General features: G+C 32.8%; 2 protein-coding genes across 2 annotated transcripts; one reads left to right on the top strand and one right to left on the bottom strand.

The window, feature by feature from the left end:
- Positions 1-44612: 44612 nt before the first annotated feature.
- Ent3 (equilibrative nucleoside transporter 3) lies at positions 44613-108931 on the bottom strand. Its single transcript, XM_085824911.1, has 7 exons — positions 108113-108931; positions 107931-108005; positions 107512-107756; positions 83332-83620; positions 65814-66001; positions 62054-62294; positions 44613-54691 (listed from the first exon to the last, which is right to left on the bottom strand). Exons 1-7 carry the CDS (start codon positions 108564-108566, stop codon positions 54447-54449), a joined length of 1737 nt encoding a protein of 578 aa, XP_085681037.1. The 5' UTR covers positions 108567-108931; the 3' UTR covers positions 44613-54446.
- A 398-nt stretch (positions 108932-109329) lies between these two features.
- LOC118189759 (putative nuclear transport factor 2) lies at positions 109330-143938 on the top strand. The gene is made up of 4 exons (XM_085824909.1): positions 109330-109555; positions 129071-129142; positions 139177-139275; positions 143611-143938. The coding sequence occupies exons 1-4, from the start codon at positions 109448-109450 to the stop codon at positions 143725-143727; spliced, it is 396 nt and encodes a 131-aa protein (XP_085681035.1). The 5' UTR covers positions 109330-109447; the 3' UTR covers positions 143728-143938.
- The last annotated feature ends 241 nt before the right edge of the window (positions 143939-144179 follow it).

The raw sequence follows: 144179 nt of genomic DNA, 5'->3' as shown, positions 1-144179 counted from the left end.
GAAGCAGGCAAGATGAAAAATGAGCAATCGCCTTCATCGGGAATCGAACCATGGACCTCTGGAATAACGGCCCAGCCTGCAGAACCACTACACCACGAAGGCACGCTAGGAAGGTGGAAGAAATACCTTATAACTAAATGTGGAGGAACTTAGTGAATTGCTAAGCGAATAATGGCTTTAGTCCAGAAACAGAAACGTAAAACTCACGAAGGGTTAATTACCCTTTATTGCTCAAAATAAAGATATACAGTCGGTCCCTTTCAGGGCGTACAGCAAAGCTTCCACTTGGGCTTAAACGCATGCTAGTCAGAAACTCTGCTTCTCTCTCTCGAAGTCAGTGGAACTCCGTATTAAATACTACTCCAACTCATTTGCATTAAACGCGATTCTAAAAATAAATTCTGGTGGGAAAGTGTAAGCTAAAATTAGGATAGCTAGGAAAGGAGCTTTAACTTAAAAACAAGTGACCTTAAATTAAATCTTTAAACCTTCATGTTTAAAAATTATTAATTATTCATTTAAATACAAAATCTATGTATTAATTTTTAGTGATTAAAGCAATTCATTCAAACATACAAAGAGAAGGCGAAACGCAATCATATCCAAATTATTACAGACTTTTAGGGGGACGGTTAGTTCCCCTTGATAAGTCAACACTCTTGTGGAAAATCAGCAATAATTTACTTACTTTTATATACAATTATTATTGTTTGACGAAACGCGCTAAAGGTGTTAGCTTAATTCGAGTTTTGAGCTGCTTTTCCCTTAATAAATCCGGCTCAAACCTCGGGTTGAGCTAATTTGCCATTTGTTGCAATTTTTCGATACATATTTACTGTGTATTTAAAATGTATTTAATTTTTTACTAGCGTCCTTTTAAAATATTTTGTGCGTTAAAATTTCTTAATTTTTTATTCCTTTTTTTATTTTGAAGTTATCTCGATTTGTCATTTTTACATTTAGTTTTTACGCGATAGTTTTTACTACTTTAGTATTGTTTATTGTTGTTACATGATTTTACAGTTTTGCTAAGGTACTATAGTGTCAAATGTATTTTTAGCATTAGCTTTTAAACATTCCACTTCTTTTATATATATAAAAGAGAATTGGACTCAAGATTCAAAAAAAGAAAAATAATGACGACGATAAAGACGTAAATAAAAATGTATCGAAGAAGTTAATTCAGTTTATACTAACTTATATGTTAAAAATGTAAATACTTAAATGTAATTAAACGTGCTGTCCTTTCAAGTAGTTTCTTAGATGTCTTTTGTAGAAGGTATTACCACACACACACACACACACACACACACACACACACACACACACATATATATATATATATATATATATATATATATACTAGTGATAGTACCCGATGCCAGTTAAGTTAGATTGAGAGTAAAGTAATGTATCTAACAACTGAGACAACGATACCGCTGTAATCCTTCGCTAATAACGATGCAAAAATACTTCATAGTCACACATTTTTCAGTAAAATGCACATGGAACCCATATAAAAAATTTCGATGGAAAAATAAACTAATTCTCTCTCATTATATCAGCAACAATGGCACGCAATTTTTAATGATTTTCGTCTTTCTAATCAAATGATCGTAGAAGCTCAAGTTCCATCCAATATTTCACTTATTTTCAGTTTTAGTAAATTAAATGTACCAAAAAATTTATCATAATTGATCAGAAATCAATAACGCTAACAAACAAACAAACATTCTTCTTTATACGTATAGATTTTGTAAAACTTACAAATTTTTGATTAACAAACTCTGCAATTTGAAAGCGAGCAGTAGCAACACTTTTCGAAATAAAGCATTTAATCTCCAACGCGCGAGACTTGCCACTCGGGGGGGGGGGGGAATGAGTGCGAAGGTTAGCGTTTTCAGAGTTTTTAATTAGTATTTTGGCTGATTAAAGTCGTACGAAGATGGGAATAGTCGAAATGGATTCCCACAAATTTTTGAAATCGGGAATAATGTATTTAATGTTTGGCAATATTATTTTTATTTCATCGTAAAACTCAAACATTTTTATTAACAAACTCTAAGATTTGAATTGAAAGCAAGCAGTGGCAACAACTTTCGAAAAAACAGATTTTCATTGTTCATTGGTCATCAGGATACAACAGGCCCCAAGCAGCACGGCAACGTCTTAACGACGTTGCGAACTCGTCGCGAAAACATTGCAATATGTCGTCTTTAAGACGCCCAGATGTCCGCGAAATTCCACTGTTTTGCAACCGTTGCAAAGACGTCTTTATTATGTCTTTGCCGATGAGGTTTTTATTGCACAGACGTCTTTATTACGTCTTTGCCGATGAGGTTTTTATTGCACAGACGTCGTTATTGTGTCTTTCTTAGGTTACATTTCGGTTGTGAAAGCGTCATACCACGACGTCTTAACGACGCCTGAAGGTTCGCAGAATTCGACCTTTTTCGCAACGGTTGTGAAAATGTCGTTATTATCTCCTTGTGTTATATATTGATTTAAGCAGAATAATAAGCTTAATAATTAATTATTTTTCTTCTTTTTTAAAATTTTGTATTCGCTGTATTTTTCTAAAGTTAAAATATTTTATCATTTCTTGTAAATACATTTGATTGATTTGATAATACAGTTTTTTCTCTTTAGAATAATTATGCATAATTAATAATAGCCTTAATTATTTTCAGTACTTTAAACTATATTTTTTAAATAACTTAAATTCCAAGTTACGATTATTTAAGATTTCATCTTTTTTTTTTTTTCCTTAATCCTTTAATTCCTTAATTATCACATTTATTTCTGTTAAATCTCAGAGACATTGAAAATTGACCCTGTCAAGATAAATTAGGAAGCGGTACTTAAGGTAATATAATCATTATTTTACCTGAACTCAAGTATAAATTTATTCGCGTTTCATAGTAAAAAATATAACCATTAACATCTGTATCTCCAAGATATGCAAATGAACACTGTATAAAGTAGTTACTAAATGTGATCAAAAATAATTCATACAAAAATATACCCAAATCTAATAACCAAAAAAACTTCCCATATTCATATCTAAAATGAAATAATAATCTAACAAACAACATACATGACACCACTATTTAAGAAAAAACATGAACTAGCAGTGTTTGAAGGTATATATAGTAGAAGGAAGGTAACAGAACTAAAATGTTCAATTAATAAAAAATTATTTATATTTTTTAAATATTAAGCAATGAAAAGTGCAATAATTATGGATTGCAGTATTTACTAGTAATGCTGATGTTCCTTAACACCATTCCTTTCGATCATATGTTAATATATTTACTTATTTTTAGTTTCTACATTTTAAAATAGTGTTAGATTATAATGATTATTTCATGCACTTTTTATAATACTGTACAGAAATAATTTAAATAATATAGTATACGATAGTAAGTTAAGTATGTTAAACTAAGCTCTTGGTTAAATAGCACACTATAAAACTTTTTCTTTCTATTTATTATGAATTTCTTTGTTATAACAAGCACACAAAAAAGTAAACGAAGAAAATAGAATAAACTTAAATTTAATAAAAATAAAACCTAATTTCCAACATTCCATTTATTAAGATAATCTAATAGACAAACACAACGGCAATATTTAAAAAAAAAAAAAAAAAACACGAATTACACAGCGTTTGGAAGAATAGATACCAAACGAAAAGTAATAAAACTGCAATTTGCAATCAATAAAAAAATATAGTGTTTTTAATATTACGCAATTAAATATCACATAATTATATATTACAATAATTTATACTAATGCTAATGTTTCCTTAACACTATTTTTTCAATCATACATTTCATACACTTTCCTTTTCTAATACTATAAAAAAAGCATACTATAGAATGTGCATTATTATTAATTTTAATGTATTGGTTCTTGTTATTACATATATCTAATTCATCTTCAGCAGTCATATTAAGTGTTGGTACCAGTCCAATAATTTCTTTGTATTTTGAAAGTAATAAACATACCATAACAGCTTGAATTGATGTTACTTCTGCATTGATTGCATTCTCAAAAAAACCAGAAAATGCCTTACCGTTGTATGTTATTTTTGGTTTTACATGAATTAATTCTGAGCACCAACACAATAATCGATTAATATGAACGATATACAATACAGCACTTAGGACGTTATAACCGAATCGCTAATCCGTGTATCCAAATATTGCACCGCTGGAACCAATGAAGATTGGAAAACACGGGAACACATAAAACGCGAAAACAGAACATTATATTCACCATTAGTATTGTAGCACCTTGCATTTGATATTTTCTAAATGATTTATTCAAACTTTCGGTGTCTTCTTGTAAAGCAGATATTCACAGACAAAATAAGCACAATTTCGGCATTTTTACGATAATTTCTTCTGAAATCAGAGGCTTCCAAACAGGAGATCACAGCAATGCAAATTCACTCACTGAAGGCAGTTGAAGTAAGTAGATAGGGACAGAACAATGATAAGAATCACAGTGCGTTCTTTGATTGACAGTGCATTACATTTACTTTTAATATAAGCAGTATTATTTATATCAGTCATTGATTGATTCAATTTCAAACACGAAGTCAATCTTTTCAAATACCTTACAGATGGCATCTTTACCAAATTACTTGAAAAAACTACTGGAATCTCAATTAATTGCGCAGTTACTTGTTCGAATTTGGCAGCTAGCCAAAGCGCGCAAGCCTCGAGCTCAGATGTTCGTTTGTAGAATCATCCAGTAAATAATATACATGGAATGTCAGTCGGTCGAACAGCAATTAAGTGTAACTTTTCAGCGATTTATACGATTGTGTTAAACCTTTTGACTGTTCTTCTGATAATTTAATGGAATCTTTTTTAAATGGTCTATTAGGAATTTAGAATTATTTTTATTAGGAATCCTTTCTTTATTAGGAATGAAGAATTATTTCAACTGAATAGAATTACGAACAATATGTTCACAAGATTTATCGGATTTTTATATTTACAAAAAAATATTTATCGGATTTGGTAAAACATTTGTAATGTCAATGTCGCCAAATCCCGAGTGTACCGTAGACTAGGATTAAACCAAGCATTTTTCAATGCGTAAAAAAGAAAAAAAAAAAAAAAAAAAGGTTCATCAGAATTTTTATAAGTAATGAATTTCGTATTTTTGTTCACAGTTTCTCTAATTTTGATGTCAACATTTATTAGTAATTTATCAAAGCCATTAATTTTACTGTTTTCCGTTAAAAGTGTTAATATTTCTTTCTCCCTTTCCATTAATTTTTCCGTTCTGCTTCTCCTGACTATCGGTGAGTTTTCCGTCATATACATTGGACAGCCGTTAAATATGCATGGATATGCATCGTCTTTTAACATTGGACGTTTTCTCGGAATTCTTAAAATCGCTCCATTTTTATCCGTGAATACATCTTCACGCACAATCATATCTCCACGAAAATTATACTTTTTGCTCTGTATGCGGTAAAATGTTTCATATTATGTCAGCATATTAATTAAAATAAATTCTTCCTTACTTCAAAATAATAAATAAAGTCATATTTCAGCAGTGAAATAATTGCTTACATGTGATTTGCATTGATTTCGGAAATATGATTTTTTAAAATATATAAAATGCATAACTTAATAACTTACTTAATAGATTAGTTTCCTTTTTAAATATTTTGCTATAATATTTATTAAAAAATATTTTAATTATTTTTACAAAATTTTAAACAATAATTTAGCACGCATTTTAGTACTAATTAAATTTAATAAATCAAAAGTATTTATATTAAATTTATATTTCATTAAATGAATGTACCTTAGGTTAATATATTTAGATGAAATAAAGTAATGAAACATTGCAAAATAAATCTTGTGCGGACTTCAGATTCTTGAAAGGGCAGATTTAGTTTCTTTTCATTCTAAAAGCAACACTCTACAGTGCAAGAATTTTTAAATTTCTAATGGCAGTAGCCACATTTTTCCTGCTCAAATAGATCAGCGTCTTGAAAAACCATAAATAGCGTTGGAAAGGCACAGGTATGATGAAAATATCCGGCGTAAAGCATTTGCAAAGGACTTTTATACCTCCTCATCAAGTGATTTAAATGTGTTAAATTTAACGAATATGATAAATTCCGGCTACTAATTTTTATTCACACCAATAAACAAGTTTGCAGCTTCTAGTATAGTTGATTCTGATATTTCAGTTTCAGTTTCTTAAATTTAAATCAACAGCTTCATCCCGTTGAATTATTTTTTCCCCTTCACTTTTCGATCTTTCCGAAAGTGTATTTCTATAAATTTCTTTAGTAATAAATATATCTTTCTTTATTACAAAAAATTTGATAAGTTTCGCAATCATCAATTAGTATCGAAACACTTGGTACACATTAAGCAAATTATCGCCAGTCTAAAATAACAATTGAGACTTGAAAAGTCTGTAAAAGAGCCTTTTATAAAAACTAAAGGAGAACAGAAAGACACACGTTGGGCTTATAAGTGAGACAACCACTTGTGACGATGTAACTAGTAGCCGAAGGCTACGCAAATCAATTTAACGCGAAGTTGGCTCAAAACCCAACCAGCGTAGAGATTCAAATATCAGCATTTATAATATAAAGTCGAAGACTACAAACCTTTCGGCTCGCCTCATATTTAAAATACCCCCATGTTGTATGGACACTATACATTTACAAATATCCATGCCATCTCCGGAATTCGAAACCGGGTCCTTCAGTACTTCAGTCAGCGTCGCTAACCACTGTACCGATTGGGCAGCACGCCCACGATAATTCTTCAGTAATACATTTATTCTTTCCTATAAGCACCTCTCTCATTCCAGTCATTCGATAGAAAAAATATTGTTGCATAAAAACATTACATATTCACTTCTATTTTAGCTTTACATGAAGAACTTTGAGTGGACATGTTCTTTCTAGGATTTAATTCTCCACTTACCATCCAGAAAAACGTACTGAGCATGCCCGCGTGAGCCATTGTAAACATATTTCAGCACTACCACTTGACCGAAACCCTGCATCTTAACAATTTAGACACACTTGGACCTCAAGAACGCCTGAAATTCAAAACTATTCCTAATGTGCTAAGCAAAATAGTTAAACTAAGTGTCGGTTGGAGAGCCTACTTTTAATTACACGGCATCTTACTTTTAACTAACTAGCTTTTACTTACTTTTAACTTACTTGCTACCTTACAATTAAAAACATTTCATCTACACTTCAAGAATTCGACTTTTGGAAGTATACAAGAATCTACTTTTGGGTTTAACACGTAGTTTATCAGAAACTTCTACATTTAAAAAATTAACTTATCACACATACTTCATGAAACATTTACAATGAGAAAAAATTATTCAGTTTACACTTTACATCCCATGTACAGAATTTGCTTAAAATTGTTCTACAAATACGCCTCAAAAATTAGTCTTTGGGACTAAAATACAATTCTTATACTTATCTTATCCTATTCTTTACTTATCTTATTCTTATAGTTATCTTATTCGTATACTTATCTTACTCTTATCCTATTCTTATACTTAACTCAAAATCATGGCGATAAATGCATAATTAAATTAAAAGCTTCTTCCTGTATAACAAAGCTGAAATGACCTCGCTTGAGGCAAAACTTAAGATGAATAGCAACTGCTGCAGTTTGGTATATAAACTAACTACCGAATACCTGAAAAAAAAAAAAAACTGAATTTTACTTACCTTTTGCTTCCCTGGTAGTCTCTCATCCGTTTAGGGAGAAAATAACTCTACGTTTGACAAGCAGCAGCTTGGTAGATTCTCATTCTCCGACGAGGCCTCTGATCGCTTTCCAGAAGGTCTATCAAATTACCTAGCTTATGCTAAAAAGTACTTTTCCCAAAGACAAATTTTAGTATAGTATCCATCGCCCTCTGAAACGTGGCGTGTGCTCCGCATAAGCCAAACGGCATTCTCTGAAAGGCTTAAACGCCTGATTTTGGTAATAAATGAGGTTTTGGTCCATCCCTGATTTATTTGAATATCCAGAGATAAGATCTAGCGTCGCCATGCAATTCGTTGTTTTAATCATTCTGATTTCTTTTACTCTGTGCAGTTGATAAACGAGATATTTAGTAACGCTATTTAATTTTCGGTAATACGCTGCAAAACGCCATGCCTTATAGTTCGTTGGTTGGAAGTTTATTCTTTTATGGTACAGTACTATCAAGATAGCGTAAGGGCTACTTATGGGAATTATTATATTATTCTTTAACATTTTCTGGATATGCGTTTTTATTATGTCATAATGGTAGGGCTTTGCTCTACAGGGAGGAGGGCCATTTCCTGTGCCTCTGGTGTGGTTTGCAATTGAAGTTAGATCTGGAACTTCCTTAAATAATTTTGAAAATTAACTTAAAAATTAACTTAAAAAAAGGGCTACTTATGGGAATTATTATATTATTCTTTAACATTTTCTGGATATGCGTTTTTATTATGTCATAATGGTAGGGCTTTGCTCTACAGGGAGGAGGGCCATTTCCTGTGCCTCTGGTGTGGTTTGCAATTGAAGTTAGATCTGGAACTTCCTTAAATAATTTTGAAAATTAACTTCCCAATTCTTTTAGCTTCTGTTTTTCTTCAGCCTTCAGATATTTCAACCCCTATGGCCGGAGGGTGCATTTCTGTCTCATCCACTTCATTCCAGCTGTACCGTGGCTTTCTGAAAATTACTTTTTGTTGGTATGCATATAGTGATGGACTGTCGCCAATAGCACGATAAACTGTATGAGCTGGAAACCCTGCAAAAGAGTTAACTGTGTAACTCTCTTATTCTTTACACTTACTTTCTCTCCCTCCTTCAGGAAAGGACAGTGATATGACACTCTGTATAATATAACTCCTTTTTCAATGTATATATTTGGAATACTAACGAATTTTTATCTATTTTTCATGTATTAATAAAGAATGTGTTTTGTGATCTTACAATTTCCGTCTACACCTATTTTGGATTACAAGTTAATTAGGTATGATCTCGCTTGATGCTGCGCTGGACACAAGGTAAGAAGAATAATTTTGCTGTCAATTTTTATTAATTTGTTGTGAAATTTCGAGGCTATAAAATGTTTTACAACAGTTTTATGCCCCGCCGTCTTTGAAAAATCTATTCCCGAAATTACTGGGCTTGTAGACTTTTCGCAACGAACAAAACCCCTTTTTGCTGTTCTTTTCTTTTTTCTTTTACTTCAACGCGTAATGTTACTTTTCTTACACATGTTATACTGCCTATTTTGGGCAGCCGCAACTATCGATCTTTTCATCCCAAACATTGTATACCGTCTAAAATGTTTTACGAGAAACTGCTTACTGAGGAGGGCAACACTCGGCGTTCTGTCTAAGATCTCCACTTAGACAGATTCGTCTTCCGATGTATTTAGACTGTCTTCACAGGACTAGAGTCACCGGCAATTTGGCGGTCCGTTCTGGCTCAGCGGGGAGCGTAATGGCAAACCGCACATTGAGTTGATCAGTGTTAAACGAATTTCGCTAACTGCGCATACCCAGAATAGAATTTGACGCAATTACAACTTTGGCGCAATTTTAAAAGACGATAAACACGGTATACGGTTTATATTGTGTTATCTATACGTAAACAGTTCGGGGTTTTAAAATTTCTTAGCTTGTAAGTTGCTTCATTACTTACTAGATTATAATTATAGATTGTAAACTACGCACATTTTCGTTTAAGAAGGATTACAAAACAGGAAACATTACAAGATATATTAGCTGAATGCTTATTGATTATACTTCTGAGGAATAAAAGCAAATGAGCATTTACTATACGTTCCTTTCGTATATACTGTCAAAAATTAAGGAATAAATCCAGTTTAAATTACTGAATTAAAGTCAAATAACTGATGTTAAATTAAATGTTTATGAACAAAATAAAACAGAACGAAATGAAACAGAACCACATGCAATAAGCATACACAAATTTCCGTAGTACTGCAATTGTAAAACAGTAAAACCAACATTACTAACAGGCTTGTGTAGGGTTGCCCCCTTAGTCGCCAGTATTTCCTCCCACGCCAACGGTACACCACTGAGCATGCGCACTAAGCGAAATTCGTTAACATTGATCAACTCAATGTGCGGTTTGCAATTACGCCAGCGGGCACCGTGCAGTTACGGTCAAGTTTATTTCGGGCTGTGTGATCGCTACATGTTTGATTTTCAAAGGCTCTCCTCGGGAGTTTCGCCTCCGTTGGCCAGATCAGGGTTTATTTACGTAATATGACGCTGTCGTTTTCTTTCAGTGACCAGCGGCAGCCTGGTCACCTTTGTCTCACGTTCATATAACCTGAAATTGTTCAATGTCGCCCGGCTCGTGGATCGCTTCTAGAAGTTTAGGCATCACTCCATGTTCAGGGCTGTTGGATAGCCTAGGTCAGGAAGTCTCTACCTTTTATTGTACTGGGCCCCTGTATGCAATAATGCGTTCATTGCTATATTATTTATCAATATCTGGATTACAGGCAGAACCAAATTTTTATGACTACCGTATTCAATTGAATTCTACAGGGATTTTCTTGCTTACGGGGTAAATGAACTGTCTGAACTTAAAGTACCTCTTATTAGTTTAAATTCTTACTGTATTCTTTCTCTTTTCTATTTTGTGATTTCTTTTGGCGATCGCCATTCGAGGGGAAAATTTCTTTTTAATTTCAAAACGTCTGCCATCTTCCGACCTTGAGGTTCCTTGTACTATAAGTCTACGAAATTCGTGATGCATGCATCCTTTCTGAAACCCTCCTACTCTCAAACTTAACCACGAGCTCAAACAAACTCTCGAATGTGCTCGGTTTTCTCAGTTCAAAAAGTCTTGGATTTACAACAATAATCTAGACAATTTAATTTGGATGATTAATTTGGTTAATAATTTAATTTAAGAATTAATTAATTTGGATTAATGATTTGATAATTTGGATAACCGCATCGAGCCGTTTCTCATAGAATAAATTTACCAAGTGTATTTTTCTTAATATAAATCCCGTCAGTTCTTCGACCTTAATCTGGTATCTATCACACAATTCTCCTTACAATTTCGCCCCATCTTTCACCACAGGGAATGGCTTTAGAGCGGTTTTAAATATTTCGAATGTAAAATTTTGATTGCCTGGTTCACCAAACAAAAATTTACCGATTCCTTTGTGCCAGCTGAGTGCTAATTTAATTGTTCAAAGGGGGGTGAATACCGAACTTCTGCCATCGAACACAGTTTGTGGTTTCATTGAAGCGCGCATTGTATCGATGCTATATCCAAATCCCTACATGAGACTTACTGGTGTCAGTGGAGGCTGCGATATTGAGAGGGTCAGAATAAACGTTTAATTTTCTTGAGACATGGTTATCATTTTTGTTCGGGAGCTTCTATAAAGTTCGGTATGTTTCGCAATCATTAATTAGCGTCCAAACACTTGGTAGACGTTAAGCGAATTATCGAAGTCTAAAATTACAACTGAGACTTGAAGGGTGTGAAGAGCCTTTTATTAAAACTAAAGAAGAACAGAAGGCACACCTGGTGCTTTCAACTCAGCCAAACACTTGTGACGATGTAAATTAAAGTAACAGTCAAATGCAAAATTTAAACTGAAGTGAGCTAGTAGCCGAAGACTATACAAGTCAATTTAACACGAAGTTGGCTCAAAACCTAACTGGTGTAGATAATCAAATATCAGCAATTATACTGTAAGGCCGAAGACTACAGATCTTATCGTAACTAGCAGCAACTTAGTAATGTGGCTTTAGAGAGGCAGATCATGCTGTGCCTTACAATCTAAAAACCTCAGTTTAAATTCACAGGAGCTAATTTGCATTTTGGTGGGAAATCGGAACAGAGAAGTGTCAGTAAAAATCTAAATAATAAAATAACTAGTTAATTAACATAAAGGAACCTTACACTTATATCTCTTATATCAGTTACCTTAGATTAAATAGAATGAAAGTAAAAATTTTGAAACAAGCAGTTTTATATCAGTATTACTTACATGAAAAGTAAACAGAATGATTATTTGTTTTAATCTTTCATAAAAAAATTCCAAATACTGAATTTCCTTTTTATTTCTTCAAAATTAAACAATTTATTTCATTGTTTCGTTTACTTTTAGCAATAAAACAACTCCAAAAACGGAAGTCATGTCATACCTTATATGTTTACATTCCATTCTTCGCAAAGAACAAGATAGACAAATGCGTCAATTCTTTAATCCGCCCACAGTAAGAGAACCGTACAGCTGAACATAATGAAACCATCTGTAGAGTTCCAGTGCAAATTACATATGGAAACAGTAAAACAAATTCTCGGACATGCATTTTATTCAATGGCAAGTTAAAAAAAAAAAAAAAAAAAAAAGGTGGGGATTGATAATACGACACATTACATTTGCAAACATCATGCATAAAAATTCTTTAATCTTCCATTGGTATTCCAGTAGGCCTGTATGTGTTAAATTCGCTGCGTAAGCTGTAGGCGAGTGCGCATCGCCCTCCACACTCAGTTCCTGATCTTCAGAAAGCTTGTTATGGCTAGATAAGTTATAGTTCAAATTAAAGGAAGATAGTAAAGAATTATTAATGTCGGTGGCGTGATATTTTCAAAACAAGTTAATGTATGCAACTTATCACAACAAGCTTAAATTAAATGTCTGTATACTAGTTCTAACAATCGATTTTAATGTTAGAAAACAGTGTGCACAGTGCAGTAAACTTCCTCTTAATCGGCTTCCGTTTAACCGATTCTCTGTTTTAACTGGCAGTAATAAATATAAAATTTTTTTAAAAAAATAAGCAAGAACGTTACTAAAAATTGAAAAATTCCGTAACTGTGTATTTTAAGGACGAATAAAAAATAAATAAACTTTATAAAACGAAACACTTTGTGCATTAACGGAACCGCACGCTGATCTTAATTAAAAAATAAAAAGGTCTGGGAACATGGGTGGAGAAGGTGGTGACTAGAACAGTGGTTGTCAACCATTAGAACTTCACAGACCACTTCATATACAATTTTATATTTGGCTGACCACTAATATGAATTAAAAAAAGGTAAATACATTTATACAACAATAATCAGAAAACTACACATATTTCATTCACATTGAAAAATTATATGAAAAGTACAAAAATCTTTCCTTCTTGTACGGAAAGCTTCACATTTCCACATCGCTGAAAAGGAACTTCACAAAAAGCAAGAACAAACAGGCAAACGCAAAGCAATATCAATGAATTGAAAGTGTTATGTCGCCAATTTTTAATTATTGTAAACATAATAATCATCGCTTACTCGGCAATGACGCCATCGATCAACAGTCAGACAAAACAAAAAAGAAAACTACCAGTTATGCAATTATAAACAAGAATGCAGATCGTTCTCCGTGCCTATTGACACGGAGAAAAACTGTGTTGTTAACGACTACAGTAGCATATGTTTGTAATTCAAAAGGAAGGAGAATTCCAGTTCGCGCTATTATTGATAACAGCAGCATATGCATGGATGCCAATTCTCACTTTCAAATATCGCTGGATACACCTGCAAAAGTAGCTAAAAATTCGCTTAATTCAGAAGTAATTTCGCTAAAAGTAGTAGCTAAAATTTTAAAAAAAAAAGTATTATCCATATTCCATAATAGGTTTTGTTACTTGTCATGTTTCAAACTAAATCTTCATAAAAATATAAATAATGTCCCAGTTTTTCTGCGGACCATCAAAATGTTTTCACGGACCACCGTTTGGCGACCGCTGGACTAGAATGCACCTCAGTAATAGAGACGACACGTGATGACCTGGAAAGCAAAAGGGCGCATGTATCGCGATCTGAACAATGGTGATATTTCAAATGGTCGCACTAAAGTAGGTTGCAGGGGTGAAGAAGGAGAAATGAGGAAATCTCACAAACGTATTGGGATTTGATAATCTGTTTAATTTGGAAAATTTGTTTAAAATGAGAAGTTGTGGTAAAAGAAAACGTTATTTCGATGCAAAAGTGATTAGATAGATGCCTTCTATAGATCTATTTCAGCTCATGGACCAGGGTGTGATAGAAAATTTAAAGGATGGATTGAAAGCAATTAATATAAAGAAGATGTTTATATGATAGCTAAGTGATGGTCAGAGGTTGTCAAACCTTCAGTGATAAAATCTTGGAGAGAACGTTGTTCACTGCATCAAAGAAATTCATAATCATAGGCAGTAACCATAGTTGAAGAGACAGACTTTTCTGCTAACAATTTTGGGGTCGTTATTCAAATGTCTTAATGGATGCCAAGGTGTTCATGTTGAAGACATGGGACAGTGGTTGACCACTGGCAGAGATGACGACATCATCGAAGTTGTCGTTGATGTGATTTACGATGACGATGACTCCGACATTGATGACAATGCGATCTCCGTCTGATTAGGTGACGAAGTCACGTTATAGGTTCCTGGGCATCGCCCTACCCTGTGTGTAAAGAATGAAAAATAGTGAGCGTATCGTTTTGATAGCATAGGTCATATATGGCATAACTTGATTCTAAGGTAATAGCAAATATAGGCAAATATAGGTGAAATATAGGCTGAATACATGAAATGAAAATAGCAAATATAGGTTGTTGAGACAATAGTTCCTTGTAGAGATATAGGATAGCAATCATAGCACGTTGAATGTAGATCTATCTGCATGAAGATGCTATGAAAAGAAAAATTTTCCAGGATACCTTCCGAGAATAAGTAAAAGCTTCTACTGCTGAGGAGGTGGAGCTAAGTCTTCGGTTAGGACAGGGAGCGTAGTCAGCTGACTTGTAGCAGCTAGATGATTAGAGGAGAAAAAGTGCAGTACCTGTCGGCAGGCATATAGGTGTGGGACGCATACAGATAGAGAAAAGGCATTGGAAATTGCTTTATGCTCTATGGAAATTGCTCTATGAGGAACAACAGACATCGACTTTCTTCATTGATGTGATGCTTTTAAAAAAAATGGCAAAATTATGCAGTGAGTCGCCGAATTTGCAGCCTTCGGCAGAAAAACATGACTGAATTTTTTTAAACATTCCTACTAACGGTATGTATAACTTTTGTAATGAATTAAAACGTTTAATAAATGCTTATTTTGACTATACGAAAGTTCATTTCCATCAATTAAATAATTTTTTTATTCTCCGCTTTAACCGGGATTTCACTTAACCGGCTTAACCTGTTTAGGCAGGTTAAGAGAGAATCGACTGTACTGTGAAGCCTGAGCACTTTTGAAAATAAAAATAAATTTCTTAACTCAGCTGATAATTTAAAAGTAATGGAAACTGTGTGTTAAAAAAACATGTATCAAAGCAACCTGATTGCAGTAATAAAATAAATAAATAAATTTGTATTTAAATAACTCTGCTCCTTTTTACATTGAAACTACGCTGCGTCAACACATATTTTAATGCATCTTGAGGGGTGTCAGATTTGAAAGATAAGTATCATAATTTTTCATAAGAAAAATTTCTGATTTTCCAGTAGCTAATTCAGCGCCTTCTCTGATTATTTATCTGAGGCAAGTACTTCACTTGCATCATCCCTGTCTCGGCTTTGCTGTATAGTTCATTTCTTTAAAATAAGCATTTCAAAATCTTGCTCTCCTTGACCGAACACGCGCCGTCATCAACACACAGCACTTATTTCCTCTACCTTATTTGAAACTAAAGTTCAGCCTTCATCTACACATATTTCAGGCAATGAAATTTGCTAAACTGAAATAAAAGAGAGAAAAAAATTAGGCTACTCGAACCATCTGCCGTAGCAGCTTTTCCCAAGGTGACAAAGCAAATCGAGCCAACGGAAAATGATCCTGAAGTTCATATTTTAAAGTAACAGACTATACCCTGCTTTCCTGAATTCCAATAAATTCAATCCTGGAAATAAAAATCTGAAACAGAGGTCAAAGCAAATTAAAATTTCCTGTTTACAGATTAAAGGAGGAAGTGTGGATTAGAATACTGTTGCGTTCTACGGGTTCGTGCATTTGGAGAAATCGATAACACTTGATGAAGAATCAAAACACAATTTATTCGCCAGTAAACACTGTTACACAGGATAGTTCGAAAGCCTCGTTTACATTCATCCCAAAACTACGATAAACACGCTGAAACTATCAGCAACACAGCCTTCAGGCTTCAGCTTCAACGTAAAGCACTAAACTACAGCTACCGACTTGGTTGATCGCTCTCAAGCTAATCTCTGAACTCAAGACACTACTCTCACAGCGTATAGGCAGGGTATATATAGCCTTAATCTACATTCGAAAATATTCCCGAGAAAATCGCTAAGAAGTCAGTCGTTCTAGAAGGTTCTCACTCTGTCCATAGCATATCGCCAAATGGGAGATTTTGCCCCAAATCTGGCAACCCTGCCTTTCACTGTCACTTTCTGGGAACCCTACCCCCGCTTTGCGGGAAAGCTATCTCACCGCAGCTGGGCATTTCTCACCAATATAAATTGCTGACCAACGTAAAAAAATATTTCGTCATTGAAAAAGTTTAAAATTTTTAAATTTACTAATTGGACATACGAGTCATTTTTTGGTTGAGTTTTGAAATGGAACACATAATTCACAGGCCAACAATGTTGTCCAGTAAATGATTCGTTTTCAACAGCATTATATCAGCCTGCATTAAGCGGGAAAAACTACATTTCACTGCTCGCTGAAGATCGCTAAGGAAAAAGTCTTAAGTCATTTTTATATGAAAGAGTTGTGCACAATGTTACGTAAAAAATTATATTTTTAGCTTAAACTCTTGTTTTAACTAATGTTATTGAATTAATTTGAAAGAATAAAAAAAACCTTAATTGACTTATTTTTAAATTACGTAAAACAATTTAATTTAAGTTGTGAGCTTTTACATAAAATTTCTTTTGCTTTTACGTAAATTACCTGAGTCAGAGACGTTTATTGAAATATAAATACGTATGATTTCCTCGGATTTTGATAGTAATAATCTATAACTATTAGTCGTATATCGAAAAACCATATATTTTTCACAGACTCATTAATATGGACTAATAAGAACTACAAACTTTTTTATGCAAGGTATTTCAATGAGAAGGATGGGGAAAAGTACAAATTAGTACCACTACCATTTTCTTTTAGCTTATTTATCGGCAGAGTTAAACGAAAAGTTTCAGGATGAAAGCGTTAATGACTGGGTAGCTAGAGGAACAGGTCGCGATAAGGTAGGGAACGAACTGTGTGAAAATCAATTTATAGCTTTTCCTACTCGCAAATCTCGGTTATGGTTATAGAATTTTTTGCTTCAATGACGATGCCATTTTGTCTTTTTTTTTTAGTTGCAATATGTATGTATACGAACGGAAATAGCGCGGGTTTTTCGTTTGACAGGCATGCAAATTGTAGGTTAATTACCTCTGTTTCCTGTATAAGTGTTTCAGATTTTCGGGCAAATAAAAATGGATACATTTACTATATTATGAAATAAGATAAAAAAATTCCTGGCATTGCGCCCAAAAAGTCCAAGGGGCTCCAAATTTTGAGCCCACGTAATCGTCCACTCGAGTGAGGAGTCCGAGTTCTGTAATGAAATATTGATTAACAACCTTACGAATGCAAAAAAAAAAAAAAAAAAAAAAAAAAAAAACTCAGCGATTTAAAGAAATGTGCTGCCACCAACCGAAATCAAATATTTTTATCTTTCACCCGCCAATCTGCTCCCAACCGGCAAAATGTAAGATATATGATTTTTCTTTTAAACTGAATCTGTTTGTTATAGATTAATAGTTTAAGATCTAAGTGACTTAGAAACAAAACAAAAAAAAAAAAAAAAAAACGCGTTTCGTTATCTCTATTGTTATTAATTCTTAGCTGGCCTGTGAAATTACACTAACTATAGTTCAAATTCCTTTATATTTTTTTCTTTATTATAATAATTATTTTAGGCAGCTAAGCTAATATACTATTCGTATTTCAATTTCAAAAGATAGCTGATATCTTGCACTTGAAACACATACTGTTTGAATAGGGATAAATTTTCCTAATTTGTAGCTTCATTCTCAAATTTCAGTATAACACTGAAAAGGTTTTCTTTAGATTTAGCATGATCAAACTGTGGTTCTGTGGCCTTTAAATACAGTTAGCGTCATAACAAACAGTAGTTCAATTTCGAAATAATATCCACAGAAATAAGTCGTGCTACGATACACTGCTTTACAATCAGTAACTGCATTTTTTTAAATTATATATATGTCATAATTTCGAAGCATAGTCGCGATGTCTGAGTGATAGGGCGAGAGGAAGAAGTTAATATCAAACTAAGCCAATTATCGTCTTTATTTCCACGCATATAAAATCATCTCAGTAGATATTTATAAAATCAGAATGAAATCAATACATTTATATGATTCAATCATAATGAATATGATAAATTTCTATGTACATTGGTTTTTAACAAGGAATGATGCAGGCCTTTTTAAAAAAGCTAAGAAAGGAGATATTAGCAATGTTGTAGCTAGCAGAATAATGACGTAATTAGCTCGCCAGACGTATTTATATTAAAGTAGGTGCGATTATAGAGACAAGCTATGATTGGTTAATATTAGTTTTAGTTGCCCTTTTCACGTACCGTTACATAGCATAGAAAGATCTCGAATTTGGGAGAACAGATGAATTTAGAACAGAAGAATCATCTGCGCTTTGGCAGCTCAGGATGATGATTCGATAAAACCATTGAAATTAGTCCTGTGAAAATTTGCAAATATGATGCTGATTTTTGTTGTTCGACTTCTAAATTAATACTTGTTTGGCGTGTTATTTTATCTTAAGGGATTTTGAATTTAGGGGAGAGCACCAAATCCAGAATGTTAATTTTGAGGTTGCGAATTATTTTTAAAGCAGCTCTCGTATTTTGTTATATCTTACACACACACACACATATATAATAGTAATAATACATATTTTTAATTATATATATTGTTGCGTGCGTACCAGTGGCGTAGCGAAGGGGGGGCAAGGGGGTATATGATGCCCCGGGCGCCGCTCGCAGAGGGGCGCCAAATGGTCTCCAAACAAGATTTTACAGAAAATTTCAGTTTTTATTTTGATCAATTTCTGGAAAATATATTTAAAATTAATAATTATCGTAATATAATTAATTACTTATTTTCTTGATTTGTCTGATAAAATGTGTAATAAAATGTTTGCAGTACGTCAACCAAATATCTCCGCATACAAAACATTCTTTCTGACCACTTTATTTCTCTAAAACAGAGATATGTTTTATTTTTCTTAAACGAAATGCACGTATAACTCACTTTTTTTATTTTAAAACGATAACACGACCTTGTCCCAGATTTCTCAAACATATCCAGTTTCGAAAAACCGATTAAATAGTCTGGAAATGACATTTTGGGAAACTCGTAACACTTCCTCTACAATGGATTGCGTTTGACTATCCTGGAAACAACTGATGGTCTTCCTGGTTACCGATTCAACTAAGTCATCTTGCTGAGAGATCGTATATTCACTGCTACAAAGCATTCAACGCGTGTCAATTGTTTTTAATCTACTACTAAAAGGAATGCTGCGGGTCGCTCCTTACTGCCTATCTGAAACGCATAGTTTCCGACGTCACAGACTAAATTTGCATATTCCCAGCTTTGTAAACGTTATAATTTTCCTTTATAATTTCGTCGATTTCATTTTGTTAAAAAGGTTGTCGATTACATGGTTATTTAACACCGAAGTCGCAATGTTCCCTAATTCTTTTGAGCACTGAATGTCTGCAAGATGTTTATTCCGCAGTAGAAAAGAAACTGAACCTAAAACTCCATTACAGATCTATGGAGAAAATGTTTTTCCAAAACAAAGAGTAGCACTTCAAATACTCCTTACTATTTCATTATAAAATGCTAGCTATGAACGTTTGTTCAGCGAATTAAAATAAATTTTGACATATTTACAATCAACGATAGGACAAGATCCTCTAAGCCATCTAGCATTTTTAAGTGTGGAAAGAAAAAAATTTAAAATGACCGACTTTGATGAGGTAATTGAGAAATTTGCTTCATCCAAGACAAGAAAAATGTATACATAGTAATTAATTATATTAATGTATACTATATTGTTATTAATAAATATATCTACTTATCTATAATATATTGTTACGAAATGTACAGGCGCGGTGAAAGGGCTTCCCCGCAAACTAGTTTTAGGGTTGCCATAAAATGGCAAGGGAAGGCAGGGTTGCCCCATTTGGCGACAAAACTGGCGATATACCATGGACGGATGGAGAACCTTCTGGAACGAATTCTTACCGGTTTAGCCCAGAATGTTCTCGAACACAAGCCGAAAGCTATATAAACCCTGCTGGTTCACAGTTAGTAGTTAGTATTGAGAGTGTGTCTCGTCTAGCGAATCAGTCCGTGCGAAGTCGATCGAGTTGACAGCCGGGCACTCGCAGTGTCGAGTGGGTCGACGAGTTCACCGAAGGAGTCTCTTAAGGTGCGTTCAGACGTGGGCGTAAAGCACATAGAGGCATAATCATAAGGGCATAAAACACGGGAGACCCGTTCACACCTGCGAAAACGAGGTGTAAGCCATGGCCAATGAGAGAAGCTAAATTTGCGCGTGCGTGGAATGTCTACAACGCTGTTCTCCCGCTCGATTGATTTCCCGCGTTCGCTCTGCTTGTTTTCTTCGTTGTGTCATGGCTTTTTCAACTCGCCACAAAGTTTTACCGGCTCAACAGAATGATCTTTTATCTGCCCTTCTCATTAGCCAATAGGCAACGGAAGAAGGTAAAAAAAGAAAAATAACAAAATGGTCTAAAGATATTTTTTTAAAGACCAATACTTTGGCACATATCTCTCTGTACAAAGCAGTATGGAATATTTCTGCATTGTACTGTAGTACTCTCTATACTATAAACATGCACATGCATATTTATATACTACATAAAACCTTCTTCAATTTTTATATATAATTTCTCTTAGGAGAAATACGATATTCTAAATATGCCTAATTTAAAAAAAAATCTTGAGGATAACTAACAGATAGCCTGTGTATAATATTTTTCTATTTTGCAGGTGTGAAAGCAGTTAAGCTAAAAACAGTACTTACCATACATTATTATTATTATTATTATTATTATTATTATTATTATTATTATTACTATTATTATTATTATTTTCAATCAAAAGGAACATGTTTCTGTGACAGTGAAACATGTGTGCTTAGCACTCCTTATTCACTGTCCCTGTCGATCACTATAGTAGTTTGCTGCACTACCAGTATCAATTATCACTAGTACTAGTATCCCACAACTGGTCACAATGACTAGCAAACACAACTAGTACAATACTAGGAAACGTTCACCTAACAATGTATTTTATGCTCAATCATTAAATACATTTTGCTGTCTTGCCAGCTGTTTGTATACATCTATTTTAATAATTTGCATGTATAAGCCGCACCCCTGAATTTAATTTCAAGGTATGCTGTCATTTCTATTTACGACCAAATCTCAAAAGTAATTTCACATTGACAAATTTTAGGTACCCAAGTCTTCAAATACATCAAAATTATAAACATTCATACCTTATCCAGGAATTTCTACCAGAGAAATAGCATGAATTTAATGATCAAAACTCCATTCAAATGATAGTAATAAAGAGTGGTTAATAATAACAAATGCTATTCATTAAATTATAGTCCATGTTATGAATTATGTGTGCTATTTAGTTTCATTAAAAGTAAATTCCTTTCATGGAGAACGTAATTAAAAAACAGAACAGACAAAACTGCACTTTAACAGGAGACAAAACTGTCTAGACTGTTGACTGCTGTTTTAAGGATATTTCACTACATCTTTCCTTTCTTGGAATTTATAAGAGCATTTATCAGGGTCAATGTTCCTTCTTACCTTCTTCGGGAACATACAAGGACCTGACTCGGAACAGAGAGCTTACTAAAGCTATGTTCACTAATTGTGGTAAGTAGACAGGATACAGACGAAGGGTATACAAAATCCTTTATTTTTCTCTATATACAATAACTTCCGTACTTCGGAATACACTGACCCGCTACTTGGGGTCTAACGTAAAAGTATAAAAATAAAACTAAACTCTAATTTAACTTTAGAATAATAAACGTGGAAGATTGGCCTTATATTAACAGGAAGCGTATGTAGTACAGAGACTGTGAACACTACAATACGTTTAAATTTATCAAGAGGATTAAAAACCTCTGGCCTGGAAGGCAAACAGCAACTAAGTAACTTCTAAGGTAAGCGGCCTGCTTTGACTCACTGCTTCCTCTCTCTCTCTTGGCAAAAAGCCACAACTTAAATACTTGGCGTTCGCCAGACAAACTTTGCATAAAAACCTTAACGCTTATAATTCTGGCCGGAAGTAGAAAATAAGAAGTGATAGTAAAGATTTAAAAGTAAAATAAACTTTAGTAAAACTTAAGATCCTTACACATTTTTCTCAAAAGATTAATCTTTTATTACTTATACAAAGCTTACACTATTGAATTGACTATTGTGACTATTCTTAAATAAGTGAAAATAATTTTTTTAAGTAATATTTTTACTGTTAAAAAAACAGCAGATTCTTGATATTGATTTGATGTTTTAGTAAAATTAATTCATGAAGTTTGTTTGGAAAGAAAATCAACATTTGAAGCAAATACCAATACAATATTTCCAGCTTTTTTAACAAATTTATCCTTAAATACAAAAATAATTAAACAGGAAAAAAATTACAGTAATAATTAAAAAAAATTATAGACAGAAAGAAAGTAATAATAATAATTTACACAGAAAAAAACAAATTTTTGCAAGCATGCTTTTTTTAAAGAATTTTCATAATAAAATGAAAAATATTGGAAGGAATCAATCATCTACAGGATCATACACAGCGTGCATAATCCTGAGCTTAACTTTCGCTTTACGAGTTTCGTCCATATTTTTCAATATAAATTGAAAAACTCATTAAAAATGTATTAAAAACTCGTTAAAAAATGCATGTCATCATCGTAGATTTCTTGCGAGATCAACTCTTTATTTCGTTCGGATATGATTACAACTCATTATTTTGTTCGGATACGATTACAACTCATTATTTTGTTCGGATACGATTACAACTCATTCGGATACGATGTGTTCCATATTAAAAAAACGTCGCTTTCGATGTGACTGCGAAATCGTCTTAAGAAAGCCGCTTCGTTTTAGCTTCGCTCTGATTGGTCGACGCTTATCCCAAACTCGGCGTAAAAATGAAACCTTGGAACCTTGTGCCACGAGCCCTAAACCAGATTCTGTGACGTAGCAGTGACTGGTTGCCTTGGCAACGGAGCTTGGCTTTAACCACTTATGTCCTTTACGCCCTCGTCTGAACGGGGCCTTAGTGTATCGCGGTTAGTGCATCGTCGAGAGAGCGTGCTGAGCTCCGGGAAGCATAATGGCAGACCGCACATTGAGTTGAACAGTGTTAAGCGAATTTCGCTTACTGCGCATGCTTGATGGTGTACCTTTGGCGCGGGGAGAAATATTGGCGACTAAGCAACCCTACGCTAGCTTATTCGTGATCTTCATGGTTGTCGAGTGTGTTCGAGGTTGTGGAACTTTGCTAATTAGTTATTTTAACGTCCATACCGATTGCACTTGCTTATTTTTCTAATATATGTTTCATTTTAATTTGTTAATAACAGTACATTTAAAATTTTTTAACATATGTTCGTAATAATTCGTTACTTAGATGTAATTTGTACACATGTTATATATAATTCAGTAATGTAAACTGGAGATTCTAGCTTAGTTTGTTAGCGTATATCCGCGCTTTTATTTTCTCATTTTAAAGAATTTAATAACTAGCATTAAGGAATTTAAAATTCAGTGTTATTTGCAAGCACTTGTTATATTCCTCAGTATTTCTTTATGTATGTACGAATGGAACGTATGGTAAATCCTGAATTGTTTTTATTGCTTAAAAGTATAATGAATAAATTTTCAACTAATATATCCTAAATTTCAGTCTTTTTCTGAAAGAAAATTTGTACAGTTCCAGAGGAATGTGCAGAATTTCATAAGTATTATATCTTACATTTTGAATGCAAACACTGCTTCACATTACTTCGCAATAATTTCAGCTTTCTAGTTGTTTGAGCAGTACAGCAAAAAATAGTATTTTAACACAGTAATTAATTTACATTTACATTATACTCTACGAAGTTTTAAACGCCAGATTTGTTTACAATCAGATGGCGGTACATCTACCATATGCCGTATTTATCTTCTTTTCAAATCGCGTCAACATAGTTATTACGCCAAATTCTTTTCTGAGCATGCGCAGTATGCGACATTCTTTTAACACTGTTTAACTCAATGTGCGGTCTGCCATTACGCCTCCGGGAACGACTGAACCGAAGAGTCGGGAGCCGTGCTCTGTGTGTCGTCGAGTGCATCGCAAGTTGTAGCGTGGAGAGTCTCGAGAGTACGTGGAGTTCCGAGAATGACCGAGCAGAGTCGGGAGCTGTACTCTGGTGCTTGCAGTGAAGCTGCCTTCACCGTTATAGCCTGATAACCTGAAGGCTGTGTCTCTGATCGTGTCAGCGTGTTTATAGTAGATCTTCGACGACTGTAAAACGTGACTTTGGAGCTTCCCTGATCAGTATTGGCTAAATAAAGTGTGTTTCGATACTTCATCAAATGTCGTCGTTATTCACTCCAAATCTACGAGCACCGTACGAACTGGTGTCAGGAAGAGAAAAACGCAACAATATAGTAAACTTTTAATTGTTTAAAAAATTTACTTTTTAAAAAACAGTTATATAAGTAAAATAAATAATACCTTTTTAACTAATTCTAGATCATCATATGTCTGATATTTTCACCGACACATATACGTTTCCGAAGGCAATGCTAGTGTAGTTAGGTAGTGACTGTTCTTAACACATTTTAGAGTATTTTATGGCAAATTCAGCATTTTATTATTATTTGCATTATTTTCTTATTACGAATATATTCTATGCATTATAATACTGTAAGTGTTTTTGGGGGAGGCTCCAAAAAGGTATTTTGCCCCGGGCGCCAGTTATGCTCGCTACGCCACTGGTGCGTACGGGTTCGGAATAGATTGAATGCACATAGAACTGATAATATCTTGATAAAATTTACTTTACCAAAAGAAACATTTCGCAGTTCTGAAACTTTACACAATACTCATACATCTCTTCACAGTATCACTGAGCACAGTCAGTAGTTACACTTCAAACTATTAAGAACGTTAAACAAAACATGATGCAAAGCGCATCTAAAGAGCGAAGCTCACGCGGAGATATCTCAAAACTCCGAACCAATGCTAAACTCAAAAACTACTACTCAGAAACGACGTTCTTCCTGGTCTTATATAGTTCTCTCCCGGCTGCCGAAAGGTATCTAGTACCCTCCACTTCTCGAAATTACTGGAAGGCATATGAGAGCCTGACCAAAAATTTAAACAGCATGATATTGTCAAGGTCATAAAAAGCCACAGGATTCGATGGCTGGGTAATTTATACAGAACTGAAGACACAAACCCAGTAAAACCTCACATTTCCCAAATCTATGGGAGCTAGAAAGCGAGGAAGGCCACCAATCAGGTGGCTTGATGCTGTTGAGAATGACATTAATACCATACATAGGGGAGACTGGAGGAGTATTGCCATGACTAGGTTCAGATGTCGTAGACTGATTGAGACGGCCTTGGCCAGCAGTAGGCTGTAATGCCTCAGAAGAAGAAGAAGATATGAGGGCTGGATACGGTTACACCTATATGTAACATCAATTACAATTATTCAACTACAATATCCACTACCGTTATACAGGGACTGGACCAAAATATCGCCAAGTTTGAGGACTTTTCGCAGTTTTTCTCGAAATATGGCAACAATAATTCGTCACTAAAAATTGCTAGTTTGGCTATATCTCGTAATTAAGCGATGCTAAGTCATTTACTCAATGTTAAATAAGCTTGCTCCTGTATTCTTACTTTTCCTGTAAAGCTTCGCGTCTTCAGATTTTCGTGTTACATTATTTAAAAAAAAAAACTATAGTTTCATACATGATGCCACTAAAATTATTTACATACAAAGTTCGTAATATGTATGTGTGTGTAAGATATAAAGTATGAAAGAAAACTACTAATTTTAATTAAGCAACACTCATTTTAATTCCTGATTTGAATAATTTCGTTATATTCTCTTTCTGTTCTAAATTATTTATAATAACTTTTCTGCACTGCGTCTTTCAAAATTAATGCGGTTTTTTTTTTTTTTTTTTTTTTTTTTTTTTATGTAATCATGTTGTAGGGCGAAAGCTCTTGTTTCGGATTAAGGAAACTTTTGTCTATGCTGTAAGAATTATGTTAATTTTATTAACAGTTAAATTTTGAGTTAAACTTCCTTTCCTATCGATTCTTAATTTCAACTTACGACTTCCGGCCAGAACGTAGTTTTAGAATCACGTCTGAATGCTAATGAGGAAGAGCGGTATTTAACCGCGAAGTTCTACTGTCTTAGTGACAGGGATAGCATATATTCTGGCTAGCACGCGCCCGCCTTTTTAGGCTACTCTTTCGTAAGCTATTATTACGCTGGGCCGTACTTAGGCCCTTGATAGCTTCGCAGTTAATTAGCGTTAAGGGGCCAACTATGTTAGAATTTTGATAGCTTCGGCTATATCTTTTTAGTTAAGATTAGTTTAGTTTATTTCTTAGCTTCTTAAGATGAAGCCCGAGTGTCGGCTTTATTGTACAACTCCAAGACGGAGTTCCGTTAAACTTTAGTTGGAATAATGAAGGGTTATTTCACCCTTGTTGTTTTCTATCTCACGAACTCAAGCGATTATTCGCTTACTAGTTCTTAAGATTCTTCACATTCAACAGTAACTTAGAAGTACACAGTGGAGAATCCTACATTTATATATTAGTTGCTATTAATACGCAGCCTTTTTCTCTGCTTTTTAATTGAGGTAACATGTGTGTTTTTATTGCCCTGCCTTGTCTGTTTTTCTAAAAATGCAATCTGGTATATAAATGAATGCATACAGAGAACATAAAAGATACAGAATCGTGGTACTCATATGGTGACGCAATTTGTTAACCAGCCACATTCTAGTAAACTAATTAATGCCTTTATATGGAGATCAGATTTTAAACTAAAAGAACGGCAATTCAAGTTCTTTCTTTATAATCATTTGGCTCAATGCATGACACGGTAGGATAGCGTAAGTTACGTTTACTTGTGTTCTGGTTTTCCAAGAATGCTACACCTGAATCGTTAAACCTTTTGTTTAGAACACAGAGAAAAGTGGTGACGAAGATAAAAAAACAGTAAACTAAAGACGTTTTCCGTAATTCTGATACCTAAACTAGATGAATTTAAGGTTTAGTAATTTTTCAGTTGAAAGCTGCAGAAATTCTAGGGAAAAGTTTGAAAAACACAACACATTTTCAGTCGAGGATGTTTACAAATTCCGCAATCTCCGATTTGAATATATTTGGAAGTTCGCTATAGCTGTATAAAACAATATTAACGGAAGTTCATTGGTTACATTCGGGGTTCGTTATAAGCCGAGTTAACTATAACAGGATTTGACTGCATATCTCAGCTTTGGTTAACATTCTCTTCTTAAGTTCGTTCGTTATATCCGGGAATTCGTTATAAGCTGAATTCGTTATAACGGAGTTGAGTGTGTATCTCAACTTTCATTAAGGTTCCCTTCGCACAATTCACGTATGCAGGTCAGACTTGGGCTCATTTTTTACACAAAAACGCGAGTCAGCATTTCTTTGCATGGGAAACCTAAATGATTTTAGGAAAAGGGTAATAACATTTTTTATGATAGGCTTTGCCGAGAACTAAGCTCTACGGTTGGTGGAACATAAAACTCCAGGATTTCCTAGACAAAGCGCATTCCCGAATGCAAAATTCATCGCCTGCAACGGGGAAATGGGAGAAATCAGGAGAGGAGTTTAGTTGTTGTGGTTAATTAAATGCCTCCCGATGACACCGCAGTGATCCCGGCTGAGACGGCTCTTGTGGGTGTGGTTCCCTCTTTCGTTTAATTTGCCCTTCCCTTGCGTCACAGATCGATGGACCTTAATAATTCAGCCAGGATTAAATCAGTGTTCGGCCCACTAAGATTTAAATGATGCCATCTTGAGGATTCGCTTTTTGTCCCGTGCCAAGTTCTTTCTGCACGTACAAACAACACTCGTGGGACGATGCTGTTATAAATCCTACTTTCAATTCAACTTGCAGTCAAATTTTATGTTGTTCTTGTTAACACCTGAAAATGGTGAAAGTACTTTTTTTATTTTGTAAAAACTCTCTTATCTGGGGAAAGTAAGAAACTGCTGCCAAAATATGCGGAGCGAAAATATTACATTTAATCTTTAGAATTCTACCTAGCATAGCTTTTCTACAACGAAGGGAATCATATGAAAACAACGCAGGATTCTTCCTGAGACTTTGTGATCCTTTAAATGGATTAACATAATTATGAACATGATTAACGTAATTATGAACATATTTTAACATCGCACATAATGTGTGTTCACTACAGGATTTCTCAATGGCTGTTTTAAAAATACGTTAAAAGGTAAACGTGACAAAGACGCTAATTTTTTTTTGGGGGGGGATCTTTTTTTGGAGATTTTTTTGGGGGGGGTTTCTAAAATGCCTCGCGTCCTTCATATAAGAATGAAAAGACGGGGGGGGACAAACTTTTATTTTTCATTGAAAGTTCTTAATCAAAGCAAATCTGCGTTTTATGAAAAACAAATTTAATGCATAGCTACGGGGCGGTCCACCACGGGGCGGCGCATTTTTAGAGGCGGTATTTTTTTAGTGAAACATTACTTTAAAGGAATTTGTTTTGAGGATAGTCGAAGTATGTAAATAACAATGAAATTCTGAACTCCCGTACGGAATTTAATTTTAAAAAAAAATTTTAACGTTAGATAAAATGTTTAAAAATTCACCATGAGATTTCAACTGCTACATACTCTTGTCACATCTTTTATATTCCATCGCAACTATCGAATGAAAATTACGAATATCGGCTAAATTAGAATCACAATGACATTCATGAGGTAGAATTCCTCGTTAAATAAGAAATATATTAGAGTTTCATTTCTGTTACTGGTAGGAAAATTCAAACAGGAACTTGAAAGAGTAATCTTTTTAAATTTTTGCAATTTATTCTAAAATACAATCTCCAGAATTAAGTTTTAAACATTGTAACGCTATTATCAGCAATTTTTACGATTGCTCTAAATGCTTTTAGTTGTGAGAAGAGTTTTCTAAGTAAAATTATTTTAAGAAATATTTACGAAATATAAATATTTATTTTGAATTTAAAGGAATCTTTTTATACTGTCTACATTACGACAACTGGAGAAATCATCTACGATGTCATTGATGGTTTAGCAAACAAACAAAATAATAATATCATTTTGAAATCTTGGAATTAAAATTTTCTGAGCATAAAAATTACACACAAAATTTCCCTATATGTTATTTTGACATTTTTTTCGTTATTTCTTTGTATATCAAAAATGGTGGCAAATTCAGGGACCGGGCCCAGGTGGCAAAATCAGAGACTGTCTCGGACAGCAAAAGTAATAACTACTCCTAGTCTGATTTAAGAATCTAGTTCTTAAAAATACGTAGATGCTTATGAAGAGGATAAGAATTAAAATTAGCAAGAGAAGTGCATAATTAAAATTCAAATTATGAAATCCATTTTCTCAATATAATTTGTCAAAAAAAAATGACGTTTTAAATCGAACTACATAAGTTAATCAAGAAATATTTCCCGTGCCACATGTAAAAAAATATTAGACAATAAATTCCTTCTGCAGACACGTGGTGCCAATACTCACACATGAATTTGAAAGTTTCATTAAAAAATTATTTTGGTTCTTTGTTGACTGTTTGATAAATGAAACGAATTATTAGTTTGTTCTGATATATTTAAAATTGAGTATCGTGCAATGATTACATTTTTTAATTGAAGGTGATAATCCCAAAGAAGCAGCACAACACGTAGATCACTGACTTGCTGATTCGTCACCTTCTTGTTCTGTGGAGTAGTTCTCACTAGAATGCGAATTAAGTTTTGTGCATTTAAGTTGAGAGTTTGAATGCCTAGATTACATCTTCAGGAAGCCTCTTCTTGTTATTTATTATCGCCAGCTATGAGTATGTTTATTTCCGGCTTTAACAGCTTGCTAGCTGACGTTTAAAATACGGGCTGCAATTGCCTTGAGCCATCTTAAGTAGTTTATTTTGTTTTATATTTTCAGACTACGTTATCTACATTTTAATTCAACGTTATCTTATGTTAATTTAAATTCTCCCAAGAAGTAGAAGTTCATCTATCCCATAGGCAATGCCTTTCTGTTCACTTGAGAATTTGAACTTCTCAAGAGTTTATTTCTTTCAGAGCAAGTGATAACTTGTTGCGTTATTAAAATAATTAAGAATTACTGAAATAATTAAGAATACAGATATAATTATTACAGCAGGAGTATCGCGGTTTTTTTACAATCTGTATCTAATATAACAGCAGGTGTATCGCGATTTTTATTTGTGTATTTCAGTAAAAGCTGAATTTGTAAAATAAAAATTTTCTATAGTATATGGTCAAATAAATAAATAGGAAATCCATATCACGAATGAAAATCATGTCTTAATCAGATTAAAAAGAAATATTCTGAATCTAAGTGTCTACGCATATTTAGCGTAAAATGCATTTATTTGTATTATGAATTTAATGAAAAAATTCTTGTAACAGTATATCACTGGGATGCAAAGGAGACCCCTGTCATAGGTTGCTCACTTGTAAATATCTTTATCAAAATCAGTTATGGGTTAAGGAAAATTGTACTAGTTCTATTTTGAAATGACTAATAATTAAATATTCTCTTTTTGTGAATTAAGGAAAATTGTAGTATTATAAAATAGAATGTAAGTGAAAGACATTGCGGTTGGATAATGAATTAAGTTGATAAAGTATTAAATTCTAATAAACAGGTTAAAATTATATGCTGGAATTTAAAAAAAAAAAAAAAAAAAAGAAAGAAAGCAATTTAAAAAAGGTATGTTAGAATTTAAGCTAAAGTGTTAAAATAAAATTTAAATAAGTGCAATTGAGAAAAACCATTGAACACTGGTGGCAATTCATATTTGAAAAATGGTAATTTGGGTACCGTACTGAAAAAATTGATTTTAAGAATTTCTTTGCACATGTGATGTAAAAAGTTGCTAGTTTCCCTTAAAAGTTCTTCATGAGTGTAGACATAGATGCAATTAGTGCAGAAAAACGTAAAATTAACATAGTCAGTGCATCTGAAATATGAATAATAATGGTGTGAGCGGTGTAAATTATGACGTAATACTGAAATGTAAAGTACACTAAATATCAGAAATTGTAAGAAATATTTTGATATGAGTGGATGAAATAGTGAATATTATAAAATTAGAAATGAAAACTATAATGCACTTAATGGTAATCGGGATTTAAAACTAAACATGATGCTAGAAAATTTCGAAGACCTGAAAAATGTATGAGAAATAAATACTCACAATTAGATATAAATGATATTAATCTGTGAAGCTGTGAAAGGAAATTTCTGAGTAAAACTAAGTCATTTCAAATCACATAGATGATCAGATGTGATCTAGAGTACGGGTATATTAAAGTATATTAAAAATTATGCGGAAATATCTGAATAGGCAAGAAATTTAAACAATTCAAATTGTTAGAAGAATTGCACTAGAGTCTACAATGAAATAAAATATTAGAATAATGAATGGTAATATGACAAATGAAGTCGTACAATAATGAAGTTAAACTAGAACTATAAAATATAATGTAAGGGGGAAAAAAGAGAAAATGATTAACATAGGAAAAATAATTAACACTTATAGACTTAAAAGGCTTAATTAAAAAAATATTGGACAGTGTAAGGAATATATTCTATATATTCTTAAGCATGAGAAAAAAATCAGAAATTCTCTGTAAAATTAAGTAAAATAGCTAAGATTAAGGAAAATAAATGTTTCTTCATAAGTAGAATATATAACAAATAAGTTAAAATTTAAAAATGTAGTAAAGTATGGAAAAGCTAAAAAGACTTTAAATTATGTTTAAAATTAAATAACATAACAAATAAATACATATATACATATGACGGGAAATTTTAAGAAATAGATTAAAATTCAAAATATGTTGAAAACTAAAACGTTAAAAATAAAAAAAGGGCGAAAATGACTCTAAAATTAAATAACATAGCAAATGAACAATCCGTAAATGAGCACTTACGTTCATAAAATATAACATGCAAGTTAAAATTTAAAGTATGTTTAAAATTATGTATGGTATAAGGGAAAAAAGAATCTATGTAAAATTAAATAAAATGTTATAAATTAGAAATATTCGGTATTAAAATATTACAGCAAATAAATATGTTATTATGAACAGATATAAGAAATAAGTTAAATTAGAAGTTCATGAAAAACTAGTAATGATAAAAATTTGAAAATAAAAGTAAGTAGAATAATAAATAAATTTAAAAAAAATATAAAGAAATTTCATTGTCATGACATCATGAATTGCCATTAGAGGCAAGATCGCTTATTTCTTTTTTAGCTAAGCAGCTGAAGACGTACAACTCAACCAGCAGCCTAAAGCAGCTCACCTTCTCTCGTGAAATTATCGGATACGCCCTCTGTTGTGATGTCAAGGATGACACTGCACTCTACACCTGTGACCTCACTGGCCCCGCCTTCTGTGTGACGTCACTGCCACACCCTCAGCTCCACAATTTCGTTGGCGAAGAACTCCCATTTTCCTACTACTGACGATTTGGTCAAGGCAGACAGTTTGAAATCAATTAAACTACTAGATATTTAAGAAATGAAAATTCTAATTGTTAAAGAAGCATGCCATTTCAATATTTCTGTTTCAAAATATAGCTGCATTTCAAAAACAGAACTAATTGTTTCAACATAGTTGCATTTAGGAGTACATTTGCTCGAAAGCCGCAACGTGACCTGACCTATTATAAAGTTTTCTGCTTGATGATTACGGCTTTTGAATCTGCTTTCTTCATCCTACCCCATACAATGCTACAATAAATTGTCTGAATATAACTTGATTTTCCTTGTGTTTACAAACTTACCACGACAACCCCGCTGAATGATAAACGAAAACAAGGATGCAGATCACTATTTAGGATGATATGAGAAATTGATGTTCTGTTTTTGGTAAGTAGAAGATCAAGAAACTGTAAAAAAATGACTAAACTTAAAACCAGGACCTCCACGCAAAAGCTGGTTAAGAAATTTGGGGTTTTATGCACAAAATGAAAATGAATTCATAAAACAATCCGTAGAAATTCATCAAACACGCTTAAGAAGAGAGGAATAAAGTTCGAAACCCGGCTGTGCTGTGATAACATAGTTCTTAAATTTTACCAAAATCTTCAGCAGAATATGTTGCTGTTGCTAATGCTCACTTGTCTAACTTGTAGTCAGCCCAAGCCCACAAACTTCTTCGTGGCAAGGAGTGCAAGTTTACACCTGTCGTTGTCAACAGCCTTAAGCACCTTACGGGTGACAGTGCGATTTAGCTCAGTTCCGCCTCCAATTTTGATGGACAGCACCCCGGAGGACCGAGGGCCTCCCAACCTTCTTCCCGCCCACCAACTTCTCGAGAGGACTTTCGGCTCGTTGCATATTTAGAGTGCTCCCATGGCACACACACACTATACATTCACAAACATCCATGCCTTCTCCGGGATTCGAACCCGGGTCCTTCGATATGGCACGCTAACCTCTATACGGGTTGGGCGGCTCAGGATATGGATAAAATGTACGTGAACGATTTTGCATTTTCACATTCAATTAATAGGGGTGTGTCTATCTGATATAGAGATGACACTTCTGAGCCTATTATTTTCAAATCAAAATGAAAAGCAGTACAGTAAACTCTTGTGGAACGCAGGAGTTACATCATTAACACATCGTGCGTACGGCAAAATCAAGTTTTCCAAAGTTAACTTTTTATGGAAAAATTTATTAAATGTTATTCAGATTAAGTAATTATGTACAATTTAAACAAACCTAAATATATATATATATATATATATATATATATATATTTAAGTTGCTCACTCTTGTGTAGAGCAATGATTGACGCAACTCTTCAAATATTTCGCGGTAAAGAGAACAGAGTTTTTCAATGCCTCTCATAAAATGACCTCTTCTTTCTTCATTTGCATCAATCCATCAATCTCCATTGTAAAAGCAGACAATTCATGTGCTTTTTACTTCCTTGTACGAAGTAAAAAGGAAATATTGTAATCGCGAAAAGTTTCAGCCTGCATATTTCAACGAAAATATCCATTTTGACCGCTATCGAATGCAATTTAACGATGTTTTTGCGTGATATCTGTACATAAGGACAGAATAAAAGCCTCGTTTCCTCCAAAAAAATTATAAAACTGCTTTAAAATTAATTCTGAAGAGAATTTTTCGTGGCGTCTGTACGAACGTATGTACATATCTCGCATAACTCAAAAACATGTAGCCTCACAGCGTTAAAATTTTGTATATAGGACTGCTATAACATGTAGATGTGCACCTCGTATTTGGTTGCAATCGACCGCACCAAACGTATGTAAATACTATATTTATATATATAATCCACTCTGTTACTCGGCACAGTAATCTCAGTTTCTTTACTCTTATACGTTTGTAAATTGTACATTTTTTGCTTTAAAAATGATTGAATTACGTTGTTCTTATCTTCCGGTTAAGGTTTTTATGCCTTTCGTAATTCTGGAAGCAATATTTGTACAATTATCGACAATTTAAAAGCTGTTTAAGTGCGGTTAAGTTTTAAATAACATGGCGGACATATTTGTTTACATTTGAAACAGCAGAATTGTAGATTTGTTGCCAATCTAGAGAGACTAAGCTTCGCAACAACAAAAATAACGCCTTCATTTATTATTGCGAATTAAATCATGCTTAATACTTTCTGGAATTTTTTCAAGGAAATAAGTGTTTAAGATTTACTTCGTAATTTTTTATACAGATATTTTGAGTTTTTATGTATTTTTGCCTTCTCGCGAAGTGAGAACTGAATTAATTGAATGAGAAATACTGAATCGTCTGTGAAAAACTGTTTCTTTTCTGTTTTGTTTTCTTAATTTCTTTCATACATCGTTCTAGCTTTATTATAGTATCTGAATAAAACATGTGGCAACGATAAGATAATTCTTCAAATGATATAAAGTTTGTGCATTCAAAGTGTCGTTATAGTAAACAAATATAGTGAATTTTAAAGAGTGCATTAATTCTATTGTGGTTTATGCGCTGTCGACGAAGTAGATTTAATTCAATCCAATCAATTTAAATGAAATTCAAGAAAAATATGCGTATAATTTAATATTCCGTACAAGGAAGTCATGTGGTGTACACATCAGATTTTTTTACTTCCTTGTACGAAGTAAAGAAAGTACTGTAATCACGAAAAATTCCGAATATCATATTTCAAAGAAAATATCATTTTGACCTCTATCAAATACAATTTACGATGTTTTTGCGTGATAGCTGTACATAAGGACAGAATAAAGAAGACTTTTCCCCGAAACGGATTATAAAATTAATTTAAAATAGATTCAGAAGCGACTTTTTAGTGACGTCTGTGCGTACGTACGTATGTATGTATGTATCTCGCATAACTCAAAAAGGAGCTGCCTCGGAACGTTAAATTTTTGTATATAGAACTGCTATAACTTGTAGTTGTGCATCTCCCTTTTTAGTTGTAACCGCACGCAGCAAAAGTATATATATGTAAGAAAAATAAAAAAATATGTAAAATATTAAATTAGCAGCGTATATTAATTTCCCTTCTCTATTCTACAAATAGCAACATCTATTTGCACTGCGTCATTTCGAGAAAAATCTGGGTCATATGACTCTTACGTAATTCTGGTGATGTAAATTGAACTAAAGCAGCCAATAATAATTTTACAGCAATATTACAATATTACAGCAATTGATCCTGTCGACTCAATTGTAATAAATTCAGGAGCAGGAATTTTGATGGCGTAGAAGTGTTGATCCGAATGACTAAAAAATTGGAGGCGAAGGCAGATTAAATCTTCAGTTTTATTTTCAGCAACATATTGCGGCTACACACAAGTCGGCACATTAAATATGCCTGTTCCAAAAGTTTGCAATGTTCCAAAAGGTTGCACATTAAATGTGCCAGTTCCAAAAGTCAAAAAGTTACATTTTTGATAGATTTGCGACCAAAAAGAAGAAGCAGATAGACTACAGTCCAGCTAAGGCAAAGCGTAGAAAGTAAGTGCAGGTCGAAATCTTAAGTCAAACTGAGTTAGTTTTGGTTCTCAAAGCATTTTGATTGGATAATTAATATTGCTGTAAAATTATTATTGGCTGCTTGAGTGTTAGTTCAATTTACATCACAAGAATTACGTAATAGTCATATGACATAGATTTTTCTCGAAATGACGCAGCGCAAATAGATGTTGCTATTTTTAGAATAGAGAAGGGAAATTAATTTACTCTGCTAATTTAATCTTTTACATATTCTTTATTTTCCCCCCTTATATATACCACTCTGTTACTCGCCTGGGTGAATTCCATTTTTTATTCTTATATATTGGTAAATTGTGTATGTTTTGCTTTCAAAATGATTCAGTTATTTTATTCCTATCTTCCGGTTAACGTTTTTATGTCTTTAGTTAACCTGAATGCAATAGTTGTAGAATTATCGAAAATTTAAAAGTTGTTTAACTGCGGCTAAGCCTAATTTTTGTTTACCATAGCAGCCATATTTGTTTACATTTGAAACTTAGCAGAATAGTAAATTAAGTCAGTTTTTGCACATTCAATTTTTTTCTTTTTCCCCGAGTGGGACCAAAAATAAACTTTTAGTTTTGTGCACCGAAAAATCTGCTTAGTTGCCTGCTGTCCGATTTGCTTGTTTCTGCGTAGGAACTCTAATTTTACTTGTAAAAGTTGTTTTTTTTGATTGCTTTAATTGTATTTGGTGTTTTATTTTTTCCTATATTTTTCAATTTTTAATGAAGATATTTTGAGGTTTTATGCATTTTTGCCTTACCGCGAAGTGAAAACTGAATCAATTGAATGAGAAATCCATCTCTGATGAAATTCGAGAAAATAAGTTTAAATGAAATGCAGCAAAAAATGCGTATTATTTAATATTCCGTACAAGGAAGTCATGTGGCGTCCGCATCAGATTTGTTAACTACTCGCTTAACTTCTTGCGCTGTATCTTCTTCATTGCTTTGACTGCCGGTTGGCGGATCGTCCACTTCTCCATTCGTTATTTCTCGACTAATTCATTGACTTCTACATCTACCGTATCTGAAGATTTTTCACGTCCCCTTGCTTTTGCAGTTTGTACGATTCCTTTAGTTTCATTTTAAATGGACGAAAATTATTTAAAGTTGTTACGTTCTGGCTAAAGCTGATGCCAGCAAGCATTCAGTGTTAATCAATAAATGTTGATTCGCGCGTAAAATAAATTGCAGTAGAGGAAAAATTTAGGAAAACGCATATATGCGAAATCGCGTTGCGCAAATCGACGATCGGCAAGGTTTGCTGTATTTCTAAGAATTCCATATTAAAATAGCTAACGAACATTAATCATGCAGTTTCTTGCTGACTTTCTTCATTTTCCGGGAAGATGTGCAATGAACAAATATTATTTTTAAATATAATAAAGATTTAGAACTACACTCTCTTCTAATTAGTGGAAGAGAATAATTTGTGGATAGAATGAATAAACACAGGAGTTGAATCTGTTAAGTCATTTACAGACGAATAAACAAATTTAAACTTTTGTCTACTAGAGTGGACATGATGCAACAAAGGGTTAAAATACCTATGTGCGAGAAATTTCTTGCAAAGTTTTTTAGACTTTGTTGAAGTTTCATCCTCATCTCGTAAGAATGCGTATTTCATTTTCTCTTATTGTTTCAAATTAAATCCGTTTGTAATGAATAAAGGATTTCTGCTTTGACGATTTCCAAAAATGGTGAACGTAACTGAGTAAAAAACCTGCAGTAAATTTTGCTTCCGCAAAATGGAAATCAAAAACGAGTATTTTAAGGTAACGGACCTCGTCCAAAAGGCCGATTTGGGCTGAAAAATGTAATTTTTTCCTTCTTTTTTTGCGGTTTTTTTATTTAACGTTTTTAAAGGCCACAGGCCACATTCTTAGCTATCAAAAAGAACTTTTTATTTCGTGATATGTTGGTCAAAAGTGGAGATATACCAGGTTTTCTAAGACACGACAAATCGAAGTTACTATCACACCGGAAGTCAATGTTAAAGGGCAAATTTATAAATGACACCGTCACCTTTTTTCATGTTATTTTTTAACTGAACAATTTTAAACACTTCAATATGTCAGGAAAATCTGGCAAAATATTTTTATTATGCATTTTCTCATTTTCGATTTGCAACGTCAATAGTTGTGTATTTATGTCATGTAACATTAATCTGAAAACTTTAAATGCGATTCTTGATTATTATTATTAGTTTTTTATGATTTATGTTCACAGCAACCAAGACAACTCTTAACATTAATTATAGAATCACTTGAAATTTTGCACACAGAGTTTGCACAGAGTAGAAGATGCAGAATATGAGTTAAAAAATTAGCCTTTCAGAATTTAAACTATATCATTTTTAAAAGTGCATGTTTTTTTTTTTTTTTTTTTTTTTTTTTTTAATTTTTTTTTTATTTTTGAGTGCTGACTAGCATATTTGGCTATACGTTACTAGTCAATCAATATTTTCCAATTATTCTACTTCCTTGTACGCTTATCGTTGGTAGACAGAGTGTTTCGGCAATTCGGTTGCAAACTTTCAGGAAAGATAGAGTACACCTAAACGATCGAAAATCACATAGCAATTGCATGGTCAGAAACGCTTTCCTGGAGCGGTAGTAACGACACAAAACACAAGAAAGGATGGACACGGACAAAAGGAGAAAAAATGCTTATTATGCTCAGTTTGGGAATGCTAAATTTTTGCATATATTAACAGCCTTGAGGTGAGTCTCCACCTGAATACAAAGTATTCTTGACATTGGATCGGCAGGAGTGGTCCTATGCAGTGACCAGCTAGATCGCTGCACCTTACTTGCATTGACTACTTTCTCTGGGAGGGGGTACGTCAAGACACTGGTGTACGAAACCCCCGTTAAGAGTGCTCAAGAATTTGTTGCATGCATCGTAGCAGCTGCTGGGGAACTACAGGACACGGCAGGTATTTTCCAGATCATCAGATCTTCCATGCGCCGGGTCGTAATTTCAATGTCGTAAAATTTAATTCTTCTTTTGATGACAATTGTTGTCGGTTTTTGTTTTCATTTCATAATTTCTGCTGTACTAAGCATAATAAACATGTTTCCTCCCCTTGTTCGTGTCCATCCTTTCTCGTGTTTTGTGTCTTCAATACCACGTCAGGAAACCGTTTTCGACCGTGCATTGCTATGTGATTTTCCATCATCCAGGTGTACTCTGTCTCTTCTGAAAGTTTCTAACTGAATGGCTGAAACACTGTGTATATAAGGTAAAGTCAAAAACATGCTTTTATTATCATTATGTTCTTATCAATGATGATAATTCCTATATAAAATTTTCAGTTTTTGTATAAATTTCACAAAATAATGAATTTTAAATCACTTTTGCAACGATTATAATTAAGTGCGAGTACAATCTAATAAATAATCTTATAAATTCAGAAATATAACAAACATTTTGAAAAAGTCCTTCGAACGAAAGTTACTTTAAGTGGTGTAAGATCCACAGATCTGATGCTTAATGATCATTGTAAGACGTATATTGAAAAATTTTTCGTATACTGCTTGGATCCTGTAAAACAGAGTCATTTGGGCCTGTGGCGAGTTGCTCCAAGTACGCTGAGTTTTTTTCAAAAGAGCAACGTGTTCAAGTGGCCCAGAAATGCTTTCAGAGACGAATACTTGCTAGAACATATTATAACAGGCAATTAAACATTCTTTACTTTGATACAGAAACTGCTAAAAATCAAGTGAATGGGGATCGAAAAGTGATGGAAAACCGAAAAAAGACAAAAATACCAAAAAAATCTTTATTATTTTCTTCGATTGTCGTTGCATTGCGTATCACGAATTTCTACCAAATGACTACACTGTTAACAAAGACTATTATCTGCATGTTTTACACAGGGCTTAATTTCTAACATTAGAGGTGCCGGAGCCCTACAGAAGGCCGCGAAGAAAGAAAAAATGAATAATTAATAATTAAAATATTTAAAGTAAAAACTGAATAAATTGTAAATAAAAATTTAATAAATGATTAAATGAATGATAAATAGTTAAACAAAATAAAATATCGGACCTTGTCTCATTTAGGGCTTCAACGGGAATTACAACTTAAAACTAAAAAATAGCTCACATAGCCTCTGACGGTGTTTTAGCCTGGATTACGCACTGTATAATGCATTATCAAGGGATGACAGAAACACAATATGGCATATATACAGATGATAGAAAAGAATCTTCCAACATACCAATGAAAAAAGGTAAAGCTGTTGAAACATCGCTGATGAAAATACAGGGAATACTAGAAATACTATGACAGTATAAAAAGGAAATTTTAAAGCAGAAGTGAATCGTCGAAACGAAAGAGAGAATAGTTCAACACGGTCTGACCGCGAACCCCTGCCTCTATAATTCTAGAAGATCAATGTGACGAAGAAAAATAACTTGTCCTGAATCCGACCACATAACAAGGTACGGGTGACAATTTTCTTCCTCCATACTTGTTTACATCGTTTCAAAAAGCTTTTCTTTCCTTAGTGAGTTACTAGGGGTGTACATGCACGACCAGGGTGATCACGTTTAGTACTTTCGAGGAAGAAAACTTAATCCGTTCTCATGAATTCATTGCGGTGCTACTTTGGTAGACGGTTGCACGGATTTTGGCGATTGTTTGGTGAGTAATACAACTTATGGTAAACCCATTGCTGGATAAGTTATTTATGGTAACCGATACTTTGTTGTCATTTTATTTAAAAAAATAATGCGTTTTATTAACATAACTTCAGTGTTTTAAATATTATTTATGGCTTCTAAATATTAAAAATCAATTTAATTTTACATTTTTATTTGAAATAAAAATTTTGTTGTTTATAATATTTTCTAGAATTTTATGTTGTTTATGATGTAATCAATGACGTCACCTTACTTAAAAAGTAATTGGTTTTATTAATATCTATAAATTTAATCTAATGTTTTAAACATTATTTATGGCTGTTAAATATTAAAATACAATTTAATTTTGCATTTGTTTTAAAAATGATTTTATTATGAATGATTATTTAAATAATTTTAATTTTATGCGTGATGTAATCAGCTCCCTGATTGGTTACTGAATATTTGTGCATTACCGCGCCATTTTAAAATTTTATTATTCATCTCTTCGAATTCATCAGATTTCAAATGGAATGAATATCTTCGTTTCGAAGACGAATGTTGTTATTGGTAATTACCAAGAATTATTGGTATTGGAATAAAAAAAATTGCCCTTTGAGACCTTATTTTGGCCAACCTGTCTTTCCTAATCAAAGATTTATTTAGAAATTGTTAATAGCGTCAGAGGAAATTTATTTTAAATTTGAGGAAACCGCGCTAATTGTTTCTTCAATGAAGTGCGAGATATGTGGATAACAGATGAAGATGGTTAAAAGAGCCAATTCAATTATGATTTCGATTTTTTTTGTGGTACTTATCAATAAACAAGAGGTTAAATTACTCAAAAAATGTAAGTACATATTTTTCTTTTATTTTATAATTGTATACTTCAATTTTTGTTAAAAAAATTAATACACTATTTTCAAAAATTGCTGAGATAATTATTGTCACATATGTTTTAATGTTAATTATAGTTTATATAATGTATTTTAAAGTATTTGAATTTAATAATATTCTAATTCTTTTAAATGTTGGTAGGATGGTTTTTAATTCGATATTCAATTTCAGTAATATTTTAATGTAATTAAACGTTGGCACAATATTTTTATAGCGGTGTTTTTATTCTTTTTTTCGCTATATGAAAGTAATAATAGCCTTACTTTAGTATTTTATACTCATAGTAAATGTATTTATTTACACTTGCCTGCCATCTTAAAAAACAACATTTTCAACAAAAAATGAATCCATTACTTTTAACGATATTTATTATTATTATTTTTATTTATTTTTATTTTTTTTTTATTTATTTATTTTTTTTTAAGTTTCGAATACTTTACTATGCGTAGAAACAGCGTTTTTCAAGATGGCTGATGATTGTAAAAATCGCGCCAAAAATTGTGCCAACGTAAATCGCCAAAAATCGTTGCAACCGTCTACCAAAGTAGCATCTTCATTGCACTTCCTGCAGAATACGCCTTAGATATGTAGGTGGAGAGCTTTACTTTTCTTAAAAGTCTTAACCTCCGTCAAAGGAAGCAAAAGATAGGCATGCATTCAGAAGTTAGAATTGATTTTTAAGGCTTATTTGTTATTAAATTGAATTTTTTTCTTCTTCTTCTTAAAGCTTGGCTTCCCTTTGGCGCCTTATGCTCCAACTCAAAATTTCTCTACTGAAATTTCAGTTTATTTACATAAAAGAAGTGCACTTCGGCTAGAATTACACTTACTTAAAAAAACTGAGAGGTACTGGAGAACGCCTCCGGCGCAATTTAAGTTCTGGTTTTGTATGAAGCAAGTCGTAAAAGTTGATCTGAATTCTGGCGAAATAATTTGTAGAAAACTGAGTGGTAAATTTACATACGCGTATTATCGTCAGTATAACTCCACGTGTTTAATGCTTGTAACTTATCAGTTCTAAGTCTGGCAACTGAAGAGTGTAATCTTACGCTTTTAAATTCAACGAGAAAATTGTCTTCATATTCGTAGTTAGATGTTTTAAAATATAAACGTTGTAATTATTAATATTACATAAAATAAAAAAAATTGCGTTAATACTTTATACATTATTTGAGGCATGAGTATTAGGAATGTGGATTTATAGCCGAGTTTTGAAATTGGAATCCGACATAACTCATGGAGTTTGCAGCATGATAATACGTTAGAACGCGGTGCTTTTATCTTTTGCGAATTTTCATTCACCTGGGATCACCTAATGTGTGATTTTTTTTTTAGCCCAAAAGAGACTTGAGATATTAGTCTCAAAACGGCATCACAATAAACGGCGTATTACTTTTCAAATTGTTGCCACCAAATATTATCGCTCTGTATTGTATCTACGGAAATAAAATAATGAAGAATCTGCATGAACGTATGTTTCTCGCACTGTGAAAAAACAACGGTATCTACAGCCATCGAATTTTGAATAATGTAGTCAGTCTTCCACCGAACATTGGCACCAGGAAGACCGAATTTTGAATTTGTTTTTTTAATCTATTTCATATGCTGTAAAACGTTAACGAATTTTTGATTAACACACTCAATGATTTTAAACCGAGCAGTAGCAACACTGTACGTAAAATATTCTTATTTCCAGCGCCCAAGACTGTCTATAGGAAATCCTAAAGATATGCTGTTTTTAATTATTTTTGGGATTTTGCTGTTGAATCGAATTTTATGTGGCGTAAGCGCTAAGAAAGCGATATTTAATAAATAAACACATAAGACGTTAATAATAAAAAGACGAAAAAATTTTGTAAAGCGATCTTAGTAAGAAAACTGAACATTGATATAACTGAGAGAACACTGGGGGAGGGAGAAAAAAACAGAAAAATATATGCCAACACTTAACGCTGCATCGGGAATTCTAAACGTATACTGCTTTTAAAGTTTTTGTAATTTTGCTGTTGAATTGTATACGGTGTAAGCGCGAAGAAAATCATAGTTAAAACGACAAAAAAAGGGGAGTTCTCAAAAGAGAGGTGTAACAGCAAACTTCTACACTTGGAGCTCAGCGAGAGCGTACAAAACCTTAAAAAATATTCTTTTTTCTTATTTCCATGGTTAATACTGGTGCTTTGTGGTCACCATTTTGAAATAAAAGAGTTGGCATAAATTCATTGCAGTTGGAAGGGGTTTGTGTACTTTCAATGAAATATAATAAATACTGATTAATAAATTGAAATCTCGAATTGCATGAAATTTTTCCTGATGATTTTTTATCACAGTAATATATTCTAACTTATTCTTTAACGATAGTAAATAGCAGCTTTGTTGATCAATAAAATGCAATGAGATATACAGAACGCCCCTTTCTTCATTTTTCGCTTACTATACATCACTTCGTTTTTTTTTTTTTTTTTTTTTTTTTTTTTTTTTTGTGTGTGTGTGTGTCTTGGAAATTGTGCAAAAAAATTTCCTTCACAGTTTTCTTTCTTTTTGAGTTATAATGTATTCAGTTTAATCATTTAACAGCGGTGAGATGAGGACAGTGAATTAAAATGATTACTGCAAAACACGATCTGCTAATGAACTTTATTTCAGTTAAATATACGTCAAACAGTAGTACATGGCACATACAAAACAATGAACTCTACATTCATTGGGATATATGATGATTATATATATTTTTTAAATATATAAAACTGTTTTCTTACATTATAAACAACATCCTTCAAATTTAGAAAAACTGGAAGAAAAATAATAAATTTTTTACTGCACATTTATGGGCTTTTTTGTGTATAAATAATTACTTTGAATAAACATTAAAATTAGGCAAAACAGCAAACTTATTTGGGCTTATTTTAAGTAAAACTCTACCCATTTCGAAGGCAAACAGATGCAGGTTCTTCTTCGTTAGAAGCAGTTTTTTTTTTCGTGGGGGGGGGTGCTCCTGAAGAAGAGAGAGCTGTGTCTAATCGCCCTCGAAATTGATAGAGTTGTATTGAAAATGTATGCAGAAAAAGGTTGCTGTTTTGCTTATATTGTATATGACGTGATTCTTTTCCAATTTGATTTATATAATAATTAGACTAAGAAACTGCTAAGTAATTCTAAAAATTCTAAACACCATAAAAAATAAAATAACCAAGGAAAATGATCACAATACATTAAAAATACAATAACTTATACTGACCATAAAACAGATGCAATAAGATTGATATATAGGATGTTTCAGGAAGACTGTGTGACTAAATTTCTCCTCAAAAGTTCGTAGGCAAAAAATTCAAACATAAGAAATTAAATAAATAGGAAACCTGATCATGATGACAATTTATCATGATCATGGCCAGGTAAAATAACACGTTTAGTAAAACTACAACAAACTTTAATTTTTAAATGGGACATTATAAAGAAAACCTAGTTTAAAAAAGAGGGGAGAAGAAAGAGGGAATTCAGTATAGGCATAGGATCTGCTGGAAACTGTCTTGTCATCTTCTGTTGCCAGTATTGCATCATATTGTTATTTACCTAAAGTTACATAAGTCACTAAATTAAAGTTAACTTTACATAACATACTTGTATAGTAATCCTGCTTTCAATGATTTGAGACTTTTTTAACATCATTTTTTAATGGTCAAGACTGATGGCCCAAAATTAGAAGAAAATATGAAATCTAGAGAAAGAAAGTACCTCGCAATGCTCTGTCTAGCATAGTTTCTTAGCATTAAACTTCAGCTGAGGACGCTCAAAAGCTAAACGAAATGCTTCTTATGAAGTCAAGGTGATAAGAATCTGAAATGATCAGTTGGTGTCTTCCTGTTTCAGCGGTTGTCAGAAACGTTCCTGTTTCCGCGAGATCATCAACCTTCGTTAGCCCCCTTTCCAAAAGGGTTACACGGTAGGGCCCGACTGGGCCTTGGCCTCTCCCAAAATGTAGGAAAGCAAAAATTTTTAGATTTAAAAAACGAATTTTTAAAAGAAATAATCGAAAAATATTTACGATCTCAGATCTTTGATTGAATGAGGCTAATACTGTATTTAAAAGGAGAGAAAGAGATGTTCTAACTCTGTGATGATTTTAGTAATGAACTAAAAGATCGTTTCCTAAAGTAACAATAATATTTTTCTGAAATTCTGTGTAAAAGTGAATTACAATAAAATCTTTCAGAATAAATATTCGTTCTGAAACGAAGTTCTAAAACGACTTCTTCTTTGATCTTAATTACGCCTTTGCAGCTTTTAATTCTTTCATTTACGCAAATCCAATAAACTACATTATCCTTACTTATATTCCGAATTCGATATGGATAACCTTTATAAAGGGCTAAAGGTTTTTTTTTTTTTCCCTTTTAATTTCAATAATGTCTAAAACATCCATATTGATTAACACATTAAAGGCGGGGGATCTTGATGAAAGTATGCTAGGTAAGACCGCTTCGTCTCGTTTTTCGTTCTAGAGCGGGCAATATTTTGTGTAATCATAAAAAAAAATTTAGACTTAAAAAAGTTTATTTAAACTCCTAAAACTACAAGAAATATTCAAAAAGAACTAAACACTAATTACAAAAAATGTTTTAAAATACATATTTATGAGAAGAATCTAGTATTTTTTATGAGTGTGATAATGTTGATAACACTGACCACGGTGAAGAGGTGCATTGCAAAACTCGCATTTGAAGCAAGTCAACTTTCTTTTTTTTATGTGCCGCACAAATTACGCAGTTTCGCTGGGCATATAACTTTTTGTCTTTATTTTCTATCCGAATTAATTTGTGCTTTTTGATGTCTAGCGAAAGACGGCCAGGCGGACCAATTTTAGATCGTGGAGCCCGTGGTGCCGAGTTCGATGTACCAGGTTGTGGCTCTTCAATAAACATCAAATCGTCTGCATATATATCTTTATTTTCACGTGAAACCATATTGAATGATTTCAAAATTTACTGTAAGTAGAATTTGAACAACCGAACAGCTTCAAACCACAAAACATGCTAAATACAAATATAAAGTGGCGCATGGATAGCACAATGTGGTTCCAAACCACATTGCGCAATCCATGCGCTAGCTACAGTCGAGATTAAATGCGCAAGCTACAGTCGAGATAAATTGTATTACTACGACTCCCGCCTTTAAGCTACAGTCGAGATAAATCGTAGTACTACGACTCCTGCCTTTAAGCTACAGTCGAGATAAATCGTAGTACTACTACTCCCGCCTTTAATGTGTTAACATAAGCTGTGAAAATAACAGCTAATATTCTAACAGAATTTCAAATAGAATGAAACTAAAGATTTCGAGAGGAGCCTAAAGACACGTCAGTCTAAAAAAGACTAACTTATTCACAAAGAAACTGCCCATCTCTTTTTAATGACTCATCGTGGCATCTCCTGAAAAGCTGTGGGAGGGGGACTGTACTCTCCGATTTCGCGGGAATAGGAAGAATTTTGAAAAAATTCGGAAAGAGGAATGGCGGAAACACAATTAATTCGATCAGTCCACCGCCTTGGATTAAAGCTTAATAATAGCGATAATTGATAGATGATTAATAATGACGTCATTGCTCACTTTTTTCAAACATGTAATAATGCATCTAAAAGAACAAAGAATTCAAGAAAAACACAAAAATAACAAAACAGAGAAAATATAAGATTCTAAGGCAGCAAAATGACATCTAAACAGAAAATTACACTTTAACGTATGCAACAGTTATCACATAAGATTCTTACAAAAAAAGAGAAATATATTTTGGCATACACTGGAATGTCATTGCTTAATTATTCTTGCACATTAGAAATGTAACATTCTCATTTTTGATGAAACATATCTTGCTCAGATAGAAAATTTTTACACATTTTTTCATTTACTTGAAGATTTTTAAAAACTATTCTGTACCATAATGCAGCAATAGTTAATATGAAAATGCATATTAATAAAGTTGTAAGAGTTGATTTTAGGGCACAGAATATACTTATTCAAAGCAATAAAATATTTCTTTACAAAATGACCAATGTTTAGTTTTTCAGCTTTTTTTAATTAAACAACACTCAAAAGCATTAAAAGCAAATATCATATACTCTCTATAAATCTAAAAAATATCACAAATAAAAATTGTATACAAATAACAAGTATGTTCAACTTATGTTAATATACTACCATTCAGAGTTATGTTATAATACCATAACTTAACAAGAAAGTTTCTAAGCATTAGTCAATAAAATAGATCCCAAGCTCACTTTTACATATTTTATTTTCCTTTTTCTATAAGAAAACATTAAAAACATTCATTAGGTTATTATTACTCAAAAACCTACTACCTATTATTTAGTACTACATTTGTATTTATGAATGAAAATACACATACAATTCACATAAATACATTCTTCCCCTTTTTAACATCACATAAATCTTCAATTGAGAATATTTATCAACATATAATCATAGTTAAGTAGAACACAAAAGGTAGCAAATGATAGTTACATCACTAACCAATGGCTGTAACAGTTTCATTGTAATAATAATGATGATGGCTAAACTCAAAGTACAGCTTTAAATCTTAACAAAGCATAAAAGTAAATTTATGCAACTAAATCAGCACATTCTGTACATAATTTTATCATAACTTTTGACCATCTCAGTAACACCAGTAAGAAATAAAATATAATTCAATTGAATATAACAAGAGCCAGAAGATAATGAACCGTCTTCTTCCGAAAATTAAAAGTAGTAGTCAAGTTTAATATATTATTCATATAATGGATTGCATTCATTTTACAAAGCAAACACATAGAGAAATTAAATATATATATATATATATATATATATATACCTAAATATTACATGCCTATCATTCAGAAACGATCAAAAATAAGAATTATGTACATTTGGAAAGAAATAACATTACTTCTTTCTTTTAAACTAGCTGCCTGTGCAGCCAGCCATCTAAAATAGTTCCTTAAAAAAAAAAACCAAAATATATAAAATAATTTTAATCAGTTCAGCTAGTGCAATTTCTTAAAAATATTTAATACTTCTAATTAGGCATCTCATTTAAATGCATTTTTATTAAAATCAATCAGATTAAAAAGAAGAAAAAATATTCCTGAGAACTGTGTTTATTTCTTTTAAATCATTCAGTTTGTTAATCAATAATAAGCAGATTAAATCTGAAAGTTAAATGGCTTACTCTTTATTGAATGGTAATATACTGGTGCATGGAAGATAAAATATTTTATTTTAGGGAATAGCAACACATTGCTTTTAAAAAGCAGATTTTGTTGATTAAAATTGAAAGATAAAAATACCTTAAATTTTGTGGAATGGCAACAGTCTGGTGATCTGGAGATAAAAATGTTTAATTTCAAACAGTGTCGTTTTTAACTTGATGAGTTTGCTAACAAAAAAATTCCTTAAATTTACACAACATATGAAATAAATAAAAAATACATTAAAAATTCAAAATGCAAGCTTTGAGGTGCAGCCATTTTTATACAATGTTAGGAAAGTAATAGGTTCTTCGAAACAGCTTTAGTATAGCCCACACAGAATTTTAACCAAAAAATATTGCCAAGAATGGCGATAAATGATATGATGTGGCAACCCACACCAGTTTACAAGCATGTGGTAACCCACACAGACCAGCAAACGTAATGTAAACAACCGTAAATTTCTGATTTCTAAAGAGGATGGAATTACGGTTATAGCTAACATAGGGGTCAATTACATTTATTCAATTTGAATACAAATTACCGAGATATCCATTTACTCCATATCCATTTATGATCTCCATTTTAAATACTATATCCATTTTAAATGCACATGCCCCTGTATTCTTACTTTTCTTAAAATTTGTCTCGCACTGCATTGCAAGGGGAGGAATAAACATTTTTAATTAGAATTCTACTAAAATTAACTATCTAAACACAAAATTCGTAACACTATTTTGGGTGATTGTTTAATGCTCAGATATTGTGGAGAATACTGTTTTGGAGATAAGATTTTTGCATTTAGTTATGGATTGCTCTAAACCTTCTGTTAGTGATGTTGTAATTAAGTATCAGGAGATTTTTAAAGGAAAATTTAAGGTGGGAGATTTCAGACAAGCATAAAAGTTTGGGAAAGCCAGGCATTCCAAACAGATATTTTATGTATGAATTAACAAGAGAGTATGAACTTTTTAGAGGATCTTTGATGGATAAAGTTTGTTGTGAAAAATGTAAGATACCATGCAAAGGTATCTTACATTTGGGAAAGCCAAGCAAAGGGTAGATTTTCTATCATTGTTTTTAAAATTACATCCTTTTAAACTTAATCATTTTCATTAATCATTACTTCATATTTTTTTTCTTTTAAAATCGTGTATAATAGTCGTAAATTTATTTCTATTATCCACAATTTCTGGTGAAATCAAGATGGCCGCCATTTTGGAAACACGAAGTTTCGTCAAAAATCTCGATTGTAACCATTTTCCAAAACAACATATATCACACGCTTTGGCACCCCCTAAAAAAAACACGCCCAACTTTCAAGGTGGGCTATACTGAAGCTGTTCCGGTTCTTCATTCTTTAATAATAGAGATCAATATCACCTATATTATTTTTGCATAAGAATGATGTAAATTTTAAAAAAAAATTAAACCAATTCTTTTTAAATAAATATCTCTTTCATTTCTTAAATTTAAAGGTCACAAGTGGGAAAATTTAAGATATATTTTCATTATTTCTATTCTATTATGTTGTATCTGTTACTATCTTGTATCTGTTAATATAAGGTTCAACACATGAACACATTTAAATATGAGTTTTATCAAAAAATTAAAAATAAATAAAACACAGATGGCATTCTGCATGTAAAATGAAACTGGGGGAAAATGATTTTCTGATAAATAATGGTAATTTAAAAATGGACTGCATGCTATTAATGCTTCATAAACAAAATAACTCTGAGATATTAAAAGCAAGTAAAGCATTAAAGATAAATGAAAAATACTACTTAAAGATGCAAACAAAATTAATTATACTGGGGGGAGGGGGGGAAAAGAGCATCTTTGAAGTATAACCTAACGCTAAATGGCAACAATCAACAAAAATTGAAACATCTAACATCTCAACTGTTAGTTAAAAAAGATTCGACAGATTTTTGCATGGACATAACTTTTCCTCTTATCCAAGAGTAATTGCTTTATGTTACTTTTATTACTTTTGACATGTAATTCTTCCACGTAGTGTTTTTATTATAATTAAATTTGCTTGGTTAAATGTAAAGTTTACATGGCCCTCTGGTTATAAACTGGCAGCCCAACGGTGGGCCCGAAGCCTAAAAAATTTAAAACTTATTACCGAAAGCCGAGCGCAATTTTTTCTTCGAGCTTTACTTGCGTTAAAAGAAGAAAATCATCACCCTGGTGATATGGAAAATTTAGATTTTTGACAATCTGAAAATTAACAGCCACCCTGGCAGTGAAGGATTAATCCAATGTTCTTGAGCTTACTGTAAAGCAATCATGCAGTAAGTACAAATTGTATTTTATGTAAAGTTAAATTGATTATGATAGTTTAGAGTGAGAGCATGTTTAATTTTCTAAATAAAAAGAAATAATATTTGAGAATAAAAAAGAAATGGATCAACAGAAGGAAATGACTGAAAATATGTCATTAAAAAATGGAGCAATGCATCAGAGGCTTGGAAGAAGAAAAATAAGACCTTGATGATGAAGTGGAGGAAACGGTTTAAAAACAGAAAGGCTCTGGTTCTACAAGAGATGATTGTTCTAGTGAACTTTTTAATATTCTCATAGAATTATGAGAAAATAAAAAACAAAATTCAAATTTAGAAAAGGAAAATAAGTGGCTCAAAAATGTGTTGCATTAAGTGCAGTCGTCTAGCAAAAGTAATGAATATAAACAAAATAGTAATTCCACAGGTGCTGTCAAGTTGCCTTCGATCTATTCTGAGATTTTCAAAATTTTTAATTTCAAAGTTCCTTTTACAGTAGGGTGGATCTGATATTGCGATTTGGAAGGGAGAAAGCTTACTTTTAGAATTCAAGGGTCGCTTCAAACCGGGAAAGATTCAACCCCTTATAATGAACCTTTCAAGAATCATACTGATTCTATGTTAAATGAATCATCCCGATTCAGTGATGTTTCAGGGAATCGTCCTGATTCCATGAATCATCCCTATTTAGTGAAGTTTTAGGAAACCTATTCCTTGATGATTTGGAAAATCATCCTGATTCCATCCAGTTTTAGACGAATCATCCCGATTCATTGATGTTTTGGAGAATCATCCTGATTCTGTGCAGTTAAATCAATAATTTCAAACTCGACACCAAAAGATTCCCGGTTTATTCTTCATAGAGATGAATGTGAAATATCTTGCAGACTCTTCCTCGAGACGTCATCAGAGCCTGAGGGGGAGTCTATAACCTAACGCTAAATGGCAACAGTCAACAAAAATTGAAACGTCTAACATCTCAACCGTTAGTTAAAAAAGATTCGACAGATTTTTGCATGGACATAACTTTTCCTCTTATCCAAGAGTAATTGCTTTATGTTACTTTTATTACTTTTGACATGTAATTCTTCCATGTAGTGTTTTTATTGTAATTAAATTTGCTTGGTTAAATGTAAAGCTTACATGGCCCTCTGGTTATAGAAGTCAATTTTTATTAGATGTGCAGATAAATTTTTCTTGAAAAAGTCTGATTTTGTTATATTTTGTAAACATATACTGTGGGGAGAAGCAGTATGATACTGATATCTTGCATATAACTTTTGTTCCCTTTTTGGTAGCATTTACTATATCAGTTACATTACTGGTTTTAACAAGAAAATATGAAATAGGCAGCAAAAGACCATCTGGCACATGTCCTGCAAGAAGGATGTGATAAAATATATTCAGTGTTTTACTTATATTTTATTCTCATACTAAAACTTGGTAGAGTCAATCCTTTGAGGCTATTACAGGGGCTAAAGGTTGCACAATTGAATACTAAAACTTTCTTTGATAGATGATAATAATTTAAAAAAAAAAAAAGTATTCCCAGTTCCACTGTTTTTAACTCAAAATATGAGAAAAATGTTTAATTTATTTTCAGTTTCGAACTATTTCAGCCTTCCTACAACTATCACATAATAAATTATGAGTTAGATTTAAGACGTAAGAAACCGACTATATTAAATTAACACATACACATATATATATTTATATGTTAATTTAACATTTTGTGTTGGAAACCTATGAGAAATGGGGGAAAAGATACAGATCAAAAAGACTCTTAATTCTACTAATTCATTGATTAATTGATTAGGAGTTATGCTTCAGAGTCTCAGTGAATTAGTCAGAATGAAATTTGTCTTGACTATCTAATTAATCGAATGGATATGGAGTTTCAAAACACTTTTCCCTTGACAAGTTCTGTTTTGAGGCTTCAACCAAGGATGATTAATCTCTGCTTATTTACTTTCTTAAATTTTAATTTCTGCATTAAGATAATTGTCTTAGATTCTTAGTTTCTTACATTGCTGTTTATCATGTATTACATTACTTGGTGGAATTATGTCTTCTTACTGATGAGTTGGATCTCTCCTTACTTTTAAACTACATTTAAATTTAGCAGCACATTACGCTAAATTCTTCCTTTTAGTACAAATGTACTTACTTCTTCCTAGTTGACTGCTTTGTTTATCATTAATTTAATTTCTGATATACATATTTAATGGTCTGCAAGAAAAAAGTAATTATTCAGCTATTTTAAATTAATGAATGGTTTATGATCCCAGTTAGTTTGGATATGAGACTGACCTAATTACAATCATAAATGGATCAGAAATCTGATCTCATCACATAAAATAAAAAAATTAAGATTCTAGCTCTAGATGGCTTCAACCAGTTAAAATTCCTTTACAGGAAAATAAAGTGAATATAGAAAACTAAGAGTTAAATCGTATAATACATAAGCAGATTTATAGTCAATAACCAAAAAGAATGATTAGAATTGTAATTAATACGGTTAAACAGCCATGATTAGAACTGCAATTAATATGATTAACCCTCTGACCGGCCAGAGTTTTTGCTAAGAAAACACAAATTTCCCAAAACTACTACAAGAAAGCATTATTTTCTTGATTATAATGTAAAAATTCTCCTGGTGTTTTATACCTGGATTTGTGTACTTTTAATATATTGGCTTAATTTCTTTGACATATTTTAATATGCACATATATGTACATTCTTATAGATATCACAGAAAATATTCCAAGCCATAGATATATATATGGCCTTGCCAGTTAGAGGGTTTAAACAGCTAACAGAAATATTGTACTTATTTACTTATATCGACAGCTTTACAATGACACAAATATACTACTTTCACAATTTCTTTTACATAACACATTAATAAATAAATAAATCACCACATACTGGTGTTTGTGCCAGTATTGTTTAGAGGTACAGTAATGTTCCACAAGACATCTGAATTAGAAGATGTAATATTTAATGGCAATGATGTTATATTATCAGATGCTGGCATGTTATCTGAAGCAAATGGCTCAAGACAAGGATGTAGAAGTGGTGGGCCCAAGAAAAAATCAATCAAATATGCTACACCAGAACCAGTTGTCAGTCCTATGCTATAGGAAAGTGTCATTATATTACCTAAAAAGAAAGTAATCAAGACATTGTTCATGCTTTAATTACTGCAGGTATAAATTTCTGACATTTACATACAGGATTAAAAAAGTTTGTAACTATCACCAGGCAGAGTTGTGCAACAAAAGTAGCATATGCATAAATTAAAGCTCATATCCATGATTTTTTATGAAGATTATTTCACTGTAATAATATTAAAAACAGCATACCAATATAACAGCAAAATTGACACATTAAATGAAAACTTAACACCAAACTTGAAGTATGAAGAAGCAATAAAACTCTTCAAGGTAAAATGTCTATATTGAAATCACTGCACTGAATTAGAAACTGTGAAATTACAAAGGCATATGGGGCAAAAACTATACCTTCTGGCAAATCACTGACTGTAGATGATATATCCACAACAGTACTTTTCCATTTAGCCAGCACAAATCTCACCAAGCAGACTTCATTGGCGAGAACATACAGTATACACATAAAAAATGTTAACAAATGTTAGTTCTAAGAATTTTTTTTATTTTGAAGGAATAAACATTTGAATATCATTTAAAATTTTGTAAAAAGCAAATAAATAAAGACAATACATTTGTGAAAAAACATTAATTTAAGAATTTATTATGCTTTCATGGTTCAACAAGCTGATTCGGCGGTTCATATCACGTGACCCCAAGTGATCTCATCTCCCGTAAACTACGTTACCAAAATCTAATTCTCTCAGTAATTATCTACATTAATTTCAAGTTAAATCTTAATATGGAATACAAGTTTAAATGCAAGAATTATTTCAATTCTTGCATTTAAACTCGTACGAATAGCTTACTCAGAAATTATGTAAAACTGCAGCGCTTTTACTTCGCTAGTGTATTCTAATTAGAATTGATGAATTTAACCCTTGACTTTGCCTTTTCTATATTTTCGCCTTTGGGTGAGCAGTGTGATTGCATTCTAATTGACTTAATTACCGTGAATGGCCTTAGGGAATAAAATTGTACTATCTGGTAAAAATTCTATGTAATTGTTTGCCAGTATTGAAAGCACCAATCAATCTAATAAGAAATGGCTGCAACTTGTTTTGAAACTGAGACGTAAAAGGTTACCAGTGAAGATATTCCATTTGGCATCAGTTGTACCATTATTGGCAACTTTATCACCTGCGCCGGCAAAACGGAAAAATACCTCCACAACTTCTACCTATGTAAGAAATTGTGTGTTAAACAAATTCAAACGTATGTGGCTGAATTTTCAGAATTTTTTTTTTTCTTTTTACAATAATAAAAATTCAGTAACCGTACTATAGCAACACTGGGATATGGTTATGGTGCTATTAGCTAAAGAATGAGACCAAAATTGTTCTGTATAACATTTAATGATTCACCAGTTATCTAACATTTCATGTCTTTATGATTTACCAAAATCTCCCATTCTCTTCATCCTTCATTTTATTGCTTTATTTCTTATATCCCCAGTTTTCTAATTTTTCAGGCTTCTGTGTCTAAATTACAGCAGCTCGGAAAATCTTTATCCCCTTCCCTATTTTACTCCCATATTCCCAGAAGTTTGAATTGCACTGTTACCCTTATCAATGTGCCACTTCTCATCCCATGAAGTCTCCCGACCCAAAGCACATAACTCAGTAAGTGGATTAGAACATTCACAAAAGGGAAACAATCTGTTCAAACTCTCACCACCTTTATAAGATAGTTTAGTGTTCCTAATGTGATACTACTTTAACAATTTGAAGTAAACCCCAATGATGGAACACAGCATTAACTTTTATTTTACACTCAAGAAAATGGCGACATACAAACAAGTGAAGAAAAAGTATATACAGTACAAAGTCTGTCATCCGGGCATCCATAATACGGACCTCAGCTACAAATGCATTATGCGCATATGCGTTTACGCATGCACGTTTAATGTATAATGAACGGTATAAGCTAGGCTAAAATTATCTAAGGCATTTCAGTTAATGTTGCAGATTGTGCTGTTCTTTAATCTTCTAATTGGATCTGGATTATTATTTTTTGCAGACTGTTAGAACAATTTTATAAAAATTAAGCTTGAACTTTCGATTATGTCAAAAAGAGTTTCCAATTCTGGAGCTTCCAAAGGATCTACAAAGCGAAAGCATGTTTCGATGTCCATTAAACAAAAAGTGGAATTGCTGCAAAAAATGGATAAGGGCCATCTCAAAACTATGCAAGAAGTATGGCATTGGAAAGTCCACTATATATGACACAAGAAAAAGGAATTTTTTGAATTTTTTGTGGAAGCATCTTAAACGACTTACATTGAAAGAAATGTTTAATAAAGTAAACAAATAAATATTAAGCTTTTTTTTTTTGTAAATTTTGATACCCTTTAGATCATAATTGTTCTTTATTTCATAAATTATGATTTCATATTTTTAATTGTATAATTTCTGTATGCCATCTTACCAGATTTAAATTGATGATCTATAATCCGGAATGGCCAAAGTCCCGATGAGTTTGGATTACGAACTTTGTACTGTATACATATTTAAAAAAAAAAAATTACATGCTTCGTGTGAGAAAATGCATGCGTTTCGATACTGCTAGTATGTTGTTGTACATTGTTTATTATTCATCTAGTTCAAATGAACAAGAGATTAATAACGATATTAAAGCTGTTACAACCTCTCCTCCAACAGAGAGACTTTTTCCGAAGGGAAAAATTCTATAAAATGTGAAAGTTTATGAGCTCGGCCTTTTCAATTATTTTAATAGAAGGTAATTTCTCCCATAAGTTCCAAACTTTAAACCAAAATTTTAAGTTTTCAACAAATACTTTTACACCACATTTAAATAGAAAGAAAATGAAGAACGTTCAAATACATCAATTGAGCATATACAGTACAAAGTTCGTAATCCGGACTAGTAGGGACTTCAGCAATTCCGGATTAGGGGTGTTTCCAGATTGTTAGATCTTCAATTTATATCTGGTAAGATGGCATGCAGAAATTATACAATTAAAAATATGAAACCGTAATTTATGAAATAAAGAGCAATTATGATCTAAAGGGTATCAAAATTTACACACACACACACACACACACACACAAAAAAAAAAAAAAAAAAAAAAAGCTTAAAAAGCTTAATATTTATTTGTTTACTTTATTAAACATATCTTTCAATGTAAGTTGTTTATGTTGCTTCGTTTTTTGTGCTAATACTTTCTCTTTAATTCTATAAACAGACACAATTTCTTGTTCAGTTACAAAGTTCCACCTATCAGAAGCGGTATTTTCTGGATCTACAACCATACTACAAATTTCGCCATCTGTTAATTGATTGATGATTGGGGCATTGCCGTTACAATGAAAAACTTCTGTTATATCATCTTCTTTTATTACTGCTCCTCCCTATTTCTTTACAAAATCCAATAACTGGAAAATTTCACCTTTAGTTTGCGATGTCCGAAAACCTTCAAATTCGCGGCTATCATCTTCATCGTCCTCACCATGAAATACTGTAGCTGGCCATAAATTATGGCAAGCATTTTTAACGTATCTGGAGACACATCCTCTCAACGTGCATGCCCATGCTGTAAGGCGCATACGTAAATGTATTATGCACATGCGTAAAGCAATGGAAAAAAAAAAGTTTGTGGCTTTGAAGTCCAGATTATAGATCATTCCATTATTAAATAATAAAATAAATTTTAAACTTGGTTACACAAACTAAGAGTTATTGTATTACTTCATTCTACTCAGAACATCTACGTTCTTGTGCAAAGATCCTTTGCAATGAATGACCTTAAAATTATAAGGTTGTAATGAAAGTGCCCAGTGCATCAATCTAGAGTTACATTTGGCATTGGATTGTAGCCAGACCAAAGGGTTATGATCATTTTGGATCAAGAATTCTTGCTGACCATCCAGATAAAAATGCAGTTTCTTGATAGCATAGATGATGGCAGCGCACTCCTTTCAGAAGTACAATAATTCTTTTCAAATTTAGTAAATTTTTTGCTTATATACAAGAAAGGATGTTCATGTTGTTCATTATCTAATTGACATAGTGCTATAACCATGCTAATGTCTGAGGCATCGGTTTGTATAATAAACCTTTTATCAAAGTCGGGAGCATATAGAATAGGTTTCTTGCATAGCAACTCTTTTAAATGTTTAAAAGCTTTGTCACATACTTCAGATCATTGTATATTTCCTTTTTTTATGTTACCCCTTCAAAGCGTCAGTGAATGGTGAAGCAATTTCCGAAAATCTCGATATGTACTGGTGATAATATCCTACTAGTCCTAAAAAAGCATGTACTTCTGTTTTGGCCTTAGGTGTAGAATACTCCTTTACAGCCAGAATCTTTACTTTATCCAGGATTTGTTGTCCTTGTCCCACAACAAGGCCTAGGTATCTCACTTGATCTTGCACAAATTTACATTTTGATGGTTTTAGTCATAAGTTTGCTTTCTATATTCTGTCTAGAACAGAAGTTAAGTTTTTAAGGTAATCTTCCCAGTTTTCTGAGTAAATGGCAATGTCATCTAGGTATGGTACAGCGAATCCTTCGCATCCAGCCAGAACTTAAGTCATAACTTTGCTAAAAAAAATATGGAGCATTTTATAATCTTAAGGGTAAACGTAGAGGCCTGAAACTTCCAAAACTAGTTACAAATATTGCATATCTTTGGGCTCTTTCTGTTAACGGAATTTGCCAGTAGCTTCTAGATAAATCTAATAGGGTAATATATTTTGCTTTTGCTACAGTTTCGATACGTTCTTCAGTATTAGGCAAAGGATAGTGTACAGTCAAAAGTGGTTAATCCGGACTCGTCAGGACTTCGGCGATTCCGGATTACCGATTTTTCCGGATTATAGATCATCAGTTTAAATCTGTTAAGATGGCATGCAGAAATTATAAAATTAAAAATATGAAACCATAATTTATTAAATAAAGAACAATTATGATCTAAAGGGTATCAAAATTTACGGGAAAAAAAAAAAAAAAAAGCTTAATATTTATTTGTTTACTTTATTAAACATGTCTTTCAATGTAAGTTGTTTAAGTTGCTAATTTCTTATTCAGTTACAAAGTTCCGCTGTTCAAGTCCTATAATTGCTGTATCGAGAATACCGAGTTAATTTGTCAATCGAAATTTTTTCGTTCTCAATAATGTTTGTGTCACTTTCTTTACTATCGGAAGCGAATTATAATGACGAGGAATTTGCTTTAAATCATATCAAAGACGGAGTACATCGAGATGAAATAATACATTTAGTAAGGAATTATAAGCCAAATAAAATAAAAACATATGCCCTGAAGATAAGGATAGTGCTGACAGATCAACGTCCAATTCATTGCGCACCGCGGCGCCCCCCCCCATGCCGCAGAGCAGCGTGAAACCGATAAACAGATTTCGGAATGGTTAGAGAAACAAAGGATATGCGTTTATCCATTTTTTGAAGCAATTCCGCTTTTTGTTTGATGGACATCGAAACATACTTTCGATTTGTAGATCCTTTGGGAGCTCCAGCATCGGAAATTCTATTTGACATAATTGAAAGTTCAAGCTTACTTTTATAAAATCACACTAACAGTCTGCAAAAAATAATAAGCCGGATCCAATTCGAAGATTAAGGAACAACGCAATCTGCAACATTAACTGAAATAGATAATTAGATAATTTTAGCTTATACCGTCCGTTATACATTAAACGTGCATGCATAAACGTATTATGTGCATGCGCAGCCGTAAAGGTCTTCAGCCGTCAACGTGACGCATGCGCAGGAAGTTTGTAGCTTTGAGGTCCAGATTATAGATCATTTTGGATTATGGGTGTCCGAATTAATGACTTTTGACTGTATTCAGTTTTAGTAACAGCACTGAGTTTACGATAATCAATACAAGGCCAAGGATCCTTTGATGAAGATTCTATCAAAATCATGGAAGATGTATGGTAAGATTCTCCCGGCTCTATAATTTTAAGATCAAGCATTTTTTGAATTTCCTTTTTGAGAATTTCAATCTGTCGAGGCGGCAGTCTGCATGGCTTTATTTGTATTGGTTCGTTATTTAATACCTCAATATTGTGTCAAACTAAGTTTGTTAGTCCAGTATTTGAAAAACAACCAGAATTTCCATAAAACCTTTCATAAATCTTTTATTTGCTTGGGTTTCAAACTTTTCTCGAGTTCATTCTCCTCTATGATGTCCGAGAAATTTAATATACTTGGGTTGGAAGGTAAATGATGAATGTCCATTTCTAAGTCTCCTTCCATTCAGTTATCATATTAATCATTTCTGGTCTTTTGTAATATGGCTTAAGCATGTTAATGTGATATACTTGATTTGGCTAATTATGTTCCTCGGAACTTACAATATAATTGGTTTCTGATATTTTCTGCTTTATTTTTCCAGGTCCTTTCCATTGTACTTATGTTGTGGTGTTCAAATCTAGTTGGGAACTGGAATATTTACAGTTTGACAAGAAAGACAGCTCACTTGAATTTTCTCATGTCCTCCATCCTAATGGTCTCTACAAAGACACATTTTGGCATATAGTAAACAGCCAGAACTTTCTCAGCAAACCAACAATTTCAGAATTCCTAACTTATTTTAAATGGTCATGTATTCACTAAAAATTATCAATTTACCAGAAAAATAATGCATTAATAATGGTTTATTTTCTGACTATTCAGGACATACACTTGCCTACTCAAACAGTTATAGTGAAGAGATTCAAGAAAAGGGATATCTATTGCTCTCGATGATCCTAAAAATCATAGCACAAGAGAAGGCAGATTAAACAATGATGTTGCAAGCTGTAGCAGATGATACATTTACAGAAGCCCTTTTGACACGAGGCCTTAGGGACCAAAGAAAGGATGAGATTCAAGATTTACAGAGGGAAGAGATCTTACTAGATACTGTAAGGTTAATATTACTCTATAATCTCATTGGAATGTAGGTTTCTTTTATATAAATAATAATTCAATAACTACCAGAAATTTATTCATGAATACTTTTCATTTGTCATATTCAAGTAATGTTTTATATATAATGCACATGCGCAAATGCATTACGCGCATGCAAAGTTTGTGGCTTTGAGGTCCGGATTACAGATTATTCCGGATAATGGATGTCCAGATTAGAGACTTTTTACTGTAATCTTCGAACTACTTACTTTGTGATCCATTTGTATTTTTATTGTTCCAAAAGTTTTAATGAAATAATCATTTTATTTCTTTTCCATGTGGCCTCTTTTCTTATTCCCTTAATAGTTACCAAATAAATTAGCACAATTTATCCCATAAAATCAATAACTAGATCATAAACCCTTTATATTTCATCTCATATTTTGGTATATGTTTTATATAATAAAACATACCAGTAAGTTCTTTCTGCTCAGCAGACACTACAGAAGGTGCAAGTATCATAGGGACAGAACCAGATATTCCATTGGAAATACCCAACAAAAGGGAAAATACCATCGCCCATCCTTCACCAGGTAGAACAGGAGAACCTCTTGGAGCCGCACACATGGCAAGAAGTGGAACTAAAAAAATTCGGCTAGCTGATAACAGTAGCAGTTGCTTTTTAGTCCAATTATGTGATATAGATGCAAGAACCTGAAATTAGCAAGTTGAATAATTTTAAAATTAAAAATTTGATAATAATAATATAGATATATCATTTATAATATGTTAATAAACAGACATAAAATTTTAAAACTAAGTAAAAGTGAAACCTTAGATCAGCGCTGATTTTAAATAAAACTTTATTTACTTCAACAGCAAAAAAATTTTGCCTGATTATCCTCAAAATCAGTAGAATTTTTAGCACTAGAGGCGCTATTAGTCTCAAACCTCGATTTCTGACCATGCCACTTTTAAAATGTTGCCATTAGATGTTATTGCCACATATTATTTTTAAAGAAATAATACAGAAAATATTTAAAAAAAAGTATTGCAACCAAATGTTAAGCCATGTGTTGTTTTTAAAGAAATAATACAGTAAATATAAAAAAAAGAATGGTGTCATTTACCACTTTAGCAAGAAATCTAAATATATCTCATATAAAATATTTTTAATTTCCACTTGCCAGCTTATTGTTATTTGGCAAAGCATAAGATGTTTAATTTTTCTTTTTAATCTGCTTGTTGCTGATTAACAAACTAAGTGATTTAAAAGAAATAAATGCAGTTTATCTCTTTTATTGATGCCAGCTGAATCGATAAAATTATCCTAGATGAATTTATTAAAAACATCTTTGTTTCTTTCTTTTTTTATAGGAACTATTTTAAGGCAGCTGGCTGTGCTAATGGCTAGTTGTTTTAACCCTCTGAGCATTATGACCAGCTTTATCTGGTCATCAGAAGTTTTGCTACTTGGCATATATTAGCTTATAATTTAAGATATTTTGCTTTCTTACTTTCTTTAATAATGTAAATATCTTAATGAATGTAAGTTTATGTATGTAAGACTAAAATACCTAATTATACAAACTCAATAAATGTTGTTTGAATACCGGTCTAAATGATGGATCTAAAATCCAGTGCCACTCAGAGGGTTAAAAAGTAAAATGGAGAGGAAAAAAAAAAAAAAAAAAAAGATTTGCTGCAAAAGTAAGGTTCTAGAATAATATAGCTCTTTTGGGCTAAAAAATGTATAACAACACTTAACATTATGTCATCAATTCTAAAGATATATTGCTTCTAAAAATTTTGTAATTTAAGTCAGTGCAAGTGAGTTCAAGAGCAGATATATAAACTGTGACCTCAATAAACTCAGCATAAAAAACCTTATTAAACTCTCTGGTGTGACGTCAAAATCTCAATCCTTTCAGACTTTTTCTTTTTTTATGATGTATTTATTTTAAATTCAAAATTTATGTAAATCTAAGTTTTTTCTTGCTTAACTTTAAATTTTGCATAAGCGTACTTTTCTTTCATGGAGAAATTACCGTATTTGCCAGCCTATAAGACACATTTCCTTTTTTATACACATTTTTGAAGGATAAAACTTTATTACTGATCATTATAATGAATTTACAGTATTTTAAATATAAAGTAATACTTTCCATAAATACCCAATCTATCAAGGAAAGAACATCTTTTGATCATCGTCAGAACCCAGACACTCATCTCCAGAGCTAAACAAAGAGTTACTTGAAACTTCTTCTAAATCAGCATCTGAGTCTTCATGCACAAAAAAAAAAAAAAAAAAAAAAAAAAAAAGCCTCCGTACTACCCAGTTCATTACTAATGCCACACTTCTTTAATAATTTAACCACAATCTCTATTTTCACAGCATCCTATGAAGCTTTGATCCATTCACAAACCTGCAAAATGCTAGGCCTCTTCCTTCTTCCTGATGGTGTAACCTCAAAATTTGAGGACTGCATCCAGCTTTTCCACTTCTCCTTCATAAATGCCTTAAATGGTTTATTAATACAGACATCTAAAGGTTGAAGCCGACTAGTTAGGCGTCCTGGAATTACAGCTAACTAAGCTTTCAATTCTTTGAGTTTAACATCTTCTGTTCTGTGAGAACGAAACTTATCCTATAGTAGTAGGGCAGGTTTCTTCAAAAGTCCGCCAGAGTGCCTCATTTTTCTTTGGGTACAGTCTTCTTTTTAAAAATTTATAGTGAGGGTGATTTTGTCTCGTCAGCACAGCAGGATAAAACAACTGTGTAGAGAGTTTTTTCATGTCCTGAAGCTTTAACAGTAACACTTTTTGTATCTTTGGAATCTACAGTTTTGTTTGAGGGCACATCAAAAGTCGGAGGAACCTCGTCCATGTTTCCTATTTGTGAAAGTTTAAAATGTTCTTGTTTTCATGCATTAATAACGATTCAATGAAATTCAATAACTTTTTCTTCATATTCGTCTGGCATCTTTGCGATATTTTTGTTTTAAGTCTGCATACATAGCTGGTTTCTCTATGAATCTTGAATACATTTCGTATGTTGATCTAGTAAAATTGGCAATCTCTCTATCAGTCGCTATTGCGTTTGATTGGTGTATAATAATTTTTGTAGAGACTGAAAGTCTCAGTTTTCTATAGTCTAAAACCAAAGTATTCAGTTTACTATGTTATAGCTATGCAGATATGTTGTTTTTGTGCCATAACTTGCCAACAAATTTAAGAAAATTGAACAGTAGAAATTTCACACACTTAAAAGTTGTTTACAAAAATTGGAAAGTTTAAACGAACCCAGCTTTGATTGTCAATGACAGAACATGCGCATTCACTGTACTCTACGTAACTGTAATATTCCTACACTCTGCAGGGATACAAGAAAAAAAATTGCATGCTTCCAAAATAGGAATTGCTTCTCTATAGGAAATTTACAGAAATGAATGTAATCAAAAACTGAGTATCAATGTATAAGGCACAACCCATTTTCGTGACCTATTTTCAAAGAAAAAAGTGCATTTTATACGCCGGCAAATATGGTAAATAGCATTTTCAAGGACTATGGGGATGAAAGTGGGGAGATAAACCAGCAAAAATAATGTAATGTTTTCTCTCAAAGGTTTTAGGCCTATTAGATGTACTTAGTGCAAATTAAACTAAACTATAATGAAGTAAAAACACAATATATGGATTCATTGATAAAATTATATCTTAATAATAACACATACAATACATGGATTCCTTGATAAAATTATATGACTTAATAACAAAGATTTTTTTGGAAGTAATGTAGGGAGGGGGGGATTAGGAAAAATTTATTCCATATTTTTTTGAAACATTGTATGTGATGATGCTTTAATTTATTCATAACTACAGCATTTTTCTTAAACAAATCGGGTACAAGTAATCCATTCTTAGTTTTCAAAAGGTAATTCCTCCCTGATGCTATTTGAAAATACCATTATTGATACAGAATTGAACATAATTTCTCTACAAAGTCACATTTATTGACAAAATTAAAATATTCTGTACATACAATAAAAGAAGAGGAAAAAGTATGTGTTTCAAAACAGCTTACACTGAAAAAAAAAAAATAGACCTGATTATCGAATTTTATTACAAGTTACTATAATGATGAATCATATTTTAAGCCAAAAAATTGCTTATTAAAAAATCAAAACTAAAAAATATAATTCAAAAAATAAAGATTAAGAATACAATACTTACTTTACCAATAAAATCAAAGAAATTAAAGATTGCCATTAGTATAACAGGCATCCAAGACCCGAGGCAGCAACTTATTATCTCACTTTCAATGCCAGGAAACAGACATAACGTCACAAAATAGGCTAACCCAATGCTCAGCATATATGGCCAGATAAGACGAGAAACTTCCCATCTATTAGCAATGCCACCTATCAGGGAGGGGGAAAAAATGTTTTTAGGCAAATTTCCAAGCCATCTACAATCAAGTATTATAATATGGTAAGCCTTTTCTATATTCCACACCTTGCATTAAAAATATTCAGTGTTCTATTAACTTATTAATATAATTGGACAACACTGAAATTGTGCATCCACAAAAAGTTAAACATATGCCGAAGCTAATCTTTTTACACCATTATATACAGTGGTACTTCAGTATACGTTTAATTTGTTCCAGATCCATAAATATATACCAAATGAACTTTTCGAATAAGAAATTAAAGAAAAAAATGATTTTTATAAAAATAATCCTATTATTACTACAGTCAAAAGTCGTTACTTCGGCGATTCCGGATTATCGATTTTTCCGGATTATAGATCATCAGTTTAAATCTGGTAAGATGGCATGCAGAAATTATAAAATTAAAAATATGAAACCGTAATTTATGAAATAAAGAACAATTATGATCTAATAGGTATTTAAATTAAAAAAAAAAAAGAGCTTCATATTTATTTGTTTATTTTATTAAACATTTCTTTCAATGTAAGTTGTTTAAGTTGCTTCGTTTTATGTGATAATACTTTCTCTTTAATTCTATAAACAGACATAACTTCTTGTTCAGTTACAAACTTCTGCTGTTCAAGTCCTATAATTGCTGTGTATACCGACTAATTTGTCAATACTGACTAATTTGTCAATCGAAATATTTTCGTTTTCAATAACCTCTGTGTCACTTTCTTCATTATCGGAAGCGAATTATAATGACGAGGAATTTGATTTAAATCATATCAAAGACAGAGTACATCGAGATGAATTACTACATTTAGTAAGGAATTATTAGCCGAATAAAATAAAAACAACTGCCCTGAAGATAAGGATAGTGCTGACAGATCAACTTCCAATTCATTACGCGCCATGCCCCCCCCCCCCCCCGCCGAGTAGCGTGAAATTGATAAACAGATTTCGGAATTGTTAGAGAATCAAAGGATATGCCTTTATCCATTTTTTGCAGCAATTCCACTTATTGTTTAATGGACTTCGAAACATACTTTTGCTTTGTAGATCCTTTACATATTAGTCAATATATATCGGAAATTCTATTTGACATAATCGAAAGTTCAAGCTTACTTTTATAAAATTGCTCTAACAGTCAGCAAAAAATAATAAGCCGGATCTAATTCGAAGATTAAGAAACAACGCAATCTGCAACATTAACTGAATTAGATAATTTTAGCTTAGTTTATACCGTTATACATTAAACGCGCATGTGTAAATGTATTATGCGCATGCGCACATGCATATTCGCAGCTGTAAAGATCTTATGCGCATGCGTAAACGCCTATGTGCATGCGTCAACACGACGCATGTGCAGAAAGTTTGTAGCTTTGAGGTGCGGATTATAGATCATTCCAGATTATGGGTGTCTGAATTAACGAGTTTTGACAGTATAATACTATTCTACAGATGCAGTGGGTGAAATATACACTGAACATAAATGAAGCACAATACTGTACATACACTGTGAACATAGCTTAACAAACTCGTGTAGAACTTTTCATAATTTTAACTGGCCGAAGAATATAACGACAGAACACTTTTGGATGCACTGAAATAAGAATGCTTTGACGTAGATGCGTAGAAATAATAATTGCGTAGATACTTGATGCTTAGAGTGTCCATCCATTTTTGAAGAAGAAGCAGTCGAGCTGGATTAAATTTCTTTTATTTATTTAAATTCCCATTTTGTGGCCACAATTCACTTGGCACTCTACTCATGACTATTAAAGAACATTTACAATTTTGTTACTATTGCCATAGAAGAGAATTTACCAGCACACACATGATTGCAGAAAGGCGTCTGGCCAAGAGCAAAGCACATGCAAAAGTGACGCATCAGTTCATAGAAAGAAGGGAGGGAGTCAGTTTTTAGTTATGGTTTACAATTTGGTCAAGAGGCATCTGCATTAAGTGTTATGTAAGATCGCATGATTAATTTGAATGACACAGTTTAGACTTACAGCGTTATTTTTAGGACAGAGAGATGAAGTTTCCAAATGAAATAAAAAATTAAAGAGGCTACAGTGAATTAAATTTAGAAGTTTTCTTACATACATATATAAAAATATTTTTAGGAAGCTTTGACTAATGACTTTATATTGTTACAAAATGACCAGGCATGGTGAGATAGAAGCAGCAGTTTTAGCAAAGCAGTTTTAGGGTTGCCATAAAATGGCAAGATAATGCAGGGTTGCCGCATTTGGCGACATGCCATGAATGGATGGAGAACCTTCTGGAATGAATTCTTACCGGTTTAGCCCAGAATGTTCTCGAACACCAGCCAAAAGCTATATAAACCCTGCTGGTACGTGGAGAGTTAGTTAGTATCGAGTGTGTGCCTCGTCTAGCAAGCTGATAGTCAGTCATTGAGCGAGTGCCTCGAAGTCAAGCGCTGAGTTGGTTGTCGAGTGCATCAAAAGAGCGAGTTTGAGTATTGCGGTTAGTGCATTGGTGAGAGAGCATGTTGAGCTCCAGAAACGACTGAACCGAAGAGTCGGGAGCCATGCTTTGTGTGTCGTAGAGTGCTTTGCAAGTTGTAGCGTGGAGAGTCTCGAAAGTACATGGAGTTCCGACAACGACCGAGAAGAGTCGGATGCTGTACTCTTGTGCTTTACAATGAAACTGTCTTCACCGTTATAGCCTGATAATCTGAAGGCTGTGTCGCTGATTGTTTCAGCGAGTGTATATAGTAGATCTTCGATGACTGTAAAACGTGACTTTGGAGCTGTCCTGATTAATATTGGCTAAATAAAGTGTGTTTTGATACTTCATCAAGTGCTGTCATCATTATTCATTCCAAATCAACACGAACCCCGTACGAACGTGAAGGAAGAAAATAACGTAACAACTGGTGTCAAAAAAGAAAAAAGCAACAACATAATAATACAGTCAAAAGTCGTTAATTCGGACACCCGTAATCCGGAATGATCTATAATCTGGACCTCAAAGCTACAAACTTTCTGCGTCAAGAAGACGCATGCGCATAGGTGTTTACGTGTGCGCGTAAGACCTTTACGGCTGCGAATATGCGAGTGCGCATAAAACGTTTACGCATGCGCGTTGAATGTGTAACGGACGGTATAAGCTAAGCTAAAATTATCTAATTCAGTTAATGTTGCAGATTGCATTGTTCCTTAATCTTCGAATTAGATCTGGCTTATTATTTTTTGCAGACTGTTAGAGCAATTTTATAAAAGTAAGCTTGAACTTTCGATTATATCAAATAGAATTTCCGATATATTTTTACTAATATGTAAAAGATCTAAAGCGAAAGTATGTTTCAAAATCTGTTTATCAATTTCGAAATCTTTTTATCAATTTCATGCTGCTTGGTGGGGGGAACGCCGCGGCGCGCAATGAATTGGAAGTGATCTGTCAGCACTATCCTTATCTTCAGGGCAGATGTTTTTATTTTATTTAGCTTATAATTCCTTACTAAATGTAGTATTTCATCTAGATGTACTCCATCTTTTATATGATTTAAAACAAGTTCCTCGTCATTATAATTCGCTTCTAAAAGTGAAGAAAGTGACAGAGGTTATTGAAAACGAAAAAATTTCGATTGACAAATTAGTTGGTATTCTCAACACAGCAATTATAGGACTTGAACAGCGGAACTTTGTAACTAAACAAGAAATTATGTCTGTTTAATAGAATTAAAGAGAAAGTATTATCACATAAAACGAAGCAACTTAAACAACTTACATTGAAAGAAATGTTTAATAAAGTAAACAAATATTAAGCTTTTTCTTTTAGTAAATTTTGATACCCTTTAGATCATAATTGTTCTTTATTTCATAAATTACGGTTTCATATTTTTAATTTTGTAATTTCTGCATGCCATCTTACCAGATTTAAACTGATGATCTATAATCCGGAAAAGTCGATAATCTGGAATTGCCGAAGTCCCAACGAGTCCGGATTAACGACTTTTGACTGTATATATAAATTTAATACTTTTTTTTTTACTTATTAGCCCTCACTTTCTATGTGTATGGATAAATATACGTGATATTAACCATATAATGTTTAACAAGATATTTATAATGCTTTACTTACTAATTTTGCAACATATTAAAGGTCATATGGTAATATAACATTTAAAATGAAAAGAGATTTTGGAATAGCAAATCCTATAATAAAAAACTCAGATGTAATTTTATTTTAATGGTTCATTCACAAGTTCACCGATTATAGTATAAGCATACAAGAACTACATTTGCTTTAAAAAGGATGCTTTTATAGAAGATTTTCTGAGGAAAACTGGCTTATATTCAGTTACACAGTTACATTTCAGTTTCAACAACAGGGTCTGCATGAGGATTCAAGGCAAAACATGAAATCCAAAGGCTACTGCTAGGAACCATACATGGCAAATTTTCAGTGATTGGGGACCTTAAATAATTAGCCACTAATGGGCTCAAATTTTGGTTATAAGCTGTGGTGAGCTAGAAAGTTTGCACAAGCCCACTGTTGAATTCACCATTAATCTATGTTGTTCTTGTTGTTTGTTTGTTTGTTATGCAACAACAACAAAAAAAAAAAAAAATTAAGTCTTCCATATTCAAGTTATATTTTGATAGACATCAACTTTTTTATATTAAAGCATGACAAAAATTATTTTTGGAGCTTTATCGAGATAATTTTCATAGGAAAACTACATAATGAGATTTCTAATAATATACAGGAAACTGAAGTCAATACAGCCTACTAGTGCAAGTCAAAACCACCTCTAAGAATTTAAAGTAAGGGTCTAGAACATGAGTTCTCAACCAGGGAAGGATTTCATAGTTTTAGGGGGGATCACAATCAACTTTTTAATTAGTTATTCAATATTTAGTTTTAGTTATGAATATAAAAACTGCTTTTATTAAATTTTTGATATTTATCAATATTTTCTGTACTTTTTGTTGCTTAATCACTGAAACTTTAAAAAAAAAATAATCTAAATTTAAATAAATATTTGTACTTTTCAAGTTTCAGAAAGGAGTATTGGGAATGAACTTTCAGTAGTGGTGAAGGGGTTATATGGGGCAATAAGGTTGAGAACCTATTGTCTAGAAGATGTTGGCTCAGGCACTGTAGGTGTTTAGGAGGTGTCATATTAAATAATACTAAAGATGAAGGAGCTTTCAGCTCGTTAAATAATATTTCCATAATAATTTCTTCTTTGATGGCACAACACATTTCAGATTTAATGATAATCTCCTTAAATGGAAAATGCCTACGAGAATTTCATTCTAATCTTATGTAAAAACCCTTTTTTGAAAAATCATCCGTTGAACCGCTTGCTTCAGAACCTCCTAAAAAGTCAACTGAGGTGAAAGAAGAAAATAATGTGAGGCAACTTCTGGCATAAATTGTGTCATATGATTAAATTTACTTATTACCTTCTATTAAAGAGAAAAATATGAAGCAATAAAATTACTGAAATTAAATATGCATAAAATTTATACACAAGTAATGAAATGATTAAAAATTCAAGGCCATAAGACTGAATGTACAAATCAGTAATTGGTTGAAACCCGAATTTTGTGGCAATGGATGCTTGTAAATGCTAAGGTAAGGAGTGATAAAGATCCCTAATCTCATCCTGTAATACATTCTGCTAGGCATTCCTCTATTGTTGCTCCAGATCTGTAACACTTTGGAATTCTCGAATCTGGCAGCCTACTATACATGTTTGATTAGCAAAAGGACTCCTGAGCTGGTTAGACAAGGAAGAGTATCAACGGCTCAAAGATAGCCCAAAGTTATGCAAGCTGTATGGGGTCTAACATAATGCTGTTGGAAAATGGCTCCAGGATGACATGCCATGAAGGGTACTGAAAATGACTGCAGGATGTTTTAAATGTAATGTTGAGCTGTTAAAGTTGCATGCAGGATGACTAAGATTGACCTGATGTCATAAGAGATAGTACCTAACACCGTCATCATCTATGCGATTCTGTTGATGTTGTGGGATTAAAGGCACATATTTTAAAAGGTCTTTGTGAGCACAACTTTGCCTCAGCCATGCACCATAAGATCATGGAAGGTGCCACAGGTTGTATGGAAGAGGCTGCAGCACAATGGATAGAAGACAATGATGCTGTTGAGGCAATTTCGACTTGTTGCACAATCCTACGATCTTGCGTCACATTCATGCACCTTCATCTGACACAGCCTTGATTCAGCGAATGAGTACCTTGCAGCAACCATTGTTGCCAGCGCCTTTGCACAGCCATGCCTGTACGATACAGGTGGCAACCTACTGCTTGGTATAAACAGCCTGTTTCACACATCCTTCCTATGTGACCACCTACAAAGTTTTTGACAATAATTGTAATGGGATTATTGGTTGTGTCTCAAGGGAACTGTAGTGCCAACAATGAAAAAAGATAAATCGTCTACAATTGTTATTTGTTTTATGATGCTAGCTGCTCAGTAGAAATGAGCGCTATGACTGAAGGTAGCATTCATTGGCCTTTAAAACTTAAATAATTTGCATACTCTGTATAAAGGAATTTGCATACAAAATATCGAGATAATCAGATTGCTCTTTTTTTTCCCCCTTTCAAAACAGTGTTCTTTATGTAATTTTTACAACACCTTTGATTTTTTTTAATTTTCAAATACTTTATTATTTATCTTTTTTTTAATTCATGCACAATTATTTGTAATTTCTCATTTTCTAAAAATAGAAACATTTAATTTGAATTTGATATTTTGTTAATATTTAAAGAATTAGAATTTCTGTTTAAAGTAAATAAATATTCAACTCCTACACATTATAAAGGTGTATCTATTTTAAAATATGATCATTTTAACATAGTTTATCAAAAACCTTAATTCTCATACAGACTAATAATTATTGTAGCAAATAAGGCAGAAAATATCATGACATACATGCTAAAGTGCTAAAGTGAAAGCTCTTTGTTAGACAATACGCACACCATCAGTTTGCAAGTAAGAAAATACAATTATACAATGTTGAATCGTAGCAAGACTTCATCAAAACACAGCAAAAAGAGAAACCTAGATATAAGGAAAACAGTTTGCCTTCTGAACTGTACTCTGTATCAGTGGTTCTCAACCTTTTTTGCCCCATGCACCCTTTGCTAGAAGATCATTCCTTCTTCTTTCCCAAACTCACAAAATACATATACAAATTAATTTAAGTTTAGAATAGTTTTTAACTTCTTTCATAATTTAAAGAACAAAAAATGTAGAAAATGTTGATAAATATCAAAACTTAAATAAAAATTGTATTTTAAAATAAACTATAACTAAACACTTAAAGATAAAATAAAAGGCTGACATCACCCCTTGAAGTTATGACATTATCCTCAAGGAGGAATTCCCTCCTGGTTAAGAACCCTTATTCTATATCTTTTATCTATTAGCATATTTCAATATGCATTCTGTGTATATGTCTTATGTATCTTTCATAATCAAATTTCAATATCTATTTAAAAGCATTGAATGAATACATTTGTTTTTACAACCAAGAATTCAGAAATGAAAGTGTTCAATTTTCTCCCAATTCTTCAATTTAAAAAAAAAAAAAAAATTTAAAAGCTGATTGCACCACTGGTTAATCTAACTCCATACTTTGCAGTTGATGTCACCACTGCAGAAAAATTAGTTTAATCTTAAAGTATATTATTATTATTTTCAAGTTTCTTCAAAGGAATTTTGCTATTGCAAAGTGAACATATATATGTTACTTTTATAGGTCCATATTGTAAAAAAAATCATTTCATCAGATTTCTTTCAGTTCATTTAAAAAGAGTTCCTCTGTCGATTTAAAATAGGAATTTTATAACAAGGTTTATGCGTGTAAATAAATGTCAGGGTGGCCTGATATCACTTTAGCCACCACTGGTATTCTTAATGATATTCACAATTGGAAGGTTAGCGAAACTCTCTCGTTCAGTGACCATCGCTACATTGAGTTCAGAATTGATTCGGAGCACCAATTTATAACAAAGAACAGATGGAAAACGAAGTATATAAACCTGAACAAATTTAAAGATGCACTCTCAACCCATATTGAAAGTCTCGTGGCACAATGTAACAATTGCAACAGTAGTAAAGACACCAACGCCATGCATGAAGATGTTATGCAAACACTGCTCTCAGTGTGCAAAAAAGTCTTGAAAAGGAAACATTACGCAGCCCTGAAATGCACTCCTTGGTGGAGCACCACGCTGACTGCTGAACGCAGCAAAGTCCGTGCCCTAAGGCGCAAAATGCAAGCATGCAAGGATCCCTTAGAAAGAGAGACACACTCGCTAATTTTTCGAAAGCACAGAGCTGCTTACAAAAGACAGATTGCAAAAGCAAAGTTTTCATCCTGGAAAGAGTACTGTACCAACACTGCGAATAAGTTCGGAACTGTCTTCCGTATTGCACATGACAAGATGTTTACACCTACTAATCTTACTGCCACAATAAACCACGGAGCAGTAACTAGCACAGAAGTAGTTGCGCACATTCTGGACAATATCTTAGACGCAGACACAGATAATCCCGCACAAAGAAATATCAGAGCCAGTGTTGAGCAATATTACAATACCAAGAAAACAGATTTTGAACCACTGCCAAACGCCAAAGAAATGAGCGACATTGTTAAAGCGTTAAACACCAATAAAGCACCAGGTCCTGATGGGATAGATAATGGCATTCTGCAAGCCATTAACAGTACGCATCCGGAGTTACTGCATGCCTACATTACTGCGTGTTGGCGCAACAGATATTTCCCAGCCGGCACGAAACTTGGTGAGGTGGTGCTCTTCCTCAAAGCGAAAAAAGACCCTAATGTACCAACGCCTTACCGGCCTATTTGCCTTCTTCCTGCCTTGGGTAAAAGTACTAGAAAGAGTCGTCATTCAAAGACTTAAACACTATATCCTGTCTGGACAAAGCATAAATGACAAACAATACGGCTTCATTCCTGGCAGATCGGTGGATCACGCACTGCAGCACCTACGAAAATTAATAGCAAATAACAGAATAAATAACCAACATAGTCTCATTACCTCTGTGGACATACAGGGCGCTTTCGACTCATTGTGGTGACCCGATGTACTGAAGAGATTACAGGACATGGGTAGCCCTAAGATTCTCTTTGACCTTATTTACAGCTACCTAAGTGATCGCCGCTTACAAGCCACTACAGACGCAGGAGTGCACTCATGTTCCATCAATAGAGGCTGTCCTCAAGGATCCTGTCTGGGTCCACTGCTCTGGAATCTTGTAACGGACACAGCGCTGACTCTCTTTAACACAGATCCTCACACGGAAATACTGGCTTATGTCGATGACTTTTTGCTGGTAACCAAAGGGCACAGCCGCAACGCATATGAGACTAAAGCACAACAAGCAATGGACAAGATGGCCAAATGGGCCAATGACCATAAGTTAGCTATTGCCAACTCAAAAACCCAAGGTATGCTTATCTGTTCAGGTAAGCACCATCGAAGAACCCCGTGCATCAACCTTCATGGAAAAAATATTAAAATAGTCAGAAACTTGAGGTACCTTGGAGTTATAATTGAGGACACATTGACTTGGATGCCACATTTAAAGGAGGTCAAGGCACGACTTCACAGGATATTTCATTCCATGCTCAGAACAGCAGCACCAACATGGAGAGTTTCTTCGAGGATGCTTAAGACGTGGTACTCTGTAGTTGCTGAACGTATTGCACTATATGGGGCCTTCATGTGGGGTATAACAATCACTACTAAAATGGAGAATCTGCTACGCTCAGCACAAAGACCACTCCTCTTGAGCATTACTCGAGGATATAAAACCTCGCCCACTAATGCTCTAAACGTGATTTCAAGACTACCGCCTCTGCATCTCTTAGCTCAGCGCGAGAGTGCAATAGTGCGAGTGCTCCGACTCAAAGAGACAATAAGTTTATGGGACAGGACTTATATTTATACTGACTATGAGCAAAGCATTCCCGAGCCACCTTGCCACCCGAATTCAATATCTCGATTAACTGCAGGTCACCAACATGGTTCAACGCCACTGCAATCTACACCGATGGTTCCAAAGGAGAATGTGGCACCGGTAGCGGATACTGTGTTCTTCTTGGGAACCAGATCTTAAAGACCTGGGAAAGAAAGCTTAAGTACCACAACTCAGTTTTTCAGGCTGAACTGATTGCATTAAAAGCTGCACTTGTCTACGCACTGAAAAATAACTACTCCAGTATATATTCAGACTCAGCCTCTAGCCTCCAGGCAATCCAAGGCACATGTAGTAAAAATCCACTCGTCAGGGCCATACAAAAACTCTTACTACGAACACCTAAATACTATAGGCCTGAACTCCAGTGGGTACCTGTCCACACTGGAATACTGGGTAATGAAATTGCAGATGCAATAGCCAAAAGAGCAGCTACTGACCCCCTGACTTTGTTCAAGTTATTTCTGTCAGCGGGGCTACCTGGCTGATATGCTAACTACCCAGTGGACCGGCTGCCTCGCTGTCGGTGGAAAGGAAAGAAAGTAAAGTGTAAAACTCTACAAATGGTAAAAGTAAAGCTTATTGAAGTTAATCGGTAAGGATAGGAAGATGGATGTTATTGAATGCAGAAGGCACCCAAAGTATAAAATTTTTACCAATTGAGTAAAAGTTAATGCTCAAAAAAGTCATTAATAAGGACAAGATAAAGCGACATGTTGATGCAGAATTTAGAAATCCTACCCCCATACCTTTCCAATGTTTATTCCAATTCCAAAATTAAACACAAACTGGGAAAACTCTATGTACTTGGATTTACTGGTACTATGGCTCACCAGGATAGCTGAGTAATTTGGAGAACTGGGTTAGCTTTGCTATAGGCCACAGCAAACTGGAAGGGCTACTTATTAAATAAATCACGTTGATCTACACTCATGGACAAAAAAATTAGCGCACCAAGGATTCTTCAAAATGAAACGAAATTTTACATACGTAATGACAACTTTGATATAAGTAAATGATAAGAAAATCAAAGAAAAAGGATAATTTATTTCAGAGAAAAAGGCAAAAGAACGGAGGAGTTAATACTCCGTTGGACCCCCTCTAGGGCGAATGCACGATGCGATACGATTAGGCATTGAGTCACGTTTTGTATGATGTCTTGAGACATTTTGTTCCATATTTGCTACAACTGCGCCTCTAGTTCGTTCAAACACGTGGGATGCCCAACTCGTCGTCCCAAATAATCCCAGATATGCTCGATTGGAGACAAATCTAGGGATCGGGCAGGCCAAGGAAGGGTAGTAACAGTGTGGAGACAGTCTTGTGACACCTTTGCCGTATGAGGCCAAGCATTGTCTTGTTGAAAAATGGCTCCTGGGAGCCATTGCATGAGTGGCAACACATGTGGTTGCAGGATTTCTAGAACATACCACTGGGCTGTCATGGTGCCATGTAACAATACTAGGGGTGACCATGTATTGTAGGTAATGGCACCCCATACTATCACACCAGCTGTGGGAGCAATGTGTTGCTGTACAGCAAAGGCAGGATTGAGGCGTTCACCAGGGGGCTCTCCGCACAGGAACACGATTGTCATCACTGCCGAGATTGAATCTGAATTCGTCGCTAAAGACAACCTGGTTCCATTCCAATGCAGTCCAGTTTCCTCGTGCTCGACACTACTCCAAACGGAGGCATCGATGGGTGGGCATCAAGGGCAGCACACATAATGGGCGCCGCAATACCAACTGTCGTTCAGCCAGGCACCTTCGTATGGTTCGAGAAGACACAGGGGCCCCTAGTGAAGGTGCTACCTGTGCCTGGATGGCAGCCAATGAAGCAGTTGGCTGTAGGCATGCATTTCTTATGATGTGGCGGTCTTCTCTACAACTGGTCTGTCGAGGGCATGCTGAGCCTGGTCTTCGTGTACATGACATCTCTCGGGTCTACTGGTCCCAACACCTCCTCACAACACAATCAGAGTGGCCTAATTGATGAGCTACTTGCCTAACTGACCACCCAGCTTCCATCATCCCGACGATTCTCCCCCTCTCAAACTTCGACAACTGCTCATATTATCTTCGAACACGGCGCAATGGCATGTCTACCTCAGCTCTTCCTTTGTAAATGATTTAGCACACTCAAACAAGCTTTGGTTACCTGTTTTATATTTCTCAGAGTACGACGTTCAATGCCCTCTACTGGCTATATGTAATGCACAATCATGCTGTATTTCTAATCATTTGCATATCTCCCCGACATGTACCTTCATTGCAAGTTTCGTTACGATCCTGCAATTATTTCTTGGTGCGCTAATTTTTTTGTCCATGAGTGTATTTTTCACTCTGATAACAGAAGGTTAATGATTCAGAGTCATAATCAAAATGAGCTGGTAAACTTCCTCCCACATTCCATAAATATCTTTCACTAATTGTTTACAAAACTTGGTGGTCAGATAAACACATTCCAATCCCATAAAAGTCTTAGTAGGACTCATGCAAGGCATTATCATGTTGGAAGACAGTAATATTAGTAAAGAAAAAGATTCTGATTAATAGGTTTAAATGATCAATTACTATGTTAACATATCTGTTAGTGTAAATGATAAATTAATTTGCCCTCAGACGTACAAAAAATTCTAGGGATGTTTGAGTAAACATCCCCCAGACTGTTAAACTACTGCCACCTGCCCAAAGGACAGCATGAAAGATTCGTTGGTTCATGCCATATATCCTATTTTCCGTCACCATAATACTTTTATTCACCTGACCAGTTGACTTTTTCCTAATTCTCTACAGTCCAGATGTAGTAAGATTTGTAAATTACAGCCTCAAAATTTTGTGAGAATAGATGTAGACTTCATTTGTCAAATCTAGTTTTTCTATGTTTCACTTAGTCTTTGTGCATAAAACTGCATTTAGACGTGTTAAAATTTGAAGTGATTTGCTGCACATATACTGTTTTATTATGAGATAATACAAGATATTCTCTACAAGCATCTGTTGCTGGTTTCTACCACATTTTCTTACGACTAAAAGGTTTTTCCAAATTTCACAGTATAAATACACACTTGCTATGACATTTCTTGAAATTTCCAAAAGTTTGCCAGCCGCTGAAACTGTAGGTGTTCACCCCTGTGAGCAGTTTGTCCATAATCAAATGCTCTTAGACTGGTGCCTTTACCCATAACAGCTTTTATCTGCTGTCCAAAGCTCCAAAACAAATGCCCCTTATTGCGTACATCATCTTTTTGTAGCCACTAGAGTGAGCATATTCTACTCTATTTATTTACATTGTCCTATCAAAGAAGCATACAACTTGTCCTTTCAACACACACACAATAAAAAAAAAAAAAAAAAAAAAAAAAAAAAGAGAGAGAGAGAGAGAGAGAAAGAGGAACTGATGACACACTTTTATTCATTATATTTCATGACAGCAAAGATTATACAGCTCAAAAAACTATTTCAACCAAAACACAAAGCCTATTATTTTTGAAAAAATTAATGATACCTAGCCATCGTGGGATAAAAACTTGTCATACAGGGAATAAGTATAAAATCACCATTTATGTCTATTATAGTTTCAGAAACATCACATTTCTTTTAATTAAGCAATGCCAGAGATAAGTTTTTAAGAAGTAAAATAGTCAAGTACCTTACATATTGTAACATACTTGTAGATAGATCTTTATATATATTAACAATTTACTTGAGAATGACAAATCATTCACTTTACATCACATGGCTTCAGCTCTTTTCCGATAAATAAAATCTTACTGATCTTCGAATTTGAACTAATAAACAATTTAAGCTGTCACATTTATACTAATTGTGTAACAAAAATTAATAAAAATAGATTATTTTCATTTTGGATCTCATTTAGTTACTATTTCAAATAATCTAAAACAATAACTAAATGAATATACTGGTATCAAATTTCTACTGAGTTATAAATGTATAAATACACCTTTATAAGAAAGTTTTTATAAGTACCCTTATACACATAGTTTTTAGTTTTCTCTTTTAAAAACATGCTGCAACCTGCAGAAAAGGGGAAGGGAGAGGGGGAACCTGAAGTGTAACAAATGGGTATGAACCTCTTACCTGGAGCAAACAAGGTCAAAATGTGACCAATTGCAGTGGGCAGCCAATACCATGAGTACTTTGAAATTTATTATGCAGAAATATGTCAAAAGTTTAAGGACTAACTCCTCCTTAACTTTAGTCCATTCTGAAAAGTTATATGTATATTCAAAATATCCTTGTTCAAGGTTTAGATGCAACTTAGATTCAACAAATACCTAGTTTTCTCTTTTTCTAAAATGACCACACTGTATTAAGTAACTATCAAAATGTCTAATTTCATTACTGAAATAAATTTTTTATGACGCAAATTAGGTTTTATCAATCTGTGCACTGCAAGTGATCCCCAAAATCTGCCCTTATGTTTCTCCTAGATTTTTCAACAGGATTAATTTTAACTGCATATACTACACTATATCTGAACATTAGACTTTGGATATTACACACGGCATTTTCATATACATATTTCCAGTTTGGCATCCATAAATTTTTCTCCCAAAACTGATATTTTAAGAAATGTTTTACTGGTTACGTATTTTAGGTGAAACCTATTAAAATGGCAGTTGAAATATTCCACACATTTATAAAAATATCCTGCAGATAAAATATTGCTTTTAAGCTATTTCGTGGACTACTTAATATAACAGGTAAAAAAGCAAAAACTATCTTAATTAGGTAAGAAAATCACAAAATACTAACTCCAAATTGGAATAATAGATATAAATGTGATATTCAATAACATAATGATATAAATATACATAATGATATAAATATGACATTATATATTCACATTTATTATTATTATTTGAATATATTGTTACATTATTTTCTTCCTTCCCGTTCGTACAGGGTTTGTGTGGATTTGGAGTGAATAACGATGACACTTGATGAAGTATCGAAACACACTTTATTTAGACAATATTAATCAGGACAGCTCCAATAACACGTTTACACAGTCATTGAAGAACTACAATAAACAGGCTGGAACAATCAGCGACACAGCCTTCAGGCCATCACGGTGAAGACAGCTTCACTGCACAGCCCCAGAGTACAGCTCCCAACTATGCTCGGTCGTTCTCGGAACTCCACGTACTATCGAGACTCTCCACGCTACAACTTGCGATGCACTCGACGACACACAGAGCATGGCTTCCGACTCTTTGTTTCATTCGCTCCCGGAGCTCAACACGCTCTCTCAACGATGCACTAACCGTGATATACTAACAGACTGCTTCAGTGAACTTGATGACCCACTCGGCACTCGCTGCCCGGCTGTCAACTTGATCGACTCAGCAGGGATTGACTCGCTAGATGAGACACCATATCGATACAAACTATCTCGCACTTTACGAGGCCCTCTCCACGAGGCATACTCTTCCTGGCTGTGGACCAGCAGGGTTTATATAGCTTTTGGCTGGTGTTCGAGCACATTCTGAGCTAAACTGGTAAGAATTCGTTCCAGAAGGTTCTCCAACCGTCCATGGTATATCGCCAATTTTGCCGCCAAATGGACAATTTCTCATCAAATGTGGCAACCCTGCCTTCTTTCGCTATTTTATGGCAACCCTAAAACTGCCTTGCGGGGAAGCCATCTTACTGCGCCTGTACATTTCATAACAATATGAAACATCTGGTTAAGAGTTAAGATGCTTTCAAAATTTATTTTCTGCATGAAACTATCTCTAAACTATATTATATCATACATGCAGGAAAAGCATGAAAACAGCCAGCTTACTTGCTGGGTTTTCAAACAAGCTGAATTATAATTATCAGTATTTAGTGATCTTTTCTACTTAGCTACCAGTAGGTAAGTCATACTACAGTCAAAAGTCGTTAATCCGGACTCGTCGGGACTTCGGCTATTCCGGATTATCGATTTTTCCGGGTTATAGATCATCAGTTTAAATCTGGTACGATGGCATGCAGAAATTACAAAATTAAAAATATGAAACCGTAATTTATGAAATAAAGAACAATTATGATCTAAAGGGTATCAAAATTTACAAAAAGAAAAAGCTTAATATTTATTTGTTTACTTTATTAAACATTTCTTTTAATGTAAGTTGCTTCATTTCATGTGATAAAACTTTCTCTTTAATTCTATTAAACAGACATAATTTCTTGTTTAGTTACAAAGTTCTGCTGTTCAAGTCCTATAATTGCTGTGTTGAGAATACCAACTAATTTGTCAATCGAAATGTTTTCGTTTTCAATAACCTGTGGGTCACTTTCTTCACTATCCGAAGCGAATTATAATGACGAGGAACTTGATTTAAATCATATCAAAGACAGAGTACAACGATATGAAATACTACACTTAGTAAGGAATTATAAACCAAATAAAATAAAAACATCTGCTCTGAAGATAAGGATAGTGCTGACAGATCAACTTCCAATCTGCCCTGTGAAATTGATAAACAGATTTCGGATTTCAAAACATACTTTTGCTTTGTAGATACAAATTACATATTAGTAAATATATATCGGAAATTCTATTTGACATAATCGAAAGTTCAGGCTTTCTTTTATGAAATTGCTTTAACAGTCTGCAAAAAATAATAAGCCTGATCCAATTTGAAAATTAAGGAACAACGCAATCTGCAACATTAACTGAATTAAATAATTTTTGCTTAGATTATACCGTTCGTTACACATTAAACGCGCATGCGCAAAAACATATTCACATCCATAAAGGTCTTACGAGCACTCGTAAACGCCTGTGCACATGCGTGAACGCGACGCATGCTCAGAAAGTTTGTAGCTTTGAGGTCCGGATTATAGATCATTCCGGATTATGGGTGTCCGAATTAACGACTTTTGACTGTACTTTGTAAGTGAAATTGCCGTAATGGGGGGGGGAGGAGAATCAGAGAAGAAACAAAAATTAAAATATATTAAAACTTAATATAAAAATGCTGAAATCAATGCATGAAAACCTCCTCCTTAACTTAAAAGAACAATTTGGAATTTGCTTTGTTAAATATGCTATCCCAAATACTGAATAATAATACATTCACATACCTTGTGTAATAATAATAAATGCAAATATGCAATGCAAAATGGACCATGCTAAATGTTTCTTTGAAAGGTGTGTTGGATATAACATTGCATTTTATTAAAAATGGTGACCCCCAAAAAAAGAGAGGAAGATTAATTTCATTCTATATAACAAATCACATATAACAAATGTACTCATACTAATTTAATGACAACTTACGTTTTATGCCACTCCACCACTGGATATGTTTGGTATATGCAGTACCTCGCATGCGAACTACAACCTCCTGAACTCTATATTTTGTACCAGATGCCTGTGGGATAGCTGCATTAACAGACTCGCATGATGTCCTCCAAGCATCAGTATCATCACTAACATCAGGCACAATCTGATCAAATTTTTCATCTAATTGAAGAATAGAATCAGCTCTTGGTGATGAGGGGGGTGTACGAAGAGACAGTACACCATATTTGCCACATTTCATTTCAGACGGATCCAACATATCTACCTGAATAAATTTTACACATATGAACCTATATGAGACATAATTCATGCATTATCCACAGCAGAAATATATCATTTTCATAATAAAAGCAAATATTATCAAGGTTCAGTTTTTAAACATTGGCTGTTTTTAAGCAAAGTAGAGCTACCGGGATGTAATCTATCTCACAAAGCCATATTTTTTTATTATTTCTAAGACTAAGAATGATGAGACATCTTTTCACAAATAACACTGAAGTCAGGCTCTTCATTAAGTTAACTGCTACAATATTTTTTTTTTCTGTTCTTCCTGTAGCATAATCAACAGCAATTGATCAAGTATGTTTAATATGCAGCATGACCCAGGTCATTTAAAAAATATTCAAGAAAGATAAGTTTGGAGATTCGAGACAATTTATTTAGTATTTAGTCACTCCATCTACATCTGCTTCGTGAACAAACAAATTATTTGCCCAAAGCAAGAATATTTCACACTACTTTCACAATATAAAACTGTTCCCACAATTTAAACATCATGTTATTCCCAAAATATCAGTGCAGACATTAGACTTAAAAAATTCCAGAATCAAAACTTAACAGTCAAGATTAAAGCACTGAGGGAAACATATCATTACATGACTCATAGCACCTTCAGATTCAATAACAGTAAAATACAAATACTATTTATCTAGCACTTGTCATATTCTAACATATCTTTCAGACATATCATGCTTTAGAGCAGTCTTTCAAACACATGGTCTATAGGCCAGTTCAACCAGCTAAAATTTTTAATTTAACTCTTCTGTATCATTATTTCAAATTCTAAACAATTTCAAATTATAAATGTTTACAAACACATGAAATCTTCAAAACAAGGTAAGAAGAATAGAAACAATAAGGATGATCCTGCTTCAATACGAAAGGGCTGTCAACCAAAAGATAATAGTTTTATTAAGTATCAATAAATCTCATTAGGCAATTCATGAAGTTTGGAAAGGAAGGAAGTACAAAGTTAAAGATTTTAGTGACTTTCAAAAAAAGGTTGTCAATCCATTGATATTTATCGTAAGTGGGGAAACATTATAAACATATAAAAAAAAACAACACATTTTAGCAATTTAAAACATAAATCCTAATTATTAAATAAGAATTACATGATGCATAAAAAAATTTTCAGTTTTCACGAGTTTTATCCGTAATTTATTCCGCTGTCATTCTCCCCATGTCCACAGCAGCCTGTTTTGGCAAAAAACATCACAGAATTGCACAAACTTAGTATTACACTTTAGCTGTCTACTAAATGCAACTCATACACACAGTTACACAGATTTACACATTTAAATTTATTTGAAATTAGTCACTTCTGGGTCAGTGTCACGTCACTTTTTTTTTTTTTTTTTTTTTTTTTGTGTGTGTCTGTACAGTTGGTGAGGTATGACATGCGAAAAAGAGAAAAATTGCATCCTTGAAAGTGAACTCATCACTACTTACATATCTCATATTCTGCAATTACTTTTTTGTATTTCTGAATACTGTTAAGAGATCGTGCAACTAGTCCTGCTTCTACATATTTTTACAGTGAGATATCCTCCTGCCTTGAATAGAAAACAAAATCATTTTGTATTTTCTGTGATTTTGTTTTATTTAGTTTAGTTATTGTTGCATATCACATTCAACAAAACAGCTTTTATGATGGATTCTGAGGGCAGTGAATAACATTGTCATGTTTTGGGGGGAGAAAGAGGCAATCTAAGCATTAAAATAATCTGCAATGAATTCAATAGGGTTTTTATGCTTTTATGGCCAAGAAAGACTGTACAAATAATTTTCAAAACTTATTTCCCATATTTTAAAAAATTATTTTTATTAAGATATTTATCTTAAATAAAACTGCTTACTGTCAAAAATATTTTGCATTTTCAAATTCAGGATAGAATATATTAATTTTCAGCAATAGAAAAAAATGTTTTTGGTGGGAAGGGGAATGGAAATTGAAAAAAAAAAAAAATTCTAACCAAGAATTCACATTTAACCATGGCAATACAGACATTTCGCCGTTTTGCTCCAAGCCATTAAAATAAAAAAAAAAAATAATTAAAAAAAAACACCTCTAAATCATGTCTTTCAGTCTTAAATACAGTCACCCAGTTAAAATAATCAATAAACTTGAATATTATGAAAGTAAAACATGGATTCTGTTTTTGCCATTTAAAAGTACACATTTTTTTAAAAATATATAGCATTTAGAAACAGACAACACATCATCTACAGAGAACTATCTCGCAATCTCACTGACCTGGGCTATTAAAAAAACAAGGTTACCAGATTAAAATCTTTATCTAACAACAAAAGCACCCAATTTTGGCACACATCTGATACTTCACTTAAGCCTGGAAGGAGAATAATACGTAAAAAAATAAATAAATAAATAAATAAATAAATAAATAAAATAAATAAAAAATTTAAAAAAAAAAAAAAAACTGAAATGTTTCAGATTTTAAATTACGTCATAAGGGGCGTTTTTTAACATTTTGTGTGTTACCTTTCTTTATTAAATATCATGTTCCTCGCACTTAAACCATAAGATCCAGTGCAACAGCAATATCGCAAAATAGTTTTAAAACGAGCATATCTTTAGAATTTCCGATACAGAGACTCACGCGCTGGAGATAAAAATGTTTTTTCTGCACAACGTTGCCATTGCTCGCTTTGAAATCCTTGAGTTTGTTAATCAAAAATTCGTCAAAGTTTTAAAAAATAGGAAATCGATCATAAAACAAATTTCAAATTTCAAATTTGGTCTTCCACATGCTCATATTCATTGGAGGATTACGTTATTCAAAATTCGATGACTCTATGTACCGTTATTTTATGACAATGTGAGAAATATACATACATTTACGGAGATTTTCATTATTTAATTTCTTCAAATATAATGCAGGACTCTAACATTTTATGGCAACAGTTTGAAAAGTGAACCGACATTTATCCGTCCGACGCAAAATGCCAAAATGAAACTAATAAGTCCTTCGGGATTCAAATCCCTTTGGACTAAAAATAAAAATTATAAATAAATAAATAAATAAAACTTAGCTATATTCGACTTAAACATTCACTTTTTAAAAGCTTGAGATAAGTCAATATATGAAACTGGGTATGTACTTATCGCAAAATCAGACAAATACTTCAGAAAACAAGAGCTAGTATGAATCATGTGTTCGCTGAAGTACAGTAAAAGCCGACCATCAGGCAGGCATTAAACTAACTGGAAAAATGCAAGCAATTGGAATATTTAAGAATTTTAGAAAAAGAATTTTCCTGAAATATATAGTAAATGAGAGATCTGTAATGCCATTATAGAACTTGTCATATTATTAACACATACACGTTGTCAACGGACAGTGTGATTTAGCACCAGTTATGGATAAGAATGATGTCCCAACACAATCTTAAGAAATTCATTTTAGTTTAATACAAATTTGATAAGTTCTTGATAGGCTAGTCAAATATTTGAAAAGAAGGAAAATAAGCTCTATTTTTGCCTCACATTTTGGGAAAATGGTTAATATTTAGGACTGCATGAAGCGGAGCCATTTACAGAATTCGGACATCAAAATAAGCGACTTTTAAAATGGATAAGCAATGGCAATGTAACAAAAAAAAATTATGATAAGCAATTCAAGCTTTTTATATGCTACATCTCTAATTTGTATCTCTTTATTATTTAACTAAATAAAGAACAATCTGTTCATTAAAATTTCTACCAAAATGATTGGCAACATTTCTGTTAACTTTCATGTTTAGAAAGATTTCATAAAAGTCAAACTACTTTAGCATATATGACTGTAATGCATATTTTTGTTTTCAAAATCCTGTACAATTTTAAATGTAGACTATAATTTTAAATGCAGAAATGTAGACTATAATTTTAAATGCAGAAATGTAAACTGATATTCACGTTGGTAATAAATAAGATAATCATTTTTATAATTTTAGACCAGAAATTTTTCCCACTGATTTGTCTTTTCTAATATGAATTCCATTTTTTATACAGTCAGCTATCCAGAATTTTTAGGTTACCTGGAATCTGGTATTTCCCAAGTTTTCCAGGTAGTCGAGCTTTTACAGCACTGATTTTTCATTTAATGAGATATAAATCAGATGCTTATTTGCCTAGGAGGAAGAATTCCATATGAAGTTTGTTTCCTTAAATTTTCATTAAGAATTTCTTTTAAATTTTTTCACAGAAATATTTATGTATTTAAATTTTTTCTCACTTAAAATACATGTATTATTTACATGTCAGTGTGTTCCAGATTAAGCCCATACATGTTCAAGCCAAATAATTAGACTTGGTTCCAGTGAACAACCTCAGGAAAAGAAAAACTGAGCCTCAAAGCCAATTTTTTTAAGCTGAAGTTAAATAAAGGCTTTCTTCTCATCGCTGTTTGTGGTACCATAATCACACATTTCAAATTTACTTTGTTGAATGAAATTTTTGTTATCGAGTATAATATAACATGCTGTGTTTAAATGTCAAGACAGCATTTCTGTCTTAAAAGAACAGACTAGCAAGAAATGCTGTTCTGCAAAATATACCATAAAATATGACTGGCACAGAATAATGTTCATCAAATGAATACTCTAAAATATTAACATGCAACAACCTTTCTTTAAAGCAGCAAGCTCTGAGAAAGCTATTAATCAGATACTTAAAATATGAAGAAAAGGACAAAAAAGGTAAACTTTGTTTTGGAGGAGTGGGGGTATATTTGACTTCGCAAAGAGCATATGAGAGCTATTTGCCTAGGGGAAGGATGCCTTAGTGGAGGGCTTTTGAAGGGGAACTGGCTCATATACATGTTACACATAACAAAAACCAATGTCTATGCAGCCAGCCCATTTGCCTGGAAACAAACCCAGATCGAACTACCAGTTTTCAGTGATTTTATCCCCCTCTAAAAAAGTAAAATATTACTGATGAAAAATTAAAAAAAGTCTGTTTGGTTACATTTACATTATAACGTTGCGCGCCTCTAACTAGCACGCAACCAAGAGGTGACTGTGAAAGCTTGTATAAACCACAGAGTCTTATAAAGGGTTTAAGTCCCTTTTTATTCAACGTAATAAATTACAATGGCGTCCTCTTGACGCTTACAGACTGTGCCCACTAGGCAGTCAAATAAAAATAAGAACCTGAAAAGAAAGTAAAGACAATATTCTAACTACGAGGCTCTCTAAAATAACTAACTCACCGCGTTTTACAAATACCGCAGCTAATTCAGCAGACTTGAAGCTCACTGGAACAATTGCAACTACTTTCCGCCAAGCACATAGGCCGCAACGCGGGGTTCTTCAATTCTCGATAACTACCTCCGCGCTCGCTAAGTAAGAATAACTCTCTCACCGAACTCGTTTCCTTCTATTTCAATCATAATACTTCCGCTGATAATTTGAATGCTTGCGCGTTCTACTCAAATTTACATATTCTGGCATTGGCAGTTCCAGGGGAAAGTAAGGCTTGACAGGAAAGATAGTTTAAACTTAAAATAAATGTTAGTTAAAATAAATATAAACCCTACATTTGCCGCTGCCAGAATTTGGAAAACTTGGAAGCAGGTCCTACAAACGACCTGTTGTAAGTTTCTCTAATTCTGAACTAATTGGCGAGAACCTCGTTTACACAAAAAAAATATCTTATATAACCATTTGTATACTAAAATTCTGTTGATCGTTACAAAGTTTTCTTCTTACAGCAACTTTTCCTGGACTTCATCAATCAATCTTGGTCTTTCCTTCCAGCATCTGGAAGGAATAAGTATCAGTATCTTTCTACATACATTATAATTTACACTTTCTTGACACAATAAATTTTTGTTTTTAAACGATTCGTTTTTCTTAGTTATTGCTTACTTCACATTCATTCAATTTTTCAAGCATTAATTTAACTTTACCCTGGCTCTCCACCGTGTGTGGTGTCAAACGGGGATATTCGTGTTTTAGTCTTACAACACTTCCCCTAACCACCATGATTTGTTAGAATTCAACGACCAAATAGACACACCTTACTCGACATTCTACAACTCAATGAGCTACTTTAATATTCTTAAAAATTCAAATGTAGGTGGAGAACCCTACAAAACACATTCATTCTAACTTCCCCCTCATTCATCTTTAAACATGCAGGCTTTCGCTCTAAAGCATGACATTATCTACAATTTACTACTTAAATTTTGACTTCATTGCTTTTAAGCATTCACTTTTAGCATCTACAATTTTATGCTTCTAGACTAAATTCTACTTTTACATAACATGCAAGTATTTACATACATTTACGAAAGTTTAATACATATGCTTTTTACAATTTACCATAAAATGAATAAGAGAAAATAAATTTTTACTTTACTCATTCTTCGCCAAGCTGGCGGCACTGGAACTAAAATTCTTATTAGTACAAGAATACGAAGTTATTTTTATCTCTGGCCAAATTTTGGCTTTAACATAACAGAATTAGTCTTTCGACCAACAGAAAATGCTTGTTTTTAGCTTTTACACTTAAAGAAAATAATACTTTTGCTTTAGCTAAATAAAGTAAAACAAAACTAAGTCTCAACCGAGACATATTGACTTCCGTCAAAACATAGAACTTCATACTTATGCATAACATTTCGGAACAAAAGAGAAAAATATTTATAGAAGGTTTTAACTTATCTTTGAGTTTTCGATGCTTGAAATTCCGTCATCCGTTTTTGGCAAAATTGATCCCAAGTTAGAGGTGTCATGGATGTCAATCTTCTCCTTATTGATCTCCGAGTGTCGTCCCTGTTGCTCTTTCTTTTGCGTCCTCTACCTGCTGGCCTCTTGACGGAGTAATCGTCTGGTTGTTGGCCTTTGCGTTTCTGCCTGGGACGGCTGGTCGTGACGTCCTCCGGTCTGGAGTCCTTCTTGAATTTCTTCTGTTCGTCGTATTTTTGTGCCTCCTGTTGGCGTTTCAGTTTCCGGAACGGCGGCCTGGCTGGCACCTGACTCTGTGGCCGTGTGCGCGTTCTCCTTGATGTGTAATTCCTCCTGCTGTCTTTTGTAGGTGGTGTTTTCGTCTTTACCACGGTTTCTTTACCCGGTTCATCTGTATTTTTGTTTTTCTTAAACGCCGGAGTTTGAAAATCCTTTTTTCTTTTTGATACCGACGTCCGGGTTGTAGAAGTGCTAGGTCTCTCTTCAGTTCTCCGTTTCTTGGGTGCTGGAATAGTTGTTGCAGTCTCTGGCCCTTCTATTTCGTTTAGACTTGAGTCCTGCAAGAAACTTTTAAGGATTTCAAAATCATTTGGATTATAGTATTTTTTCACCTGGTCGGGACTTGCTTTACAGATTTCCCCTCTCTCGTTTTTAAAATATAAGACTACTCCTTTGATTTCCTGAATTACATAGGGGCCTTCAAACTTTGGAGCTAGCTTTGCCATAAAATTGTCTGGGGCACTTGATAAAGAAAATTTCCGTTTCAATACTTTATCCCCAACTTTAAAATCTGCTTCACGGCGTTTTCTATCATAATATAACTTCTGCCTATTTCTTGCCGTATCCGAGGTTTTAAGCGCCTGATCAATTAGCTTTTGCACGTCCTTTTGTCTAAATTCCTACTCTCTTTGTTGCACAAAGAATAATTTATCTAAAGGCGTAATTAACTTTCTGCCTTAAAATAATTCTGCTGGAGTTTTTCCCGTAGTATCATGATGTGCCGTTCTTAAAGCATAAGCTAATTCATTTATGTAGCCATCCCAGCGCTTGTGATGTGTGCTAACGTAACTGCGAATTATTTTTACAATGTTTTTATTAACTGTTTCTGCTATGTTAGCCTGTGGTCTATACGGAACCATTTTGATATGGCGTATATCAAGTCCATTGCATATGTTTTCAAATATTTGACTAATGAATTGTTTTCCGTTATCGCTAATGACTTTTATCGGTGCACCGTATTTTAAAATGTATCTGTGTAAGAATGCATCTGCGACTGTTTTGGCTGACGCGCGTTTAAGTGGAACAATTTCTATCCATTTTGAAAAATGATCTACTATTACTAAAAGAAAACGATTTTTATTTAACTCGCTCTGGGGGAAGGGACCAAGGAGATCTATGCCTAAAATTTCATTCGGAAATGTAGCGCGAATGCTATTTAAGTACCCGGCCGGGCTGTAATTAATATCATTTATTAACTGACATTGATTGCAGGACCTGACATACGCCGTTACTATTTTGTATAATTGCGGGAAATATACCGCCTCGCGTACCCTTTTTAAAGTCTTTCTGACCCCGAGGTGGCCTGCTGTTTTTTTTTTTCGTGCAACTCCTTCAAAATGCTTAATCGAAGCGAGGCTGGGATGACTGGCTTATACTCAAGATTTTCGTTTGTTGTTTTCGTATAGAATAATAAATTATCTATTATTTCATAGTTTTTTGCTCTATTTCTTATCGCATCGATATCTGTATGCTCAAAGCTTTCGGGGTCTTTCAAATAAGCATAGATATTTCCAAATTCAGGATCAGCTTTCAGTTCAGTAATAACCGTATCTCTAGAATCTAAAACTTTTGAAGTCAACACAGCGCATTTAAGTTCATTACCTTCATCGTCCAGTTTTATACGAGAAAGTGCGTCAGCTACATTGTTTTCCTTACCTGGTTTATATTTTATTGTGATATTATATTCTTGGAGTTTTAAAGCCCATCTTATTAACCTGGGCGTTAGGTTTTTTCCCGAGTAAAGTCTACCAACAGCCGCATGATCCGAAAAGACTGTTACTGGCGATTTGCCGAAATAAACTCGAAATTTGTGTACAGCCATTAATACGGCTAATGTTTCTCTTTCTGTAGCTGTATAATTCCTTTGTGTTTGATTCAATGTTTTACTAAAAAATGTCAGCGGATGGTTATTTTGCATAAGAACCGCACCCACCGCACAGTCTGATGCATCTGCCGCAATTTCCAGGTTTTCGTCCCCCTCAGGGAATTTTAAAACAGGGGCATTAATAAGCGCTTCTTTTAATCTTTCAAAAGCTGTGTTAGCTTCAGCTGTCCACGTAAATTTACTCTTTTTTCTTTTGATTACTATGAGTGGTTCAACAATATTAGTGAAATCTTTTATGAAAGATCGATAGTAAGAACATAGTCCAAGGAAAGACGAAAGTTTCTTGGCGGTGGGAAATTCTTAATAGCTTTTATTTTTGAATCTTGCGTTTCTATACCCTTTTGCGAAATTTTATAACCGAGATATTTAAGTTCTTTAGTTGCGAACTTGCATTTTGAGGCGTTAATTGTAAGACCGGCCTCTTTTAATAATTTAAAAACTTGTTCGAGGTCATTAATGTGTTGTTCCAACGTATTACTCGTTATAATTATATCATCTAGATAAATTAAGGTTGATTTTCCTAGGACAGGCTTTAGAACAATGTCCATAGCTCTCTGGAATGTTGATGGGGCCCCACACAACCCAAAAGGCATGCGTAAAAATGCATAAGTGCCCGATTTTGTTATAAACGCGGTTTTATGTATATCTTCGGGTCTCATAGCTATTTGATAGTAGCCAGACGTTAAGTCCAAAGTAGACATATATCTCGTCGATTTGATCTGTCTAATGATCTCGTCTATAACCGGCAAAGGGTAAACTGGAAATTTAGTTATGCTATTTAGTTTTCTATAATCGATAGCAAACCTCCAATCCCTTTTATCCGAAGGAGGAAACTCGTTCTTTTTCCTACATAGTACGACTGGACTCGCGTACTCACTATTTATGGGCGTTATTATTTTATTCTTTAACATCTCCTGAATATGTTCTTCGATGATTAAGTCTTTTTGTTTATCATAGCGATACGGTTTAGTCCTACAAGGTTTTTCGGCATTTAATTGAATCTTGTGAGTCACGATCTGACAGTTTCCCGGTTTTTCTGAAAACAAATGAGAAAAATTACTCACCACTTGCTGTATTGCTTTACTTTCCTGGTCATTCAAATGGCTAAGGTCCAATTCAGGTGTCTCCGCAGGTTCCACCACCCTCTGGTCCATCTCCAGCACCACGGAACTATCTTGAAAATTTAATTTGGCCCTCGCAGCCCTTAAAAAGTCCATACCTAAAATAAGAGAGTGTTGGAGGTCTTTCACCACAAAAATTAATACTTTGAGATTTTCCTCTTTTATCTGTAAGTTTAATGATACTTTCCCGATGCAGTGACATGTTTTTCCTTGCGCCGCTATAATTTCCGTATTTCTGGTTTTGAATAGTCGTATCCTATAAAAATTCTTTTTGAAGAACTTTTCACTCATGAAATTTCCTTCTGCTCCTGTATCGATGAGGGCTTCTACTGGTACATCGCCAACCAGGACTTGTATAATTGGTAGCTGCGAGTTTTTTACGATGACTGTATTTAGATGTCTATTTGAGGGTTTTTCTAAAACTTCCGTGGTCTGGACCCTCCCTTTCACAGGCCCCTCTAGTCGTTTAAAGCTTTCCTTTCAATCTGTGTCTTCTGGGTACGCGGATGCTTATTTTCAAATTTTCTTTTTGGGCCTTGACCTTCGAGTTTCGATGCGTTAGCTTGATAGTTCTTTCCCCCATATGAGTGATTTCCATTTCTGGTTTCCTCCTTCCTTCTGGTACTTTGAGAATATGTTTCCCCTCTCGCTCTTTCTGCTATTCTGCGATTTTGAAATTTCACCGCCAATTCGAAAAGTTCCTGCAATGTGGTTGGGTTTCTAATTTCAAAGTAGTCTTGAACAGCGGGTAACAATCTTGGTAATATTATTTCAATAATCTCCGCATCGGGTTTCTTGCCATACAGCATATCCGTTAGCTTGATTTTTCGTAAAATAAAGTCCGTCGATTGTGCTGTATCCCGTTGATAGAAACTATATAGCTCGGCTTCCAGCCGTGCGCAATCTTTCACTATGGGGAAGGCCTTTACGAGCGATATTTTGAAATTTTCAAATGTATACGTTGGGCTTCCAAATTCACCTAGAAGAAATTTGCCTATATTTTTCCACCATAGCGCGGCCTGTCCTCTTAGTGCTGATGTGGCAATAGCAACTTTTTGTCTTTCCGGCACAGGATAGAGCTGAAAGTGGTTTTCTATACCTTCTAAAAATACGGACACCAAATTTTTTCCGTCGAAATAGACGTTTGGCTTGATTGATGCTCTCAAAGTCTGGACCAGGTATCCAAATCCTTCTAACTGCGTTGTCATTTCTTGGTGTTGTCCAGCGGCTTCCATCCAGTTTTCGGCCATTTCAGTTCGATAAGTGTTCGGGCGCCAATATAACGTTGCGCGCCTCTAACTAGCACGCAACCAAGAGGTGACTGTGAAAGCTTGTATAAACCACAGAGTCTTATAAAGGGTTTAAGTCCCTTTTTATTCAACGTAATAAATTACAATGGCGTCCTCTTGACGCTTACAGACTGTGCCCACTAGGCAGTCAAATAAAAATAAGAACCTGAAAAGAAAGTAAAGACAATATTCTAACTACGAGGCTCTCTAAAATAACTAACTCACCGCGTTTTACAAATACCGCAGCTAATTCAGCAGACTTGAAGCTCACTGGAACAATTGCAACTACTTCCCGCCAAGCACATAGGCCGCAACGCAGGGTTCTTCAATTCTCGATAACTACCTCCGCACTCGCTAAGTAAAAATAACTCTCTCACCGAACTCGTTTCCTTCTATTTAAATCATACTACTTCCGCTGATAATTTGAATGCTTGCGCGTTCTACTCAAATTTACATATTCTGGCATTGGCAGTTCCAGGGGAAAGTAAGGATTGACAGGAAAGATAGTTTAAACTTAAAATAAATGTTAGTTAAAATAAATATAAACCCTACAACATATATAGTATATTAGAAAAAAAAATACTTCATGAATTAATATTGAAAAATCTTCTATTAATTAACAGTCTAAATTCTAACGATTTTACTGATGAACATATCATAAAAGAAAAATAGAGCAACTAGCAATCTATATGTTATGAATTACATAAACTTTCATGCTCTTTATGAAAATATAGTACACTGTATGATAATATCTGAAATATATATTTCTGATGAGTTTAAATGCATCTTGGTGATCGATTCTCTGTCGTCAGGAGCAAATTTACAAAATTTGCAGATAACATATATGTCGGTGATAACACATAAATATATGGATATAAAAGTCTAAACGGAAATTTAAACTTATAATGTCCTCACATAAGGTTGCATCATTTACAATGAGTTAACTGAATACAAAAATCTTACATACACAACACTCAAATGAAAATGTTCTTTCTTCAAAGAGTTTTATGGAGTTCAATAGGGTCTCCAAAAGTTTTTTGGCAATGCTAAGATCATTTGATGGCAATATAATTTATTTAAATGCCTTATATAGGATTGTAAGACTGCATGCTAACATCTTTGAACAGATATAGGGCTGTCTTAATGTATGGGTCTACTGGGTATTTCATGAGCAGGGGGGCTTCATGCCAATCCATTTTTATTTCATTTCTGTGAGTAATTATCATAGGGCCCGAGGACACTAGTTCATCTAAAGGGCAAAATGCTGTTAAAACAGATCTCTCTGGTGTCCACAAAGCTGTTAAAATGGTACTGTACAGATCATCTGTCAAATGCGTGCACTGAAGTACGTACATTAATCATTATTCTTCAGTACCCTGTTAATGGTCATGTTCTTAATGTTGATTGAAATATTTTATGTTCATGATTCTAGTAGATATAAATGCACTTGGTATTAAATTCAGCTTTATCTCAGTCACCAAACAAAGACAAGTAACACGAATAAAGACAAGTATTTTGTATGCAACATTTTGTTATACAGAAGTTCCAGTTGTGAAGGCAAATTTTAAACTTATTACCTAGCAGTTCTACTACTTGCTACAGGCAGAAATAAATCATGAAGACAGGTACTTTTCTTTGATAAACTTATCTTGGCTTGTTAGCAATATCTTTGGAGTCTAGATTATTTCCAGAGGAGTTCGTATGTTTTGCAACATTATGTTTTGCCACTTCCATAACTGTTGGTCTTGCTTCTTAATGACTGGTAAATCTTTTCGGTACTCTTCTGTTATCGGGACCATATTCAGAAATGTATGTATATATGCCTGTCTGTATATATTGTATGTGCATATATGTGTGTATGTACGCACATATATACATGAACACATACATCCATACATATGTTTCTTCTAAACAATAATTTGGCATCAAGCAAAATATATGTAAAATATAAAAAATGCAATGGCTTTGCTCTATGTGAACAAGCAACCTCTAATTAATTTTTTGCAATTTCAGGATCTTCCCCCTAGACCAGTACTTTCGAGAACATTCCTAGCTCCTATAAATAGAGAACTCGTGCCATTTTGCATGGGAGACCGCTTTCTGCCTCTACTGCTGTTAGGATCTATGCTGCTGCTCTCATCTGCCTTCCTTTGTTAGAATACTATGATGTAGTGAATTTAATCTTATTTAGTAAAGAAGATGATATGCTTTTTGAATTGAATAAAGATAGGAGCTATAAATTTAAATCTTTCTGTGTCATCATTGGATTACCAAGCTTCACTCATGTGCCCGACTGCCAAAATATTACATATATATACATATTTATATATCTAAAAACCATGTTTTTTATCTTAACCCATTAGCCGCTGGTGTTGCGTTGACGCAACGGTCAAAATAAATGGGCATATAAATATAACTACCTAAGATATTTTATACCAGCAGATGATTTTGTGTACAGAATATTATGAAGATTATTTCTGTAAAAAAATATTTGCCTTCAACAATCATTTTGTTTATAATAATTAATCTCATACTTTAAACAAAATTTAAGCAAAATTTTCGACCGGGTATTTTTGCTGAAAATATTTAACAAAAGAATCGCCTTTATAAGTGATCTATTTTTAGTCAAGGTCACCATTTATCAGAACATTACATCAGTCAGATGTTTATATTTGTGTTGGGAAGGAAGGGAAAACAGGTGTTGCGCTGATGAAATGTCAGCAGGGAACGGGTAGTCAATCTCCTTTTTCACTCATTCCTTTCGATGTTCTGGTCCCTGTTCTGGTTATTTAAAAATGCCTAGAACGAGGTATCTTACATTAGAAGAAGCCCTTCAAAGATTTTTTTGATGAAGAAACAGATGATGATAATGTTAATAATGACCAGAATGAAACTGATATTGTTGTTGTTCCCCCAGAAATTGCAGAAGCTAGTAACAAAGAAGAAAGGAATGGCAATGTTTTAAATAATGATAATGATATTTTACCAAATGATACTGCTGGGGAAGTTGAAATTCACGTAAGAAGTAAGTTTCAGCCTTCTACAAGCAGTTATAGTCATACTAAAACGTTTAAAAAGCAGAAGACTGAAATCTTGAAGTGGATAAAAAAGGAACTGTTAGTTATGTCTCAGGAAGAACATGAAGAAAGAGATAGAAGAGAAATTATAAAAGACAAAATACAAGGTAAAACTAGTGCGCAGATTTTCGATTTTCGGTTTGGTTTAGACATTTACTCTCTTCTCGTTGAACAGATAAATATATACGTTCAGTGGAAAAAAAAAATATTGCATCTGAAGCCTATATGAGAAGATTTATTGGAATATTATTGCTTACAGGATATCATTCTTTACCTCAAGAAAAAATGTATTGGTCTTTTGATAAGGACATTTCTGTTCCTGTTGTACGAGAATCGATATCACGTTTGCAGTACAGGAATATGAAGCAGAATTTGCATTTGACAGTACTGATAAATTATATGATGTGAGACTGTATCTAAACTTACTAAATATCACCACTTTTTACTACTGGAAATATAAAGTCTCTTTTAAATTTCAGACACGAGAATGCATTATTCCTTTTGCAAACTCCTATTGAGAGTGTAGAATTAGCCAGAAATAGATCAACAACAGAAAGACCTAGTAAATTCAGCATTCAAAAACCATTGCATGGAGATGACATTTATCGTAAAGTCATCATTTTATCATTTTATCGTAAAGTCCGTTGATAACAAAAGACTTTGTTATAAAGAGTATCATAGCCAGACTGTTTATAGATGCAAAGTATGTAATGTAGCTTTACATCATGATTGTAATCAAGCTTTTCATGCTTGAATCCTTCAGCTGAAATAATCTGTATTTGTAAAAGAAATACAATGTACATTTTAATATTAAATTAATTACAAGTAAAGTGATTTGTAGATTTATAAAATGTTATACAGCTAAAAAGTAATCCTGCGCTCCACTCAAAAGAAACATCACACGAGTACAATCCTACTCACTAAACATCCGTAGTCTTATTCCGCTGATGTTGCACGAACGCAACACTTGCTTTTCCACAAATAAGAGCATTTTTTTTATTTTTAATGTAAATTTATGTTATAAATGCTTAATTTAATATTTGTTATTATTTTCATGAGAAAAGAAACATTCCTTGTAGTTCTGGCGGTTAATGGGTTAAAATTCACTTAATTCGAAAACAAGTTAGTTATTCTAATACAGTCAAAATTCGTTAATCCGGACTCGTCGGGACTTCGGCATTTCCAGATTATAGATCATCAGTTTAAATCTGGTAAGATGGCATGCAGAAATTATAAAATTAAAAATATGAAACCGTAATTTATGAAATAAAGAACAATTATGATCTAAAGGGTATCAAAATTTACAAAAAGAAAAAGCTTAATATTTATTTGTTTACTTTATTAAACATTTCTTTCAATGTAAGTTGCTTCGTTTCATGTGATAATACTTTCTCTTTAATTCTATAAACAGACACAATTTCTTGTTCAGTTACAAAGTTCCGCTGTTCAAGTTCTATAATTGCTGTGTTGAGAATGCCGACTAATTTCTCAATCGAAATTTTTTCGTTTTTAATAATCTCTGTGTCACTTTCTTCACTATCAGAAGCGAATTATAATGACGAGAACTTGATTTAAATCATATCAAAGACGGAATACACTGAGATGAAATACTACATTTAGTAAGGAATTATAAGCCAAATAAAATAAAAACATCTGCCCTGAAGATAAGGCTAGTGCTGACAGATCAACTTCCAATTCATTGCGCGCCGCGTCGCTTCCCTCCCCCTGCAGAGCAGCGTGAAATTGATAAACATATTTCGGAATGATTAGATAATCAAAGGATATGCCTTTATCCATTTCTTGCAGCAATTCCACTTTCTGTTTAATGGACTTCGAAACATACTTTTGCTTTGTAGATCCTTTACATATTAGTAAATATATATCAGAAATTGTATTTGACATAATCGAAAGTTCAAGCTTACTTTTATAAAATTGCTCTAACAGTCTGCAAAAAATAATAAGCCGAATCCAATTCGAAGATTAAGGAACAACGCAATCTGCAACATTAATTGAATTAAGATAATTTTAGCTTAGCTTATACCGTCCGTTATACATTAAACGTGCATTCATAAACGTATTTTGCGCAAGCGCACACGCATATTCGCAGAAAATTTGTAGCTTTGAGGTCCAGATTATAGATCATTCCAGATTATGGGTGTCTGAATTAACGACTTTTGACTGTACTAACTAGTGAATGGAAATTAATTAATTTCTGGCTAATTGTCGTGTCGGAACGAGGAAGAAATTAAGAAAATGAAAAAAAGTAATTTTCACTGTCAAAGAGCTATTTGACAGACTAAAGATTATGAAATAGGCCCATTTTTTTTAGTAACAGCATAAGAAAAGTCTGAAAACAATTAGCTTTTTACATTATATACAACTTTGTAATTACACTATGTACAAATCCTCCAACTGACAGTCGTCCAACTTATACGCCTTCTCAGGTTTAGGAACAAATTGTCATATCCCTATCAATTAAATGATTTAGAGTGAGTATTTAATGCCTGCTCTTTTAAGACAATGGTTAATAAATTGATTAGGTATTAGATTATTTTTGAGAATTTTAATAACGAGCAAAATTTCGCGTTGTAGATCTATCGTATCTGTGCAAATATTTTTAATACTTTGTATTTGATTTATTATTGTACACTGGTATACAAAAATTAAGGACGAGACGGTTTTTTCAATATAACTTTGTACAAAAGCTTTCCAAATCAACACATTTAATACCATAAGATCCCCAATACGTAAGGACATGAGTAATGTAAGCAACACTTACTAAAAGAGAAATCAGAGGGATAAAAAGAAGCTTTATTGAAAAAGTAGCATGGACCGCTATGCGACTGAAGGCCGAAACATCCCTGTGATGGGTGTCCAGCAAGAAACATCCGGTCTTTAATAGGGGATATGATCTCCCCTGACTGCTAGGCAGGTTTCACAGCGTCTGCCCATGCTGAGAATGAGGGCGTCAATGAGTTGTTGAGGCATTGCTGCCCATTGGTCTTGCAGCGCCAATCGAAGCTCCGGAATCATTACTGATGGTAAGGTACGAGCTGCCAAGTGTCTGCCTAGAAAATCCCATGCATGCTCGATGGCATTGAGATCCGGAGATCGTGCCGGCCAATCCATACGTTCAATATCCTCACTCTCTAAGAGTTGTTCGGCAGCTACTGTGCGATGACAAAGTGCATTGTCGTCCATGAAAAGGAACTGAGGTCCCATAGCGCCTCTAAAAAGATGCACATATGGGAGAAGAATCTCGTTACAATAACGGCTCCCGTTGACTGAACCTGCGTCGAAGATGTGAAGGTCTGTGCGACTACCAAGCATGATGCCTCCCCAAACGAGAACACCGCCACCTCCATACCTGTCCCTTTCAATGATGTTCGAGGGATGATTGCGGCTTCCCCGCTATCTCCAGATGAGTGTGCGATGAGAATCGCTACTCAGACTGAATCTGCTCTCATCTTAAAGAGTACTTGTCCCCATTCATTGTCTCTCCAATTCCAGTGTTCTCGGCACGACAGAGAACGCCTTCTCCGATTTGGCAAGTGTTAGAGGTACACACCGTACAGGCGTCGTACAAACAGAGCACCACCATGCACGGTCATCCAGTCGCCTGTGTCGTGTGTCTAGCGATTTCTCCCGCTGTCTGTCGCCTGTTTCTTCTGGCCTGTAAGGCAATATACTGGTCATCTGCGGGTGTGGTTCCTCGTGGACGACCACTACTAAACCCCCGGATAGCTGTTCCTGTAGTTTGAAATTGTCTCCAAAGTCGTGAAACGATGCTGTGAGCAATTCCGAACTCTGCAGCCACATTTGTCACACTGCGGCCTTCCTCCAACTTCCCAATGATTCGACCTCGGGTAAAAGCATCCAGATGTCGTCTAACAGATTGATTATTCGCCATTTCTCGCTGAGGCAGCAACTCGGTGTGATTTTACTTGCTATACGGCGTGCAATCTCTTTGCCAGAAATACTGATCTTACACCGACAACATGCTTTATACTACTCAGACACTCCCCCATTACGTCTACCTGCATATCTGCGCATGTGCTACCGTACATCACCTTACTTAATCTCCTGATTGGTCTTTCTGTCCGCTCTGCCTCTTCGTTCAGCTGATATGCTAATTTTTCGACTTTGTCCTTAATTTTTGCACACCAGTGTATTACTAATCACTTTTTTGGAAATGTTGGAAGTCAAATTTATTAATTTGTTAGTATTGAAACTGAAGTTTCTTTTGTCAAACAGTAAAATTTTTTTGTAGTTAATGATTTGAAGATCGAGATAGTAAATGTTATTTTGCAAATTATTAGTTTTATTAAATGTAAGGCATTTTGGATAAATCTTGGAGTATTCAATCTTATTAAAATTATTAATTGTAATAAGATCATCTATATTATATGTCTGTAAGTGTGCTTGTAGTAATTTAATTCTTGTTGTTGTAAATTTTTTTGGAAGTTAAGTTCTTTGATAAATAAAAAGAGATTACAGATTAAGGTACTGGGAGCCCATTGGAAGACCTCTGACTTGTTTAAAAAGTTGATTTTGAAACTTAATGTAGTTATGAAAAAGTGTGCATTTTAGGTAGGCTTTCCATTTACTAAGATTCATAATCATGAACATATCAGAGAAGAGTTTAGGTCGTTCTAGTAGATTAGCATAAATTTCTTCTAAAAGGAAGTGAGGCATACAGTCAAAAGTCGTTAATTCGGACACCCATAATCCGGAATGATCTATAATCTGGACATCAAAGCTACAAACTTTCTGCGCATGCGTCGCATTTAAGCATGCGCCTAAGTCCTTTACGGCTGCGAATATGCGTGTGCTCATAATACGTTTACGCAGGCGCGTTTGATGTATAACGGATGGTATAAGCTAAGCTAAAATTATCTAATTCAGTTAATGTTGCAGATTGCGTTGTTTCTTAATCTTCGAATTGGATCCGCCTTATTATTTTTTGCAGACTGTTAGAGCAATTTTATAAAAGTAAGCTTGAACTTTCGATTATGTCAAATAGAATTTCTGATATATCGTTACTAATGTGTAAAGGATCTACAAAGCGAAAGTATGTTTCGAAGTCCATTAAACAGAAAGTGGATTTGCTGAAAAAAATGGATAAAGCCATATCCTTTGATTATCTAATCATTCCGAAATATATTTATAAATTTCACGCTGTTCTGCAGGGGGAGGGAAGCGACGCGGCGCGCAATTAATTGTAAGTTGATCTGTCAGCACTAGCCTTATCTTCAGGGCAGATGTTTTTATTTTATTTGGCTTAATAATTCCTTACTAAATGTAGTATTTCATCTCAAAGTACTCCGTCTTTGATATGATTTAAATCAAGTTCTCGTCATTATAATTCGCTTCCGATAGTGAAGAAAGTGACACAGAGGTTATTAAAAACGAAAAAATTTCGATTGAGAAATTAGTCGGCGTTCTCGACACAGCAATTATAGGATTTGAACAGCGGAACTTTGTAACTGAACAAGAAATTATGTCTGTTTAATAGAATTAAAGAGAAAGTATTATCACATGAAACGAAGTAACTTAAACAACTTACATTGAAAGAAATGTTTAATAAAGTAAACAAATAAATATTAAGCTTTTTCGTTTTGTAAATTTTGATACCCTTTAGATCATAATTGTTCTTTATTTCATAAATTATGGTTTCATATTTTTAATTTTATAATTTCTGCATGCCATCTTACCAGATTTAAACTGATGATCTATAATTCGGAAAAATCGATAATCCAGAATCGCCGAAGTCCCGACGAGTCCGTATTAACGACTTTTGACTGTGTCTAAGATCTGAAGTTGAATAGAGTTGAAGTCATGGTGTTTAAAGTGCTCTGATTCTGCTGTATTGATCTGTGAAGGTGTACTTATTTTAGTGCTAGTATTTTTTTGTGCCATGTTAATACAGTTAAATATCTTTTATAAACTGTTGTTTGGTGTTGCCTGTAGTTGGCATGGCATTAAATTTGCAAGTTTGTCATCTAGTAGAATGACATCTAATAATTTCAATTTGAGAGATACCAGCAAGACTAAAAAGTAAGGAGGCTGCTAACCTTCAGTGCCGTAACGTTTTTGTAGAAAAGCTTTTAAACTTAAAAATAAAAAGAGGAGATAATATATAGAGTGCATTAAGAAAGAGATAAATAGCGCTAATAGCTGCTATTTAGCATATCAAATGTTATATGATCTTAAAATTCACTTAGTTAGAAAACAAGTTATTCTAATACTTGGCAATAGCTGCAAAGTAAGATAATAATAATTTATTTACTAAAGAAATATTGATTATATTATCTCCTAATATTAATTTTAGTAGAAGTACCTAAAAAAAAATGAACCCAGAGGTAGGAAGTTTAATCCTGAAAATTGTTTTAAAGTAGCTTGAATGTAAACTGTTAAATATGTTTTATGGGGACTTGAATTAAATCATGAATAACAAAATTTCAAACTTTGAAAAGAAATTAAAAGCTAGTAATTATTGCTATTGAATGGAAATTAGGGGAACAAACCAATTCCCATTCAATGAACAATAATTAATAAATACGATGTCCATTACTTTTGAAATGAACACAGTTTTATGTTCCTGACCTTGAGTTTGATATATTCTGCCTGGTATTTTACTCATCAACTGTAGTGAGGGTTTGGGGGGTAAGCGTAAATAGAGGTGGGCTCTAAATCTCCAATTCCTTTTTTATTCTACTTTTTTCGCTCTACTATGTACGGTGTTTTAGGGTTACTATGTGGAGCTCTGTTACGTTTTGCATTGCCTTCAGATATATTTTAGATTCTTCTCTTTTTATTTTGAAAAGCCTCACCACCAGTCTATTATGGCATGAAGGCACTATTTATCAGAGAAAGAATACACTCATAGTTAATGAAGCATTTACTAACACAGATGAGAGTGATGATTCATTTTCTAAAGAGTTAGAAAGTGATACTTCTCCGTGCTTCGAGATTTATCACAGTCTTCATTTTAAATTTTGTTACTTCTTACTGTAAATATTCTTTACTGTGTTGTTTTATTAATTTTAAACTTTATTGATGAATTTTATCAATTAAAACTTTGGAATAATTTGAATAGTGTTTCTGAAAATTATTTTGCAAGATAAGCAATTTTTTAAATATATTTTCCCGTAAAATAAAGAAAAAAAGGTTATTAAATCCTAATTTTAACATATATAAGAGCTAAGGTAATCATCTAAAATGATACCAAAAATTACGATGCTAGAAGTGAAACTTTTTTTTTTTTTTTTGATCTTTTATAAAATTAGGCTTAGCAGTGCAAAACCCCCTCCTGTATGGTGACTGCCTATGATTCCCTTCCGTCCCGCACAAGCGTCTTAATTAAAGGTGCGGCACTGAGAAAAGGTTAATTTTGTTATGGCATTTTGCATCGTCCGCTAAAAAACTGTGTTTCACTTTTCAAATTGTTGATACCAAATATTAGAGCCCTACATAACATTTTAAGAAATTAAATAATGAAGAATCTGCATGAACGTAGGTATGCTTCTTCCATGGTGATAAAACAATAATACCTTCAGAGATTAAATTTTGAATAACGTAGTTCTCCACTCGAATATGGACATCTGGAAGGCCAAAATCTGGAATTTGTTTTATTATCTATTTCATAGTTTGTAAAACTTTTAACAAAATTTTGATTTAAAAACTCAACAATTTGAAAATGAGCAATGGCAAGACTACTGGGAATAGGAATTTATCTCCAGCACACGAGACTGTAACAGAAATTCTAAAGATATGCTCTTTTTAAATATTTTGTGATACTGCTGTTGAACTGAATTTTATGGTTTAAGTGCGAAGAACATAATATTTAACAAATAAGGGTAACACACAAAATGTTAAAAAAATCAACCTTTGGGCGTAATATAAAATCTGAAAGCTTTCAGATTAATTTTTTCTAATTTAAAACACTTCTAATGGGATCTTCCTACTTGTAATTGGAAGTATATGACAAGCAATATTGTGAAAATAAAAGTCGGGTCAGGGGCTGTGTATACATATATAATATTACATATATGTGTGTATTTGGTACTGCTGATTGTAATAAAAAAGGGAGGTGCCCAACTAGATGTTATAGCAATCAGACACACAAAATTTCAACATTCTACAGCTAATTGTTTTCGAGTTATGCAAAATACCTATGTATGTACATAGGTACAGATGTACAGATATCATGAAAGAATCCCTTTTGAATTCATTTTGGAAAACAGAGTCCTGTCATACGAAAAAGTCATCCAAATGGATTTTAGAATATTAGAATAGATACCGCCATTGAAAATGATACCCAAAATTTTTCGCAATTACAGTACTTTCGTACAAGGAAGTAAAAATCTGTTTTATGATGTCTTTTTATTCAATCTTCTAAGAAATATTTTAACTGGTTGTGGATACACTTTTACAAAACAGGCCACAGCTATTATTTAAAAAAAAAGAAAGAAAAGAACATACAACACAAAATAATAATAACAACTCCAAAAATAAAAAAAAAATATTTCAACCACAAAGTAAAATAATTTAAGTGCACTTAGTGTAATTGCAAAACTACTTAAATTATTTTATTTATAAAGGAAATAAAGAGTTTTATTTAAAAATATTTTCATTCTAAAATTTCTCAAATTTACATTTGCTCCTTTATCACAAAATATTTCGATTCAAAAATTTACACTTGCTGATTAAATCCTGAAGCAACAGCTTCCTTAATTATTTATGCATCCCCCCTCCCAAATGAAGTTATTTGCAAGAACAAGCCTTTACTTCTACATTTATTAAATGCAATAAGTAAAATAAGGCAATTATTTAGTCTAGTTTCTTCTATACTGCAATCTTAAGAGCCATTACAGATAGAATAATTTAACATAAAAAGATAATTATAAGATTAGTAATTTTAAGATAGTGTGACGTTAGAGGTATAAACTTGTAATTTTATTCCTTACCTTTTATTAGTTATTTGTTCATTCAGATTTTCAAATCCATATCTTCTAGATGACAATGCTTTAGAATTTTCAACACTTCAAAGTTTGACCCCTTTTAAAGTGCAATAAAAATAACAAAAAAAGCATAACAGAAAAAAATAAAAATAAAATAACATAATAAGAGTTGAAAAAAAAAAAAAAAAAACGGATATTTGTCTGTAGGCAATCTTTATAAACAGAAACCAGAAAATATAACATCTCTATAGTGATTATATGGCTTTTCTTTTTATTATGGCCCCATTACTCATATGGCACCAAAAGTCCTTATATTAATGGATTATACTGAGGTGGCAATCTACTTGAAGCTCTAGGCAAACCATTGCCAAATGGCCACTTTAAGACAGCCTATAAGCAGGAAACTTGATTTGGTGTAATCCATTTAATAAAGAAAGCTATTGATGCCATGTAAATAACAGGGGCTGTGATGATAAGGAAATTAGGATTATTTCAAAGGTACTCAAAAAAAAATTAATAAATAGTTAATGCTTCCTATATTAAATATAAACATCCACAGAATCTTACCAGTCCAACATCTTCGGTAGGCTCCAAAATAATATGCTTTTGCAAATCATCTGAGTCGCTATTGCTGGAGCATAGATTAATATAAAAGTTCACAAATTCTGTATGCTGTAGGATAAAGTGAATCACGAAACAAAATACAACAATACCAATAGATATACAGAAGAATAAAATGGTATTGAATTTTTCATCTTCTAAAAGAGCTTTTGTTAAAATTCTGTTGGTAGAAACGAGCAAACCTGCGGCACCTGAAAAGGACAGAATGAATATTTTAAATTAATAACTGAATGTTAACTGAAGAAATGAAATTTGAACTGACTAATAATTTCAGTATAAAAAAATTAATTAATTAGACAAGTTTAATAATTACAAAATTACTTCTGAAATATGATATTAAAATTTGAAAAATCATATGCCCTTACTTTCTCCAGTCATCACAGCTTGAGTATAACGGGATGGCAACATGCTGGTATACCCATAAAAACTTGATTGCTGAACTGCAACAATTATTAGTCTTAATGTTTATTAAACATTAACTGATACTAGGTATTGAAAATCAACATACTGTATGAATATTTAATAGAAAAAGGCAAATAAAACGCACCTGTACATCCAAATGCAACCACTGCAACAGCCAGAAGGTTAACATAATATCCAAAAGCTAGATCAAATACTTCAAACCAAATCTCAAAAACTGCCACGAATAAAAGTGTTAAAAACGCTATTATGTATCCAAATGTAATCCTGACGTTAAGAGATAAAGTCTCCACCAATACATTATTAATAATTACAGCAACAAAAGCAACTAATATATAAATTAAGCTCATATCAAATACAATAGTTGTTGCAGGATATCTAGACTGAAAGTAATCCACTGCAATTATAAAACTATTATACGGGAGAAGAAATCCAATACCAGCGAGCAGAAGAGCTAAATATATACAATGACAAGGATCATTTGGTGGACGAGAATGTAAACCAGTTCTTTTCAAAACTAATCTGTCTGCTTTGGATTCATGTCCTAATTGAATATAACCACGGCTAACGTTTTCGTCCATTTTTATTAAAGATTTTATAAAACGCTTCGAATAAAAATTAACTTTAAAAATACAGTCAAAAATTTGTCAGAGTTTCAAATGGAAATTTTTGTATAACGTATGGACGAAATAAAATGCAAAACCTTTTAAATTAACTCCTGAATTACATACTTAGACGCATCCAAAAATTCTTATCATTGAGAAAATGAAATCCAGAAGAAAGGCAGGATAAAAATAACAGCATACAAAAAAAAAAAAAAAAAAAACCCACTGCAAATTCCATTTTACATTACCCCGAATTACTAACTTGGTTACGAACGTACGAGACAAAAAGACAGATAAAGTAGACAGACGTCTTGCTACGCACCCGCTAAATCTTTCTGCACCGATGGGCGAAAAATGTAAACAATCAATAAAATTGAAAATGCAGATGCAGTTAAATTTAAAAGACAAAGCGTAAATCAAAGTAAAGTTTCATTAATTTCTTTATAATTATTTTCAATGATTTTGCTAATAATATTACAGCCATTAAATTTTAGTTTCACCAGTGTAAGCATTTATTTTTTCCCTCCAAACGTTTTTTATACTTTTTTAAGTTACCAGGATATAGAATTATGGCATGTTAATTATCAATTATCATCAGAAATACATAATAAAATAGTAATTTGTGCATAGTAATTTTATTTGAAGACTATATTACACATTATGAAAACTATGTTTCATGTGTGCCGAAATTAAGAAAGATCAACCTCGAAGACGAAATATTATTCACGAAAAAGGCTACTTAGACTTCCACTTGGTTGCGGGAATCTGAATCAGGGAACCTAACTGTTGGGAAGTCTTGATACAAACTTAAATTCTGTGCTGATTTCGTAGTTAATGTTCAAATTTTCATCTACAATATGACGCTTAATCCGCAATATGATACACTTGCCAAAACCTTCGTCCAACAATTCTACGGAATGTTCGACGACCCTACTCGGCGTGCTAGTCTGGCTTCATTTTACAACGTGAGTTTTCAATTGCATGAAAGGAAATGTTTTAATTTTCACTTTTTGAAATGCGTATTTAATATTCCCGTTATTCGTTATGACGACTGTACATTTTCCTAATTATTTGTTCTTTTCTCATGTGTTTCTCTTATCATGTCTGTACGTTCTACATTCTTTGAAGATAAAGGAAATATACCTCTTGCTTGCGATGCTGTTTTGCTATGCATTATTTGAAAAATCAGAAAATCGATGTAGTATTACTAAGGATTGTGATCTCCTGTATTTTTCCCCTAAATATTTCCCTCTCTATTTAAAGGAAGTTAAAAAGTTGTTATGGATTTTTCATCCTCTGAATTTGTATTCATTCTTAAATTTTAATAAACGAAGAAGTGTAGTTTAGGTAATTTTAATTATATCTGCATTGAGCTATTTTATATGTAGGCTTACTAACGTAAGCTATGCTGAATATCAATTTTAATTGCTGATTAAAGTAGTAAATAGTACTGTTCCCTTTATTAGTTTTCATTTTTAAAATCCTGCTCTTTCTGATCCTTAACTGATATTGCTATAAGGCAAAAAAAAAAAAAAAATAATATATTAGAATATCGTATTGTTTTAGGAAATATATTTGAATTTGTTAACATTTTACATTAAATATATTTGGTCAATATTTAAACAAAATTTTAAGGTACAGTAAGGCAGTTTTCTGCCTTAACAGTGTAATATACTTTTTGGAAGCCTTTACATATCCCACTTTTTTTGTGATTAGATGTATATGCTTTTGCCACTCTGATTGGTATAGTGGTAAGTGATGCTATTTGCAATATGTGGGGGGGGGACCCCGAAGTTGAAATTGGAAAAGAGGGGTAGGAGATGTTGAAATCTGCCCCCATAGGGTCATTAAAATTGGGACAATTAGTGTGTGCCTATACCTGCAATACTGATTAATTTATAGTGTCCTTCTCATTTCTGCCTGTTCTGTATAAATATATATGTAAATGTTTTATTTGAAAGTATGTATTACTTTTGTTTAAGTATAAGTTTCGGTAAAGTGCAGAATCGCCCACTTATAGGATCCATATTGATGTGTACATGGACAAAGTCAAGGGAGTGCACAATGTTAAGTTTGTGCAATTCTCTGATGTTTTTTGAAGCAAAAATAGGTTGATGTGTACATGGATATCGAGTTTGTGCAGTTCTTTGACTTGTTATTTTCAAGCTGGTGATTTTGCAAAATGCATGAAGCAGTTGACAATTTTGCAAAATGCATGAAGCAGTGGGTGTTTTTGCACTTTTCCCATAATTTGTTGCCAACATACTCCAGTATTAAGTGCATTGCAGCAGCAGGTATTGTTTTTTTATATTGGTTATTTTAGATGTTAACTTTTAAATTAATTTTCCCACTTAACTTTTGGAGTGCATTGAGCTTAACAGAGTTTTATTGTGAAAGTTCTTTTATTAATTTAGATTCCCTTAGATCTGTATTTTTCTATGCATTATGTTTTATGTAACAGTTTTCTTTTGTACTGATTCACTTTTATTTCAATTTGAGGTTAAATTTATGTTGTATAATAAGTAGCATTTGCATTATTTTTTGCTTTTTGTTCTTCAAAAATTTTGTATTGCTGTCATTTTTTACTTGCAACATTTATGATTTGATGCAACATAAGAGTTTCATTAAATATTCTTAGAGAAATGTTAATTACTGTTTGCATTCTGTGTATTTTATAAAATTAGGGGGTTGATCTTTACATTATGGTAACTTGGCGTTTTTTTTGGCGAAAATTTGGCGACCAACTCTCCTACAGCAATCCTCTATTTTTTTTTCCCGCCGCCATTTTGTCTTCACGAAGTAAAGACATGTTTCTTTTCTTTTTATCTACTGAACACTTCTTCCAACAATCTACTAGCCGAATTACACTTATGCTAGAAATTTTATCTAACAAAACTGCTTAATCATGACAAATATTCACTGCAAAATTGGGAAAAAGTGCACAATACCATATTCCTTACGCGTTTTTCAAAATAACACATACACATAAACCATGTACACGCCGACTTATTTTTACTTAAAAAAAATCCCAGAATTCCACAAAAATGGCATTGCGCACACTCTTCTATATCCATGTACACTGCTTTTTTCTCATAAATTAGAAAAATTTCACGAAAATACATGACAATTTTCTCAATCTTTAAACCCGGTAAAAAGAACATATATGAAATTACCTGATCGCGAAAAAGTATTTACCCTTTCCAAATATGAACATTTCCACATATAAAATAAATAAAATATCCAAAAACTTTTACCTCTAAATCATCTAGTACATTATGCACGTCACTAACGAATTCATACCGCAACCATTACAAATACTTATTGTCAGATATTTAAATTATTTCCATGCACGTTTACTTCAACTAAAACGTATACCAAATTCTTACAAACATAAAATTCACAAAATAACTATCATTTAATTAAAATATAATTAAATTCAAAAACACTACTTAAAATATAAATCAGCACATACATTAAATTAATACATACATAAATACCCATTTCGAATTCACTTAAGTTACGGCCATAGGATCCAAAAATTCACGCAACACGGAATAAAGCCAAATACAAAATTTCCAGATTATTTCCCGATTTCCCCCCCCCTTTTCCGATTAAAGAACTGTAATTCGACCATTAATATCACATGACATATCCCATGATCTCTCATTTCCCTCACACAAAGTAATGCGTAATCGGAACTGAGTACTGCTCACATTATTGCCAAAGTGCCAGGTAGTAACCTTTATCGCCTCCAAAATGTCGCCAAACTACCAGTTACCATATTGTAAAGATCAACCAATTAGGGATATCGTTCTTTAAAAAATTGAACTTTCGTTATTTTTTCTCTCGAAATCATAATTTTTATTGCTCTTAATTATATACAGGGCTAATCTTTGGAATATGGTTACAGGTAGTTTGGCGACATTTTGGTAAGGTGATAAAGGTTACTAGCTAAGACTTTAGCAGTGTACATGGATAAAGTCAAGAGTGTGTGCAATGCCATTTTTGTGCAATTCTGGGATTTTTTGTTAAGTGAAAATATGTCGATGTGTACATTTATGATACCGTGTATGTACAATTCTTAAAAAGCGGCAAGCAGTGGGCGATTCTCCACTTTTGTTCTATAAAAGTTCTAGCATAAGCGTAATTCGGCTAGCAGATTGTTGGAAAAAAATGTTGAGTAAAAAAAAAAAAAAAAAAACATGCCTTTACTACATGAAAACAAAATGGCGTCCAAACAAAAACTAGCAGGTTGCTGTAGCAAGGTTGGTTGCCAAAAAATCGCCAAGCTACCGTATTCTAAAGATTAGCCATATACAGCACAAAGTCTGTAATCCGGAATTATCTATAATCCGGACCTCGAAGCCACAAACATCCGTGTGTACGTAAAGCCAGTAAAGCGTTTACCCATGCGTGCTTCCGATAGTGAAGAAAGTGACAGAGAAGTTATTGAAAATGAAAAAATTTTGATTGACATGTTAGTCGGTATTCTCGGCACAGCAATTACAGGACTTGAACAGTGGAACTTTGTAACTGAACAAGAAATTATATCTGTTCATAGAATTAAAGAGAAAGTGTTAGCACAAAAAAACGAAGCAATTTGAACAACTTACATTGAAAGAAATGTTTAATAAAGTAAACAAATAAATATTAAGCTTTTTATTTGTAAATTTTGATACTTTTAGATCATAATTGCTCTATTTCATAAATTACGGTTTCATATTTTTAAATGTATAATTTCTTAATGCCATCTTACCAGATTTAAATTGATGATCTATAATCCGGAAAAAACCCTAATCTGGAATCACCGAAGTCCAGAGGAGTCCGGATTGCGGACTTTGTACTGTATCTTTAAATGTAATTTCTACTAATAATGAAGAATCTGTATGTTTGTTTGTATGTTCCTTTCATTGTGGAAAAACAGCATCACCTAGAGCCATCAATTTTGAACACATGTAGTCCTTTAACCAAATTGGTGCACGTCGAAGCATAACTTATTTAGATAACTTTTTTGCAGGAAAATCTGATAATCTAGTGAAATTTGATAGCAGCATAAATATATACAGCCTATTTCAACATTATGAGAATGATATTGAAAAATACTATACATAGTATATATACTATGTGTGTATAGCATACATATAGACGTTCTTTGGATCATTTTTAGTGTTGGCGATAATTTTCAAAGTCGCGCCAAGGCTGCACCGTATACTAGGATTTTACCTTCTCTCTCTTTTTTTTTTTTTTTTTTTTTTTTTTTAATGTAAGACAGTATTGCCTAAAAAATAGCAAATCACATATTTATTAGCACCAAAAGTTCGATTAGTCTCAATTCTCACTTTTATTTCCGAATCACTTCAAACAAAAGGATGAAGACCATGAGGAAACCATTTATGTATCCTTTTTATGAAAACTATAGTAGCAATGTCACCTAGTGCACAGTAGGAATAGCTTCTACATTATGAATTGCTTCAGAGAAAAAGTATTCATGTGTGTAGCTGAAATCAAGGGAAAATTTTGCATGCTGTGAAAAAAAATTTTTTTACTACTTGCCAAGAAAGAAGAAACATTTATCTTTAACTCTCTTTATCAGGCTCATTTATGTTTGTTCTTGTGTCTTGTAGTGACGACTAGTTGGTTTTGTCCATTATAATAGGTAAAAGAATTATCTCGCCTATCTTATAATGCTTTTGCCTGTGATGTGTCAATATTATCATTTGGGAAATCAGATATCTTCACGCAATGCTTCTTACTCTTATGAAGTCCATTGTTTCCAAGCTAGGCAATATAATGATGTGCAGGTTTGTATAAATGTCTGTTACATTGGCATTACAAAAGATTAGGTTAAAAAAGTACTAGCTCTAGTGTAGAATTGGGTGCCCCTTCGATTATTGAAATTTTTTTTTTAAATTTTGGTGATGAAACCTCACTTCTGGTTACCATGATAGTTTTAACTTTGTTTTAGCTTCCTGATTTCATTTAAATGAAAATAGATTGATGTGTAGTGATGGGCAACTTCGGTACTTTCTTGTACCCGATACGAGAGTAACGGGTACAGACAAGTACTCGGTACAAAATACCCGTTATTTTTAAAAGTACCAAAAAAGCGATTTCAAGTACCGAGTACCCAAGTAACGATTTGGAGTACCGAAGTAACGGTTTGCTGTACCGGGGTACCCTAGTAACGGTTTGCTGTACCGGAGTACCCTAGTAACGATTTGGAGTACCAAAGTACCCTAGTAACGATTTGGAGTACCGAAGTGCCCTAGTAACGATTTAGAGTACCGAAATACTCAGCTAACGATTTTGCGCACTGAAGGAACTCTGCCACGTCACCACGTGTTTGGTTTTATCTGTACGGAGTAAGATTTTGAATATCGGAAAACATGTCAACTACGTAACTGTCTGAGGAGCAGGCCATTCATGGACACAAGGAGCACATATCAGTATTTCCCAAATACAACCAGATACTACTGTCCTCGTACCAAAACTGAAGTGAGCTGAACCCTCATCGATCCTCCAGTAACAAATACCAAAATACCGAGAAGAGACGCATATTTTCGTTGCAAAGTAGCGAATACCGAAAAGTACCCGTTTCGGTACAGAAGTAACAAATACCGAAAAGTACCCGTTTCGGAACAAAAGTAACGAATACCGAAAAGTACCTGTTTTGGTACAGAAGTAACGAATACCGAAAAGTACCGATTTCGGTACTGAAGTAATGGGTACTTGGATGTACCGACTTTCAGTACCCGTTACAACTAAGTACCAGTTACAAAATACCCGGTTCGGTAGTACCGACTCATCACTGTTGATGTGTACATGGACAAATTTAAGGCAGTGCACAATGCCTAGTTTGTGCAATTCTAGTATGTTTTTTTAAGTAAAAACAGATCGATGTGTACATGGACACAAAGTTGTGCAGTTCTTTGACTTCTTATTTTTATTTCGTGTAGTGCCCATCTTGAAATTGTGCCTTCCTAGTGCCGATCTTGGTGTAAAAAAAAAAATCGCCAAAAAAACAAGGGGCACCCAATTGTAAACTTTTACCAAAGTAAGAAAAGCTTTGGTCATTGATGAGAAAGTACTTGTAGATGCAAAAAGAAAATATATAAATCGAAAACTTGCGATTACTGAGCAAACTATATGTAAAATAATTGAGCTTAAGCTCAAAGGAAGAAAATATCCTTATTTCTTAAAGTGTAAGGAAATATATCTGCAGGAAGAGTTAAACATGACAATGTTACAGGACAGGTTCAAAATGAACAGTCCAGTGTCGTATGATAAATTCGGAGATATTTTTAATTCTAAGCTTGGCATCAGATTTAGTTATCCCCAAAAGGATACTTGTAGTCTTTGCGATACATTAAAAGCTGAGATTGATATGCATGCCAAAAAATTCAGAAAAACTTGCTAAATGACAAGAAAAAGCAAATCTGGTTCAAGACATGAAAAATAAAATGACAAAAAAAGAACTTCTTTTGAGCAAGAGCCAATTATGATGGCAAAGAAGATTCGTGTTTCCAAGATTAACAAGAAAAATTGGGGGAAATTTGTTTTAGTTACCTGAAAAAAATTGAAGGTTGTTTCTCTCCTGTTTTGTATGTGTAGTATATCTTTTGTGTATAATTCAAATTTCATTACTTAAAGGTTAAAATTTTATGTATGATTTTCTTTATCATTGAAGTTATGCAAGCTAAAAATTTATTTTTTCAAAATTCCTGTCAATGACATAAATGCCCCCCCCCCTCCAGGTCTCTGAATGTTAGCGCTATGTATTATTTTTAAAGAAATACAGCAAATGTTAAAACATCAGAGCCAACACTGAACGTTCTTTGCTGATTTTAAATATTGGTACTTTTCCGTTTCACCGCCGCAAATCTCGCAAAAGTGGAATTTATTGGCGAAAACACACAGTATACACATAAAAAGTGTTTACAAATGTTAGTTCTAAGAATTTATTTTGAAGGTATAAACATTTTAATGTCCTTTAAAATTTTGTAAAAAGACATTAATTTAAGAATTTACTATGCTTTCATCGTACGACATCCTGATTCGCCAGTTCATATCCCGTGACTTCAGGTGATCTCATCTCACGTAAACTACGCTACAAAAATCTAATTCTCTCGGTAATTATCTACATTAATTTCAAGTTAAATCTTAATTTGGAATATAAGTTTAAATGCTAGAATTATTTAAATTTGTACGAATACTTTGTCAAAAATTATGTAAAACCGCAGTGCTTTACTTTGCTATCGCATTCTCATTAGAATTGATAAATTTAACTCTTGACATTTCCTTTTCTATACTTTATTTTTTAGGTTCGAATCCCGCGAATGGGCTGGCTGCATGGGCATTTTTGTGGTTTTCCCTATGTGTAACGTGTATACGAGCCAGTTCCCCTTAGAAAGTCCTCCGTGAGGGCATGCCTCCCCTTAGCCAGATAGCCTTAGTGTGCTTTTCCATAATTAAATAAACCAAATCGAACCTTTTCTATATTTTCGCCTTCAGGTGAGCAATGAGATGGCATCCTAACTGACTTAATTACCGCGAATGGCCTGAGGGTATAAAATTGAACTATATGGTAAAAATTCTATGTAATTGTATGCCAGTACTGAAAGAAGCAAGCAATCTGATAAGAAATGGCTGTGACTTGTTTTGGAAGTTAGGTGTAAATAGTTACCAGCAAGGATATTCTGTTTGACATCAGTTGTATCATTACTGGCGAGGTTATTGCCTGCGCCAGCAAAACTGAAAAGTACCTAAATATTTTGTGATTCTGCTGTTGAAATTTATGTGCTTTAAGTGCAATGAAAATGATGATAAAAAAAGCCAAAACATTTTGTGTAGGTTTGTGGTCTTAAACTAGGCCAGATGTGGCTCTCAGAGCAATTTTATGTGGCCCATGAAGCTATTTCAGTTGTGAATTTGTTTCAAATATAATGTTGAAAGATTTCAGTTAGTTGAAGTCCAATTTTATGTTATTTTGATTAGAAACAAACATGAATAACTTGCCACAAAATTTATAAATGAAACTTTGTTTAAAATGTTATTTTGCTCATTATTATTTTTTTATTTTTATTTATTTATTTATTTATTTTATTTTATTTATTTATTTATTTATTTATTTATTTATTTATTTATTTTTTTTTTTTTTTTTTTTTGTGTGTGTGTGTGTTAAAAAAATTTTGGCCCATATATTTGAGTTTCACGCCACTGGTGTAAGACATGAACTGTGATATGTGGAAAGACTGAAAAAAAAGTTAATGGGGATGCTTAATATGATACCACAAATTTTAAATTATGCTGCTTTTAAAAATGTTTTGATTTTGCTGTTGTTTGTGTACCATTCAGAAATGTCTGACCTGTGTTGCTGTAATACCATGTGATGGGTAATGCTGAAGAAAGAAGCTAACATTTCCTTCGATGTGCTTCTTCCTCGAGCAATTTTAGTTGGATTTGGCTCGATTTTGGAAGACCCATGTAGTCAACTGCTGTTGTTTTGTACTCGTATGCATAGATCCATGAGTTGTCGCCTCTGTAGATGTTATACCCAGCCTTTGATGCACCTTGAATGTATTTTTCTAACATTTCCTTGCACCAATTGACATGAGCCTTCCTTTGAGTGTTGGTCAGATTATGCGGGATTCAACACGAACGAATCTTTTTTATGGCCAAATCTTCATGTAATATCTTACTTATGCTTGGAATGCTAATGCCCAGAGATGCCTCAATCTCATTGTGTGTCACATGACGATCTTGCTTTATCACTCTCGGTATCAACATTTTCTGGCATAACAACCAATTTTGGACAGCCTTCTAAGAATTTGTCCGAAACAGAACATCGATCACAACTGAAAATTCATTATACCAACTTTTTACAATGCTGTAGGATTGCTGATGGTGCTTTATCGCTGTGTAAAGAATTAAGTTCATTGAAGCACCATTGTCTTGATAATCCATGCCGAAAGTTATGAAAAATAATCACACAAAAATGTTTTCAAGTCAGTTCCATTTTGTGCCTGAGATGAATTGTTTACTGTAAACTACACAAATCACACTAAAATGGCAAAGTGTTCTGAAGAAGTTATGGTTAAAAATATCAAACTTTCGACTGTAATTGTCTGCGGTTGCCTAGCAACAATTACTGTTGCCAAAGCCGGAAATATAAATAACAACCTTTGTATCTGACGATTCTGTCACCTTATCTGATAAAGAACATATGCTTTCTTTCATTGTTCAATAAACTCGTTGTATGATACCATAACATTGTGGATAATAAATGGAGTAAAAAATTTTCAAATTCAGCCAAACAAAAGTGTGATCCATTGTTAGATAATATTATCTTCGTGATACGAAATTTTGAAATATATAGATTTGTACACCTTATAAATGTTGCTGAAGCGATATTGGATAAAGGAATACCCTCTAAATATTCCCAGTATTTATCATTAGTAGTTAAAATAAAAAATAAAAATTTCTTTTTATAAATTTTGATTACCTATATTTTGAATGTATAGTTCATTGTTATTTGGTTGGAAGCTGTTGGTATTGTTTCTTCAGAAACTCCAGAAAGAAAATCTGCATGATTAAAAAACCGGGTATGTTCCAGAGTGTAATTGAAATCCTGTAAATATAACAATGATCTGGTAACAATGCCAGGCTGCTTTTCAAATTGCGTATGAAAAGTAAGTGGTTTTAGCGTCAGTTAAAATTGTGAATTTTCTGTCATGTACATGTTCACGAAAGTGTTTTACTGAAGAGAAAAGCATAGACATTCAGAAATGTCTGACCTGTGTTGCTGTAATACCATGTGATGGGTAATGCTGAAGAAACTAGCTAACATTTCCTTCGATGTGCTTCTTCCTCGAGCAATTTTAGTTAGATTTGGCTCCATCTTGGAAGACCCATGTAGTCAACTGCTGTTGTTTTGTACTCGTATGCATAGATCCATGAGTCGTCGCCTCTGTAGATGTTATACCCAGCCTTTGATATATACCCAGCCCTAATAGATCTCGACTGAGCAGGCTTAATAAGTTTTAAGTAAAATTCTAAAAGAAAGAATTTGTCACGAGTTTTTTTTTTTTTTTTTTTTTTTTTTTTTTTACAACAGAATAATATCACAAATAGCTGCTTTTGAAGCATCTGTGATTAGGAATACAGTCAAAAGTCGTTAATCCGGACTCATCGGGACTTCGGTGATTCCGGATTATCGATTTTTCCAGATTATAGATCATCAGTTTAAATCTTGTAAAATGGCATGCAGAAATTATAAAATTAAAAATATGAAACCGTAATTTACGAAATAAAGAACAATTATGATCTAAAGGGTATCAAAATTTACAAAAAAAAAGCTTAATATTTATTTGTTTACTTTATTAAACATTTCTTTCAATGTAAGTTGTTTCAGTTGCTTCGTTTTTTATGTGATAATACATTCTCTTTAATTCTATAAACAGACACAATTTTTTGTTCAGTTACAAAGTTCCGCTGTTCAAGTTCTATAATTGCTGTGTCAAGAATACCGACTAATTTGTCAATCGAAATTTTTTCGTTTTCAATAACCTATGTCACTTTCTTCGCTATCGGAAGCGAATTATAATGACGAGGCATTTGATTTAAATCATATCAAAGACGGAGTACATCGAGATGAAATACTACATTGAGTAAGCAATTATAAGCCAAATAAAATAAAAACATCTGCCCTTAAGATAAGGATAGTGCTGACAAATCAACTTCCAATTCATTGCACGCCGCCGTGGCGTTAAAGATAAACAAAAAATATGCCTTTATCCATTTTTTGCAGCAATTCCACTTTTTGTTTAATGGACTCCAAAAGATACTTTCGCTTTGTATATCCTTTACATATTAGTAAATATATATCGGGAATTCTATTTGACGTAATCGAAAGTTCAAGCTTACTTTTATAAAATTGCTCTAACAGTCTGCAAAACATAATAATCCGGATCCAATTCGAAGATTAAGGAACAACGCAATCTGCAACATTAACTGAAATAGATAATTAGATAATTTTAGCGTAGCTTATCCCGTCCGTTATACATTAAACGCGCATTCGTAAACGTATTTTGCGCACGCGCACATGCAAATTCGCAGCGGTAAAGGTCTTACGCGCATGCGTTGACGCGCCGCATGTGCAAAAAGTTTGTAGCTTTGAGGTCCGGATTATAGATCATTCCGGATTATGGGTGTCCAAATTAACGACTTTTGACTGTATCTCATTATTGTCATTAATATTTCTTATAGCTGGTTTGTCCATAATTATTGGTTGTAATTTATCAGATGCATCTGGTCAATTTTGATTTCATACAAAGCTACAATCCTTTTTATTAAATTTACTGTTGGCCTGAGTGATCTCGGCAAAACTAGGGATTAAATGTCTTAAAATAATTTATCATTCCAACTAGTTTCTCATCTTTTGGATTAGGAAATTTCAAAACCTTCCAAATAAGTTATGTTTTAAAATGTATTGGCATTATGATTGATTCTTGTATCATGAGTACTTAATTGCAGTTTTTTAAGTTGAAAGTTGATTTACTTTATCTTTTAGTTCCTGAATAATTTTATTTTGTTCAATTATATTTTTTTAAGAAGTGTGTAATTTCTAAATTGTCTTACGGTTTATACTGTTTTATTTTGGGTGTTATTTAATGCATTTTCTATATTTCCTGTCAAATTCTACAGCATTGTCAAATGAAGGTGGACCAAATTTTTTCACCTCAATTTGAATGTCAGCTCTGAGAGTCTTGAGAAATTTTGCGAGTCAAATTTTGTATTTAAGTTTGTTCAAGCTAAGATTCTCAACCGAATCTTCATTGATATATTTTGAAATTGTTGCAGTCATCTCCCCATCCCATTTCCTAACCGACTGTTTACATTTTGGAGATATATTCAAGAATTTTTTATTACATGAAAAGATTCAATTTTTGAAAACTTATATTTTAACAATTTTTCTAAATTTTTAAATTGATCTTTTTTGGATGCTCTTGATTCATTAATTAAAAATTTAAGTCTCTAAAATTTATTTGTAATATTATTATTTTCGGTACTTTTCTGATTGGCCGGCGCAAATCTCGCCAAGCAGACTTTATTGGCGACAACACACAGTATACACATAAATAACAAATGTTAGTTTTAAGAAATTTTTTATTTTGGAAGAATAAACATTTTAATATCATTTAAAATTTTGTAAAAAGACATTAATTTAAGAATTTACTATGATATCATGCTTCAACATCCTGATTCACCTGTTCATATCACATTACCCCAAGTGATCTCATCTCACGTAAACTACGCTACAAAAATCTAATTCTCTCAGTAATTATCTACATTAATTTCAAGTTAAGTCTTATGGAATACAAATTTAGGAACTACTCTTATATTCGCCTTCAGGTCGGCAAACATGGCGACAAATTTCTCCCCAAACATTTTTGCCGAGAAACTCCACGGTGCCATATTACTATCTAAATTTGTCTATATTTTGAACTTTAAGCCTAAAATGTCTCCCAAAAATGCGGTTTTTGCACGTACAAAAACCACGTTTTGAACACACAATTTAAGCTAAAAATCTGAAACAAAAAATTTAGATAGCAAAAATGTAAAATTTCTAACCAAAAGTATTTGACAAGAATCCATGTACACAGCGATATGTTTTAACTTTAAAAAAATCTGCAAATTGCACAATCTAGGCATTGTGCACAAATCAACAAAATAAACTAAAATAACTAAAATTACAAACAATTCAAAAAACAACAACAACAGAAATTCATAGTTAAAAAAAATGAACATAATATTCTAAAAAATAAAACAGTAAAATAAAATGCACTTACCATAATACATTCGTTAATAAAATTGCGCCAGTCACACAACGTCTGAACAAAAGTGCCACGATTTTGCCATATCACATCTCCTTCTGCAATTCAAAATTTCGAAAGTAACGATAAAAACTTCCTCCAAAGTTAACTTACTACACAAAAACCACGATCCAAATCTTGAACTCCGCTGACAGCCACATATTTTGCCAGCAAGCATTTGACTGCAAATCGACACGAGAACTATCAGAAACGCCCTTCTTTTTTTGAGTTCTCATAGCAGCTCCGCATTTCGGACTCAGTTTTAGAAGTCCCACAGAAATTCCAAAAATACATTTCGATACTCATAAACACACCGTGAAAAAAAAGACTCATTAACAACTCCAACATCGTACCTTTTAATACTAAATTTACTTTTCACACGATCTAATATACGGGACTAAAATCTTGCCACCACGTCTATCATTGCAACATAGGCCATTTCAAAACGCACAAGACACAAACCATCGAGCAATTAAACCACTCCAGCAAAAGAGTTTTCAATGTCAAAAGGGTTGCCATACAACACGCAATCACGCCAAAAACCAGCGCAGTACACATATCGCCACATTTGGTGATCTTAGGGCGCGTGTAAGAGTAGAGCCCAAATTTAAATACAAGAATTATTTCAATTCGTACAAATAGCTTACTCATAAATTATGCAAAATCGCAGTGCTTTACTTCCTTAGAGCATTCTCATTAGAATTGATGAATTTAACCCTTGACTTTGCTTTTTCTATATTTTTGCCTTCGGGTAAGCGGTGTGATTGCATCCTAATTGACTTAATTGCCGCGAAAGTCCTTAGTGATAGAAATTACTTAAATGGCAGATATATTTTTAAAATATAGTAGAAAGAAGTAAGCAAACCACAAATGCACGTTACATGTGTATTTACTTGGCTAACTAAACATGTAATGTGCATTTGTGGTTTGCTTATTCCTTTCTACTATATTTTCAAAATATATCTGCCATGTAAGTAATTTCTATCACGTTATCAGCACGATATGCTCTAAAGAAGTTTGTTTAGCAGAAACAAAGAAGAAATTTTGATTTTTCTGAAAGAAAAAGAAGCAACATCCACAGCTCCAGCAAAACTAAGCCTAATGTGTTGAAAGTAATTTCTATCACTTAGGGCATAAAATTGGGCACAGAGCCAATTTTTGCAACTCCAATCAGATTGTCTTTTAGAAAGGCAAAGCAAGATTCCAGTAACCTCGAGAATCCTAAGACTCGCGTGCGCAGGTTATGTCGAACTAAAGAAAATACCTTCCCATTCTCGTATACATCAAAATCGGTTTAATCCTTATACAGTCAAAAGTTGTTAATCCGGACTCATCGGGACTTCGGCGATTCCGGATTATAGATCATCAGTTTAAATCTGGTAAGATGGCATGCAGAAATTATAAAATTAAAAATATGAAACCGTAATTTATGAAATAAAGAACAATTATGATCTAAAGGGTATCAAAATTTACAAAAAGATAAAGCTTAATATTTATTTGTTTACTTTATTAAACATTTCTTTCAATGTAAGTTGTTTAAGTTGCTTCGTTTCATGTGATAATACTTTTATTCTATTAAACAGACATAATTTCTTGTTTAGTTACAAAGTTCCGCTATTCAAGTCCTATAATTGCTGTGTTGAGAATGCCGACTAATTTGTCAATCGAAATTTTTTCGTTTTTAATAACCTCTGTGTCATTTTCTTCACTGTTGGAAGCAAATTATAATGATGAGGAACTTGATTTAAATCATATCAAAGACGGAGTACATCGAGATGAAATACTACATTTAGTAAGGAATTAATTATAAGCCAAATAAAATAAAAACATCTACCCTGAAGATAAGACTAGTGCTGACAGATCAACTTCCAATTCATCCCCCGGGAAATTGATAAATAAACAGATTTCGGAATGGTTAGAGAAACAAAGGATATGCCTTTATCCATTTTTTGCAGCAATTCCACTTTTTGTTTAATGGACTTCGAAATATGCTTTGGCTTTGTAGATCCTTTACATATTAGTAAATACTCGTATATATTGGAAATTCTATTTGACATAATCGAAAGTTTAAGCTTACTTTTATAAAATTGCTCCAACATTCTGCAAAAAAATAATAAGCCGGATCCAATTCGAAGATTAAGGAACAACACAATCTGCAACATTAACTGAATTAGATAATTTTAGCTTAGCTTATACTGTGCGTTATACATTGAATGTGCATGCGTAAACGTATTATGCGCACGTGCATATTCGCAGCCATAAAGGTCTTACGCGCATGCGCAGAAAGTTTGTAGCTTTGAGGTCCAAATTATGGGTGTCCGAATTAACGACTTTTGACTGTACATAATAAAGCAAAAACAACAAAAAACACAGATTCAAGGGAAACGTTGCCTATCATGAAATTAGACTTTAATCACTTTCAAAACCATAAAAATCCTTTTCACTATTATCATCATCGAAAACGAGAATATCATCATCCCTACTGTTTCCGTCATCGCTAGTGTCACCTTCTTCGAATAATGCGTCGTCTTCTGTTCCATCAAGAGATTTCTGATTCCGCACTTCTTAAAGGACTTAACAATTACTTCAGCCTTTACATTTTCCCAATATCTTTTTACTCACTCGCACACTTGTGAAATAGAGGGCCGCTTCATTCTACCTGTGGGTGTGAGGGCGTGATGTGGCTCTCCTATCCACTTGTTCCATCGTTCTCGCACTTTTTCCTTAAATGGCTTATTCACCGATACATCTAAAGGCTGCAATTGGCTAGTCAGTCCACCAGGAAAAAGGCTGCAATTGGCTAGTCAGTCCACCAGGAATGACAGCTATCTAGGTTTTTAATTATCTTGCTTTATTCTTTATGGTTGCTAAACTGATCCAAAACCAAAAGAGAGGGTTTTCTTAAGTGTCCACCAGGTCGCCTCACCCATACATTCTGTAACCACAGTTTCATTCCAGCTTCGTTCATCCAGCCTTTTGGATGAACATGAGCAATTGCACTCGTTGAAAGTTTTTCTTTTGAATGTGAAAAACGGCGATAGTTTTGTGCCATCAGCACAACATGTTAGAACTACCATATATCAGGTTTTTTCATGACCTATGGTTTTTATGGTTATTGATTTAGACCTTTTAATACTCACAGTCTTGTTGGGTGGTACATCAAATGTGAGTGGAATTTCATTCATATTTCCTATTTGACCGAGCTCAAAAGAAGTTTTCTTGCATGCATTTATAACAAATCTATGAAATGCTAGTGTTTTTTCTTCATAATCTGCTGGCATTTTCTGTGCAATAGTTGTTTTTGTGCACATTGATAAGCCTTGCCTTTTCATGAACCTGTAGCACAAGCCCTCAGACCCTGGAAAGTTCCGATTCCCATGTTTTTCTGCAAATCCTTTGGCCTCCTTGATTATTATTTTAGTTGAAACACTTATCCCAGATTTCCTCTTATCTATCACCCACATTTTTATGGCATTTTCAAGTTCAGGCCAAGATGGAGCTGGGCATCAAAGGTTATGTTTTTGTTTTTTAACAGTCTTCAGTTGATCTTCCTGCAGTCGCCAAGTACATATCATTTTTTCGGTAGGTGGTGGACCAAAATGCCTTGCTGCGCTTTGTTTCCATGCACTTTAGCGTAATTTAACTCTCCTAGTTTATACTGAATTATATAGCTTAATCTCTTGTTTTCTGTAGTCATATTTTTCAGTGTATTTTTTTTTAAACAAATAGTTTTAAGCATCGATACTGACACATTTATACAGAGTAGCACCGATACCGACACGTGTGTCGGCTGAGTCAAAAAAAGTCTATGTAAAGAAGGAAAGGCTCTATAGACGTAATGTGACTGTCGAACCTGTTCGAACTTCGACATCAACTTTGAGCTTTGGCGCTTTTTGGCGACAGATATTTCACGCATGCGCAAAATAATTATGGCAGATATAGAAAAAATTATGTGTCTAGACCTTTATCCAGGCTAAAAATAGCATTCAGTATTGAAAGTTAACTTGTGTCCTTCACGTATAAGACGCAGGTAACTTTTTTGAGATCAAATTTAGGGAAAAAAGTGCATCTTATATGCCGTCAGGTACGGTAATACTTTCAGGATTGTATTTATAATAAGTCATATGCAATTGGCAAATTTTTGTGTTTTCAAGTGGTACCATAATTAATTTACCTCTCAGTGCAGCCAACACGCACTATGCGGATAGACTGGAATTTTCTCAAAACACACCTAGAAAAGTCAGGCAATTTCATTCTCCTCTTTAAGTGGCAACCCTGGTAAAAGGTTACCAGCTATGATATTCCATTTGGCATTGATAGTATCATTTTTGGTGACTTTATCGCCTGTGCTGGCAAAATAGAAAAGTACCTTATTTTCTTTTCATTTGACCATTGTTCTAATCTGGGTACGCTATGAAGAAATGCACATTTACAGAAATCTGCCCACTAAATGTAGGCAAAGCAGATGCTAAGGCAGTTGCTATAACTGTTTTTATTAGACATTGGTTTCAAACTATAAGGTTACTTATACTTTTTAGTCTTTTAGCACATGATTAGCTATTTAACACATGTTATGGCATATATGATACTGCCGTACACTATTAACACTAAGATTTTTGGATGCACCTAGAATACATTTAGCAAGCATACATATAATATCAATCACTAATGTATGAAATAGCAATTTTTGACTATTTAAATGGCTTAGAACAAAGTCATTCAAAATATTTAAATAAGGCATGCATTAATCCAGTATTTGTAATATTAACAGTTCAACACATATTCAGTTCTTATCCAATGTTAATTATTAAACATCACAATTATTACTATAATTAAAGGTTTTTAAATTCCTGAAGTCTTTTTTTTGGGGGGGGGAGGGGTTATCTCTGAAACAAAACTGTGATTTCATGACATGTTTTATTAATATTTCAGCAACAACATATATTCAGTTGTTTGAATCGCATATGCAGCAATTTTGGTTATTAGACGCATATATTATGTAGGTTCTCAACATGACTTAATATTCATATCATCCCTCTTCAGCATCAAAAATGTTAGAAATTAAAGGCATGGATGGAAGGAAAATGGAAAGAAAAGTTGATATCGAAATCAAAAGCTACATGGAAAAGATTCACATTTGGAAAATGTGGGAAAGGGGTATGTTAAATTATATGTGCTTAATGTACAAATATTCTTTAGATATATATACACACACACATTATATTGTGTTGAAGCAATTACCCAAATTTAAGGAATGATGAAAATAATCTTTAACTTATCACTATAAAATTGCACTTATTTTACAGAAATTTAACTTTTAGGTCATTTATTTTCCTATCAATAAAACTCCGAGTTCCATATATGAATTTCTGGGGTATTTACAGGATTCCTTGCCAGTTTGGTTTGATTTACATTGGTCAAACTAAGCCTTAAAATTTCGCATTAAAGAACGTGAGGCGTATGTTAGGAAAAAGGAAACACAAAAATCCCCTGTTGCCTAGCATTGGTCTGAAAATCACACTTTCAATTTTTCTGCTGCCAAAATTATTTAAAAAAATCTTTCATTGGTTAATTAGATTTTCTAGAGGCATTTCACATTCAAAAAAATTTTTCTGTTCTAGTTAACAACCATAATTCCAATTCATCTTTGCCTTCAGCCTTTAAGGAAGTTATGTTTTAGTTCTTGTTTCTTCAATAGATGGTGCCAGTAGCTTTAAATCCTGTTCAACCTTTCTTATCTAATCTAATCATAATATCTTATATCATTCATTTGTGCTTTGGCAGCTGAGGATGATGGTTCGGTAAAACCATCGAAACTAGTCCTGTGAAAATTTGTAAATATAAGGCTGATTCTTGTTGCTTGACTTCTAAATTAATGCTTGTTCAGCGTGCTATTTTATTTTAATTATTACTAGAAAATAAAATAATAAACGTACTTGCTCTTTATTATTTTTTATGTAGTGCCAATACCAAGCATAACTATATTTCACATGTGATTCTTTATTAGCTAGTAGCTGCTTAGAACTGTTCATTATGACCATGTAAAGACTACTAAAGAAGTACAAATACCACCACCATATTAACAGTTAATGCGAGTTCTATCAGATTGACGTATTGCACTGAAGTTGGGCGCATGCAGAAAGCTCTAAGTAATCCTCATAAATACTGAATTTACCCAATCTTGAATAAGGAAAAATAGATGAATTGATCATTTTGTTGAAAATATGCCAATCATTTCTTATACAGGAAGCGAGTTCTTTATATTTAATATAGTTGTATAAGTTTAGTTGATTGTTAATTCACCCTACCTTCCCAGTATATGACAGTCATATTAACAAAAATATTTAAATTTGACTGAAAAAATAGAACTTGGCATTCTTAGAGTTGTGACAAAAGATTCTGACATCAGTAAAATGATGAATAATGAATCTAACACTGAGACTGCAGTGTTTCTATTCCTATGTCTCCCTTTTCAGCCAGCCATTTCTCTCTCTTCTTTTACCTATTATTGAAATTCGTATTATCTTCATGAGTGTTATGTGTGATTATAAATTCTTTGTAAGAATAAGAATTTTTTGCATAAAGATTTTAAAAAGTTTTTGTTTTTAGGAAGACAGATCAATGATGACTTTTGAAGGAGAACAATTTTTTGGATGTTCCAAGATAATGCAGAAGATTCAAGTATGAATTTCACAATTCACTATTTTGTATACATTTACAGGAACTGTTTTGACAGTATTATGTAATTTAAATATATTCACATTGTACTGTAACTAATATTCTTTCATGCTGTTTGCGAATTCTCCAAATTAATGGACTAAAATCAAACTAAATATTTAAGAGTGTTTTTCTCTTAATTATAATAAGTGTTATTTCTCTTTTCTGGATTTTTTAACTGCCCTTAGATTAATTGTGATTTTGAGTTGATTGTGGATATTATCCCTGGTATTACACTTGTTACTCCAGAGTTGACTGTAATTTGTTCCTTATGTAATGAGTGTCTGTACATATGTGTTTACCAAGTGCAAGTGATATTACCAAATATTGTGTGTGCTTATGATTACTAATATTGGTAGCATATTTAAGTCTCCAACTTAAATAATTTAATTGAAGCAGCAGCAATATTACTTAAAGAAGTTTAAATGATTATAAATTGTAAATAAGCATTAATTCTTACAAAACATAGTTAAAAAAAGATTTTGATCCTTTCTACCTACTGCTGTTGGATATATAAAAATTCTGAAGTTTAAATGCAAATTAAAAATTAACAGTAAATAAATTCTTAGAAATAAGCAAAAAGGCACAAGAATATTAGAGAAACTCGCATATTTGTCACAGTAAGGTTTGTCAAATTAGTATAATGTAGTAATTATTCTTTATTACTTTTCACCTGCGAGTCGTATGCAATATTTTTGGATCTTGATTTAAAATCTTTTGTCAATAAAAGGATACCTTCATAAAATTTTTTTTGATTTTCATTAAAAACTGTGTGCTTGTACTAAAAATAATTTTCATGAAGTGTAAAATTCATAACACATTCATTCATGTATCTTTCATAAATAGAATTTATATTCGGTCTTGTATCGCATTCATTGTTTCTAGTGCCTCCAAATACTTTTTTCATACAGCTAACACTGCTAAATCTTGAAGCATCTAAAGTATATTATGATTGTTTTTAATTAAAAATTTATATACTATTAGACAAAAGTTTTTGAATCTATAAATAATTATTTAAGTTAAATCTTTTTATGGCATGATTGAATATTTACATCATTAGACAAAATTTCATTTTATCTCATGCTATTTATTTACGTGTAATTCATTAAAATTATCTTCAAACTTTTCTCAGCTAAAGAATAATTTTTTCCCTCCCTGTCTTTTCCTCTGAATGTTTAAAATACTTTTTATTTTTTGTATTATTAAGAGTGTTATGTGTGATTATGAATTGTATGTAAGAATACGAATTTTTTGCAAAAGAATTTTAATAAATTTTTGTTTTTAGGAAGATACATCAATGATAACATTTGAAGGAGAAGGTTGCTTAAATCAGATTTTGTCTGTTTAACTGGAAACGATATATATTAATCATTCGTACCTTTAACTTTTCCTCATTAATTCCATAACAGATAAAAATGCTATGTACATATTTCGGATGATCTGAAAACAAAAATAAAAATGAATTTCTAGCTCATAAGAATTCCATATTCAAAACATTGTAAAGCACTACTTGTATATATATCAGTATGATGAATAGTATCCTATAATCAGAATTATATGCCCCACTCTGTCTTATGCAGATTGCACCTATTGTGCTACTTGATATCTGCTGAATGTACTTAAAAAGAATTCTTTATGTCCTGAAAATAAAAAAATGGATATTTAATCTTCATGATGACTACTGCCGATTGCTGCTATGTAATTATGCAGTGTAATGCCATTGCCTTCCCACCAAAACTGCAACTTAATTGTTTCTGTCAACTTGCTCTCTAAATCATCATATGTAATAATATATATATATATATATATATATATATCTACATATAATAAAAGAAAGAGTCTGTGTGTCTTTCATTCGTGCTAGTGCGTAAGCTAATAGACCAAGGCTGCAAAATTTGGTATATAGGTGCATCTAGACAAGAGCCGGTGAACCTCGAAGCGGGTTTTTTTTTTTTTTTCCCTTCAAATTTTGAGTCAGATTTCTTTTTTTATTTTATCTTTTTGATTTTATCACATCATTTTGAATAGTTTCATTCTTTTAGAAATGTGATTTTGGCAACAGTTTTCCATTCAATGCTTTGTATTGCTCGACTGCTGGCTGTTGAAAATATGAGATAAAATGCTGCTTTTTTTCTTTTGATTTTTGGACACGCACATTGCAATCTTCTTATTCTGCCGCACCCATGTCTCGGGAGGTGCAACAGAAAGAATTTCCTTTTTTCTCTCTCTCTCTGTGTATTAGCTAATGGCAAAGAGGTTTGTATATTTGGAATTATGTCATTCACAAAGCACAATTTTGATTGGTTATTGCTTTCTGATGATAGTTTCATTGTTTTAGAAATGTGGCTTTGGTAACAGTTTTTCATTCATTGCTTTGGATACTGGACTGCTGACTGTTTTCTCTTGAAAATATGAGATTTATTGCTTATTTCATTGTAATTTTGTATATTATGTTTTATTTATGTAAAAAGTTTTGCATGATTTTTTTTAGGAAACAAAGTTCTTAGCTTCCTTTATGTAAAATTCTACGCAATTTTTAAATTTAACGTTTGGTGTTCCCTTTAGGCATTTTTCCGGTACATTTAAAAGCGAGATGAGGGCTGGCCACATAGCTGCTAGTATATATGTAAGAAAAATAATATGTAAAAGATTAAATTAGCAACGTAAATTTCCCTTCTCAATTCTAAAAATAGTAACCCCTCTCAGCACTGCGTCATTTCGAGACTATTCTATGTCATATGATTCTTACATAATTATGATGATGTAAATGGAACTAAACCTCAACCAGCCAATAGTAATTTTACAGGAATATTAACTGTTCAATCAAAATGCTTTGAAAACCAAAACTAAGTCTGACTTAAGATTTCATCCTGAACATTACGCACTTGCTTTCCACACGTTCTCCTAGCTACACTACTGTCTGTCTGTTGCTGCTTTCTTGCTACACTCTGTTTTCAAAAATGTAAGCCTAAAACTCGCACTAAAGTTTTCAAAAATGTAAGCCTTTTGGAACAGGCACGTTTATTGTGTCAACTTGTGTAGCTAAAAATAAAACTGAAGATTTAATCTGCCTTCGGCTCCCATTTTCCTAGTCATTATGGATCAACACTTCTATGCCGTCAAAATTCCTGCTTCTGAATATATTACACACACATATATATATATATATATATATTTTTCTTGGTCTTAGCAAGACTCACTTTGTTGGTTATCATCTTAATTTTCTTTTATTTTAATTACAGATTTTCATTACAGTTTTCTAAAATATATAAAATTGTTAACCTTTAAGCTTGCAGGCCCAGCCCGTATGTTTTTGTATATTTAGGACTAATAGCAGACCGCTATTTATTTTTGTTTTTATTTTGAATTTGATTTTGATTTTTATTTTAGTCTAGATTTAAGATGTTTTGGAATAGTTTTAACATATTTTAACACCTTAATGTGTCATTTTGTGCGGACGCGTCGGGAAATTGGAACAGAGAATTAAGACTATTAAAATTTTCCAAGACACTTTGTCTAAAATAAAAAAAATTTTGTAGCGAAAAAGTTTCAATTGTCTGTTTCGGCGAAACGCGTAATGGGGTTAGCTTAATTTGACGTTCAAACAAATTAAATTTCCCTTGAAAAGTCAGTTTGGAAGTCGAGTTGGGCTAATTTACCATTTTCCGCTTACTTTTTTATCTGATTCTGTTTTTTAATGTTTTACATGTTTAATGGTTTGATTTTCATATGTATTAATTTTTAAAACGTGTTGAACTTTTTGGAGCAACAGCTCCTGGTAACTTTTAGGCGAGCTTACTACAATTTCTATTTTACTTATTTTGCAGCATATTGCGCAAGATGTTTTCTAGACCAAATTGGTTTTTCAATTTTGTAATTACTACCTTGCTTGATATATATATATTATTATTGTTATTATTATTATTATTATTATTATAAGATAATAATTAAATCGTAAAAGTTGGTCAACTCTCCGACAAGAGATACTCAGATCGAATTTAAATCAAAAGCTATTCAAAAGGAAACAAAACAGTTTGGCAAAATTGATAAAACAAGGACAATTTAATAAAATGTAATATATATATTTTATCAATTTTGTTGAAATTAAAAGAAATAAATTTAATAAAACATGATAAACTCGTATAAAAATATGTCAGTTTATCATGTTTTATTAACTTTCTTTTATTTCATTTCAATAAAACTGATAAAATATATATATTTATTATGTTTCATTAGTTTTATTTTATTGTCTTTATTTCATTTTGAATTGTGTTTTAATTTTTATTTTAGTATTTCATGTCAAAAAATTATCCCTTTTATAATTTAATTTGAACTTAATTATTGTCTCTTGATTACCCATTAATTTCTCAGCATACTGTATTACTTTAATAACATATATCATCTTAATTTTAAATTTCTCGACTTTTATATATATATGTGTGTGTGTGTGTGTGTGTCTAAGTATAAGATAAAAATAAGAAGGCAAACTTTAATTTTAATTGGGAAAACCCCTTTATTTTTCAGTTTAATTTGGATATCCTTTTTGTCCAAGAAATATGAACTATTTATAATGCATTAATCTAAACTGCATCATTTCAAAATTAATCCGCAACATATGATCTTACATAACTCTACCATGCAGGTGTAGCCATTCATCTTTTTTTTAGAACCAAAACCCTCTTCTCTCTGATACTTTCTTCTGAATGGGTAACTTTGCCCTTTTTGCTGTGCTCTTGTAATTTGTTACTGCTTGTTGTCTTCAGAAGTATATTTTACAAATTTATTGTTACCAATGAAGTACATTCTTTGAGAACAAGGTGTTGTTGCATCCATTTTATTTATATTGGATTGATTAAAAATGTGTGTCAACCATGAATAAAAAGAAAAATAATTGAATTTGCCTATGCTTGCAAGTTTCTTCTCTGTGTCTACTATGCCATCAACTATTTCAAACTTATTAATATATATATATTTCCAACTTATTAAATATACATATAACAAAAGATTTTTTTAAAAAAAATTAGAAGAAAAAAGATAATGATGTCCTGGAAAAATTTTTAAGAAATATTTAATTAGAAATTTTAGATTGAAGAATTAAGCAAACTGAATTAGTAAAGATATACTGATAAAAAAATTTTATATACTTTATGAAAAATGCATCTTAATTATTCATATTTAATGCTTGAAATCAACTCATGAGAAAATAACAATTTAAAACATTAAGGCCTGAAGAATTGAGCAGTACTAAAAATATGTATATATTAAATTTAGTATGTCGATTTAGTGTATAATATGAAATTTAACACACATTTATGTACTAAATTTTGTATTATCTTAAACATGAACAAACACCCATTAAAGTCAAATGATTGAGTTTTATTTATTGTTTTTAAGCAATTCAAGACTACTTTAAACAAAATTTATCAAGAACAAAACCACACAGAAACAATCTTAATAAATGTAACTAAAAAGAAGAAAAATTACTAATTGAGTTACATTCGCAATAATGAATGGATTTGTGAAATTTCTAATCAGAGCAGTCATTTGTGGCCTTTTGTTGGTGCTAAAGAATATATGTTTCAGGTCTGTTTTATATGCCGCTGCCTGCTCAGTGGCAGTAAGTGAAAAAGACGGTTTAATTGTGTTAAAGACTCTTTATCGTCTTCACTATCACTACTTTCACCATCTGCTAGTGTTATAAGATCATTCAATTCTTTATTTGTCCCTATCGTTATTCCTGACTAATTCTGTTATTTCTCCTTTCATATCTGAAAATCCTTTGCTGCCTTATTGCTTTACCAACCTGTACACTTTCCTTGGCTTGATTTTTCAAGTGATGGAAATCCTTTAAAATTGTTGACAACTTCTGGCTAGAATTGATGCCAGCAAGCATTCATTGTGTCTGAAATGACTTGCTCCCATGGGAGTTTAATCCTTTCTGTGCAATTTCTTATAAAGAATTGTTTCTAAAATGCCATTAGTTGGTTATGCTTTTCTTCATCTAGAGCTTAGATGGCTAAACATGCCTGGCATAGTATGCTTTGAATGCCTGTACGATTCCTTAATCCATTGATTGGATTAAGGAAGTGGTGTTCAATGTGAAGAATAAAACCTCTAGATTTGGATGCATTATTCTTCGAGGTCTTTATCATTAGTCAAATCTGCCTCCCCTTCATTCTTCATATCAGAGCTTGCTTACCCATGTGATTTCGAAAAACTGTTGATTTTTAATTCTTACCATTAAATTTTTCTGCTATCTGATACTTGAAGACCAACTTCTATCAAAGTTAGAAAACAACCAACAAGGTTTGCAGTGTACAGTATCCAATAGTTTAAAGTAATGCAACCATTGCCGTGGCACTTGTCTGTAGTTTGTCATGGATGTATAATATATTGCACTAAAATTCCTAATTCCTTGTGTAATGTTTTTGGGAAATGGACCTATTAGTTTTTCTTCATTTTCATCACAGTTAATTAATCAGTAATATTTTAACTATATAATTATGTATTAATGTATGTGCCTGTATTTGCTGATACACGGATCTTGTTTCTTCTGTATGTTAATTGTCAGCCTTACTTGTAGAGGGAACTTCGGCCAATAATTTTTTTTTTTTTTTTTTTTTTTTTTTTTTTTTTTTTTTTTGTTTGTTTGTTTGTTTGTTTGTTTGTGTGTGTGTGTGTTCATTGTGTTGAACCTTATGGGCAGAAATGATATCTACTAAAGAATCTTTTTTCTGAGTCTTATGTTTTAATAGCAAATTTATCTAATTTTGGAAGCTTGTTTCTTTTTTCTTTTCATTTTTCGGCCCTGTTCTTTTGTTTTGTCTTATCCATTTTAACTAGTTATATAAGTAGTATTTTATTTTGTTTAAAACAAAAAATACAAATAAGATTTATGTTGTTTTAAGGTGAGGTTTTTATTGTTGTTTGTTTTAGAACAAAAGCTAGCCTATTTGCTTTGTGATAATTTTTTTCAATGCTTTAATACCTTCTTATGCTCAAATATAAAAATACAGTCAAAACTAATAAAAAAATGATTATCACAAACAAAATAGGCTAGTTTGTGTTAGATTGCACATGTACGTTTTATAACAGTGTTACTATGCTGCAGACAGGCCAATGCATGCAAGTAAAAGAATTTATGATGTAGTACTGAAGGGAACAACAAACAAGATATGCTATTGTGGCATTCAGTTTTATTTCTAATTTTTATATTATTCGAAAAGAAGGTATAAATCTTTATCGTAATTAAAAATATAGTTTGTTCCTAAAATTTAAAATTCTAAACATGTAAAATATCAAATGGCTTTGGCAACAAATTTATTAATTTATTATTTACTCTTTGAATATTCAAAAAGTAATGAGCCCCTTAAAACTCACAGGACCTTGCACATTGCATAATCATGTCTGTCTATAGCCATGCCACTGTTTCTCTATCAAAATTGTCTTAAATTTTTTACAAGTATTTTTATTATTATTAGTAGTAGTATTCCTATTTCTACTTATTGATTCTCAGTATCTACAAACAATATTATACATTTACTTTTTATAACTTTTAATTCCCACTTTTATTATTATGTGAAATATGTAATAGTCCTAAATTTTGGCATCGAGAATAATTTAATATATAAACCTCTGGACCACCAGGGGGAGCCAAAAATAAATTAATAAAATGCTAAATAAAGAAATAGTAATAAAATTTCCCTTATAAAATTTAGTAATGAAGAATATAATATTGCAAAAAAAGGGGGGAAAACTGTAAATGGGATTTTTTCCGGACTGAGTTTTTGCAAATCTTTTTCAAACACCTGCTGGCTAGGGAATCACGCTGTGGGCAGTAACAATACATTGATTAACATTGTATTCATGTTGGCCAGGATCATACTTTTGAGCTTTATTGCGTGGGGGGTGAACAGGTTTGGAACTAGGCATTTGCCTCCTGGTGCTATCTCTTCATCCTCTAAATTCTGCTGCCCAGTGCTTCTAGATTACAAAACTTTTGCTGTCCCTAATTTTTGCAACACTGTGTGGCTGCATCGATTCTGGCGAAATTCTGTTAGGAACTTAGCTTCTTCTATCTGACATAAACAATACAATAATCATGCGTGAACTTACTAGATTTAAATTAAATTTCTAAAATCCAGACTTGCTGGGGCTTCAGCGATTCTAGATTGCCATACATATGAACACAGTAAATTGTTTCTTGGCAACTGCCACCTATAGGTAATTATCTGAAAGTAATCAACATATCTGAGAATAAAAATGAAGATTATTTTTTATGATTTTGATATTATTGCACAGCTGCCAATCCTGATATTGTAACATTGATAGTGGAATAATCTTTACAGAATGAAAGTATAGGAAGGGAGCAAATGAACAACATGAAGATTGCTATCAGCCATCTGAACAGGGCTGTGGAGTTGGTAGGAAAAATGACCAACTTGACTCCCTCATATATATAATATGTAAACATATACGCATTGGTTACAGCTTATTTTTTTAATATAAAAGAAGTAATAAATGCTACAGAAAAATTCATGGCATAGCAAATTATTTATACTAATTAGCATTTATTGTAAAATGGGAAAACTGGCATTAGTTATTTCTAAGAAACAGTATAGCTTTGACAAAATCTTCTTTGTTGGAGGGCCATAGATCTGATTTGGTAAACTTCAGAGCTGAGAAGAGTCTTTCTACACTAACTTGAGTAGGAGAAGAGCTGTTACTGTTAGGGCTACTTTTAACTTTTCAGGATAGATTTTTAGAAGTTCTAAAAGAGTTGTCTTGCAAGCACAATCGTATTTCTCTATTAGAAATCTTATTTGTATTTTTTCATTTTTATATCTAAAGGCTCTTGATTCTTTATTTTCATTTGTTTTACCTTAGCCTTTTCAATATTATCCAAAAATATTTCTCAAAATCTAATTTATCACTGGAAGAGGAAGGTAGAGACTCAATTGCAGTGTCTGCAGTTTGACTGTCCTGATTCAAATTCTCCAATTGTTCTGAGAATAATTTCATTCTTAATGAAAGTTCATAGATGGCTTTCTTTCCCTTTTTAATTTGTTCGTCATTCAACAAAATTCAGGGTTTCGGATCTACATATATTGAATCGAGCAAGATCTCATTGTCTAGCAAACTAGTTTCTCTTTTCTTCATTGAAGAAATAATTCCTTCTGCAATAAACCCTCCATTTCAGAAAGAACAAACATCACATTCTTCCATACTCTGCCTCCTGTCAATTCTTCAGATTGCAACTTTACCATATACGGTATAGAAGGAAGAGTTTCCAATTCTGCAAGATCATTCCTCAGTCTTTCTGCTAGTGAAACATTAGGGTCATCTACATCTTCTAAAAATATTCTTTATTCTAGCAACCTCTTTATCATCAAATATGTATTCCTCCTTATTCTACTTGCTTCCAAAGAATGGCATCAATTTTGGAAATTTTGCTGCTTACCTAAATTTACCAGTGAAATTTGTAACTAAATGAATCAGTTTAATCACTAATGGCAAATATCATATCCATCCTCCTCCCGTACATTTATTAATATGTCAATAAAATAGAAAATAAATATTTATTAATGTATATAATCCATAAATAAAAGTAACTCTGCTTGTCATTAATTTTTTAAAATTTATTTTAATTTCATTTCAAATACAAACTGCCCAACAAAAACTGGAGCCTGAGTCAACCTGTTTTTAGTGACTCGAGCTCTGACTCTTTTTACCCCAAAATCTGCTCGACTCCACAGCCCTGCATCTGAATTCATTTCCTAGAGAGAAATTTTTCCCATCCTTTTTTCCAGAATTGTTATATAAATTTGTAATTATAATTGTGTTCTAATTCAACTTTAAAATTTGAGTGCATTATTTATTTTGTAATAAAGGCTTAAGCTGCCTTCAAAGTTGATGGTTTTATTCAAAATGTATGCTGATCTAAAGTTCCATTTTAGCCTGATGTGGAAGTTTGATTAAATTTATATATTTTGTTTTAGAGTTTAACATTCCAGAAGATTGCGCATAACATTACAGCTGTAGACGCTCAGCCAATGTTTGATGGGGGTATCTTAATATGTGTATTAGGTCAATTAAAGGTACGTAAATTTGACATAATCTATATATATACATCGTAATATTAGGTCATGTTTCTACTTTATTATTATTTTTTTTTTAATATATATTCCTTGGATTTTAAAAATCGCAAAAGAATGGCAGTAGGCGTTCTTTACATGCACATTGCGAAAGCCATCAGTTTCTGTCTATATAAATGAAAGGCCATATTAACAAACAGGTATTTCAATAACAAAGACTTAATGTATTAATTATAATGTAATGTAATTATAACTTAATGTATAAATTAATGTAGCATGTTTGCACATTGTAAATGATAAAATTGTAAAATAAAATGTTATGAAATAATAATCAGGATGTGTTTATAAAATTTTAAAAAAACGTGAAGATACACTGGAAACTTGCTTTTTGTATAATGTCATACCCCCCCAAAAAAAAAAGATTGTTCTACTTACCACAAGTAATTATTGATTAATATAAATAGTCATCTTTTTTGAAAGAATGATCTACAACAATACCTTTTGACTCATAATGATGCATTTTTTTATATATTCTGAATGCCATTGAAGATTGTTTTCCTTCTCTTTTTGTTGTAGTATAAACTCTGGCCTGCAAACTTGTTTAGATCGGATAAAGAGTTGTACTTGCATAGCATTTAGTAGCTATATTTCTACATATATATATATATATATATATTAACATTTTCGTAACTTTATTATTAGAATATGTAGACCTGTAATGAGATTAAAAGAGCAAGATAGTATATGTGAAATGGCAACAGATCTTAGAATAAATAAAAGCATATTTATGAATGCATTTATAAATTTGTATAATTTTTGTAACACATGTTCTGGTCATTGTAAACACTTATTTTTGGATCGTCCAGAAAGTTTTCTAATTTCCTGATGATAAATACAAATGTAGCAGTGCAAAAACATAAAACTTTTTTTGAATACCTTAAGCACCATTTTATTCTATGACTTTCTGCCATCTCTCAGGCATTTGAAAAGCTCTTTTTTTTTTTTTTTTTTTTTTTTTAATAGTCATAAAGCTTATTTGTAAAGAAGTTATTAAGGTGCTGTTTGACAGCCTCTAAAAAAAATTAATTCCAGGCAGGCTGTTACCGACTTGAAGAGATGAAAATCTGATGGGACAATGTCTAAAGGCCTGTCTACACGAAGCGATTTTCTTGGCCGAATTTCTCGAGGATCTGCACATGCGACAAAAATCGGTCATGTTCTTTGCCACGATTTCGGAACTGGCGTTTGCTGCTCACTAGCATATGATAAAATTGGCCAATAAGATTGCTTTGAGTGATCACATGCTTTTCTCCTCATTTTGGAATAAATAATAAACATGGCTGTATTTCAATGGAGTGAGACTCAAATTTTTCAACTAATAGGTTTTTATATAGAAAATTTTGTGTTGTGGGACACGAGTAATGTAAATTTAAAAAATAAAAGATCAAGGAATTCTCTTATTTTGGTAAGCTTTGTCTTCCTCATTACTTTATATATTCAGGTATTTTCTATTCGGGGTGAAAATTATTTTAACTCCGCCAAGAAAAGTTCCAAAAACTATTAATGATGCCTTGTCGGTACTAGATGAAAATATTCAGAAACTACTTGAAACTATGTTCGCACTTATTGAAAAAATTCAGTAAACAAAATCTCCAGTCGAGAAATTACAGGCTGGATTTAAAGCAGCGCAAAGACTTGTTCACTTCGCCGAAAATGGGAGTTAATCACATGACGAAGCACACAGCTTTTCTGACAGGTCCTGTACAAGCGATCGTAGCCCAGTGGTAAAGAGCAGAGCAGGCTTTTCTCCGGACGTTAAGAGTTCAGTCCCCTGCCTTAATTTTGCACTTGCAATGATTTCTTAATTTTGTTTCTCCATCACTACATTCGAACTGCATGACTTAAAAGTTAATTTTTATTTTTTCTCCTAAGGCTGTGGTGTTTATTGGATTTTAACCCCTTTCTTTTTATTTTTCGAATGGCCTTTGGCACAAGTTTTAGATCTACTGATGAAATCTCTTTAGTAGTTGTATACCAGCTCAAAAGAAAGTCTTAAGTCACAAACTCAGTTTTGTGTAAACAAATTACAGCCCAATTTAATAAAATATTGCTAAATTTTATTAGCTCATTAACTGATAGAGTCATATGATCATAGTTTTGAGACTGTGTTAGTTATTTAATTATGCTGATATTAGTTTTTTAATGTTCAATAATATACTACTTAAGACTTTGCACCTTTGTGATATTTCTTATTTAAAATTTTTACTCTGAAATAACACTGTTGCTGTGTAATGTAGTAATATTATTCTTTATTACTACTTTTTACTCATACTGGTTTGGTTTTTCATAACATTATTGTCTATTTATTCTGTAGTAAAGGTTTTTTATTTAAAGCACAGTAGTTACTTATTTTTTCTGAAACTTTTTTGTTTTCTTTTTTATTTGGGGGGGGGGGAGACTGCTTTTTAATAAAACATTTAATACTGTGGATAACAGAAAAATCCTAAGTGTCAAAGGGCTCGAGGGATCAGTCTGCCTTTTAATCTATCTGGCCATTATTTCCTGCAGGTAAAAATTCATCGTTTAAGTCATTTTCAGACTTTGTTAATTTCAGTTATACAATCGAAAATAGTAAAGTGATGTTTGAGTGTTATGTGGCATAAGTTATAAAACAATGAAAATTACATGTTGCTGACTTGAGTGTTCATAACTCGAGTCATCCATTGATTTGAATGAGGGCTGAATGCACAAGCTGAAAACACTAGACAAACAACTTAAATATTAAATAAATAAAATGAATATTCTTTTTAACAAAGTAAATATTTAAAATTTTTAATTTACTAAATATTTAACAAAGCATTTGTAAATAATAATAATATTGCAAAAGAAAAATTCAAACTTTTATTTATTTTGTACATAAAATAAAGTTTACTACCTGCAAGACATTCTTGTTGGTTACACTATATTATTCAAATATATTGGTAGCTCAATATTAAATTATCAAACTATCATTTATTTAAAATAATTCTAACACATATAATTTATCATTAAATAATTTAATTTAAACTTAAATAAAAAAAACTTCCTATGTGTTCAGAAAAAATGTTTCAAGTGGGATAAAACTTGAGAATAAATAATGACAACCTAGTCTCTTTTTCTTATATATTAAATTTTTCTTTGACCCATTAATAAACTTCTTTATAAATATTATCAAGCTGTAGTAAGAACTATAGCTTGATACTTGATGGGGTTTCAGTTCTGATAAAGTTCATAGTCTTTGAGAGAAATTACTAGAAATTATCTTCATTATAGATTTTAGATGTTCATTGTTGGGTTCTATTTACTTCCTTGTATGAAGTAAAGGAGGTATTGTAAATAATCACAAAACATTCCAGGTACCATATTTCAACGAAAATATCCATTTTGACCGCTATCAAAAGCAATTTAATAATGTGTATATAGATATATGTTTTTTCCAAAAAATATATGTTTTCCTAATATTTATCTCCTGTAAAGGTTTTTTCCAGTTTTGCACCTTCATCAGGAAAAAGCCAACTTTAAGTAAAAATGTAATTTTCGCTGCATAAATGCAATACTTGAAACAGTTTGACTGCTCATTTGAATTCAGAGTACAGAATTGATTACAAAATGAATTACACTTATTGAATACAGAATTGTTTATAAAAAATATGCTTATTTTTGGTCACAATATGGCAGAAAAATGAAACTGTTAAGTGGTAATCAAAGCTGATAAGTTTTAGATTAGCTCTTTTTATCCTCATGAAAATCTGTCCAGAGCTCCAATTAAATATCACTTCTGCTTTATTAGTTTAAGCCAAAATCTAATATATTATTCTCATTCATATAACGTCTGAAGTACCAAAACTGAAAATGAGGTTTTGTGTAAAAGTTGTTGTAGGCAAATCATCATGCACGCAGACATTGTAAAAATGTGTTATTGTGGGAACTCTAATTCATGCTTATTCACTAAAAACTCACCAGCAGATTTTTGGACTGAACACATTACTTCCCTTACTTTTTTACATACAGGTTGGCAGGAGATAGAATGTATCTCATGGATTATAGCACTGCCAGTGAAGAGTCAATCAAATTTTAGGCATTACTGTAAAATCAAAACAGTATCTTTTTGTGATTGACAAACTGTTTTTGAAGAAATGCTAACTTCTTGACAAAGAAATCGATAGCTTACCATCTGAGAAACTACACATAAGAATGAAAGTATAATTATGTGTCTATGTGTATTATGATGTTCATTTAACACAGTTTTCCCCCACCTTGCCATTTCTATGACTTATTTTGAGTTCTTTTCTTTTACAGACTGATGATGATCCTCCTCACGGTTTTAACCAGGTATTTATCTTGAAGCCACAGCCTGAAACCAGTAGCTTCTTTGTAGCCCATGATTCATTTAGACTTTCACTTCACTCCATTTAACGTTTTTATTGAAAGTGACACATTTTAATGTTTTTCAGCCTATTTTCCAAATATGATTTATTAAACCATTTCTTTGCAATTATTTGAATAAAGCTTAATATACTTTACTGTTTGTTGAATAATTGTCATTGTGTAAAATCTGCATCATGTTGAGCTAATTGTTAATAAATGCATTCTTTATAGAAAATAAAAAGATGTAGTTTAAGTGAAATTTTATTTTGATATGTCAGTCTTATACACTTCACTTTCGATTCATTGTGGTAGATGCATATATAGTATATGGTGTGCTCCAGCTTTTCAAGTTAAAAAAAGTAGTTTGCAATAAAATTTTATTGTTTGAGATTTTATATTAACTGACATTTAGTTTCTCTGTGAAAAGCATGAAAATTTTATCTATATAGGTATGAAGCTTTATGTTAGGGCAAACTTAAGTTAAAAATCAAGCTGAAAAT

The sequence above is a fragment of the Stegodyphus dumicola genome, chromosome 10 (genome assembly GCF_044657685.1).
Source record: "Stegodyphus dumicola isolate Sdum_Otavi_A_Nest chromosome 10, ASM4465768v1".
Lineage (NCBI taxonomy): Eukaryota > Metazoa > Arthropoda > Arachnida > Araneae > Eresidae > Stegodyphus > Stegodyphus dumicola.
Note: the sequence above shows the minus strand (reverse complement) of the source record. Positions and strands in the feature narration are given on the sequence as shown.

Bases quoted from the DNA above. Each gene is read 5' to 3' on its own strand.
- Ent3 (XM_085824911.1), bottom strand. From the start codon at position 108,566: ATGGACGAAAACGTTAGCCGTGGTTATATTCAATTAGGACATGAATCC. The intron at 108,006-108,112 runs GTGCGTTTTATT...TAATTGTTGCAG, and splicing joins GGTTGCATTTGGATGTACAG to TTCAGCAATCAAGTTTTTAT. The intron at 107,757-107,930 runs GTAAGGGCATAT...TGTCCTTTTCAG, and splicing joins AGCTGTGATGACTGGAGAAA to GTGCCGCAGGTTTGCTCGTT.
- LOC118189759 (XM_085824909.1), top strand. From the start codon at position 109,448: ATGACGCTTAATCCGCAATATGATACACTTGCCAAAACCTTCGTCCAA. The intron at 109,556-129,070 runs GTGAGTTTTCAA...TTTTGTTTTTAG, and splicing joins GTCTGGCTTCATTTTACAAC to GAAGACAGATCAATGATGAC. The intron at 139,276-143,610 runs GTACGTAAATTT...TTTCTTTTACAG, and splicing joins GTGTATTAGGTCAATTAAAG to ACTGATGATGATCCTCCTCA.